This window comes from Capricornis sumatraensis, chromosome 2, assembly GCF_032405125.1.
Source record: "Capricornis sumatraensis isolate serow.1 chromosome 2, serow.2, whole genome shotgun sequence".
Classification (NCBI taxonomy): Eukaryota; Metazoa; Chordata; class Mammalia; order Artiodactyla; family Bovidae; genus Capricornis; species Capricornis sumatraensis.
The window spans coordinates 148,352,216-148,496,394 of record NC_091070.1 but is presented as its reverse complement, the minus strand read 5'-3'; the positions used below and the strand labels follow the sequence as shown (position 1 = coordinate 148,496,394).

General features: G+C 38.3%; 1 long non-coding RNA gene across 1 annotated transcript; it reads left to right on the top strand.

Moving 5' to 3' along the window:
* Positions 1-40,636: 40,636 nt before the first annotated feature.
* On the top strand, positions 40,637-105,205 carry LOC138074092 (uncharacterized). Its single transcript, XR_011144441.1, has 3 exons — positions 40,637-40,738; positions 104,854-104,908; positions 105,162-105,205. It is a non-coding gene; the product is annotated as an uncharacterized lncRNA (long non-coding RNA).
* The last annotated feature ends 38,974 nt before the right edge of the window (positions 105,206-144,179 follow it).

Below are 144,179 nucleotides of genomic sequence, written 5' to 3'. Positions count from 1 at the left end.
TTACCTAGAGTCTACAGAATCTGCTGTTCTGAGGAGGAGGGGAATCTGTAAAGTTCAATGAAATTCCCAGAAAGAATTAATTCAGTAGCTTCTGAAACCACAGGAAAACATCAAAAGTATTTAAATAACCTAGAAGGTCTACCAAATGTTACGGAAATAAGGAATAACTAAAGTGCCTCTATAAAGTTGATCCTTTTAGACTAGAATTTAAATGTGAGTGAATTTAAATTTCATACAAATTTTGTAATTATTGCAGTTGCTCATATTTATCTGTTGTTTAAGATGTTTATAAATGTGTAACCGCCATGTAAGTTATTTGAGGGAAATTTAGTCACAATCATTACAGATGCTTACATGTTTAAGAAAATTAATTTTCATAGTTTTATCTTTTAGATGAAAGTTTAATATATTGAACATTAAATTACAAAAAGAAGTATGTATTCCTTTACTCTATAAAAGTTCCTTGGATGCTGAAGAATTAAATATGAAGCTATATTAAAAACAGACTAGTATTTAAAGATTTAAATGCAGGACTGTGGAGACCCATCAACATGTATTTATAAGGTGACGTAGTCCATAAAATTAAGCCATGCATTAGGGAAACAGTTCTTAAAATTTTGATCTCAGGACACTTTTATACTCTCAACATCTTTAAGGCCTTGTAGAGATTTCATTTATGTGTGTTAAATCTATCAATACTTATTAAACATTAAAAGTTAGACATTTAAAAATATTTATTATTTAAAAGTTAATAAATCCTTTACATGTTAACATAACACATTTTTATAAAACTTGTGCTCCAAAACACAAATTTTAGTGAGAATAACAGTACTGCATTAAATTTTTGCAAATCTATTTAATATCTAGTTTAAAAGGAGGTACATGAATTTTCATCTGCTTTTGTACTTAATCTCTTGCAATGTGTTGGTTTGGTTTCTGTTTTTGAACACTATATGGCCTCAAATTGATATATAATCAGAAATGAGAAGGGAATCTTAATAGCCTTCTAAGATAATTAGTTTATACTACACCAAAACTCAACATGAAGCTTTTTAAAGGTTAGTACTAAAATGGAATATGAAATGATACAAACTTTTCAATTTTACATAAACTCCTTCATCTATCTTGCAATGTGTGGATCTCCTCAAGGAATAGCTTTATAACATCATCTTTGATCATTTGAAAAAATAATGATTCACTAAGTTATACAAATTCTACAAAAACTGACACATTTTATTATATAATATAAAAACTTCATGTTTTTAACATCACCACCAAATGGTTAACATCATCAGCAATCTCATCAAGAAAAGATTTTGAGTATTAGGAGAGATACCAAATTCAAAATGGCTGACAAATGCTTTCCAGAATTCTAATTTTCACTTAAAAGTGTGCATTTTCTTATAACTATAAATACTTCAGCTGTTTTTTCTTTTTTTTGAAAGGACATTCTATTCATTTTTAGAAAAAATGTCTGCCAAATAGCCAGGACTAAATAGATATCATTTTTAGTTTTCTGTCAAGTAAAAATAGTATTCCACTTAAAAAGAATGAACTAAGTTTGCAGCAAAAATGTTTTATGTGTAGTTTTGATTTCATTATATAAAATGTTAAAAAGATATATACTTAAGTGTTAAGATAAAGTAAAAAAAAATTTTTGTTGTTTTATAGAGAAAATTCTTAAATGGGCTTTCTCTTCCCCCCTTTCCAAACGTATAGCTGTGGAATATACAATTACTCCTAATATCTTTTGGTGTTCCTGCTTTAGTTTTTGCTAAGAAGCTAGCAGTTAAACCCACAATTGCTTTTGCACCCTTTGTTGAAATGTTAATACAGTCAACAAGGCCATGTCATCTTAGCATTATTGTAAAAATAGTTTTGAACTAACAGAGCCCCTAAAAAGATTTTGGAAACCCCCAAAATCTGCAAATCACATTTTGACAACGACTATCATGGGAGAACCGAGAACTTGCACCTCCCAAAAAAGAGGTAGTAGGGATTAAAAGGGTATTAGGGAAGACTTCTTACAGAAAAAACACCTTTGCTGGGTCTAAAGGAGATTTAATGAGTATTTAGATTGGAGAAGGAAATGGCAACCCACTCCAGTACTATTGCCTGGAAAATCCCGTGGGTGGAGGAGCCTGGTAGGCTAAAGTCCATGGGGTCACAAAGAATCAGACACGACTGAGTGACTTCACTTCTTCTTCACTTCCTAGATGGGAGAAAATACAAGCGAAGGTATAGGGGCAAGACATAGCATGGTGTGAATAAGAACTGCAGTAATTTGATGATGCTACAGATCCTTTGGAGAAGGGAAAGGTTACCCAGTATTCTGGCCTGGAGAATTCCATGGACTATACAGTCCATGGGGTCGCAAAGAGTCGGACACAACTGAGCGACTTTTACTCACTGACAGGTAGGCTGCCGTCTATGGGGTCGCACAGAGTCAGACACGACTGAAGTGACTTAGCAGCAGCAGCAGCAGCAGTATCAAACCCAAGGCAAAACAGGAAGTGTCAGGTAAAACTAGACAAGTAGGAAAGTGTTGGATCAAAGAAGGAGAAAGGTGCTACATTAAAATCCTAGACATTTTTCCTTTGGTCAAAAGGAAGTTTTAAGGATGAGTGGAATTTTTAGATTTGTATTGTAGAAAGATCACTTGTGTGAAGTATAGATTTGAGGAAGTCAAAATGGGATGCAGGGAGATCAGGTGTAGAGGCTATTTCTTCTTGTGATAAACTATTTATTCCTCCCCAAATTTATAAGTTGAAACTCTAATCTCCAATGTGATAGTATTTGGAGGTTAGGCTCTTAAGAGGTGATTAGATCATGAGGGTGAAACCCTCATAAATGGGATTTGTGTCCTTAAGAAAAAGACCTCAGAGAGCTCCCTTCCTTTTCCATCTGAGAGGACACAAGAAGATGGCCCTCTGTGAACTAGGAGTGAGTCCTCACCAAATGCTGTATCTACCCGCACCTTGATCTAAGACTTCCCAGGCTCCAGAACTGTGAGAAATAAAGCTCGGTTGTTTAAGCCACTCGGTCTACAGTATTCTAGAGTAACATACTAGTCTACCGTATTCTAAAATGGCAGCCTAGAGTGATTAGAATCCTCCCGTCTCCTTCTTCATCTCCCTTTGGTAAGATTGAAAATATGAATATATTTGTTATGAAAGTGAAGTAAAATAGAAAATGATATAGACAATAGAAAAACAAAACTAATCTCTCTGCCTCCCTTCACTCACATTCCCCCTGAGATAATTATACTGCAAGATGGTATGTATCCTTCAAAGAATAAATAATTATTATAGTGGCAGAAAGCAAAGAGTAACTAAAGAGCCTTTTTTAAAAATATATAAATGTACTTATTTTAATTGGAGGTCAATTACTTTACAATATTGTATTGGTTTTGCCATATATCAACATGAATCCACCACAGGTATACAAGTGTTCCCCATCCTGAACCCCCCTCCCTCCTCCCTCCCTGTACCATCCCTCTGGGTCGTCTCAGTACACCAGCCCCAAGCATCGAATATCATGCATTGAACCTGGGCTGGTGATGCATTTCACATATGATATTATACATGTTTCAATGCCATTCTCCCAAATCATCCCATCCTCTCCCTCTCCCACAGAATCCAAAAGACTGTTCTACACATCTGTGTCTCTTTTGCTGTGTCGCATACAGGGTTATCATTACCATCTATCTAAATTCCATATATATGCATTAGTATACTGTATTGGTGTTTTTCTTTCTGGCTTACTTCACTCTGTATAATAGGCTCCAGTTTCATCCACCTCATTAGAACTGATTCAAATGTATTCTTTTTAATGGCTGAGTAATATTCCATGCTGTATATGTACCACAGCTTTTTTATCCATTCATCTGCTGATGGACATCTAGGTTGCTTCCATATCCTGGCTATTATGAACAGTGCTGCGATGAACATTGGGGTACATGTGTCTCTTTCAATTCTGGTTTCCTCAGTGTGTATGCCCAGCAGTGGGATTGCTGGGTCATAAGGCAGTTCTATTTCCAGTTTTTTAAGGAATCTCCACACTGTTCTCCATAGTGGCAAACAACTAATCTCAAAAATATACAAGCAACTCCTACAGCTCAATTCCAGAAAAATAAATGACCCAATCAAAAAATGGGCCAAAGAGCTAAATAGACATTTCTCCAAAGAAGACATATAGATGGCTAACAAACACATGAAAAGATGCTCAACATCACTCATTATCAGAGAAATGCAAATAAAAACCACAATGAGGTACCATTTCATGCCAGTCCGCATGGCTGCGATCCAAAAGTCGACAAGCAATAAATGCTGGAGAGGGTGTGGAGAAAAGGGAACCCTCTTACACTGTTGGTGGGAATGCAAACTAGTAAAGAGCCTCTTGAAGAAGGTGAAAGGAGAGTGAAAAAGCTGGTTGAAAACTCAACATTCAAAAAAAGATCATAGCATCCAGTTCCATCACTTCATGACAAATAGAAGGGGAATAAGTGGAAGTAGTAGATTTTATTTTCGTAGGCTCCAAAATCACTGCAGACAGTGACTGCAGCCATGAAATTAAAAGATACTTGCTCCTTGGAAGGAAAGCTATGACAAATCTAGACAGTATATTAAAAAGCAGACATCACTTTGCTGACAAAGGTCAATATAAGCAAAGCTATGGTTTTTCCAGTAGTCATGTTCATATATGAGAAAGTGAAAGTGAAAGTCGCTCAGTCGTGTCCGACTCTTTCTGATCCCTTGGACTGTAGCATACCAGGCTTCTCTGTCCATGGAATTTTCCAGGCCAGAGTACTGGAGTGGATAGCTGTTCCCTTCTCAAGGGGATCTTCCCAACCCAGGAGTCGAACCCAGGGCTCCCTCATTGCAGGCAGATTCTTTACCATCTGTACCACCAGGGAAACCCGTAGATATGAGAGTTGAACCATAAAGAACGCTAAGCACCAAAGAATTGATGCTTTTGAACTGTGGTGCTGGAGACAACTCTTGAGAGTCCTTTGGACAGCAGCGTGATTAAATGAGTCAATTCTAAAGGAAATCAACTCTGAATATTCATCTGAAGGATTGATGCTGAAGCTGAAGCTCCAATACATTGGGCACTTGACACAAAGAACAGACACACTGGAAAAGATCCTGATGCTGGGAAAGATTGAAGGCAAAAGAAAAAGCGGGAAGCAGAGGATGAGATGATTAGATAGCTTTACTGATTCAATGAACATGAATTTGAGGAAACTCCAGGAGATAGTGAAGCATAGGGAAACCTAGCGTGCTGCAGTCCAAGGGGTCGCAAAGAGTCGGAGATGACCGAGTGACTGAGCTGAACTAGCGACTGAACAGGCTTCCGAGGTGGGCTAGTAATAAAGAGCCTGCCTCCCAGTGCAGGAGACGTGAGAGATGTGGTTTCCATACGTAGTTGCGGAAGATCCACTGGAGGAGGAAATGGCAACACACTCCATTCTTGCCTGGGAAATCTCATGAACAGAGGAGCCTGGCAGGCCACCGTCCCTGGAGTTGCAGAGAGTTAACAGGACCTGAGTGCGTACACGACTGAGCACATGCACGCAAACCTTTCCTAGCAAATGAACAACAACATAGTTTCCCTATGATTTTGAGGTAACTTTGTTAAGTAGTCCTATGAATGCGAGATTGATTTCTATAGAAAAGTCAACCCTGAACATGTGGTGTGCCATCAACACATGGCTGTGATTAAAACCACGAGTGTGGATGAGATCCACTCGGGAGGTAACATGAAAAAAAAAACATCAGTGCACAGCCTGACATGTGAGGATCACCAAAAGACAGAATCATGCAAAGGTTCACAAGGGAAAGAGAAAGAGAGGGAAAAAAAGGGTTGTGAGTGAAAATTCTGATAATAATTTTAGTTTAAAGCATTGGGGATGTGCCTTATATGAGAGTATGGTGAATAAATATTATGAATGAATTTTCTGAATTTTAATAAAAATTAAAAGGAGACTTTATTAAGCTAAAATAAATTTTCTGTGATATTGTACACATTATATACATACGATACAATTTATCTTCAATCAGAACTTCATGGACATTCTTGCCAAGAAACTTGGATCCAGAGAAATAGGTACAGAATGGAGTTTACTGTAAATTCAATATTAAACCAGGCTTCCCTGGCGGCTCAGATGATAAAGAATCTGCCTGCAATGTGAGAGACCTGTGTTTGATCCCTTGGTTGGGAAGATCCCCTGGAGGAGGGCATGGCAACCCATTCCAGTACTCTTGCCTGGAGAATCCCCATGAACAGAGGAGCCTGGAGGGCTATCATCCATGGTGTCACAAAGAGTCAGACAGGACTGTGCAACTAAGCACAGCACAGTTATATGTAGGTCTTATTACCTGGTGGCTCAGTTGGTAAAGAATCTGCCAGTAATGCAGGAAACCACCTGCAATACAGGAGACATGGGTTCAATCCTTGGGTTGGGAAGATGCCCTGGAGAAGGAAATGGCAACACACTCCAGAATTTTTGCCTGGGAAATCCCATGGACAAAGGAACCTGGCAGACTATAGTCCATGGAGTCACAAGAGTAGGACATGACTTGGTGAGTATACCACCACTAGAGCAAAAAAAAAAAAAAAAAAAAGGAGAGAGAATAGAGAGGATTATTTACTGATTCACTTAATGAAATATTAACGATATTGCAAAATTTTCAGGAAATATTAGAAAGAGTAAGACACTGAAAAATCAGTCAGTTTGGAAAGGGGGAAGGAAATCTCCCATAAAAAATGAGATAAAATTTGAAAGATGAGGTCTGTGTTCACTCATCTCTAGGAGTAGGACTTGGACAAGAGAAAATAACTTTCTTATACCTGATCTGAATATCTCCTAGGTTGTAAAATTTGAGTTGTTTCCCAAAGATACTTGGTACAGTTGAGCATCCTATGCCCTTCTAATCTATGAGATGGAATCTCAGACTTTTAGCCAAATTTTGCACGTATGCAGAAATGTACTATCTGTTAAGTGGCTAGGTCAGAGTTCTCTACAGTGGGTGGATTCCACAGGCTGGCTTCATTTGAAATGCTGATTATCTTAGAGCAGTATTTTTTTTCCCCATATAGATTTGTATTATTTCAGGACACATGATTTGAGGCATAGTTATTGTTATTAGCCACTCTGAAAAAAAAATGTGAAGCATAAAATGGGACAACAGAGGAGTGACTGATGGGAGGACCTGGAACCAAGAATGTCTTCCTCTAGACTATGACACAAGACTGAAAATAGACGTGGAAATGATGAAAAAGATGCTTAGGTGTTCAAGAATGGAGAGGCAAGGCAAATATATAGTACACTGAAAAGTAGAACAATCTGTCTTCATAGCATAGTAGAATTAAACCAGAAATCAATAACAGAAAGATAATTGGAAACTCATCAAAACAACACACTCCTAAATCACACTGGGATCAAAGCAGAAATCTCAGGAGAAATTTTAAAAATATTTTGAAGCAAATTAAAACACAACTTATCAAAATTTGTGGAATGCAGAAAAAGTAATGTTTCGATCTAAATTTATAGCATTGAATAAATGTATTAAAAAAGAAGAAAAAATTAAAAACAATAAATCAAGTTTCCATTTCAGGAAACTATAAAAATAAAGCAAATTTAATCTAAAGTAAACAGAAGAAAATAAATAAAATTAGACTAGAAATCAATGAAATTGAAAAGAGGAAATTAATGGAGAAAATCTACCAAATCAAAGGCTGATGTTTGAGAAAAATAGTTTTTTTAACCAGGCTTTCTAAGAATAAAAAAAAAAGAAGACACAAATTTTTAACATCAGAAATGAAAGAGAGGACATCATTTGTAATGTTCATTATGAGTCCAATGAACATTATTAAAAAGATGGTAAAAAATACAAACCTAAGCCCACAGATTTGATAGCTTTGAAGAAATGGACCAATTTTTTGAAAGACACAATATGCAAATCTCACACAGTAAGAGAAAAACAATTAAACAAAAGAATTAAATAAAAAATATTTTAAAATTAAATAGTCATAATACAAACAAATTTTGGGAAGGCATAGAATCGTAGTAATAACAGTGTTCTTACTAAATTAGGAAACTATGGAACAGAAATATATTTGGAACTGGTTGTATGCATGTATAATTCACAATTGTGTGTTCAAACAAGCTATAGTATTCTACCAATAAAAATAAAAATTGTAGTTGTTAAAAAATAATAAATAAAATTAAATTAAATATCTATTAATTAAATGGAATCAATAATTAATAATCTTCCAAAGCAGAAATCACCAGGGCCAAATGGCCTCACTGATGAATTCTACAAATATTTAAGAAAGAAATTATATTGATTTTCAACAATTCTTTTAGAAGATAGAAACAGAGGGAATATTTCATAACTCATTCTATGAGGCCAGAACTGCTCTAATACCAAAATCAGTCAAAGATATTATAAGAAACTGAAACTATAGACCAATATCTCTCATAAACGTATCTCCCACCTTGGAAGCCCCACATGTCATTATACAGTTCTCAAAATCATAGAAAGTACATCACCAAGAGTGAACTCTAATGTAAACTACAGACTCTGGGTGATAATGATGTATCAATGTATGTTTGTTGATTGTAACAAATGTCCTCTACTGGTTCCAAATATTGATAGTAAGGGAGGCCGGGTATGTGTAGAGATAAGGAGCTATAGGAACTCACTGTACTTTATATTTAATTTTGCTAAAAACCTGAAATTGCTCTAAATATTTAAAAAAAAATTTAAGCGAATTATTTCTTGGGATGATTATCATCATATTAATAGGAAGAATGAAATTTGAAAGTTTTATGAAAGAGTGAGATCTATATACTCTTCATAAAAAATCTAGCTTCTTTGGTTTTTAATGAGGAGCTACAGTCCACAGTATTGCAACTTAACACACATGCAGGAGGTAGAAAACAACCCTGATTAAAGAATAATACAATGAGTTAAAATATTGTTTGCAACCATCATGGTCAGTGTTTGTTTTCAAGGTAACCATATGGGGTAAGATTGTTACAGCTGTTTTCTCTGTTAACAGCTAGTTAATAACATTTTCATAGTGACCTAGCACAATACCCTATAATATCCTGTCATTCCAGTTTTACATAAGATATTGAAGAAATCCAAAGATTGTGCTAAAGTTTAGACAGCAGAAAAGCCTTGATTTAGCTAAGATTTGAATTTTCACAGCTGGGCTTTCCAAAGAGTCTTTTGCCCACCTCTCCTAATAAGGAAGGGTCACTTGTATGCATGATGCCTATCTCCTTATTCTTATAGCTGATTCCTGCTTTGCCTAGCCGGAGAGAATGGTGAAAACACTTGCCTTTTCTTAAGCAGTATGCTAAGGGTGTCAGCGCTGAGAGTTGTTAATTTTTGGTGTGAGTGTTCATGATTTTAGATTTTTTTCTGTATGCTGTTCCATCAGTGAACAGGCTCTTAACAAATCTCCAAAATAAACTCATTTACCAAGGCTTTCTCATATTTGTCATTTTGAAAGACTGAGCAAACATCAGTAAAAGAAGCAATCCAAGTTCTCATGCCAAATATGTGTATGTCCAAGACTAGGATTTTCTTCATGTTTAAATGTGGATATGGAGCCTAAAGTGCTAGGAATTTTTAATCTTCTTTCTAACTTCTTATTTTTATTTCTCTTCCTTAGATCCGATGAGCCTTATATTTAGAGCTGCTCACCACTTACAAAAAGATGTGCTCTAGCAGATGAAAAGACTGCCTATCTTCTATTTCATTTGGAAGAAGATTTGATTTCAGATCAATGAATTACTAATTGTGGCTCACAAAATCCTTTCCAGATGACTGTAGGTTGGTCCAAAATACAAAAGGACTCAATTGGTTTCAAGTCTGAATAAGAGTCCCAGAGAGAGTTGGATAAAGGTTGGAGGGAGTCATTTGTATTGCTAGAAACTTAGCTATAGTATCCGTAGAGCTATTCTAAACTGAGTGGGTAGAGAAGAGTACAGAGTTCATTTTTTTGGTTACTTTTCCACTCTTTCTATTCTTTTTTAAAATGAAACACTATGAAAATGTACTTCATTCTTTTTTACTGTAACAATTTATTAGTGGAAATATGTGGTTGGCCATTTTGCTCAGGCCTGCTTCTTTATCATCCACTTCTCATCTATGTGCTTTTTCACAGTTCCTTCTTTTCTCATTTTTTTGGACTCTTTGATTTCTCTTATTTCCATTGCTCTCATATTCCAACCTTTTATTTTATTTTCTTTCTACAAAACCCAAACACTCTCAGAGGCCAGACAAGCAATCTTGATATGTTAAGTGACAGATCAAAGCATCAACGAGTTGTGACGACTCAACGAATTGAAATTCATGACACATCCAAAGGTGATCAATTCCCTTAGGATTTTATTGACTAATAAAATCAGGGTGCCAGTTCTCTTCACTGCTCATCACTTTGCAACTGCTACTCTATTTCATTCATATTCCCCTATTTTCCTTCCATCTTTCTAAGAAATTTACAGGATGCGGGTTAGGGTTTACAATCTTCAAGAATCTGGTTTTGCTGTATTTTGTGAAGGGGACAAATTATTAGTAATCATTCTGTACCTTTGTTTTCTCATCTGAAAAAAGGAATTATTACTTACCCATTGAGTTGTTATGCAGATTACATGAAATAATACTTATAAAGCATTGAAAATACTGCTCTATATTAATAGAACACAGATATACCACATAAGTGTTTCAAAAATAAGTATTAGATTTTATTATTGCCAAGTAGTCTGCACAGATCTTCCTAAACTTCACTATTTTGCCCTCCTTCATCCCTTCATTTACCTCTTTGTTCCTAAGAGAAAGGTACACATTAAATCAATATACACAAGGAGATAAATGAGGCCCAGATTACCATTTTATTATTAACTGGGACAATATTGATTTGCCAGTGGTTGTCTATCTGGTTGAAATGGGCTACTTAGGCTTATAGCTTAGAGAATATCCTTACTACTTTTAAGTCCAGATGTAAATCTTGGTATCTTAATACAGTTCTCAGGTCAAAAGGTAAGATTCCATCCAGACTGAGATGTGTACAAGACATGCTTCGTTAATGGCCTCCCATATCCATTTTAGAGGTCTTTCTTAGCAATACTGGCTCCATTTTGATTTTCCTTTCACAATTGCCAGCTTATTAAGAAAGGTTATAATTCAGAAATAGCCAAATGGAAGGGGTGCCTAGGAAAAGACGTGGGGAAAGGGCACAGAGCTTTTATGCTATGCTCTTTGGGCAAGTTGTTCTTCCTGCATTTGAATATATTCACCAACCAACCTGAAAAGTCTTAAATCCCATTCTTTTAGGATTTTATGAAGGTTTCATTATATAGATGTACTTGATTAAATCATTGCCTTTGGGGATTAATTTAACCTCCAGTCTCTCTCCTCTTCCCAGAAGTCAGGGAGATAGGACTGATAGTTCCAATCCTGTAAAACTTGGTCTTTCTTGAGATCAGCCCACCCCCAGACTATTTGGGAGCAAGCAGGTGTTAGTAGCTCAGTGTCCTTCTCTTTGCTCAGTGTCTGACTCTTTGTGACCCCATGGATGGTAGCCTGCCAGGCTCCTCTGTCCATGGGATTTCCCAGACAAGATCACTGGAGTGAATTGCCATGCCCTTCTCTAGGGGATCTTCCTGACCCAGGGATGGAACCTGGGTTTCCTGCATTTCAGGCAAATTTTTTACCACCTGAGTTGCCAGGGAAGCCCCACCCTAATTAATCTCATTATTATAAACTCAAGTGCACTCAAAAGGGACTCCTAATGAATGACAGAAGATATTCCTATCACTTAGGAAATTCCAAGGATTTTAGGACTTCAGTGCCAGAAACTAGAGACAGAAACCATATACTTCTTATACCTCTGTTTTTATTTCATCTGCTGTTTTCCTTATGATTGGACTAGGGTTATGTGTTGTCAATGACTCAGTGGTAAAGAATCGGCCTACTAATGTAGATGTGGGTTTGATCCCTGGGTCCAGAAGATTCCCTGGAGAAGGAAATGGCAACCCACTCTAGTATTCTTGCCTAGGAAATCCCATGAGCAGAGGAACTTGGTAGGCTACAGTCCATTGGGGTTGCAAGAGAGTCAGACAGAACTTAGCAGCTAAACAACAACAATGGGTTGTTGAAAGAATATCAAAGTGGTAAAAAGTTCTTTTCATCACTCATATCCACAGGAACTGGAGGTGCCCACAGCACCACTGGTTAATGATCATCACTTGGTTGAGGTAATGTTGGCCAGGCTTTTTTTCAGTACTATTTTTCCTTATTGACACACTAATCTTTGGAAATCTAGTCCATTCTCAAGGGGAAAGAACAGTAGTGAGGGGATCATGTTCCAGCTTCTGATGAAGATTATTTGGGATAATTAAGTGTAATTATTTATAATTTTAAGGAATATTAGTCTTCATTTTTTTATATCAGTATGGACTCATGAATATTTATTTTATTTATTTTGTAGTTTAAATTGTCCCAGGTTTTGTGATTAGGAGCTCTTTCCGTTGGCTTCTTTTTACATGATTTTCTTTTTCTTTTTCTTTTTCTTTTTTTACAATATATCCCTTTTACATTATTTTTTTTTCTCACTATCTTACCTTCTGTCCCTTCTACATATTTGAGGCTCATCTTATATTTATCCTGCTCCAAACTTGAAATCAATTATTTCTCTCAGAACCCACTGTTACTTTGATTAAAATGGTATTTAGAAACCAAGGTCTGGGTGCTATGAGTGCTCATTGATGGTGGGATGTTATTGCTTCTAGGATCTCTCAAGAAACAGAGTGATATAATACATGTATAAATACTAATTTATGTATATACATATTTCTATGATTGTTTCTATATTTACTATCTGTATCAGTATTAACCTAAACATGAGCTCACACTGATGTCTCCAACTCTGACCTACTACCATGGAGTTTATTTTAGCCTTCTCATCTTGCTTATCTGTATCTTCTTTCTCCAACAGTGAGAAAACTAGCACTCACTATCCAAACTTACTTATTTATCCAACCCAAATATATGCACATAAAACCTCTTTAGAATTGCTAACTTGAACTCCCATGAGAAAAACAAAAGTCACTAACAAGAGTAAGGTATATTTGTACAGTTCCTCTTTGTTTTCAGGATTAGAGTCTCTTTAGTTCTTTCTTTCTTTCTTTTAGCTTAGCTTTAGATCTGAAAAATTGTTTTCTGAATTTACATAGGTCGGCTTCATTTTAGGCGAAGGCAATGGCACCCCACTCCAGTACGCTTGCCTGGAAAATCCCATGGACGGAGGAGCCTGGTAGGCTGTAGTCCATGGGGTCGCTAAGAGTCGGATACAACTGAGTGACTTCACTTTCACTTTTCACTTTCATGCATTGGAGAAGGAAATGGCAACCCACTCCAGTGTTCTTGACTGGAGAATCCCAGGGATGGGGGAACCTGGTGGGCTGCCGTCTATGGGGTTGCACAGAGTCGGACACGACTGAAGTGACTTAGCAGCAGCAGCAGCAGCTTCATTTTACCCTATCTCTTTCAGTGCAGATAGCTATATATTTGTAACAAAGTTTAATCTATTTGCCCTTCAACATACTGATCAATGTTTTCCTTTAGTTTGCCTCCATTAAAGTTTACTCTTTTTGACATATATGTAGAAACATGTATTTGCCAGTCAGTTCAACTCCTTTTGGACTTCCCTGGTGGCTCAGACAGTAAATTGTCTGCCTGCAATGCGGGAGACCCCAGTTCAATCTCTGGGTTGGGAAGATCTCCTGAAGAAGGATATGGCAACCCACTCCAGTATTCTTGCCTGGAAAATCCCATGGAGAGAGGAGCCTGGTAGGCTACAGTTCATTGGGTCACAAAGAGTCGGACATGACTAAATGAGTTCACTCACTCACTCACTCAACTCCTTTTGAACTCAGAAAGGTAAGTTCAGGTCAGGATCTCCATACAGAAGTTGTGCAATAAGAGCATATCTCATCATTTCCTATTCACACAACCAATGTCTATCAAGTTACTCCCTCAATGTTCTCCAAAGAATCAGAATGGAGGCAATTCTGCCATTTCCTTCAAATATTCCAACTGAAGATATATTGAGTGGTTATGTTACCAAAGACCCCAAACTTGGAGAAATCTGTGTAATATAAAATATTATGTATACATATGAAATATTTTTGTATCTTATGAAAGAAAAAAGCAAAACCTAATCTTAACATATAATGTTGTGTACACTTTTTCCATCTTTATTTTCTCTACTTTCAGTTCAGTCAGTTGAGTAGCTTAGTCGTTTCTGACTCTTTGCAACCCCACAGACTGTAGCACACCAAGATTTCCTGTCCATCATCAACTCTCAGAGTTTACCCAGAATCATGTCCATTGAGTCGGTGATGCCATCCAACCATCTCATCCTCCGTCATTCCTTTCTGCTCCCTGCCTCAATCTTTCCCAGCATCAGCAGCTTTTCCAATGAGTCAGTTCGTTGCATCAGGTGGCCAAAATATTGGCATTTCAGCTTCAGCATCAGTCCTTCCAATAAATATTCAGGACTGATCTCCTTGAGGATGTACTGGCTGAATCTCCTTGCAGTCCAAGTAACTCCCAAGAGTCTTCTCCAACACCACAGTTCAAAAGCATCAATTCTTCAGTGCTCAGCTTTCTTTAGAGTCCAACACTCACATCCATACATAACCACTGGAAAAACCATAGCCTTGACTAGACAGACCTTTGTTGAAAAAGTAATGTCTCTGCTTTTTAATATGCTGTTTAGGTTGGTCATAACTTTTCTTCTAAGGAGCAAACGTCTTTTAACTTCATGGCTTCGGTTACCATTTGTAGTGATTTTGAAGCCCCTCAAAAGGTGATGGCATTCCAGTTGAGCTATTTCAAATCCTGAAAGATGGTGCTGTGAAAGTGCTGCACTCAACATGCCACCAAATTTGGAAAACTCAGCATTGGCCACAGGACTAGAAAAGGTCAGTTTTCATTTCAATCCCAAAGAAAGGCAATGCTAAAGAATGCTCAAACTACCACACAATTGCACTCATCTCACATGCTAGTAAAGTAATGCTCAACATTCTCCAAGCCAGGCTTCAGCAATACGTGAACCGTGAAATTCCTGATGTTCAAGCTGGTTTTAGAAAAGGCAGAGGAACCAGAGATCAGATTGCCAACATCCGATGGATCATGGAAAAAGCAAGGGAGTTTCAGAAAAACATCTATTTCTGCTTGATTGACTATGCCAAAGCCTTTGATTATGTGGATCACAATAAACTGTGGAAAATTCTGAGAGAGATGGGAATACCAGACCACCTGACCTGTCTCTTGAGAAATCTGTATGCAGGTCAAAAAGCAGCAGTTTGAACTGGACATGGAACAACAGATTGGTTCCAAATAGGAAAAAGAGTCCATCAGGGCTGTATATTGTCACCCTGCTTATTTAACTTATATGCAGAATACATCATGAGAAACGCTGGACTGGAAGAAACACAAGCTGGAATCAAGATTGCCAGGAAAAATATCAATAACCTCAGATATGCAGATGACACCACCCATATGACAGAAAGTGAAGAGGAACTAAAAAGCCTTCTGATGAAAATGAAAGTGGAGAGTGAAAAAGTTGGCTTAAAGCTCAATATTCAGTAAACAAAGATCATGGCATCCGATCCCATTATTTCATGGGAAATAGATGGGGAAACAGTGGAAACGGTGTCAGACTTTATTTTTTCGGGCTCCAAAATCACTGCAGATGGTGACTGCAGCCATGAAATTAAAAGACACTTACTCCTTGGAAGAAATGTTATGACCAACCTAGATAGCATATTCAAAAGCAGAGACATTACTTTGCCAACAAAGATCCGTCTAGTGAAGACTATGGTTTTTCCAGTAGTCATGTATGGACATGAGAGTTGGACTGTGAAGAAGGCTGAGTGCCGAAGAATTGATGCTTTTGAACTGTGGTGTTGGAGAAGACTCTTGAGAGTCCCTTGGACTGCAAGGAGATGCAACCAGTCCATTCTGAAGGAGATCAGCCCTGGTATTTCTTTGGAAGGAATGATGCTAAAGCTGAAACTCCAGTACTTTGGCCACCTCATGTGAAGAGTTGACTCATTGGAAAAGACTTTGATGCTGGGAGGGACTGAGGGCAGGAGGAGAAGGGGACAACAGCAGATAAAATGGCTGGATGGCATCACTGACTCGATGGATGTGAATCTGAGTGAACTCCGGGAGATGGTGATGAACAGGGAGGCTTGGTGTGCTGCGATTCATGGGGTCGCAAGAGTCGAACACAACTGAGCGACTGAACTGAACTGAACTGAAAATAAACTCTGTCACTGTTTCTGTTGTTTCCCCATCTATTTGCCATGAAGTGATGAGACCAGATGTCATGATCTTAGTTTTCTGAATATTGAGTTTAAAGCCAACTTTTTTCTTTCCCCTTTCACTTTCATCAAAAGGCTCTTAAGTTCTTCTTCACTTTCTGCCATAAGGGTGGTGTCATCTGCATATCTGAGGTTATTGACATTTTCCCTAGCAATCTTGATTCCAGCTTGTGCTTCATCCTGCCTGGGATGTCTTGTGATGTACTCTGCACACAAGCTAAATAAGCAGGATGACAATATACAACTGTGACATATTCCTTTCCAGATTTGGAACCAGTCTGTTGTTCCATGTCTAGTTTTAACTGTTTCTTCCAGACCTGCATACAGATTTCTCAAGAGGCAGGTCAGAAGGTATTACTATTCACATCTCTTGAACAGCTTTCCACAGTTTGTTGTGATCCACACAGTTAAAGGCTTTGGCATAGTCAAGAAAGCAGAAATAGATGTTTTTTCTGGAAGTATCTTGCTTTTGCAATGATCCAACAGATGTTGACAATTTGATCTCTGATGCCTTTGCCTTTTCTAAATCCAGCTTGGACATCTGGAAATTCACAGCTCACGTGTTGAAGGCCTAGTTGGAGAATTTTGAGCATTATTTTGCTAGTGTGTGAGATGAGTGCAATTGTGTGGTAGTTTGAGCATTCTTTGGCATTGCCTTTCTTAGGGATTGGAATGAAAACTGACCTTTTCTAGTCCTGTGGCCAATGTTGAGTTTTCCAACTTTGCTGTCATACTGAGTGCAGCACTTTCATATCATCTTTTAGGATCTGAAATAGCTCAGCTGGAATTCCATCACCTCCACTAGCTTTGTTCATAGTGATGCTTTCTAAGACCCACGTGACTTCACATTTCAGGATGTCTGGCTCTAGGTGAGTGATCACAGCATCATGATTATCTGGGTCATGAAGATCTTTTTTGTATAGTTCTTCTGTGTATTCTTGCCACCTCTTCTTAATTTCTTCTGCTTCTGTTAGGTCCATACCATTCTGTCTTTTATTGTGCACATCTTTGCATTAAATTTTCCCTTTGTATCTCTAATTTTTTTTTTGAAGACTTCTATACTGTTTCTCATTCTATTGTTTTCCTGTATTTCTTTGCATTGATCACTGAGGAAGGCTTTCTTATCTCTCCTTGCATTTCTTTAGAACTCTGCATTCAAATGGGGGTATATCTTTCCTTTTCTCCTTTGTTTGACTTCTCTTTTTTTCACAGCTATTTGTAAGGCCTCCTCAGACAACCATTTTGCCTTTTTGCATTTTTTTTTCCCTTGGGGGATGGTCTTGATCCCTATCTACTGTACAACGTCATGAACCTCCATCCATAGTTCATCAGGCACTCTGTCTATCAGATCTAATCCCTAGAATCTACTTCTATTTCCACTGTATAATCGTAAGGGTTTTGATTTAGGTCATACCTGAATGGTCTAATACTTTTCCTACTTTCTTCAATTTAAGTCTGAATTTGGCAATAAGGAGTTCATGACCTGAGCCACAGTCAGCTCCTGGTCTTGTTTTTGCTGACTGTATAGAGCTTCTCCATTTTGGCTGCAAAGGATATAATCAATCTGATTTCGGTATTAACCATCTGGTGATGTCCATGTGTTGAGTCTTCTCTTGTGTTGTTGGAAGAGGGTGTTTGCTATGACCAGTGCATTCTCTTGGCAAAACTCTAGTAGCTTTTTCCCTGCTTCATTCTGTACTTCAAGGCCAAATTTGCCTGTTACTCCAAGTATCTCTTGACTTCCTATTTTCGCATTCCAGTCCCCTATAATGAAAAGGACATCTTTTTGGGGCGTTAGTTATAGAAGATCTTGTAGGTTTTCATAGAACCATTCAACTTCAGCTTCTTCAGCATTATTGGTCAGGGCATAGACTTGGGTTACCGTGATATAGAATGGTTTGCCTTGGAAATGAACAGAGATCATTCTGTCATTTTTGAGATTGTATCTAAGTACTGCATTTCAGACTCTTTTGTTGACTATGATGGGTATTCCATTTCTTCTAAGAGATTCTTGCCCACAGTAGTAGGTATAATTTTTATTATTTATTGATATCTATAAAGTATATTTATCAAATTAGTATTATTAATAGATCACAAATTGTTTTTATTAATACAATGATAATCTAGGTTCTACTATTACAGACAATTTAAATTGAAGTTTGCATATTCAAAAGAATTTAATTTCACTGAAAATACACCATTAATAGTGCATCTCATTATTATCTGTGTAAACAACTTAAATATTTCAGTAGTATTGTCTTGACCAATCTTTTCAGTATATAATTCCTTTGTTATTTTTCTGCTAATAATGTTTCTGATTGTCGAGTTTTGTCTTGCCTTCTCTAACATATTCATTGCTGTTTATTAAATTTTCCCTTGGAGATATAAAATATATGATTGTAACACTTTATAAATCTCTTTTCAAATTAATAAAAATTATCTTTTCCTAGCTTTTTATGGAGATTAACAGAGATGCGTGAAAATATATTTTCTGAAAGGTGACCTAGAACACAGAGCTCTCAGATCTGCATGTTTAAGTATTTTGCTTTGCATTCAAGGTTGTCAGCATGATGTGTGGGCTTCTGCTTTTGCAATTATTTCAAATATGGTTATTAATTCCCTGTTGGAAATTGTTCTCCAGTTGTTGCATTTTCTTATGTACCCTTCTTTTATTTATTCAAGGTGCTATTAAAGAACATCTCTTTTGAGAAATATGCTTGCTTTTCATTAAAAAATGAAAAGAGTTGAGTACAGAGAGGCTGGCAGAAGAAAGAAAATAGTGCTCATAGAAGAGAGAAACTATAATGGTTAGCCACATTTCAACTTTAGATGAAGTCTTGAAGGTTAGAAGAAATACATTACTGTTTAGCCCCAAAGTAAAATTTAAGATAAGCCCAACTTTAACTGAGGAAAAATATTTGGTCATTTATCTGCAGAATTAATTTCTAATTTCTAGATTCAAAGTAAGATTGAAGTGCTCATGCTTGAGCTCCTACTCAGTCATTCAGTCATCTCCAACTCTTTGCAACCCCATGGACTATAGCCCACCATGCTCCTCTGTCTATGAGATTTTCCAGGCAAGAACACTGGAATGGGTGGCTGTGCCCTTCTCCAGAGGATCCTCCCAATCCAGGAATCAAACCCATGTCTCCTGCATTGCAGGTGGATACTTTACTACTGAGCCACTAGAGAAGCCATTTGCCAAATTAAAGGTAATCAACAATATGGTTAAGAATTTTAAATTTAGTTATCACCAAATATATAAAGCAAAATTGGCCAATATACAGCACAAACAGTGCCACTACACCCAGAGAGACAGCACAATCACAGTGACTTTTCCCACTATGTCAAGAAAAGATTCCGTATCCTTACCATAGAGTGCTAAGCATCCAACGCCAAATATATAAAGGCAACATAGCAATTAAACTCATGTGTTGTTCTCCATATAAGTGTGTAAACTTTTCACCTCCTTGAGGTATCAAATGCCTGGGAAATCATTCTCCTTATATGCAGGTGGTTGTGTAATTACTTTTTGACTGATTCCAATAAAACTCATTAAATATCATGCAATTTCCCAGGATTTATTTTATTAGATGTTATTTCCACATAATAGTAGAAGTTAATAAAAAAAGTATTACTCTAGAACATGAAAATTTTTCAAAAAGTTAACTGTAGATATTCTTTCTATATGCTTACTGCCAAGGACATGAAGATTAAGTGATAAAATCCCTTAACAAAACAGTCAAATACACAATATCTATTTTAATGAAACTCATAGAATATGAGGATTATGAGTGGAATTAATACAGTAAAATAATGAGCAGAATTTACATTTACTGGGATCTATATAAAAAACAACAAATCAATCTGCACCAATTTCATTTAGCCTCAGTTTTACACCTCCTAGGACACGAATTGTGTAGCCTACAAAACAATTTATATTTTATCTGTACCATCTAATTAATTAAATGGCCCCAGAGTACCAGACTCACAAATCTCGTTAATAGCTGAATACTGAAATAAAGGCTGTTCACCCCTACTAGAATAATATTTGCATATCCCCACCTGTGATGAGTAATAAGTACCTGCCACAAATCAGAATTATGAATTTTGTACGCCTAACAAAACCGCAGGGGAAATTATACCTCAGACATTCCATAATAATTGCAGCTAAGCTGTTTAGTGCCATCCACTTATTCTGCCTGAAGTGTTTAAAGCAGCAACAGTTGTAAATGAATTCAGGCACATATTCAAGGGAATTTTTTTTTTTTCAAAAAGTTTTTCTGTCTTGTCATATGTAATTATCTTACGGAAGTATTCAGCTGCAAGTTACAAATGCATTCACATTTTAAAAAGCAAATTAGAAAAAATAGTTCCTTTCATCAGCTTGTTAGGTGTACATAAGAATTCTGTTATAGAAACTTTGGAATATAGCTCAAGATGGATTCTGAAGTATTGACATTTAGAAAGTTAGGTTGGCTAGATGGGGTGAGATTCTAATTTTGTAATCTGTAAGTTGATAAAGTGGTAACTAGTGTAGAAGATTCAAGAAATTGTGATATTGTGATGGAGCACATGCTGGACCGGTAAACCTTAGTTTCAAGATAGCACGAATTGACCCATCTCTCCAAAGGCTTGTCTGAGCTCTAGGATGGAGCTGTGGAAACTGTAGACTCCTGGGAGGAATCTAACATAAGACCATCACGATTCATGACCATTGTCTGGGAACAAAGGGCACGTCTCTTTTGGGAGTTAAGTTCCTATGTTGGAAGGAAGATGACAGTGTTTGGCATAGAGTATCACCCAGGAATAAGTAACAAACACGTTAGTATGAACTGTTCAGTACAATGACCAAGTTCTGGTTAACTGCATGATTGGATTAAGTGAGAAGTAACTCCAATAGGGGAAAGATATGACCTGTGTACGAGATAAGAAAATTATTTAACAATTTAAACAGCAGTGAAGTATACTGGGGAGATGTTAACTAAATAACGGAAGACCCGATGTCAATTCTTGCCAAGAATCAGCCTTGAGATCTTGAGCAATAAATCAGTTTCTCTAAGTTTCTCTGACCTTGTTTACAATATGTTTTAAAAATCTATCTAGCAACTGACTAACCAAATTACCTACTAATTTGGGAGGGTTGTGTGCCCTGGTGGACACACTGGGCATACATTATTGCTGTTTAGACACTAAGCTGTGTCCGATTCTTTGTGACCCCATGGACTATAGTCTTCCAGGCTCCTCTGTCCATGGGATTTCCCTGGCAAAAATTTTGGATTGGGTTGCCATTTCCTTCTCCAGGGCATCTTCCTGATGCAGGGATCAAACCTGCTTCTCCTGCATTGGCTGGTGAATCATTTGCCACTGAGCCACCAGGGAATCCTGTACATACATGAGCATCACACTATAAACAATTGTCACTATTTCTTTTCTTCATTAGGAATATGGCTGATTGGCTGCCTTCCTGCAGCAAGTTTTTCTATATCAGAGGATTTACTGCAAAAGGGGAGGAGGGGCACAGCAGAGGAGGTATAAAAGAATCCAGTTCTTCAGAGACAAAGAATCTCTTCCTACTTATTTTTTCTGTGTACGCTCAGCCTGTGTGTGTACAAGAAATCAACCTCATTTCCAAGAAAAGAGCTTTAAAAATAATTAGGATTTATATATTTTCACAAGAGTGGGAAGGTTGCAATGAGTCACCAAGATATGATTAAGTCAGGTTGTTGGAGGCTCCCTAAGGTGACAGGATGGTCTGAAGGCTTTAGAAAGGAAGCTTATATAGCCTATTATCATGATGAAGTGAAATTTAAAATTACATTTTATATTTGTAAAGGACTAACAGGCAAGGTCCCTATGGATTGGCAAATACTACATAAAATGCTATAAAAACCAGACCATAATCTCTCACTAACTTACACATTAGCCACAGGCAGTAAAGATGGTTTTTATTGGAACCAGATTTTGTGAAGAGAAGAAAAAAAGTTATGCACAGTTTATCCTGGCTTTTCAAGCACTTTGCTTTTTTCCTTGAGTTAACATGACGTATTCCAAGTGATTAAATAAACTTGTCTAGCAGCTCTTCTCATGTACTTGAAAGGAGGCAAAGTAAAGAAGGATTTACTCTGAAGAGAGATCTTAATTCTATCACTAAAAATGTCCCTGTTTTATTCTAATCATTACAGCAGAAACCAAGAAAGGCAAGAAAAGTTAGAGCTTCCAAAATAACCTATTGTAGAAACCCACTTATACTCCATGTACTATTTTACTTAACACCACATACCTTTGCAAATCAAAAGTAGTATGTGCATTTAGAAACATTGGGTTAAATAAATATATATTATTTATACACAAAAATAAACTCAAAATGGATTAAAGATCTAAATGTAAGACCAGAAACTATAAAACTCCTAGGGAGAACATAGGCAAAACACTCTCCGACACACATCATAGCAGGATCCTCTATGACCCACCTCCCAGAATATTGGAAATAAAACCAAAAATAAACAAATGGGACCTAATTAAAATTAAAAGCTTCTGCACAACAAAGGAAACTATAAGCAAGGTGAAAAGACAGCCTTCGGAATGGGAGAAAATAATAGCAAATGAAGCAACTGACAAACAACTAATCTCAAAAATATACAAGCAACTCCTGCAGCTCAATTCCAGAAAAATAAACGACCCAATCAAAAAATGGGCCAAAGAACTAAACAGACCTTTCTCCAGAGAAGACATATAGATGGCTAAAAAACACATGAAAAGATGCTCAACATCACTCCTTATCAGAGAAATGCAAATCAAAACCACAATGATGTACCATTTCACACCAGTCAGAATGGCTGTGATCCAAAAGTCTATAAGCAATAAATGCTGGAAAGGGTGTGGAGAAAAGGGAAGCCTCTTACACTGTTGGTGGGAATGCAAACTAGTACAACCACTATGGAAAAAAGTGTGGAGATTCCTTAAAAAACTGGAAATAGAACTGCCTTATGACCCAGCAATCCCACTGTTGGGCATACACACCGAGGAAACCAGAATTGAAAGAGAAACGTGTACCCCAATGTTCATCGCAGCACTGTTTATAGTAGCCAGGACATGGAAGCAACCTAGATGTCCATCAGCAGATGAATGGATAAGAAAGCTATGGTACATATACACAATGGAGTATTACTCAGCCATTAAAAAGAATACATTTGAATCAGTTCTAATGAGGTGGGTGAAACTGGAGCCCATTATACAGAGTGAAGTAAACCAGAAAGAAAAACACCAATACAGTATACTAAGGTATATTTACGGAATTTAGAAACATGGTAATGATAACCCTGTATGCGAGACAGCAAAAGAGACACAGATGTATTTTTGGACTCTCTGGGAGAGGGAAAGGGTGGGATGATTTGGGAGAATGGCACTGAAACATGTATAATATCACGTATGAAATGAATCACCAGTCCAGGTTCGATGTATGATACTGGATGCTTGGGGCTGGTGCACTGAGATGACCCAGAGGAATGGTGCAGGGAGGGATGAGGGAGGGGGGTTCAGGATAGGGAACACGTGTATACCTGTGGCAGATTCATGTTGATGTATGGCAAAACCAATACAATATTGTAAAGTAATTAACCTCCAATTAAAATAAATCAATTTTTTTTTAAATTTAAGTAATATCTAACTAATATATGTGGGAAGAATGCAGGAGATAGAGGAGGTATTATTGCCAACACCCTGGGTGCACATGATGACCCAAGGAGGTAACAGCTTGGATTTTAGTTCATTTATTATCATTGAGGAGACTGGGCAAGAAGGCTGATGAAATATTTTGATTAACTGGTAATTTTTTTCCTCTTCAAGAGTAACATTGAACAGCTTATGGTAAGATTTACAACATGTGGCAGATTTATAACTGAGTTTTTTTCAACACATCTTTTTTCTTTTTAAAGATATTTCTTTATTTTATGTGTTTATCTGGCTGCACTCAACCTTAGTTGCAACTCGCAGGATCTAGCTCCTTGACCAGATATTGAACCCTGGCCCCCTGCATTTGGAACGTGAAGTCTTAGCCGTTGGACTACCAGGGAAGTCCCTATATGTGAGCTTTGGATTCAACAGTCAAGCACGAGCATATCAATGTCTTTTGTTTCATTCTCCTTTCAAGAGTTAAAGATATGCAGTTGTCTGGAAGCCAGGTCTAAGCTCTTATGTGGGAATAAACTGCTGGCTATTTAAATTTGGCTCTTAATTCAATCTCTGTTAACTTTAGCTATTTCCAGGGCTAGCTTGAGCAGAAATTCAAAAAAAGTTCTAACTCCTCCACCCCCTCATATATATATATATATATAGAATGTGCCAACTGAGGTCTAACCTTCTCTGATTTGGAGAGGTAAAATGTAGAGTCCAGTACTCTTGCCTGGAAAATCTCATGGACAGAGGAGCCTGGTGGGCTGCCATCTATGGGGTCGCACAGAGTCAGACACAACTGAAGCGACTTCATTTTCACTTTTCACTTTCATGTATTGGAGAAGGAAATGGCAACCCACTCCAGTGTTCTTGCCTGGAGAATCCCAGGGATAGAGGAGCTTGGTGGGCTGCCATCTACGGGGTCGCATAGAGTTGGACACGACTGAAGCGACTTAGCAGTAGCAGCAGCAGCAGGGACCAGCCTAAACACTAAAAATCTCAAGTAGATGATCCATGTCTAATCTAATGCCTTAAGAACTGAATATATAGTTGAGTAGAAAGTACGTTATGAACTTTGCTGTCAGACTGATCTTTGTCCTAAGCCTATACCCATTACTTACCTGTATGACTTTGGGTAGGTAAATTACTTCTTCTGAGCTCCGGGGCCTTTTTTCCCTTCATCTGTAAAATAGGGACAATGACAACTGTCTTAAAACATTTTCGGGAAGATTAAATAAGATCTCATATAAGGCTATGGCAACCCACTCCAGTACTCTTGCCTAGAAAATCCCATGGATGCAGGAGCCTGGTGGGCTGCAGTCCATGGGGTCGCTAAGAGTCAGACACGACTGAGCGACTTCACGTTCACTTTTCACTTTCATGCACTGGAGAAGGAAATGGCAACCCACTCCAGTGTTCTTGCCTGGAGAATCCCAGGGACGGGGGAGCCTGGTGGGCTGCTGTCTATGGAGTTGCACAGAGTCGGATACAACTGAAGCGACTTAGCAGCAGCATATAGGGCTGAGGTTAAGTTATTTTACTGGATCAAAAATTCAAAGGTATCCTAAAACACTAACATTTAAAGGATAAGCAGCAAAAGAGGAGCCCTCAGAGTCTGGAATATAATGTTCAAAGAAAAACAAATGTGTGTAAAGAGGAAGAAGAGATGAGTGTCCATTGCGATAGAGAAAGCCAATAAAATAGAGACTAAAACAATATCTTCCCCAACTTTATACCTTTTCCAAATACTGTATCCATTCTTTTCTTCACTAGCATCTTCTTTCACCTTACTAAACTATTCTGATCAAGATCACCAAGAAATTCCTTGTTGTTAAACCAAAGACAACTTTTTGCTCCTTATTTTAATACAGTGAAATTAGTACAGTTTGGAGATTTGGTAGGAAAAAAACACTGTAGGTGGAAAGAGCTTGGGTTTAGGGTGAGAGTTTAAGTGATAAATTGCTATCCTAGTAAATGCACAAACTTGAGCAAGTTATTTGAGCTAGTTTCCCTTCTCAATTATCAGAGGAAAAAAAAATCTACTTACAAAGTTGTAATAAGGACTAAGATCTGATAACAATGCACAAAAGCATGCAGTGTCTTGCTTGGAATATGATAACTACCCAATGAAAATCTTCTTTTCCTTTTCCTGATACAAAATAACATATAGCAACCATTTCACTTCTTCTACCCCCTTGTCATGAAAGCTCCTCCAGGTTAGAAGACATATTTTAATTATCTGTACATTCATAATGTCTAGCATAGTATCTGAAACAGTGCATGGTTAGTAAATTACTGTTGAGAGAAAATGGAAACTAGAATAAGTAATGACATAGGAGAGTTACAGTAGAAGAAATGTTTGATGGTGGGGATACCAGTTTCCTTTTAGTGAAAGTTTCTATGCTGAGAGATACATTTGTGAAAGATGTTTTTGAATGTATCATGGAAGTTTGACATCAGATCAAGCGTAAGGAAAGACTAAGCAGTAATCAGTAACATGGTATAAGGTGTAGTTGTTCAGTCGCTACTTCATGTCCCACTCTTAGTGACCTCATGGACTGCAGCACTCCCGGCCCCTCTGTCCTCTACTATCTCCTGGAGTTTGCTCAGATTCATGTCCACTGAGTCATGAGTATTCAAGTCCATTGAGGGTTATGTATACCTTGTGATAAATCCTTAAACCCATTTTAGAAAGATGCTCTGTGTCCATTTTATAGAAGGAGGTATTGCTTATACAATAGGGTAACTTTCCAAGATTGCACAGCCAGTTTAGAGAGATGCTGGGTTTCAATTTGAGATCTGGCTGTTGGCAGAGTCTATGATCGTCATTGCTATGCTGGTGCCTAACTCACCACCAAACACATGTTCTGAATGCATGACTGGCAAAGCTCTCCTTGATGTGGCCCCTGTCCACTCTCCAAGCTTCACCCATGTTTGCTCCTCCTCCTTTTCAGCCATGCTATGCCTCTTTCATTCTTTGAACGTTCCATGATCTCTCTCATCAGCAGGCTTTCCACAAAGCTTCCCCATCTCTTCCTGTTAAATCCCTTCTATTCAAGCTGACTTGAGTGTAGTACTTTTCCTTCCTTGCACCTGAATAATCCCTGATGATGGGAGGCACTGTGGCTATGGGTTGAATAGTGAATGAGCTTGAAGCCAGATGAAAAAACCGGGTTACAATATGCGTTACTTTGGGCAACTTAGTATTTTGAAGGAGGTAATAACTATATTTACTTCACATGATTGTTTTAAGGAATAATTGAGAATGCAAGCAAAACACTAAGTAACTGCTTAATAAATGGCATCTGTTATTGAAACGATAAATGATGATGTTAATTATTCAGTCGTATCCAACTCTTTGTGACCCCATTGACTGTAGCCCACCAGGTTTCTCTGTCCATGGAATTTTCCAGGCAAGAATACTGGAGTGGGTAGCCATTCCCTTCTCCATAGGATCTTCCTGACCCAGGGATCGAACCCAGATCTCTGGCAATGCAGGCAGATTCTTCACCATCTGAGCCACTCCGGAAGCGAGCTTATTAGTATATTTCCTTAGATATTGAATCTTCAAAAGGGAAGCAAGACTGAATCTGGTATGTGAGTTAGGAGAGCTTTTTCAGGGGTTTCTAAGTGGAAAGTCATCATATGAAACATTGATTCATCTGCTTTTGTGTGAGACCAGAGAAATTAGGTAATACTTTTTGAGATTAAAATCAAAATAGATATTAAATTATATTTGATCATGATTTTGACTACACTGAAATTATTTTGACTATTTCAGTTTTACATTAAGTAATACATTTCTTACATTGCTTTCTAATTAGAGACAAACAGCACGTATTTTATATATCTGTACATATGTGCCACGTGTGCTATCAAACTTTGGAGAATATTATGAATTCTTAGTGAAGATTATTTTAAACTACAATAAAAATATTGTTTTCTATTCCCCAAACCTACAGTTTATGAAATATGACTGCTTTAATAAATGCTAGAATTCTCCCCTAATTCCTTTGAGTGATTTGTTTACCCAGGGTTTTCATATGCTTATGACTGAATCAGAAATTATTAGAACCAAACAGCATTAAAAAAAATCCATAACCAACTGGGCTATGCTTTTAGACATAGACATCTTTGATTTCTGCAACAGGTTTGCCAGTGCACATTCTCTGGCCAAAGCTATGTTAAAGAATATATGAAGGATGATTTTTATGTCTATGTATAATCTAAGTAGACCATGGGGAGGTTAATCTTCTGTTTTGTTTACTGTTAAAATCTGTCCTTCACATCTCTCCAAAACCCTTCTGCTCTCCTTCCTGTTTCCCAAGATTCATTCTCAATGGTATCATTTTTGTTCTCGAAGATCTTTAGTGTTCCATTAGGATTTATTACCAAATTAAAGTAATTAGTACAGCCTTTTTGTCCTGGTATTTAAGAACACCCAGAAATTACTCTTCAAGATGCCATAGCAAAAGCATGGACATTTATCCATGGCTACTAGGATTATCACTTTGCATCATCACCTGGCATAAGTAAATTTCATCTTTCTGGGCCTTTGTTATCTCAACTGTAGGGAAAATTAGTTAAGCTCATCCCCAGCTGAGCCACAAGGGAAGCCCAGTTAAACTCCAGGGTCTCTAAAATCTATTATAGACCTAGAAGTCCATGAGTCTCAGATTTAACCCTTCCTTATATATTATTTAACCCTTCCTTATATATTTCAGAGAAGGCAGTGGCACCCTACTCCAGTACTCTTGCCTGGAAAATCCCATGGACAGAGGAGCCTGGTGTGCTGCAGTCCATGGGGTCGCTGAGTCGGACACGACTGAGCGACTTCACTTTCACTTTTCACTTTCATGCATTGGAGAAGGAAATGGCAACCCACTCCAGTGTTCTTGCTTGGAGAATCCCAGGGACGGGGGAGCCTTGTGGGCTGCCGTCTATGGAGTTGCACAGAGTCAGACATGACTGAAGTGACTTAGCAGCAGTAGCAGTATATATTATTTTGTGTTTCATACAGTTTCATTAGTCCCAGCTAAACGGAACTACATACTGATCTGTGCATATGTTCAACTGTGTCTTGGTTTTTATTCCCTTGTTATGACTGACTTATTTTTACAAAAAGTTCTCTTCTGTTTCTGTCAGTTTAAATGTTTCCATTTCTTCAAGATTCTTTTCATTATTACCCTCTCCATCAAATCCTCCCTGACATCTTCCAACTCATGCTGATATAGTCTCTAACTCTTTTATATGTGCCATATACAGACTTTTATTATATTGTTTTTTATTTTATCTTAGCTACTAAACTCAGAACAAAAGCATTCTCTTATTGACTTGTGCATGTATCCAGAGCACCTAAACTGCACGGCATATGGTAGGTGCTCAATAAAATATCTGTGTAATGAAAAGTCTGGTCTATCATTCTGATACATTGTAAATGGCAAAATTATCTCCTGTTACAGAAAGAGCTGTTAGCCTTTTATTTGGATTCCATTTTGTGTGTTATTTTTGATTGTTCAAAGATGCAGTTTAATACTCTTTTTTATTATCCTGTATGAGTATTAGCTCTCCCTTGACAGTAAGACAGGCAGTAAGTGATGTAGTTTGGCGCTTTCTTTCCTTCAAGCTATTATGCAAAGAATTAGCTCTGTGTGATGAGGTCATACCCCTGACTCGAACAAAGAAACAGGTTGCTTCTTAGAGTTAAACATCTCAGACCATTCCCTGTAATCAGTTAACAATTTCCACTTGATTACAATGGGCAAGATTTTCTATTTGCTTAATTTTGTTAATTTAAATTTTGGGATCAAACTATCTCAGAAATTTTGTATGTCCTTCTTTTCCTTCAAAAACATTTTTTTTATCATAAATGAATCTATAATTGGAATTTAAAGGGTCATTCCCCAGGGATAAAGGCCATGTGGATGTTGAAGTAAAGACAACATGTTTCCTACAATCCTTTCACCCTCATTTTTCTCCGTAAGATCCCATAGAATTTGGCAGGTAAAGGGATCTAGCTGAATCATCTCAGATCCCTGGAGTTTTGGGCCTCTGGCTATCATGGCTGAGTAGCTGTGACTATGCAGAAATTGTTGCTTTGTTTGCCCTGAATCCCTGAGCCATCTGCAGTGCCCAGAAAGCACTTCAAACTCAGTCGTCCAAAATGAATATTTAGAAATTCACTTTTGACATGCTTTTTGTTTGTTTTAGTTTTTGTTTGTGGCTTCTTAAATCTCTTGATCCCAGCTGTCCTGTCTCTCATTGTGCTAGCATCATTCTGCATTTTGCTTTGTAGGATCAGAGATTGTAGATTATCAAAGAGGAGCCATCTTTTAACCCTTGAATGATTTTTATGGTAAACAATCATGACAATCTCTAATTCCTTCAAGACCTTCAAGATTTGTTCATTTGTATTCACTAAAAAATATTGGGGCTGAGATAAACATATAAGAAGTATTTTTATGCTGTCCTCTTCTTGTTTTTGTGTACTTTAAGCCATTTAAGTTTTCAGATCATTGTAACCAAGTGATGAGTTAAAATTAATATCCTTTCATAGAGTGTTTAATAAAAATTCCAAACAACTCCCAAAATGATAGCATGCATGAAATCTCTCAAGGTATTCCAGACTGGAGGCATTTGTAGACAACAAAATGATTACAGTATTCCTATAAGCAATTTTTACTAAAGTAAAAGTGAAAGTCACTCAGTAGTGTCTGGCTCTTTGGGACTCCATGACTATACAGTCTATGGAATTCTCTAGGCCAGAATACTAGAGTGGGTAGCCTTTCCCTACTCCAGGGAGTCTTCCCAATCCAGGGGTTGAACCCAGGTCTCCCGCATTGCAGGTGAATTCTTTATCAGCTGAGCCAAAAGGGAAGCCCAGGAAATTTTTACTAAATTTTTAAATTTACAAGGGAAATAATAAAGTCAGTGGCTATTGCTTGTCTTAAGGTCAGGAAATTCTTAGAAGTTAGTCTCTATAGAGAAAATTCATGGTAGTATAATCTGTTAAAGTTCTACACATTAAAATCCAGAATTTAGAGACTTAAACTATCGAAAACTTGGTAGAAGACAAATAGGGAGGTGTCAGAGAGAGAGATCTGTTCACACTTTTAACACTGTATGTGACTCTATACAATCTGGTCTTGCTCAACGATGAAGAGCCTAATTCTTCAGCTGTAACAGTTGAAACTGACTTTAGTCCAGGATTTCTCTGCATTATTTTACTGATATTTAGTGCTAGGTCATTTTGTTCTGTGGTCTCATGTCTTGTGTATCATAGGATATCCAGCAGTATCCTTGGCCTCTACCCATTAGATGCCAGATGCTAGTAGCATCATCTTCCTGAATTATGACAAAAAAAAAAATCGTCTATAGACATAGGATGATGTTCCCTGTATGGGGTGGGGTGGGCAGAGGTGGGGAAGAAAGTTCCCTACCCATCCCTGCAACTGGGAGAACCAGTACATTGCAATCCCATTTAACCTTAAGTCCCTGTAAATATCGTGCTCATAAGTCAGAATTCAGCATACTTTTCAGGTTTTTTTTTTTTTTTTTTTTTTTTAAGTACTCAGTGTTTGCAACACTAAGAAGAACAAAAGGAGAGGAATCTGGGGGACTCCATCAGGCTGTAGAATTTTAAGCGTGTACTGTCAGAACAAGGAAGGTGCTACTAGCCCTGCATTGCCACAGCTGCCTCTCATACCCAGGAAACTTCTGAACACGCTCAGGATTCAGAACACATATTTCTTTCCACCTTAATTACCAAGACCAGTAGAAGCAATGATATGCCTAATCACACATTATCCTTTCAAACCTCATGTACTTGTATGTCATTCATTTCAGTTCAGTCACTTAGTCGTGTCTGACTCCTTGTCACCCCATGGACTGTAGCATGCCAGGCTTCTCTGTCCATCACCAACTCCCAGAGCTTACTTAAACTCATGTCCATCGAGTTGGTGATGCCATCCATCGAGTTGGTGATGCCATCCAACTATCTCATCCTCTCTCATCCCTGTCTCCTCCTGCCTTCAATCTTTCCCAGCATCAGGGTCTTTTCAAATATCAGTTCTTCACATCAGGTGGCCAAAGTACTGGAGTTTCAGCTTCAGCATCAATCCTTCCAATGAATATTCAGGACTGATTTCCTTTAGGATGGACTGGTTGCCAGGCTTCAACAGTACATGAACTGTGAACTTCCAGATGTTCAAGCTGGATTTAGAAAAGACAGTAGAACCAGAGATCAAATTGCCAAGATCTGCTAGGTCATTTAAAAAGCAAGAGAGTTCCTGAAAAGCATCTACTTCTGCTTTATTGACTACACCAAAGCCTTTTACTGTGTGGATCACAACAAACTGTGGAAAATTCTTCAAGAGATGGGAATACCAGACCACCTGACCTGCCTCCTGAGAAATCTGTATGCAGGTCAAGAAGCAACAGTTAGAACTGGACATGGAACAACAGACTGCTTCCAAATTGGGAAAGGAGTATGTCAAGGCTGTAAACAATCTTCCAGCTTCAAGGAACTTTGGGAAATGCTGCTTATCACTTTCTGACTCTTGCAATGGATGTGGGCTAAAATACCATATCCGGTAAGCCCCATTTTGGTACATCAGCTTATTGTACCCTCTGTAGAAATGTGCTTTATCTGTTCACTTATTAATTCATTTATTCAATCATCGGCAGGAAAATCTTTCAACAAGGACTTACTGAATAATGTGTTAGACTCTCCTAGGTGCCAATAATGTGCAGTAGTTTATTGAAACACGTCAGTGAAAAAGGCAAAAGGTTGAGTGGGCATAGGGATGGCAGAATCAGACTTAGAGACACCTTTAGACCTTCTTTCCTTGTTCATAATTTCCCTCTGCCTCTCACCATCCTTTTTCCAGAGTGTGCTTTTTCACAATGTGTAGAACCATATTCCTAGAAGCTCCAGAATTATACCCTGACAACTTCACAACCACACAAGCTTTCTTTCAATAAATATATATGGAGGACCCATTAAATGTTTATCATTATGTTAGGCACAGGTATGGGCTGTGAGGAACCTGAAAGGAAAGGGCTTCCTTCTTCCAACTAAAGTAATAAAAAAAATAAATAAATAAATAAATAAATAAATGAGTAATAGGAACAGAGGGGCTTTCTAGGTGGCTCAGTGGTAAAGAATCCTACTGCAATGCAGGAGACTTGGCTTCTATCCCTAGGTTGGGAAGATCCCCTGGAGAAGGAAATGGCAACCCACTCCAGTATTCTTGCCTGGGAAATCCCATGGACAGAGGAACTTGTCATACTATAGTCCATGGGGTCACAAGAGTCAGATGCAATTAGCCACTAAACAACAACAATAGAGAAGGAACTTAGTTTTTCCAGCTTGAGTCTTATGCTTCTTCCTGAACCAAGAGGTGGATAGAGTACTATGTCTGACCCAGTAGTGGTAAAGTGTTTACACACTTGGATCATTCAGCTAATGAGGAAGGAGAAGGTGGTGGTCTAGGTAGGATCCAAGCATGACATAGCTACTAGTAGAACGCCTGTGAGACAGAAAGCTTCCACATTGTGTCAATGACAGATCTCTGTTATGAATCCATCACTAGGCTAGGTGCTAAGAATATTGCAGCAAAGAAGCTATCCCTGGGAAGACTTTGCTGTGACACTGGATCTGATCACCACTTACTCCTCAGCAGCAGATCTGATCACGACCTCTCTTCTAGGTGACCAGTTTGCATATAATACTACTGTTGCTATTATTTGTATTTATCCTTCTTGGTAGACTACGAAAACCTTAAATCAGAAGCCTCTGGCAATCATGCCTGGCATGTAGATGTGATTCTGTGTATGTTTGCTGGCTAAATGTTGAGTGAAAAAACACATGATTGATTGGTAAAATAAATGAATGAATGTCTTCTTTTCATACTGAGACAGTTGTAGATGGGTTTCTAAAGCAACCCTATTGGAGGAGCGAATCCGATTCACTGGAAGGGTGATGGAGGGGCCTTTGATCTACTCTGACATGTTTCAATTTCGGCTTATCTTTTCTTTGCTCCTTTGCTATAAGTCTATCTTCTTGGCTATGAGATTTTTATTGCATTTCTGATATGTGAATGAATCACCACGTAAAACGTAAGCTCTTTGTTGAATAAAATTACACAAACAAAATACTCCTGGAAAAATGAGGCAAATAAGTCTCTTCAGCAGTGGTTATTTATAAGAACCCCTCCACCTTTAAAATGTTCTCATTTCAATAGCAGTCAGTGTTTCTGGTTTGAATTTTAGTGAGAAAGACATATGATCTGTGAGAAGTGGCATTTTATCTTGGTTGGCTATGAAACTGATAATGACTAAAAGTAGTTTCAGTCCCCGTATAAAATGCCTTCAGATTTCTTTTATCTTTATGTGTTGGGGGGCAGGGAGAATGAGATGGTTATGACTTTGATTAAAATCAATGAAGACCATTGCTAGTTTTAACACATGGTGACAATATTGTACACCACAGGGGCACATAAAATGATATCACCTATAAATCCTTTACCCTTTCTGATGCATCTAAGAAAACACATGAAATCATTTTGACTGATTAACAAGGCTATACTCGGCAGGCACTACTGACCCTGAAGTTATTGGTATTACGTAAAGCATCTGAAGCCGTAAATCAGGAACAGTTGGCATTATTAACAGCAGAAAGATGTTTCATAAGAAGAAAGAGGAAGGCAACAGTTATTTAGGATTATTTGTGGTGTGTTTCCACCTTACTGTGGTTTGGATGATATTAAAAAAATCTGTGATATTCAATTCTTGCAAATGGGGCTATGAAGATTAAGTGAGGCATCCTGGAGTCAGAGAAAGGCACATAGCTCAACACACATATTATTTTTACCTTTCGGAAGGGCTGCTTATAGTTCCTTGTATACAATAGATATGTTCAAATGTGTTATTGATTCTCTATACTTCCTATTTTCATCCAAAGTTGCCTACTTCACTCTTATCCTCCAATTAAAATACTCAACTTTTGCTCATAAGTTTGTGGTAATAGTGCAATACTGGGAGAGAATGGAGAAACATTGAATAGTTTGTGACGTAAACATGGACAAAAATAAAACAGTAGAGCATTTGTCAAAATAAAATGAATAAAAATCAGCAAATGTTCTATGTACTATGTCTGCTGTTTGGATCAATAGCCTTTGCATTACATTAATTGGACAAAGGCCCATCTTTATCACTAATCATATATATATATATACACCCCTGAATAGTATTTACAGAAATATAAACATATACCTCTCCAGGGTATTTTTCATCACTCTATCAAAACCTTCTGAGACAGAAGCAAACACAAACTGGGCTTGCTGGTTCCAATACTACAGTTTATGTAAATTTAGCATTACTAAAGTATTGTGCTAGCATCATTTCATATAATATCTGTAGTTGATAAACATGGTAATAAATTTTAGATGAAAGTTTACTGTTATTAGATCTATTTGGTATTATTTTACTTAATTTTATTGTCAGAAATTGTTTGGGTTGCAAACAACAGAAATGGACTCAGTAATTAATTTAAAATACTAGATTTTTAGCTTCATCTGAATTGATTTCCAGGATATATATATTCTTTACTTTCAATAAATTTTCCAAGCCAGCTGGTTTGACTTGACAAAAAGAATGTGGAACTAGTTTTCTATAATGGATTTTAAAGCTTATTGGGCACATGATTATTGCTATTTTAAATATTCATTTATTCATCTGTATAACAAAATTAATAATATCTGTATCTCCTAGGATTCTTGAAAGAATGAAATAGTGAGATGAAAGCATTTTGTAAACTGTAGGACACTGAACCAGTGTCTTACAACATTTATGGTTCCTTAGTTTCAATCTTATAGCCTAAATAACTGCACTCTAGAACCTTCAAGAAATTGGATTTGAAGAAGGATATAGTTGAACTCAGAGAACCAAAGGAAAAAGGGGACAGTGTCACATCAGGAAACGGTGGGATCAAGGTGACTGTAGGGACTTAAACTCTGAAAAATAGGTAATAGATAGAGCTCTATCTATACAAGAGTTAAAGAAGCTCAGCAAAATAGTCATTTTTTTCTTTGCTATTATCTTGATTTTTGAAAATATAAAGATTTTAAATGTCTAATGTTTTGATTGACTTTGATGTGCAACATCACATTTTCCCCCAGTTTTTCACTGCCTCTGTTTTGCTGGTACCCTAAACAGACGCTTAGTCTGTCACTAGGCACTGCCATTAATATGACTCAGCTCCAGTCACTTTCAGATTCCCTGTCTCTGCCTTCATGTTTCAAATAGGCCACAGAGAGGATCTCAATAGTTCATCTTTGGTTAATTATAATACCTCCCTGATGGCTCAGACAGTAAAGGATCTGCCTGCAATTCAGGAGTCCTGGGTTCGACCACTGGATCAGGAAGATGGCTTGGAAAAGGGAATTGCAATCCACTCCATATCCTTACCTGGAGAATTCCATGTATAGACGAGGCTGGTGGGCTACAGTCTGTGGGATCACAAAGGGCCAGACATGAGTGAGTGACCAACACCACAGACCAAAGGACACAGGGCCAAGCATCCCAGACATGGCTACTGAGGCCCTATCCTTTTCATGAGGACATCTCCAGAGCAGATAGAGTGCCCTGATCTGGAAATCCATTCTTTCCCATTTTGAACTCTATCTGCTTTATGTTTTACCTGCTAGTTGGGTTGCAAAGATTTAGACATGACAGAGCAACTAACACTTTCACTGGGATTGTTTATGTTCTCATCTCCAACTACCTAGTCCCTCATTACTTAAAACTTCCTACTTGAAAACTAAAACCACAAAATATATAATAATGCAACAAATTAAGTGAAAACTGGATTAAACATTCATTATGCTACATAGTCAATGTAAAAGTTTATAGGAAAAACTTCACAAAAGAGAGAAGAAAAAAGTCTTCACCTAGGAGAAAGAAGACACAGGAAATACCCTCATCTCAAAGATGGGTGTGACCTCTATTTCATTTTTAATTCACACTTCAGCTCCCACAAATAAATCTTGAGACAAGACTTAACATCTACTCAAAAGTGAGCCAGCAACTTTTGTTGTGACATCTGCCATTTGCCTCTCTTCCTCAACAGCTCTAGTGTTTTCCATCTTCAATGCCTCTGTTATGGTGAGAATGTGAAGATTCTTCACTCGTGCTCAAGTGTGTGCACACTAGCTTTATTTGCTATGTAGTATTTTCCATTGGCCCTACTAACCCTACCCTTACTCCTAGAAGCTGCCATTGCTGAAGTTTTAGGCAATGAAAGAGATAAAGTGATGGAGACCTCTCTACATAAAATGCCCCAGTGGCTATTTTATGCCTGAAGAAAAAAAAGAATATTCCTTTCTTCTTGCTCAGTTCAGTTCAGCCACTCAGTCATGTCCGACTCTTTGTGACACCATGAACTGCAGCACACCAGGCTCCCCTGTCCATCACCAACACCTGGAGCTTGCCCAAACTCACGTCCATGGAGTTAGCGATGCATCCAACCATCTCATCCTCTCAACAGAGTCCCCTTCTCCTCCTGACTTCAATCTTTCTCAGCATCAGGGTCTTTTCCAATGAGTCAGTTCTTCACATCCGATGGTACATGCTGCTGCTGCTACTGCTAAGTCACTTCAGTTGTGTCTGATTCTGTGCGATCCCATAGACGGCAGCCCACCAGGCTCCTCTGTCCCTGGGATTCTCCAGGCAAGAATACTGGAGTGGTTGCCATTTCCTTCTCCAATGCATGCATGCATGCTAAATCGTTTCAGTCATGTCCGACTCTTTGTTACCCCATGGACAGCAGCCCACCAGATGGTACGTTCCCATTTGCATATGAAAACAGGGTTGTTTGCGTCTTATCATCTTCTCACTCATACACCAGCCTTTCCATTTCTCTTCAGTTCAGTTCAGTTCAGTTGCTCAGTCGTGTCCAACTCTTTGCGACCCCATGAACCGCAGCATGCCAAGCCTCCCTGTCCATCAACAACTCCCGGAGTTCATCCAAACCCATGTCCACTGAGTCGGTGATGCCATACAACCATCTCATCCTCTGTCGTCCTGTTCTCCTCCTGCCTTCAATCTTTCCCAGCATCAGGGTCTTTTCAAATGAGTCAGCTCTTTGCATCAGGCGGCCAAAGTATTGGAGTTTCAGTTTCAGCATCAGTCCTTCCAATGAATATTCAAGACTGATTTCCTTTAGGATGGATTGGTTGGATCTCCTTGCAGTCCAAGGGACTCTCAAGAGTCTTCTCCAACACCACAGTTCAAAAGCATCAATTCTTCGGCACTCAGCTTTCTTCACAGTCCAACTCTCACATCCATACATGACCACTGGAAAAACCATAGCCTTGACTAGATGGACCTTTGTTGACAAAGTAATGTCTCTGCTTTACAATATGCTGTCTATGTTGGCCATAACTTTCCTTCCAAGGAGTAAGCGTCTTTTAATTTCATGGCTGCAATCACCATCTGCCGTGATTTTGGAGCCCAGAAAAATAAAGCCAGACACTCTTTCCACTGTTTCCCCATCTATTTGCCATGAAGGGATGGGACTGGATGCCATGATCTCAGCTTTCTGAATGTTGAGCTTTAAGCCAACTTTTTCACTCTCCTCTCTCACCTTCATCAAGAGGCTCTTTAGTTCTTCACGAATGTTGAAAATCTCAGTTAGGAGACCAAATGTGTTGCATAAGAAATAGCTCACCTTCTACTTGCCATTGTCCTATCTTCATGTCCTAAGGGGAGCATGTCCCCTTAGGAATAGATAAGCTCATACTCTGAGAAAGATTGGAAACAATCTGGGTTCTTAGAGCCATTAATGACCTGGAGGATTCACCAAGTGTGAAGACTTCCTACTCGTGGACTTCTTGGTTTTTGAGATAATGCATATTCTTTGTTTTTTAAGGCCAGTAAGAAAGATTCTCACAGAAAACTGGAAAGATTGAGTGGTAATCACATAGTAAAAATGCACAATCAGGATGGGAATTAGAATGTTCCATTGACTAATAGTTTTTGTTTTTCTCTTCCATGCTTTCTTCTCAACAGAACCAGCTTGTCACTGGATAATTTACCATCCTCTGTCTGATGGTCTCTAGCTTTTTGATATAGTTTTAATTTTAGTTGTAGGAATGTATATGTACCTGACTTATGGTAACAATCCTACCTCCGTCTAAATGTTTCTTGAAAACTTTTCGTAAAGTACATTTAAGATTTTTCATGTCCAGTGCATTAAAATATTTTAAAAGAAATGGAAAGACAAGGCACCTTTCAAGCAAATATGATTTTGTTTCCCAAAGCTATTAAGAAGTGTATGAAATTGTTTTTATATTCTGTAGGTTCTTCTTTAGTTAAATAGTCTCTGAATGACCCTTTCTTCTCACTCTTCTAAGAAGAGAAGTATTTGATTACAGCTAAAATGAAACTATATCATTGCAATCTAATTTTATTGTTTAATAAAAAGGAATTAAAAAAACACATCTCTTTTAAGGCAGCAGAGTGAATATCTGTTTCTCTTCTTTCTCTCTACTGACGTGACTTCAAATAAAACAAAATGGACATATAAAGGCATTTATTCCCCCCAAAGTAGGGATGATGGAAGTATGTATCATTCTAGTTGCTCTATAGAACTTTTCTTTCTGGAAACACATCACTTACACACACACAGACACATGTGCAAACAGACACACATACACAAACAACACAGAAACATTGGGGACTGGTAGCCAACAAGGCAGAAATGAAAAGAAAAAGTCAAGGATACTTTAGAAAATTTACAACCAAGGATTAAACAAACTTTATCTTCAGAAACTCAGTAGGGCTTGGAAGTTGGAAATATGTCTACAAAAAGTAGAAATGGATGTCTGTAGAAGGAATAGTTAGCCTCTCTACTGCGCTCCTATGTCTGCCCACAAATTGCCTGGAAGAAAGGAATTTAGCCCACATGGAGAAAGGTGAAATGGTAGAAAGCAATCAAGTACTTCTCTTCAAATAAACTAAAACATCTTTGTGGAGGGGGAGGGGAACTAAGATAGTCAATGGGAGAGATAATACCCCAGAGTTAAATGATGCATATTCTGTTATTTAGGGATCTGAAAACTCAACTGTCAGCTTTTTACCCAGTCATATTAAAGTTTGCCAAGTCCTCTACAGAGTTCACAGTCAGATTTGCTGTAGTCCCTTAATTAAATAGATAATAAGCCTCTCTAGACATCAGGGAAAATTCTCACTGCAAAAGATAAAAGCTCAAATATTTTTTTAAAAAGAGCAAGAAAAATCCTTCCCATGGGAAAAGATATATTTTGAAGGATAGAAAATAATCTAATTAGTGTTCTGAGAGAGATTTGGAAAATACTTCCTTAATAAAATGAGAACAGCCTTACTGGAAAAGGAAGAAATAACAAACAAACAAGAAAGCACACGAGTTTGAAAAAAAGAAAATATGGTCAAGGAAAATCATCTAGAAAATAATAAAAAGAAATAATTTAAAAAATAAAAAATTGTTTCCTTTTTAACACTTTTAGAGAATAGAAGACATAAAGAAGTTTAAAGGAACTGTATCTTGACAACAAGACATTTCTGAGGACCAGGTGATTTTCCTCTCTGGATGGTCTGAAAGTCCAGGTATAGGTAAGTTGAAAATTAAGCCTGACAAAGGCAAAAGCACCTTTCTGGGATAAGGAGATGCAAGAGATTTAATAACATTGTTGGCTGACATTTTAGCTCTACAGAACCCCTAGATACAAAACTCATTCTCTCTGCTTGCTGATTCCCTCCCCCAGCAGGACTTTTGTTGAATGTTTGGCAGTGACAGCATGGAAGACAAGAGTTCTGGCTAGAAAGCAAAAAGAACTCTCTGTAGTCTCACAGTTCTTAGATCTTCCAAGAAGGAAGAGATTGCAACATATCCAGGGAAAATCTCACCCAGAAGATATTTGAAATAAGAGGTAAATTGAAATTAACTAAAGTTGCAATCTAGTCCCAAACTAGGTCAGCTACCTTCAGGTTGAAACGATCATTTTCTTACACCAGTTACCAAGTTACAAAATTCCTATCTGGCAAACATTTTATTCAGTTTATAAGACTTTTAAATATATGTCTGCTGCTGTTGCTGCTGCTGCTGCTGCTGCTAAGTCGCTTCAGACGTGTCCGACTCTGTGTGACCCCATAGACGGCAGCCCACCAGGCTCCCCCGTCTACAGTATAATAAATAATTAAGAGCTATAGAAGGTAAAGTAAATACTAATCAATAGAAAAAGTAGTCAGAGAAATAGACTCAGACATTAGAATTAGTAGACAGGAACACTGAATAGGTATCACAAATATGATAGAAGAATACATGAACAAGGGACAGAGATGCAGAATTTGAACAGAGAAGCTGAGTTTACAAAAGGAAGTAAAATGGACATTTTAGAAAGAGAAAATGTAAAACCTTAAATTAAAATTTAATTGTATGGTTAAACTTCTGGAGAAATGAAGTAGAAATAAATTCAATGTTGCTGTGAAACTAATAATGATATAAAAACTATTTGGGTTGTTGGTAAATTAGTAAAATTAGGGAGCAGTATCTATCAACTAATTTCTCATCTATTACTAAAGTAAATAAACAGACATTTCTAAAACTGCAAAGGAAGAATGGGGGGATGTGGAATAAAAAGGGAAATACCAATGATAAAAGTTAAGAGGAATTGCTCTAGGGACTAAAACTTGAGGTGAGGAGAGACAAAGAATTACAAGGCTTTAATTCTTATGTCTTACTAAGATAAAACTTTTAAAAATATTAATTTACAAATTTAAAAGCAAATTACTTAAATTCAAAATATGATACCCAAATGAAGAAAGTACATTAAGATGAGCTCTGTCCTGCAGCTTAAGTAGACAATGACCAGTTAAGTCATCTTGGGCTATAAAGAGAAAGGGACTTTGATATTTAGGGGCTCTTGAATGGCTTTCTTCTTTTTTTTTTTTTACTTGTTTCTTCTTTTTGTTTCCAGGGGAATAATTATATTGCTGAATGAAAATGATATATATATATATATATTATAAAAATCTACTAGAAAAGTATAGAGAATAAAGTAAACTATTTCTAATTCCATCTTTCTCTATGACAGGCATTATCCTTAGTCAACAACTCCATAAGCTATTGCTATAAGGTTGGATGGTTCAGTGGTCAGGTAGGCAAATAAATAAAGAGAAAAACTTTTTGAAGCAACATTAAATATTACTACTATTTTAAACAGGCTTCCCTGGGGGCTCAGTGGTAAAGAATCCATCTGCCAGTGCAGGAGACATGAGTTCAGTCCCTGAGTCAAGAAGATCCGTTGGAGAAGGAAATGATTACCCACTCCAGCATTCTTGCCTCGGAAATCCCATGGACAGAGGAGCCTGGAGGGCTACAGTCCATAGGGCCGCAAAGAGTTGGACACAAGTTAGCAACTAAACAACAAACAATTATTTTAAATAAAATAATTATTTCATTTAACAAAGAAGAATTTTCTAAGAAATAAAAGGATTTTTGAACTCCAACAGAATATTTCTTTACCCCAAAGATACTGTTTCATAACAGAGAGCCCTCTAATCCTAAAAACTTGTGAAAAACATTGCATATAAGTTGTCATTTTAATAACATGTTTTAACCTTCATCAATAACAATCTCTGCTGTGAGAGATGAAGATATTAGCACTTTATACTTGCTATATTTTATAGAAAGTATAAAACTAAATGGCTTCTTAATTTTTAATAGCCATATAGATTTAATATCTATTAAAACTGTGTATTATCATTTTGTTATTCAGCTTACATTTACCTTACGTTTTTAACCAGTCACTGTAGGAAATAATCTTGGTTTTATTCAGATGGTTTCCTTTCCAGTTATTGTGCAGGAGCTTCTCCATTTTGAGGGATTTAACTCTTGAGTTTTGAGTAGTTTTCATATGAAGTGTTCATCAGATCTGTACAGAGAATATGGGAGTCTGATTTTGTTTTTCTTTGTAGAAGAGATCCAGAAGCATGTTTGAGAATATTTCAGGTTGCCATTTCTCTTGACTTGTATTTTGTCTGGGTGGAATGTTTTGAGCCACACGATCCCTGAGAATCTTGTAGAAATAGCTCCTTTTCTTCTGACAGCGAATGTGGCTTTGAAGAAGTCTGAAGTCAGCCTAAACTCTTTCCTGCCTGAATTTAATGTGTTATTTAAACCAGAAGCACTAAAGACTGCTTTCTTTAGTGCTTTCTTTTGCTTGTTTTTTGGATAATCAGAATTTGTTCAGTAGATGGTTCTTTGTCAAGGATTTGTCTTTGCAAAGCAGGTCATTTCTTCTGTATTCTACCACAGTTTTCTCTTCATGCTCCACACACCACTCATTTATTTATTTTTTTCCTTTCACCAAATTAGACCATCTGTATGTATAAACCTTTGAAATAGCTTCTTTCACAGTTCTAATCTAATTTTGCACTAAATGTATGTCAGCCAAAGCCTGGTCAATGTAGGATAGGATGTTAAATCATAAACATCAGAAAAGCTTTCCTAAACAAAAGACCAGCCCCATTAATTTTAGTGGTTTAAATAAATGGTTAAATAAACACACACACAGAGTGGGAAGGGCACTGGCCCTTCCTTTAAGAATATGTGATGGCAGAGTAGGTGCAGATTGAACACAAAAGAGCACATTACTTTTAGGAAACACCACAAATTTAGAAGTAAACACACAAATCAGTGGCTGCCTCCATGGACAGCAGCCTCTTAAAAGCAGATCCTCTGTGGCATTGCATCTGAGATATGCAGGAGCTTGTCTAATTTTGAGATATATGGTTGACCTCTGACTATCACCCAGCAGTAAGGAGAATTTCAATTGTGAATTAAGGCTAATCTGTTCAGACTTTTTTAAGTAGAAAAAATACAATCTCTTAGAATATACTGGATGGTTTATTTAACCATGTATTGAAACCACTAAAACTAATGGGGCTGGTCTTTTGTTTAGGAAAACTTCTCTAATGTTTATGATTTAACATCCTATCCTACATTGACCACGCATTGGCTGACATAAATTTAGTGCAAAATTGCCAGTTATTTTAATTTATGAATTGCTAGTACTAGCAGAATGTGTAGCACAGCTGTTACTCAATATTAGAAGGACATTTTTAACATGATTTTTCTACATGATTAAAGACTACTGCAGAAGAAGAAGCTTCCAACTCAGTTCCACAAGCTATTTTGCATCCTCCTTGTCACACTATGATTTGCAAAAAAAAGGCCATCTGAAGGTGTAAGATGTGCACTGGTCTCTAACTTTTCTTCTTAAAAGCAATAGTGCATTCTAAAACGCTGGGACTATAGTTTATCTTTTTATTTTTGAACTATTTGTTGTAGATTCAGTGCAACAACAAAAACATACTATACATTTACACTATTTTGAGAACAAGACGGGACACTGGTATCATAGGTAACTCGTTAGTTTGGAATGGGACTACAGTTGATTTGTAAGTGAATTTGTAAGATCCAGACAATAATTAGACATGAAAGGTGAATCTAGCACAAGTCCCCTTTTTTACAACAGGGAAAATGTGAATATATATATTTTTTGTACTATAGAATTTATAAAACAAATTTTTATAATTGATCGAAAGCAGTGAATTTCTGTGATCTTTTTCAATAAGTTGAAAATATTAATTGGTCATACAACAAAATAGTAACCTAGCTCCTTATCTCATTTTTTTCTTTTTTTACTTTATGCTTAAGTTTCTATATCTGTGGCTTGTAATAGCATTTATCAGATGCTTCAGGGGACATAATAACAACACTATCTCGATGTAAGGTACTATATCAGAAAGCTTGTCGTCATATTTAACAGACTCACTAAGAGGCCAGATTTGAGTTTGGTGTCTTCATTTATTGGGATTTTCTTCAGTTCAGTTCAGTTCAGTCGCTCAGTCATGTCTGACTCTTTGTGACCCCATGGACCACAGCACGCCAGGCCCCCCTATCATTCACCAACTCCTGGAATTTACAAAAACTCATGTCCATTGGGTTGGTGATGTCATCCAAACATCTCCTCCTCTGTTGTCCCCTTCTCCTCCTGCCTTCAATCTTTCCCAGCATCAGGGTCTTTCCCAATGAGTCAGTTCTTCGCATCAGATGGCCAAAGTATTGGCGTTTCAGCTTCAGCATCAGTCCTTCCAATAAATATTCAAGACTGATCTCCTTGAGCATGTACTGGCTGGATCTCCTTGCAGTCCAAATAACTCCCAAGAGTCCCCTCCAACACCACAGTTCAAAAGCATCAATTCTTCGGCCCTCAGCTTTCTTCACAGTCCAACTCTCACATCCATACATGACCACTGGAAAAACCATAGCCTTGACTAGACGGGCCTTTGTTGGCAAAGTAATGTCTCTGCTTTTGAATATGCTATCTGGGTTGGTCATAACTTTTCTTCCAAGGAGTACTTATCTTTTAATTTCATGGCTGCAATCATCATCTGCAGTGACTGAGGAGCCCAAAAAATAAAGTCAGCCACTGTTTCCACTGTTTCCCCATCTATTTGCCATGAAGGGATGGGACCGGACGCCATGATCTTCATTTTCTGAATGTTGAGCTTTAAGCAAACTTTTTCACTCTCCTCTTTCACATTCATCGAGAGGTTCTTTAATTCCTCTTCACTTTCTGCCATAAGGGTGGTGTCATCTGCATCTCTGAGGTTATTGATATTTCTCCCGGCAATCTTGATTCCAGCTTGTTCTTCTTCTAGCCCAAAGTTTCTCATGATGTACTTTGCATATAAGTTAAATTAGTAGGGTGACAATATACAGCCTTGACGTACTCGTTTTCCTATTTGGAACCAGTCTGTTGTTCCATGTCCAGTTCTAACTGTTTCTTCCTGACCTGTATACAGATTTCTCAAAAGGCAGGTCAGGTGGTCTGGTATTCCCATCTCTCTCAGAATTTTCCACAGTTTATTGTGATCCACACAGTCAAAAGCTTTGGCATAGTCAATAAAGCAGAAATAGATATTTTTCTGGAACTCTCTTGCTTTTACGATGATCCTCTGGTTGATCTCTGGTTCCTCTGTCTTTTCTAAAACCAGCTTGAACATCTGGAATTTCATGGTTCACGTATTGCTGAAGCCTGGCTTGTAGAATTTTGAGCGTTAGTTTACTAGTGTGTGAGATGAGTGCAGTTGTGTGGTAGTTTGAGCATTCTTTGGCATTGCCTTTCTTAGGGTTTGCAATGAAAACTGACCTTTTCCAGTCCTGTGGCCACTGCTTAGTTTTCCAAATTTGCTGGCATGTTGAGTGCAGCACTTTCACTGCATCATCTTTTAGAATTTGAAAGAGCTCAACTGGAATTCCATCACCTCCACTAGCTTTGTTCATAGTGATGCTTCCCAAGACCCACTTGACTTCACATTCCAGGATGTCTGGCTCTAGGTGAGTGATCATCATACTAATTATCTGGGTCATAAAGGTCTTTTCTGTATGGTTTTTCTGTGTATTCTTGCCACCTCTTCTTAATATCTTCTGCTTATTTTAGGTCCATACAATTTCTGTCCATTGTTGAGCCCATCTTTGCATGAAATGTTCCCTTGGTATCTCTAATTTTTTTTGAAGACCTCTCTAGTCTTTCTCATTCTGTTGTTTTCCTCTATTTCTTTGCATTGATCACTGAGGAAGGCTTTCTTATCTCTCCTTGATATTCTTTGAAACTCTGCATTTAAATGGATATATCTTTCCTTTTCTCCTTTGCTTTTGGCTTCTCTTCTTTTCATAGCTATTTGTAAGGCCTTCTCAGACAACCATTTTTCCTTTTTGCATTTCATTTTCTTGGGGGATTATCTTGATTCCTGCCTCCTGTACAATGTCACGAACCTCTGTCCATAGTTCTTCAGTCACTCTATCAGATCTAATCCCTTGAATCTATTACTCACTTCCATTGTATAATTGTAAAGGATTTGATTTAGGTCATACCTGGATGGTCTAGTGGTTTTCCCTATTTTCATCAATTTAAGTCTGAATTTGGCAATAAGGAGTTCATGATCTGAGCCACAGTCAGCTCCCAGTACTGTTTTTGCTGACTCTATAGAGCTTCTCCATCTTTGGCTGCAAAGAATATAATCAATCTGATTTTGGTGTTGGCCATCTGGTGACATCCATGTGTAGAGTCTTCTCTTGTTTTGTTGGAAGAGGGTGTCCAGTGAATTCTCTTGGCAAAAATCTGTTAGCCTTTGCCCTCCATCATTCTGTACTCCAAGGCCAATTTTGCCTGTTACTCCAGGTGTTTCTTGACTTCCTCCTTTTGCTTTCCAGTCCCCCATAATGAAAAGAACATCTTTTTGGGGTGTTAATTCTAGAAGGTCTCGTAGGTCTTCATTGAACCATTCAACTTCAGCCTCTTTAGCATTACTGGTTTGGGCATAGACTTGGATTACTGTGATATTGAATGGTTTGCTTTGGAGAGGGAGAGAGATCATTCTGTCATTCTTGTGATTGCATCCAAGTACTGCATTTTGGACTCTTTTGTTGACCATGATGGCTACTCCATTTCTTCTGAGGGATTCTTGCCCACATTAGTAGATATAATGGTCATCTGAGTTGAATTCACCCATTCTAGTCCATTTTAGTTAGCTGATTCAATAAAATGTCGATGTTAACTCTTACCATCTCCTGTTTGACCACTTCCAATTTGCCGTGATTCATGGACCTAACTTTCCAGGTTCCTATGCAATATTGCTGTTTACAGCATCAGACCTTGCATCTATCACCAGTCACATCCACAACTGGGTGTTGTTTTTATTTGACTCCACTTCTTCCTTCTTTCTGGAGTTATTTCTCCACTGATTTCCAGTAGCATAATGGGTACCTACTGACCTGGGGAGTTCATCTTTCAGTGTCCTATCTTTTTGCCTTTTCATACTGTTCATGGGGTTCTCAAGGCAGGAATACTGAAGTGGTTTTCCATTCCCTTCTCCAGTGGATTGTATTTTGTCAGAACTCTCCACCACGACCTCTCCTTCTTGGGTGGCCCCACATGGCATGGCTTAGTTTCATTGAGTTAGACAAAAATGTGGTCCATGTGTTTAGATTGGTTAGTTTTCTGTGATTTTGGTTTCAGTCTGTCTGCCCTCTGATGCCCTTTCCCAGCACCTACTGTTTTACTGGCATTTTAAGAATGTCTATTGCAGCAGCGAGTTGAGGAAATAATTTCCCACTGCTAGGCTCTTTTATGTTTGCTTTTATTTTAAAGAGAAACAGAATATCCTTTCTAGGGTTCTGAAAAGTCTAAAATGTAGGAAGTTCCCTCCAGGGCCTCAATTCTATTCTTTGTAGTTTTGAGTGAAAAGAAGTTACTGGTTATGTGGTCGAAAATACATATATGTGTATATGTGTGTGTGTGTGTCTGTCTGTATACAGTCTATAGGAAATTTGCCTGTTGACAAATAAGCTTAAGTTGAACAGTGTCATTTGGGCTGACATGTTTTTAAGGATGAGGAAGAGTCCCCACTGAAAGGCAATACACTGATGGCTAAAGATGATATGGATTTGGCAAGACATCAAATTTGACCACTGCTTAGAATCATACTTTCTACAAGCTCTTTCATGTTTCAAAAATAAACTTGTTCAGATGCACTAATTTGGTAAAGTCTCTTGATCTTGTTTCTAAGACAATGCAAATTCTTTAAGTTTTTCTTCAAAAAGAGATATGAGCTCCTGTTTATTCTAATCTCCCTGCCTGACAATGTCACACTTCCAAGATAATATTCTCGACCACAACACTAATTTAGAGCATGTAGAAGAAGGTAGCAATGTACACTCACCCATTCATTCTTTGTTCTTTCAACAAATATGTATTGACTTTATTATTTACCAGGCATATTCAGCATAAATTAAAATATGTTCCCTGCACTCAAGCAGCTCAAAGTCCAGTCTATGTGTAATTGACTCCAAGAAATAAGCACTGAGAGAATGCTTTTTAGAAGAAGTCTTTATCACGACTGTGTATGATCTTTACAGTTAAAAAAATGATATCTTTGGAATTAAGAAGATGATATAGGTTGTGTGTGTGTGTATGTGCACACACGTGTGTATGTGCTTAGTTGCTTAGTCATGTCCAACTCTTTATGAGCCCATGGACTGTAACCTGCCAGGCTCCTTTGTCTATGGGATTTTTCAGGCCAGAATACTGGAGTGGGTTGCCATTTCTTCTCCAGATACATAGGGTAGTGTTGACTGAAAAAAATGCGCAACCTAAAAATTGCGAATTATGTTTTATTTGGTAGACTTGTTGAGGACTTAAGCCTGGGAAGCAGCCTCTCAGATAGCTCGAAGGGACATCTCTGAAGAAGTAAGGGAGGGGTCAGGATGCTTAGGAATTTTTGAAATAATAACCAAGTAATTGAAATATCAAAAGATGACTGTTAATTAAAGAAAACCAGATATCTCAACTGAATGAATTTAGCATCACTTTGCTACATATGGGAAGATGGAAGAATCTGGGCTTATTAAAATCATTCCTTTGCTATGCACGTTAAATATCTCAGGCAAATATCCTGTTTTTCTCCATCCTGAATCCCCTCAGGATGTACAGTTAGGGGCAGTTGCAGTGGCTAATAACTTGATATGGTAAAAGACATTTTTCATCCAGAGTAGTCATCCTTTCAGTTCCTCTAAGAAACTGGACAGTCTACAGTTTTGGAATGTTCTCAATTCAGCATGTAGTAGTATCTAATTGCTGCTGCTGCTGCTAAGTCACTTCAGTCATGTCCGACTCTGTGTGACCCCATAGATGGCAGCCCACCAGGCTCCGCCGTCCCTGGGATTCTCCAGGCAAGAACACTGGAGTGGGTTGCCATTTCCTTCTCCAATGCATGAAAGTGAAAAGTGAAAGTCAAGTCGCTCAGTCATGTCCTACCCTCAGCGACCCCATGGACTGCAGCCCACCAGGCTCCTCCGCCCATGGGATTTTCCAGGCAAGAGCACTGGAGTGGGGTGCCATCGCCTTCTCCGAGTGTCTAATTAGTAGGAGGCTCACATGTGAATGGGATTTACATACTGAGAGGCATCTATGAGAATGAGGTCCACCACAAAGACCTTTTGCAAACCTTAGTTTCAAACTTGGTTTAAAAGTCAAGAAAAAAAATTACCTGGATTAGTGCCAGCAGGTACTGTGCTCTTTCAGAAACTCAGAAAATGGATTTAACAACTTAATTAAGCCCTCACAGGAGAGCACAGCCAAACTAGGCAATTTCTGGACAGGAAGATTTCCTTCCTGCTTGGGTTCTAACTCATTTCAATGTCTTAGGCTACTTCAGTAGCAGAGGGATGAAAATTAGGTACTTTTGGCTCCTACTTAAGTGTTTTAGGCAGACAGCAAACTGAGGTAGCTGGTTTTTTGGGGGAAAAATCATTTCCAGGGCACACAAGAGAAAAATTGTCATTTCTCAAAAATCTAAAAGGAAGTCTGCTAACACAGAGTTTTAAAAGGAAAAAGAAGCAAAATCAATGAGGAGGAAGAATTCCGAGATTACTGTTTGAGTGAAGTGCTCTGATTAACACTAAAAATGTAATCCACCATACACTCACATTTCAGACCCTAGGGTGATTTCAACAGAGGGTTTCTAAAGCATGGAGTTGAGGGAGGCAATCATTTTTTTTTTTTTAATTCTCAAAATATGAAATGAAATTTTAATCTGGAAGTTTATTATCTCTCTTGAATTTCACAACGCAACAGCAGCCAACTTGTGCTCTGATTGCTGAGAAGCAGTTATAATAGCAGTGAAATTTCATTATCTCCCCAAACCCTGCATGCATCCTTCAAACACCATTCATTCAGACCAGCCTGAGTTTGCATGCAGCTCCTTAATTTAGCAATTCCAGTGCTGGTCTTGGTTTTGTTTTGCTGTCAGGTATCTGACGATGGTGTCTTCTTCACTGAAATGTTTCCACGTTACATTGCCCAGGACAAAGCTGTTTTGTATGCACAGGAACTTGCTTCAGAACTTTAAACTATTTTCTATTCTACAGTGGTTAATTTTTCATTTTATGTAGCACCTTACTGAAGAGTAGTCAACACAGTTAACAATACATTGCGCAACAATAAATATTTTACTGGATATTTCATCTCCACAAGTTAAAAGTTTTATTTTCTGTGTGGATCTGTATACAGTGAGAATTGTTAACATTTTGTGAAAGCACATTTTTAATAATATGCTCGATAATCACTACCAAACAAATAACCTGCACTTTAATAGGCACTCCAAACATTAGCTGCCATTTCTGCTCAACTTGGTAGACTCTAATAAAAGTATTTTATGGGCAGAGGTTTATTTTTCTTAACATGATATATTACGTAGATTTCATCAGTACATAAAAATGTTATCTTGGGAACACTGGATGATTCATCTATTTCTAAATTATAGCACATTCCTGTCACTTCCACATGAGATCATTCTAATTTTTAAATATATATATATATAATAGTTTGGATTGGGTCATGTTTCACACTTTATTCCATTTGAATTAATGATGTTATTTACTTGGAACTTGATTGTATACTTGCCTCGCATTCTACGCGGTAGTTCATAAGAGGCAGCCAACATAATAAAGAAGGAAAATGTTATTTACTCTCTTTCTCAATTCTCAGGAGCTTGGTGGAAATTCTACCCAATAAAATGTGTTTAGCTTGTTTCTGCATTCCTTTAAGGCTCAATATACAGGAGCAGGCAGCAGGAGTGCCTGAGAGTAACAGTCTTTGTAGGATTTCAGTCTTGCGCACCCACAGTGCTTGCCCTTGATGTGGGAAACAAACGCATCCTTAGTTCTGAAACTCACTGATCCCAGAGACAAAACTGTAGCCTACCATGGACCTCCAGCTTCAGGAGTCCTGCTCTTGCCTTTCTAGCCCTGGGGGAGGCCAAAAATTTCAGATAGTAAGCAGTCCAGTTCTTCACAATAAATATTTTCTCAGAGCAGCTCTATGCATTTAATGAGAAATAAGTCCAAGACAAAAAAATCCCCCTAATTTTAAAAATAATCAATTTGGCATTCATCAACTAAATCTAAGCCTCACCAGGAGTCTAGTGCAAGGCCATAGTACCCACGTTGTTTGATGGAAGTGGTCGTGTACTCCAAGGTTTAGAAGGAAAAGCAAGACTGGCATCAGAGCAGCAAGGGCATAGGGAAGAGTCAGTCTTCTCTTGGTGTCCATTTCTCACTTAAGAGAGCCCTATCACGTGCTTGCCATTAAAGGGAACAGTGTGAAGTTAAGAGCAAGGGTAGTAAGCCGGGCACCTCAGGCCATGGTAATTTAAATTGTTTGTAGTTTGCAGATATGTGGTTGCCATGGCTCAGGGGTGGAAGGAAGGAAATTTTCCAAGACCCTTGGGCTTTGTCTTGGATCTGGGTCCCCAACAGCACTTTAAGCTAAAATTTCAAATACCCAAGAGCCATATGCAGGTAGCTGTCCTCCAGAGGCTGCAATTGACTCATTTGCAGTTTGAAATGAGCTTCTTTTAAATGGAGGAAAGTCATGACAGCAAACCTTAACTGTGCTAGGAAATCCTAGGTAAGCCGCTTGAACAATCTGGGTGACATATGGTAAAATAGGGCTTACTATGATCTGACTCTTTCTGTCCCTCTCAAATTCATATGTTGAAATCCTAATGCCCAAGGTGATGGTGTCAGGAGTTGGGGCCTTTGGGAGGTGATTAGAGCATGAGGGTGGAGCTCTTATGATGGGATTAGTGCCCTTACAAAAGGTGCCCCAGAGAACTAGCTAATCCGTTCCACTGTATGGGGATACAATGTGTGGCCCTCACATGACCATGCTTGCATCCTGGTCTTATACTTCCCAAGATCCAGAACTATGAGAAATAAATTTCTGCTGTTAATAAGCTAAACAGTCTTGTGTTATTTAGCACATATGGACTAAGATAGGGCTCTTCTAAGCCTATTTTTCTGTCATTCTTTATTAAGATTTCAAGGAGGATAGAGTAGTTTGCATTGTCCTTCAAACCCTGCTTAACTGGTTGTCTGTAATTATCCACCACTCATCTGAGCTGTCACTGTTCTGTATTGAAACTGACATAGAATTCAGCCCCTTTGTCTTTTTATCCACAAAATATCCATAATTACAGTCTAACAAGATAAAGATAATTAAACAATTACCACCCCTTAGAAAAAATAAAAATAAATGCAAATAAAAGTAAGCACTCTAAGGCCGTTTTGTGTGGAGCGAAATATAATGAATATTTTGGGAAATAGAGAGGACTTACATTTCAGCAACACACACAACTTTAGATTGATTATGGGGTCTTCTTGTCCTTAAGAAATCCCTCAGTGGTCATTTATGCCAATCTGAGTTTCAGCTCTTGGCAATGTTGCTCTCTCTGTGTTCAATCCATCTTGTCCCTGGTTGCTCAAGAAGCCAAGCTTTTTCTTTTATAATTTTTAATTTTAAAATTAATTTATTCATTTTAATTAGAAGATAATTTTTTTACAATATTGTGATGGTTTCTGCATACATCAACATGAATCAGCCACAGGTATACTTACTCATAACCGAAGCTCAGCATCCTGAGGGACATCTGGAAACTTCAAAATATTTTCCTCCAAACAATGGTGCATATGTTCTAGGCCTCACTATTTCTTCTTCTTCAGCTGGAAAAAAAAAAAAAAAAAAAGAGATTTATTTATTTATTTCTACATAACTTGTACTGAGCGACTGAACTGAACTGAACTGAACACTCCCTTTTCCTATCTCATGTAACATGAGAATCTGAAGTGGAATTATTTTCAAGATTCATACCTATATTAGAAAGAAAAGAAATACCTCAACATTGTATCAATTTGAAAATACTTGTGAATTTATCAAATTTTGATGCATTTGATGAAGAGACATTAACAGCTCCAAAAGTGAATGGGGAATGATGAAGATTTGAAGTGTGTATGTAGCCATGTAGTGGGGAGGGAAGGGGTCAAGATGCCCTCTGTATGCTGGCATTTAAGGTTTAGAGATAAAGGGCAGTGAATGTTGGGAATGATGCTGGGTACTTCTCCAGTGATCATTGAAAGATATTTTTCTCCTCACTTATGGATGAAGATCAAATTAGGTGTCACAGTGCAAAAATGCAAGAGCCCCTTTAGCCTATCCTTAATTTGCTGAATTTGTCATGATTCAATTCAGTTCAGTTCAGTCACTCAGTCATGTCCAACTCTTTGTGACCCCATGAATTGCAGCACGCCAGGCCTCCCTGTCCATCATCGACTCCCAGAGTTCACTCAAATTCATGTCCATCAAGTCAATGATGCCATCCAGCCATCTCATCCTTGGTCGTCCCCTTCTCCTCCTGCCCCCAATCCCTCCCAGCATCAGAGTCTTTTCCAATGAGTCAACTCTTTGCATGAGGTGGCCAAAGTACTGGAGTTTCAGCTTCAGCATCATTCCCTCCAAAGAAATCCCAGGGCTGATCTCCTTCAGAATAGACTGGTTGGATCTCCTTGCAGTCCAAGGGACTCTTGGAGTTTTCTCCAACACCACACTTCAAAAGCATCAATTCTTCGGCACTCAGCTTTCTTTACAGTCCAACTCTCACATCCATACATGACCACAGGAAAAACCATAGCCTTGACTAGATGGACCTTTGTTGGCAAACTAATGTCTCTGCTTTTCAATATGTTATCTAGGTTGGTCATAACTTTCCTTCCAAGGAGTAAGCGTCTTTTAATTTCATGGCTGCAGTCACCATCTGCAGTGATTTTGGAGCCCCCCAAAATAAAATCTGACACTGTTTCCACTGTTTCCCCATCTATTTCCCATGAAGTGATGGGACCACATGTCATGATCTTCGTTTTCTTAATGTTGAGCTTTAAGCCAACTTTTTGACTCTCCTCTTTCACTTTCATCAAGAGGCTTTTTAGTTCCTCTTCACTTTCTGCCATAAGGGTGGTGTCATCTGCATATCTGAAGTTATTGATATTTCTCCCAGCAATCTTGATTACAGCCTGTGCTTCTTCCAGGCCAGCGTTTCTCATGATGTACTCTGTATATAAGTTATAAGCAGGGTGTCATAATTAAGTATTTGATAATTAGTTTTACATATCTACAGCTAGAAATACTCGGAATTGTTGTTTAGTTGCTAACTCGTGTCTGACTCTTTTGTGACCCCATAGACTGTAGCCCAACAGGTTCCTCTGTCCACTGGATTTCCCAGGCAAGAATACTGCAATGTGTTGCCATTCCCTTCTCCAGGGGATCTTCCCAACCTGGGGATTGAACTCATGTCTCCTGCATTGGCAGGTGAGTTTTTCACCACTGAATCACCAAGGAAGCCCAATATTGAGGATTGAATAAGCTGATTTCCATAGTGCTTAAGAATAACCCCAAGTACCAATTTGTGAAATAACAAGAGAACTCCTTTGTCTTCAGATGCCATGTAGGTCTTTGCTCTTAGAGTATGCTGGTTTTAAAGTGTCATTCTTAGAGGCAACATTATTTTTCTTATTTGTAGCTACTTCAGGGCTAGCTAAATATAACTCATTATTTATAAAAGAAAAAAAATCAAAGATCAGAGATGGATGATAAAGTCGGGTTTAATTTAATTGTGTTGATGGCAAATTTAGCTCACTAAGCTGTAAGAGTTTTTTTTTTTTTTTAGTTGCGAAAGTTTGAACACAACAAATAAACATAAAAATTTTGTGCACTGTAACAGAACAGTATGTTCTTAAAATTATTTTGTTCTTTCTGTTGTGAAATAGAGATTGTACCTAAAAAGTTTAAAATATACTAAAATTTAAATACCACTATTTTATATTTCTTCTTTAGAATACACTTTTTAAAGTAACTTGGACATTGGAATGCCTGCACTTTGAAATTATGTTAGCATTTGATTCATTAAGGATTTCTTTAGTCCAACATCAATAAAACCATTGGAACAAAGTGTAGTAAGTAAGGGTGACAGTTGGAGGCAGCTTGATATATTAAAAAAAAATCATTCCTTAATAAAATACAAACTTTTAAAATTCTGGATTTGACCATTAAAAGCACCAAATATGACCATAAAGAATAGCAATGGTTTAAGTCATCAAGTCTTCCTTCTCAGTTTTGTCTGGTTTTTTCTTATAAGCTTCTAGGTTTATTTTCTCCCTTGTTTTAAATATTTCAAGGGGTTACACTTCAAATTTTGTTAAAGAGATACTTCCACAAGCTAATGGATTTCACTGTTAGTATTTTTTTTTTCATGAAATTTAGCTTGAATTTCCTTTTTTGTTTTTTCTTTTTAAAATTTCACCCTATTACTCATAGTCATATTAACTTGTAACTTGCTGAATAATTTCTCTTCTGTTTAGACGTTTACATCATCAGATATCACTAGGCAGTTATCTTGTCCTTCTGGTAGTCTTTGCCCAACCCATCCATGCACATTTAACTCTGTTATTCTCTCCTCTTGAATCAATCTCTCAGGCTGCCATCATTCTTTGAGCATTTTCCAGTGTGTCTATTTATTCCAAAAATAGGGCAAAGGAATGAAACACTATTTCACTGCGTCTTAGGTTGGATATAGAGAAAACCAATTACTTTTGCTTTCAATAATGTACTCACTTTATATAAATCGGATGATTTCCTGGTACATTGTATAAATCAGATGGTTGTACATTAAATGGTTTTTAGAATGCAGCTGTTCTTCATTGTTACTTTTTTTTTTTTTAAGCAAAGGCAAATAAAATTTGTTTTGTGTATATATAGAGGAGACACTTGGAAATCTTCCTTACATAAATATTTCGGAAATCAGATGTGGTTAACATCATTGAACTTAGACAACACCCATGATTTGTTACAATATCTAACATTTGTAGAGTTTTCAAGGTATTTTTATATACTTTATCTCATTTTGCCTTCTCAATCCCTATATAAGGTGTATAATACTTTTTCCATCTTACGATAAGGAAAGCCAAATATCAGAGAATCTCATGGACTTGTATTGAATGATATATAGGACAATGGCAGAACCAGATCCTATTGAGGTCTTTTGCTTCTAAATTTAGCAATTTTTTAAAAGAGAAAGCCTGATGTAAAAGATTGGGGACAGAATTTGTGGTAATTTGGGGTAAAGCAGGTCAGAGTCTTGGTTCTTCCATTGACTCTTGCAACCATTGTTGCCAAAATTCAGCTTCTGTATACTAGTTCAGGATTAAGTCTCAGAGACAGAATTGTGGGTGAAGTAGAAAGAAATAACTTTATTGCTTTGCCAGGCAAAGGGATCTGCCATGGGCTAATGTCCTCAAGAGTGTGGGTCCTGCCCTGGAGGAGGCTGTGGGGAGTCATATAGTGTCCAAGGGTATGATTGGCTCATGGACATTCTTTTGATTTGTAGGTGGTGAAGTAATTGGGAGTCAGCATCATCAACCTTCTGGTTTCAATCTGTCTGTGGGCTATGTGCTTGTGGGTAGCATATGGTTAACTTATTCCACCTGGTGGGGGGTTTTAGTATCTGCAAAACAGCTCAAAGAACATAGCTCAATATTATCTATAGACCTTAAGGAAGAACCAAAAGTCCTTTGTTTAAAGGCTAAAGTATTATTACTTTGTCTTGCTTGACTTTTTTCTTCTCTGCCTTTTCTCACTTCTCTGATTAAGTTTATTCTTTGACTAAAGTTTTTCTGCAGACAAAAGGCAGACAAAGGATATGGGTGGGGATCTATTATGTGAAAGCTTGTGGGGAACTGCTTGGTTACCCCATAAGCAAATTGAGTAACCTATTTATTATTAAATAATAATAATTATTATTATGACATGACCCTGAATTTTCTCATTCAAAAATGGACAGAATATTCTGTACTTCCAAAGGAGAATGTTGACTGTTAGATAAGATAACCAATGAAAAATTTAACTAGCTAGGTAGAAATGGGTGAATTTAACTCAGATGACCATTCTATCTACTACTGTGGGCAGGAATTCATAGAAGAAATGGAGTAGCCATCATGGTCCACAAAAGAGTCCGAAGTGCAGTACTTCGATGCAATCTCAAAAAACGACAGAATGATCTCTGTTCGTTTCCAAGGCAAACCATTCAATATCACAGTAACCCAAGTCTATGCCCCAGCCAGGAATGCTGAAGAAGCTGAAGTTGAACGGTTTTATGAAGACCTACAAGACCTTTTAGAACGAACACTCAAAAAATATGTCCTTTTCATTATAGGAGACTGGAATGCAAAAGTAGGAAGTCAAGGGATTCTTGAGAGTCCCTTGGACTGCAAGGAGATCCAACCAGTCTATTCTGAAGGAGATCAGCCCTGGGATTTCTTTGGAGGGAATGATGCTGAAGCTGAAACTCCAGTACTTTGGCCACCTCATGCAAAGAGTTGACTCATTGGAAAAGACTCTGATGCTGGGAGGGATTGGGGGCAGGAGGAGAAGGGGATGACAGAGGATGAGATGGCTGGATGGCATCACTGACTCGATGGACGTGAATTTGAGTGAACTCTGGGAGATGGTGATGGACAGGGAGGCCTGGCATGCTGCGATTGGGTTTCAAAGAGTTGGACACAACTGAGCGACTGAACTGAACTGAACTGATTGCATTAACTGACACTTTTGACATTTCATGCATACTAACAAAAATATCAGCTACATTTTCCTGGCAGAAACCATTGATAGATTAGAATAGTGTTTATTACACTAACAGACAGTTATGCAAAGACTCTCCTGGGCTACTCTGGGCAAGAATAACTTTACGTAGTTCTCTCACTTCATAGAAGGAAGGCAGAGGCTGGATCCATTCTAAATCATACTGTGGTGCATTGTCATGGAGAATAAAACCACCCAGAGCCCCAGTGAGACTTATGGAAACACTGGCTAGGAAAAACTGGCTATACCACTTCAATACAACTCAAGGAACCTTAAACAGATAGCACTGCCTGGATTCCCCTCAGGATGTATTGGCCCATTTAGAGGCACTCTGAATTCAGAATATATGGAACAGTATAGGTTAGTGACATTTACTTTTATTAATATAATAAAGTGAAGTCACTCAGTCATGTCTTATTCTTTGCGACCCCATGGACTGTAACCTACCAGGCTCCTCCATCCATGGAATTTTCCAGACAAGAATACTGGAGTGCGTTGCCATTTCCTTCTCCAGAAGATCTTCCTGACCCAGGGCTTGAACCCAGGTCTCCCGCATTGTAGGCAGATTCTTTACCGTCTGAGCCATGAGGGAAGTCCTGTTATTAATATAATAGGAATATTTTATAGAAAACTTTGAATATTACCTGAGCTCTGTAATTCTGGAAATCAGGCACAGTTAAAGAAACCTCCCCCTTCCTTTGTATTCTGGGAAAGGGCTTACTGCAAAGAATCACTCTTTCTCATACAGCTGAGATAAATGATATGGATGATCTCCTTGTTTTCCTAACAAGAGCCAGATACGGACCCTTCAAATTTCCATTTTTCGCCTCATAAATGACTAGCTGAACTTTTAATCTCAAGTGAAAAATCAGAACAAAATTCTTGTTCACCTGACTTGTCCCAACTTTGTAGTTCAAATTTTCCCCTTCTCACTTGACCTTGAACATTAACCCATCCTCAGCCTGAGCCAATATCAGAATAAGGAATGGTTTCTTTTTATGACCCTCCACTCCCAAAACTGACCACAAAAAAGCAGCATTCCCTGATCACTTATCTAATTCAAGTTCTTTTCAGCCTTGTTTACACCTTCATGTGAAGAAAGCCCTCTTTAGCCTGACTCTAGAGATGCTTGTCATCTTGCATTCTGAAGGTTCTTTCTGTTGCAGTAATCTTTTCAAATGGTCTGTCCTTTCATAAGTCCAGATTTGTCTTTATTTGACAATACATTGAATAAAATAGATAAAATTTTATGAGATTTCTGTCAGACTTTGTGAGCTCTATTTAATGAGATAGTTAATATATATTTTATTGAATTATATTAAGAAATATTTATTCTAGTTACAGTGAATTTGCACTGTTCACAAGAAATGAACTTATTTCAACCTTAGATGAAAAATTTGAGATGTCAGCTTAAAATGGGCAAGAGGGTACATAGTTTTTTTTTTTTTTTTTTTTCCAAAATTATTGTAGGAACTACACAAGGCAAAGAATTCGAGGACTTCAGCTCTAACAGATGAAATCTAGGGAAGTAAGTCATGGAGAAGCTATGGTTTCTATTTTAGGTTTGCTCCCTGAAACCCTTTGATTTCTGACTTCTCCCTCTCAAAAATGAGAAGAACATTTGTGCTCACACTTTTTGCATACATGTCTTAAAATGAGTTATTTGAAATTCCTTTCTGGGTGAGTCAGTTGTGTGTATATATGGGGGACATCATACATGCTGGCGAGGTTAGGGTTCTGGGAGCTGGGGGCTGAGCAGTGGGCAGGACAGTCCAGTAGCTTCAGAGCACAGAGGAAAACAGAACTCAAAACAGAGACCTGTACTAACATGGTCTGGGTAAGATCAGGGACACCCTAAATAAAACAGGTTGCGCAATCCCATGGTGGAAATAGAAGCCAGAGATAGTGACAGAGTCAGGAGACATGGTTTGATCAGCAGGAGGGGCCAGGTTTTGGTGGAAAGTTGGGATCTTGTCCAAGGACAGAGAGAAATTTGTTAAGAGCCTTGAGCTAATTAAGATCCCTGGGCTCCCCTGGTAGCTCAGCTGGTAAAGAATCCACCTGCAATGCAGGAGACCCTAGTTTGATTCCTGGGTGAGGAAGATCCACTGGAGACGCCATAGGCTACCCACTCCAGTATTCTTGGGCTTCCCTAGTGGCTCAGCTGGTAAAGAATCTGCCAGCAATGTGGGAGACCTTGGTTCAATCCCTGGGTTGGAAAGATCCCTTGGAGAAGGGAAAGGCTACCCCCAAGAATTCCATGGACTATATTGTCCATGGGTGGCAAAGAGTGGGGCAGGACTGAACAATTTTCACTTTCACTTGAGCTGATTAGGATATGTCTGAGGCCAAAGGATAGAATAAAATGTTTAGAAATTGCCTTTATGTATTATCAGCTCATGCATAATAATATATTCTTTCTCCTTATGCAAACCCTGCAGCCTCATTTTTACCAAATATACATTCAAACAGTTGTTACTATTACTTTTTAGGGTTTTTGTTTTGTTTCCAGTTAAATTATTTCCCCAAGTGAAATTTTGCAACATATTAACTTGAAATGCATTTATTAATGTTTATTACCTTCTTCAGTTCAGTTCAGTTCAGTTGAGTCATTCAATCGTGTCTGACTCTTTGCGACCCCATGAATTGCAGCACGCCAGGCCTCCCTGTCCATCACCAACTCCTGGAGTTCACTCAGACTCACGTCCATCGAGTCAGGAATGCCATCCAGCCACCTCATCCTCTGTCGTCCTCTTCTCCTCCTGCCCCCAATCCCTCCTAGCATCAGAGTCTTTTTCCAATGAGTCAACTCTTCTCATGAGGTGGCCAAAGTACTGGAGTTTCAGCTTTAGCATCATTCCTTCCAAAGAAATCCCAGGGCTGATCTCCTTCAGAATGAACTGGTTGGATCTCCTTGCAGTCCAAGGGACTCTCAAGAGTCTTCTCCAACACCACAGTTCAAAACCATCAATTCTTTGGCACTCAGCCTTCTTCACAGTCCAATTCTCACATCCATACCTTTCTCTAAATTTTGCTTTAGCTAAAATACTGTTATCCTTATAGACTATAGTGAAGTCGCTCAGTCGTGTCTGACTCTTTGTGACACCATGGACTGTAGCCTTCCAGACTCCTTTGTCCATGGGATTTTCCAGGCAATAGTCCTGGAGTGGATTGCCATTTCCTTCTCCAGGGGATCTTCCCAACCCAGGGATCAAACCTGGGTCTCTGTCATTATAGACATTACCATCTGAGCCACCAGGGAAGTCCTGTATCCTTAGAAGGTCTTTTTTGTATTGGTCAGAGCTAGGAGATGTTGGTTTAAAAAAAAAAAAAAAAAAAGACTACTTACAGAGGTGTGGGCAGTGTAAGGGCAGAAACAAGGAATGTGGAGGTACCAAGGGACTGGCAGCAGCAGAAAGCTGATGCCATCCTTAAGTCTGGGATAAAGGGGTAGGGGGGAGCAGGATGGGTACCCAGTGAGAGCAGAGGCCTGGAGGGGGTGCTGTGGGACCCTAGCATAGGGTCCAGTAGCTGTGGGGGTGGTGGCTATGATTCACCAGAGATGCACTGAAAAGGAAATACTCTGGCCTCTCTCTCTTCCAAGCACTTTTTGACTTCCTGCTGGCATCCCCTCTCTCAGTGGTCCCATAAACCAGAGTCCAGCGAATCATCACCAGTACTTATTAAGGTTGGATGCCATATATATTTTACTAACTTACTTTACGCACATGAATGTGTGTGTGTGTGTGATGGAAAATGGGAACGATTCTCATTTTAAAATCCCAAATCTTCTTCACTGAATGTGATTTGAATGTTCTCATCTTGTTTCCCTTTTATGTAGCAAGCTTTTGTGCATACCAATTTTTATTAATTTGGTGAGATGTAATGCTGAATATAAATAACAATTATAACTAAATATCAACATTTTTATTAAAATAAATATAGAAATTGATTTGTTAGATCTACTCATCTACTAATCTTTTAACTTTATTAAATAATCAAAAGTTCTGGCATTGATTTGTTCTCTAAAAATTATATTTATTAGATTAACTTATTGGTATTTCAATTTTTTAAAAAATGATAAATTTCCAGAATTGATTTTGTTTACTCCTATGAAATTAAGCACTGGCTTTTCCTGCCTCCTATCTCCCCCTTCATATCTGTATTCTACATCTTTTCAAAAACAGCTTTTGCTATTCAAGGTGATAATAGACAATTTAAATTACTATAGATATTTATATTTGTAAGCATGCCTTTTATTAACATATTTCAATAGATTTTTTTAACATTCATATCTTCAAATAACATTGATCCATTACAGATAAACTTGAAACATGAATTTAATATCTCACTGTGAATTTATTTAACAAATATCTGTCTATTGAGCATGGTGCTGTAAAAGATATTAATGGCTAACATTTACTGAGCATTTAACATGTATCAGTGTATTAAAAGAATTATTTCACTTGACCCTAATAAGTCTGTGAAGCAGGTTTCATTATTATCATAGTTTTTCATAATTTGAAACTGAGAAACAGAGCAGTAAAATGATTTGCCCAGGGTTCCAAAGCTAAACAGTTGGTATTTTAACCCAACTGTTAAAATACCAGGTTTTTAATCATTGTTATCAAACATGATATGATTTACAAAGAATAATAAAGCCTTCGATGAGTTTACAGACTATTGGCATAGGCCAGTGATCAACAATTGCTCATGGGCCAAATCTGATTCATTACCTGTTTTCATAAATAAACTTTTATTGAGTCAGAGCCTCAATTACGTGTTTGTGTATTTTCCATGGCTGCTTTTGTGTTACAAAGCAGAGTTGAGTAATTATAACAAAGACCATACACCTGCAAGACCTAAAATATTTATTATCTGGCCCTTTACAGAAAAGTTTGCTAACTGCTGGCATAGATATATACATAATTAACTATAGTAGAGGCAGTATGTGTTAAGGGAGCTTCCCTGGTGGCTCAGTGGTAAAGAACGTGCCTGCCAGTGCCAGCGGCTCAGGTTCTATCCCTGGGTTGGGAAGATCTCCAGAAGAAGGAAATGGCAACCCACTCCAGTATTCATGCCTGGGAAATCTCATGGACAGAGGAGCCTGGCAGGATACAATTCATGGGGTAGCAAAAGTGTCAGACACAACTAAACAACACCCTGTTCATCATTATTTAAAAAAGAAAAAAGTGCAGTTGGACTACAAAGAATGAATGATTAATTGCAGCTTGAAAACATGAGGAATGGAAAGTGGAAAGTTTTTATAAAATTGACATTATGATTTTATGATTGAAAAGTGGGAGACACCCTAGGCCAGTGCCCTGTAGGAAAGAACAGGTACCATCAGTGTCTTTCCCCATCAAAGAAAATTAGGGCAGTTAGTTTTTCGATTTCTCCCTATCACTACTTTTGCTAGACCAATATTCCCAAAGTATTTCCAGCTCTGTCTCTCAAAGGCCCAGTGTGTGCTTGCCTGCCAGTTGTGCCAGACTCTTTGCAACACTAAGGGCGGTAGCCCACCAGGCTCCTCTGTCTATGGGATTTCCCAAGCAAGAATACTGGAGTGGGCTGCCATTTCCTTCTCCGGGGCTCAAAGACCTGGAAATTCCACTAAGACAACGTCCTGTTTTTTCACCAGAGTATTCCAGTCAGATAGGGCTCTTCTCCCTCTACTGACCTGTGAATGCTCACATGGAGGCAGAATAACCTTGCTGTTCCCAAGGCTGTGTTTTTGTCCAATTCTACGTTGCTAATCGCATTTCAAGGATATGTACATCTTCTGCTTTTGCCTGTATTGCAGCCTGGTGCCCTACTGTTGGCTGAGCCTCAAACTGATTTTTCTTTTCCTGAGAATTAGTAACAGTCCAGCTGGTTTTGGTTAACTGAAAAGTCCTTTTTAAACTCAGGTTGTTTCTTAAGGAACAGGTCTCTTTGAAAACTTTTCAAACATTTCTGAACATATAATGCAAGATAAAGTGGACAGTGGGGACACTCAGAAAAGTCATTATCAGAGTCATTCTTACTGAGTAGCCTCAGAGAGTCAAATGTCAGAATAAGAAGGAAATAAAGTGGAACACCAAAAAGACACAGAAAGGAATGAATCTCTGTAATTCCCACAAGCTCTTATTGGGAATGCTTACTTGCTCAACGTGAATGGTTGACATATACAACTTTGATATATTCCATTTGTTTTATTATGTGTGCATTTCCAGGTTATCATCAGAGGTTGCTAAATATATAAGGTAACTCTAATTTTAAAAAAGTTATTACTCTATTTTTTATAGCATAATAGTTTTAATAACATTAGAAAGGAAAACATTGAAAAGCACATTGTTCCAGAATTCTTTGTTAAATAAATAGGCTTATGGCTCTTTTCAGCCTACTTAGATTTTTTTAAAGGAAGAAAATGATTAGAAAAAAAAAAAGATATTTGCTTCAGTTGGCTATATTAAGTATGCACCAGGGTTTCCCAGGTGAAAACCAAAAGGTGGTTCAGTGGCAAAGAATCTGCCTGTCAATGCAAGAGACTCGATTTCAAACCCTGGGTCAGGAAGATCCCCCAGAGAAGGGAATATCAGCCCACTCCAGCATTCCTGCCTGAAGAATCCCAGGGACAGAGGAGCCCAGCAGGCCACAGTCCACATGGGCCCAAAGAACTGGACACAACTGAGCAATCGAGCCCACATGCACATCAAACATGCACATTTTTATACTATTTTTATTCACAGTTTTTGACTGTTCATCATTCACAGTAATTGTTATCAAGTGTTGAACATACTCACATTGCCCTGGTCACCTTACCTCTTAATTTTCATTACATTATGTGGAAAAAATGCTACTCTCACTTTAAATCAAAGCTATGTGAAACCCAAAAGTAAATTCTTTGTTGAGTAGGGATGAAAGTTAACAGGATCTGGAAGAAGGAAAAAGCTGAATTTTCAGCAGGAGGGTACTTTGTCTCTAAGTCCAATCACATCTTACTTCTCTGGAAATAAACAAGGGATTGACAGAAAGGCAGGTTCAGTTAGTGATAAAGCATAGAAAAGTATGGCCTAACCCTGGATTCCTGCCAGGACACAAAAGATTTGAGGAATTAAAATACATTTTCTAGATTTATATATTCTTGTTCAATAAATCAAGTAAACCCAAGTTACTGATTGGCACTATGGAACTGTAAGTATAATTGTTATTCTCAAATTTATTACTTGTTAGTTCTTGCCATAAGTCTAGTTTTGATTCTTAGCTATTAATTATATGCAAGTCAATGAAAGATGACTTTTATTACAGGCATCAGAATTTAAATCAAAGAAGAATAAAACAAAATGGACTGCATGCTTGTTTGGTGGGGCTGAGAATATAGGAAGCAGTTATAGACCCTGAAGCAAAAAACCCAGGCTCTCTCCTTGGATTTCCAGCATAATCTCTGACAAAACACTGGGTAGTGAAATAGCTTGGTTTCCCCCAGTTGTCTTTCTATCCATCTCTATGTCTCTTTACCACTTTCTGAGCTAAGTCTAAAAGATCTGGGAAAAGAGAGAAAGTAAAAGCTTTGATCATCCTAAAATGTGAGAGTCCAAATTTGTATTTTTCACTTATAGTTGCTATGTTTGGCTGGGAAATTTTGTAATGTTAAGCTTGAAATTAAATACTTCTTCATAATTTGATTCCCTGTAACTTGCAGGTTCTTAGTTTTCTACCATATTTTATGCCTTGTGTCTTCTATAGCAAACAGATTATGCCCGGGCACTTGGGTGCTTGAAGAGGGATTACATTTCCCAGTACCCTTTTTCCGATGTGGGTGGCCAGGGGGCTGAACCGCCAACAGAATGTGAGCACAACTGATATGAAAATGTTTCTTGCCCCATTTCTCTCTCTGGCCCTGAACTTCAACCCTTTGCCCTTCCTGCCAACAAGAACAAACATGGCAGCCATGCACTTTTTTGACGGCAAAGATGCTGTCAGCCAGGGTTCATGAACGACTACACAGCCACCCGCCAATATGGAGCATTCACCTCAGCCTCCTGGGGAGAGACCACAAGCAACTTAAGACTTATTCTCAAGTCACTTTTTCTTTTAGGTCTTGTGGTAGCAGCTTAACCTTTTACCCTAACTTATACTATTAAACAAGATATAGTAAAAAAATTTTTATATTATATATTAAAATATATAAATATATTTTAAGATTTTTTTTAACTTAAACATAGTATCAATTATTACTCAGTAAAATAGATACCTTTGGGACAGTAGAACAGAAGATGAAGTACCTATTTCCCTCTTGAAACTTAGTTTCTCTCTCAAGCTTGCCAAAGCTTACATCCTACACTTAGCCTGTAATAATGACCTTTATATATCATTATTCAAGTTTTTTCCAAGCTCAATATACACTCAAATTTGTCTATGGCTTCTGACTTTGGATCTCCTGTGTGAGGATCCATATGAATAACTATAGCTTCCTATGATTCCTCAATTCTTACATGACCCATCTGTAGTACCCCAGAAGTCTTCAACTCAGCTTGTCAAAGTGAACTTCCTCTATTCCCCTTGTTTTTAAATTCTTAACAAGCAATAGAAATAGGTTTCTTTTTTAAATAAAAGTTTTAAAAATTTAAAAACAGTTTTATAAAGGTGGTTTTTTTTCATAATTGAATTACAGAAATAACAAAAATTGCAACTTGATTTATCAGCCACATTGGTGTTCTTAGTAGTCACAGAAAACCATTCCCTTTATTCATGTCTTTCAAGGCAAACTTCCTGAAGTTAGGAACTAGTTCTGTCCTGTTTACAACAGACTCCCAAGCCCCTAGCACAGACCCTGGCCATTATAAATAGTCATTAAATATTTATTAAACGGATGCATGCTGATTTTATTTTTCAGTCCTTGAGAAGGTGTTCAGTTCGTGTTTCTTTGTCCTGGCAACAGACAACAGGCATATGATAATGGATATGATATGAATATCGAGTGTGCTTTGTGCTGTTTATACTTGAATGCTCATGCAACAACAATGGTACTTGTGCTTTCTTAGCGTCTGTTACCTGGCCTGATGCAGTCAATTCAATCTCTAGGCTTAGATCAGATGTTTAACATACCTATAGAAAGGTCAAAGATAGGACCAGTATCTCTTCAAAGGTACGCATTTTTTTTCCCCTTTCCAAATACAACCAAAATGTGCTCAACTATTTGACACAACGTTGTGTTCCATAGGGAAATGGACTAGAGATGAATAAACTCTGTGTTAACTAATATCACAATAACAGTGGTTCCAAAAAATTTAGCTCCTTTAAAAAATTAAAATATGTAAAGGCTGTCTTAAATTGGTTCCGCCTAGTTATGATCTATATTCTGCCTTTTGATTTCTCTCTCTCTCCTACCCTTGGCTCCCAGAGACAGAGTGAAGTTAGAGGTCTATAACATGAAAGTGGAAGTGAAAAGCAGCTGAGATAAAGTACTCCCCATAAAGCAGAGGCCAGGCTAGGACACCGACTATCAGATGAGACCACACTACTGATAACAGTTCCTGGTTTGGGCTGGTGGCCTTGAATTTCTCCAGTCATTCCCTGATGTTACACAGCTGCCTGTCATCAACTAGGCAAATAATTGAATTTGAAGTAAGTGATTCATCTCCACCCGCCATCTTGGAACTGTTTGCTACAACATCATGACCAAGGCAAAAGATAGTGGTTTAAGGAAGCCCAACAACATTAAAGCAGTTAAAACAGAAAATTAGCAGAGAAGCACCCGGGACTAGTTGGAAATCAAAGCTTATCGATGCTGAAGCCTTTGTTGAAACAGCTCTGTCAAGAGGAAGCAGGTAGGGTCTTTCCAGCTCATTTCCAGAAAGCAAATATCAGAGTGGCTTAACAATCTTGTAGTTCAAAAGCTCCTTCCCCTTCTCCTTCCCAAATTTATATTGCCATCAAATTTGCCCTGACTCTGGAGATAGTACTTCCTACCTGAATGTGATTATCTGCGAAAGCTTTATAATGGTCCAGGTCACTCAGTGAAAGATAGTTATTATCATCAGGGCTATTATTAATTTTAGACAGATTTTCCCTTACATACTCAGAGGAAGCAATTTTTGGCTGAAATCCTAATAACAATTGTGACCATCACTGGACACAAAATATGATAGCCAGTGTACAAGACAACCTTTAAAATGAGTTGAATCTAAATTTCATTTATGTTGTCATTTCCAGCAGACAGTCTAATTCTCTGTGCCCAATTTAGAGAAGGGGCTTCCCTCATAGCTCATTTTTTAAATAATCCACCTGCAATGCAGGAGATCCCAGTTCAATTCCTGGGTTGGGAAGATCCTGCGGAGAAGGGATAGGCTACCCACTCCAATATCCTTAGGCTTTCCTGTGGCTCAGCTGGTAAAGAATGTGCCTGCAATGTGGGAGACCTGGGTTCAATCCCTTGGTCAGGAAGATTTTCCCTGGAGAAGGGAAAGGCTATCCACTCCAGTATTCTGGCCTGGAGAATTCCATGGATTGGATTATAAGTACAAGAATTGCATGTTTTAATTTAATAATAATAAATGTGTTCTTAATAAGCTTAGTGGTATTCCGATGCATTTATGGATTTTATCTTTCATCTACATTTTGTTAGAAGCTGTCTTCATAAAATCAGATGATTCAGAAACTGTATGCAGATGGGGAAAAAAGAAGAAAGAAAAATAACTTTAATCGTGTACAAGTAGATACTCAACTCATTAGCAAGTAATATCCAGAAAAGACAGTTACCATATGGAATGCTGGTGTTGGAAATCTTGCTTCCATCAAGGGGAGGGGCTGCTAAGAGGCTCAGGGATGGTTGTTAGAATGAAATTTCCCACTTAATGCTTCTCTCTTGAGCAAGTTTTCCCCCCTCTGGCTGACAAGAGGTTGTCTTTAGGCTTCATTTTCTTTGTGAGCCTTTTTGGATGTTAATATCTTTGCGACTCATTAACCTGGGGTAGTTGTTTTGCACTCTGAGCACCAAGACATCTCCTCAGGATGAACTGGGGCAAGGCAGCCTCCAAAACACACCTGGGTCTCTGGGCAGTCATCTGCAGGCGATTGCCTCCAGGTGTTTGCCAGTGGGAGCCCATTGAAAGTCAATGCAATTTAGAGCAATTTCTCTGGCAGTGGAAATTAACCTGCAGGAATCTGCTGGCAACAGGTGTATTTTAGGGCATCCATACCAGCGTCCTGCACTGCGGAGACAGGACCTTGACTACCAGGTGTGATGTGGGAGGCTGAATAATTGGAGGAGGCAGGAAATCAGTGCAGGGAGGGTGGCCAAATTGCCGGTCCATATGGGTTGGTATAATTATTGGTTAACCCTCTCCTGGCTGTTAACGAAAAGCTACTTGTATACTCAAGGAGCCAGGAAATCTTCACTGAAGGGAAAAAAATATCACTCACTGCTCAAGCAGGCTTAATTTTTTGATGAATGAGGTTTTCTGCAAAGTGTCATCACTTTAATGTCTGATACTTAGAATAGATGATTGCCAGGAGCCCACAAATCTACACGAAGGCACAAGGGGAAGTAAATTTTAAATGCTGAAAGCTTACTTCTTCAGAAACAAATATAATTTTTCCTGGTGTGTTTGTCCTGGTCCTCTTCTTTTGAAAGACATATAGAGAGGAATATTCAGATTCAGGAAACAGCAACTGTGTTCTATACTTTCATTTCTTCTCGATTTGTATTTCTACCTGTGTTTTATCTTCATATGGTCTATTTTGCCTCCTTGATATAATTCTCTTTCCTTGGTTTGTTAACGTCTATTGTTTCTTCCAAGCAACTTTATTGGCTTAAATTAACCAAATCCAAGGTCCTGATCTATTCAAAATTCCAGTCATGGAATAAACTTTCACCCAAATCTTAATAGTCATATAATATCCATGACATACACTGATGAAAGTTATGTGCCAAAGGCTTTTAGTTTTCTTATATAACATGTGTGACACTCTTAAGAATCAAGTATTGGATAAAAATGTATTAATTTTTGCCAAAGCAATGTGCCGCTATCAGTAATTATTATTGTGAAAGTAATTGATTTTATTAAAAAATAATTATTTGGTGTTTTCAAATAATCAAATAGAGAAATTGATGGTTCTTAGGAATACTAATGGGCTTCCCAGGTGGCACTAGTGGTAAAGAGCCCTCCTGTCAATGCAGGAGGAGCAAGCAGCTTGGGTTCCTTCCCTTGGTCAGGAAGATTCCCTGGAGGAGGGCATGGCAACCCACTCCAGTATTCTTGCCTGGAGAATCCCACGGACAGAGGAGCCTAGTGGGCTATGGTCCAAAGGGTTGCAAAGAGTTGGACACAACTCAAGTGACTTAGCACGCACACATGCACATGAGTACTAATAAAGTATTGGATAGATAACTTTGGAACATATCCATTTTTTTGAGATAACTCATGTTTACAAAATATAAATAATAAAAGACAGAATAATTAAGATTTGAATAAATCATAATTTTAGTCCTTATAAAGTTGTTTGACATAGAAGTATTGAAAGCATTAGACAAAATTGTACTTGAGTACCATATTTAGTATTTAGCTACATAATTCTATTTATGCCAAGATTTCTTTCAAAAAAATTCCTATTTTGAATTTTTAATGATTTTGAGTATGTCAAATTTTCTACCTCAGAATGTTCATGAGGAGGAAAATTTCCCATCATTTCAATAGTATCTAGTATAAGTATTTGATACAAATAAAATAAAGAAAATGACACGAAGGAAATAAGAAAGTACTCCACACATTTTATTTTTACTAACCAAGCTTCAAATCAACAGACACTGCAAGACAAATTTAAGGAACTTACTTGTAATTTTGGAGTCTATAGAGGTTAAATATGGGATTTGAATTTTGTCAAATAGAGTGTTCTGGTCTGCTGCTGCTGCTAAGTCACTTCAGTTGTATCCGACTTTGTGTGACCCCATAGACAGCAGCCCACCAGCCTCCCCCATCCCTGGGATTCTCCAGGCAAGAACACTGGAGTGGGTTGCCATTTCCTTCTCCAGTGCATGAAAGTGAAAATTGAAAGTGAAGTCGCTCAGTTGTGTCCAACTCGTACCGACCACATGGACTGAAGCCCACCAGGCTCCTCCATCCATGGGATTTTCCAGGCAAGAGTATTGGAGTATATCAGTTCTCAAAGTGTGGTCCCTGAATCAGCAGGTCAGGATCAGCTGTGCGTTCAGGGCCCACAGAGGGTATTATTAGGAGCCCTCCAATGATCCAAGAGTGCTCCAGAGTATGAGAACCACTGTTCTAGACTGCTAACCATTTTCAGTAGTTGAAAAAGAATTTTTGAAAGTTCCCCAAACTACAAAATCTAAGGCACAAAATTTCCTCTAGGAGAGAGATGACTGAAAAACATGCTTCTGAATTTCTTTTTATTGGACACAAAACATCTACTGGCATTAGTAATCGAAAACAAGCACAGTTTCGTGTCACATATGGGCAGTGTAGTGATGGTGCACATAATTTAGCAGCTGATAGTTCTTAAAAATTACAGTTCTTGCATGATAATTTCAAATTTTGAAAAATTTGACTATCAAAGTTTTAGTAATAAAGTTATAGTCCTAATTAAAATTTTGATACAATTTTAAATGTATTTTTTTCTTCCATGAGTTATCTTTATTATGGTGACCTTCACTGTTAGTTGACTATTACTTTTAACAACCAACCAATCTCTGTTAGACCAAAAGGTATATTTGGTTCACTAGTAATATGAAGATATATTGATAGTTCTCTTGAAATCTAATCAGGAAGATGTCCTTTTGTTTTTTCAATCGTTTATGTAGCTGCCTTTGTTTCTCTATCATACCTCCTTTTTTCCTTCATAGCACATTTTGCAATTTAAATCAATTTATTTATTCATTTGCTTAATGAGTTGTATCTCTTTCCTACTTGACTGTCAACCTCATAAGGCAAAGATATGGTATTTAATCCCTAATGTATAGAACAGCACCTGGTTCAAACCCAGCACTTAGTATTGTAAAATGAATGGATATATATGTGAATATATTAATATACTCAATTGCAGTGAACTGAGCGCTTGATATGTAAATCAAATCAAACAATTAAAATGTCCTCCATCATAGTAATTAGTTACTATAGTTCTTCAAAATGTAAAATGAAGGGTTACAGTAGCTCTAAAATGTACTAATTGAAGGACTTTTACATGGAGTTCCCCAGGCCTCTGTGACACAAGCCCTTCATTTGTATTCCATGGACATTAATAAGTGAAGTGAAGTTGCTCACTCATGTCCGACTCTTTGCGACCCCATGGGCTGTAGCCTGCCAGGCTCCTCCACCCATGGGATTTTCCAGGCAAGAATACTGGAGTGGGTTGCTATTTCCTTCTCCAGGGGATTTTTCTGGCCCAGAGATAGAACCCAAATCTCCTGCACTGCAGGAGATCATCTGTGCCACCAGGAAAGTCCAAACATTAATAATGGTATTTAATACTTAAGATTGCTTCCATTCTTACCCCAACTGCCTTCTTTTTTATTATCTTAAAGTAAAACACACCCAAGCCAGCTTCCTTCAAAGTAACTTTGTTTATATTATTTCTAAGAAAGTGTATGATATAGCCTTGTAAAATAGCAGAGTATTATAGCCAACTATTTCCCTCTCCCTCAAATTATAAGTTATTGCACTCATCTCACACACTAGTAAAGTGATGCTTAAAATTCTCCAAGCCAGGCTTCAGCAATATGTGAACTGTGAACTTCCAGATATTCAAGCTGGTTTTAGAAAAGTCAGAGGAACCAGAGATCAAATTGCCAACATCTGCTGGATCATCAAAAAAGCAAGAGAGTTCCAGAAAAACATCTATTTCTGCTTTATTGACTATGCCAAAGCCTTTGACTGTGGATCACAAGAAACTGTGGAAAATTCTGAAAGAGATGGGTCAGGAAGCAACAGCTAGAACTGGACATGGAACAACAGACTGGTTCCAAATAGGAAAAGGAGTACATCAAGGCTATATATTGTTACCCTGCTTATTTAACTTATATGCAGAGCACATCATGAGAAACGCTGGGCTGGAGGAAGTACAAGATGGAATCAAGATTGCTGGGAGAAATATCAATAACCTTAGATATGCAGATGACACCACCCTTATGGCAGAAGGTGAAGAAGAACTAAAGAGCCTCCTGATGAAAGCAAAAGAGGAGAGTGAAGAAGTTGGCTTAAAGCTGAACATTCAGAAAACGAAGATCATGGCATCCAGTCCCATCACTTCATGGGAAATAGATGGGGAAACAGTGGAAACAGTGGCTGACTTTATTTTTCTGGGCTCCAAAATCACTGCAGATGGTGATTGTAGCCATGAAATTAAAAGACGCTTACTCGTTAGAAGAAAAGTTATAACCAACCTAGATAGCATATTAAAAAGCAGAGACATTACTTTGTCAAGAAAGGTCCATCTATTCAAATCTAGGTTTTTCCAGTGTCATGTATGGATGTGGGAGTTGGACTGTGAAGAAAGCTGAGTGCCAAAGAATTGATGCTTTTGAACTGTGGTGTTGGAGAAGACTCTTGAGAGTCCCTTGGACAGCAAGGAGATCCAACCAGTCCATCCTAAAGGAGATCAATCCTGAGTATTCATTGGAAGGATGGACTGATGCTGAAGCTGAAACTCCAAAACTTTGGCCACTAAATGGGAAGATCTCACTCATCTGAAAAGACCCCGATGCTGGGAAAGTTTGAGGGCAGGAGGAGAAGGGGACAACAGAGGATGAGATGGTTGGATGGGCATCACCAACTCAATGGACATGGGTTTGGGTGGACTCCGAGAGTTGTTGATGGACGGGGAGGCCTGGCGTGCTGTGGTTCATGGTGTCACAGGGAGTCGGACACGACTGAGTGACTGAACTGAAACTGAAAAACTGGAACTGAGAGCAAAGAAAGTGCTATTTTACTTTTTTTTTTGGCATCCTTTGGTGTCTGGTATATTGTCATGCTGTATACATAGAAAAGAAGAATTAAATTTGACCCCTTTAAGAATCCATGCCAATCTTTGCCTCTTCTTCTGCCTGTAGCCTTATTGTTGCTGGCTCTGGTGAGCAGAGTGAATCATGACGCAAAGACATCTGGGCCTATGAATAACTGGGTTCTGACACCTGGGAGAGCACAGACAATGATAAGACTTCAGCATCCCCAGACAGAAAAGAAATCAGTGAAGTCTGAGTCACTGAACTAATAAGTGAGCCTCTTCTGGGATCAGGGAAATGTCCAATGAAAGCTCCCAGACCTGTCTTTCAAAAATATCTATAGCCAGTTAGAAGCATAAAACTGAAGGCTTACTATAATCAGGAAAAGATAATGAAGAGTTATGTACAGTGTAAGCCCCCTTTGATGTGTTCTTCTTAATTTGCTGTGAGGGCGTGGGCAGGCAAGGCTTCTAGTCTGCACTGGGACACTTATTAGCTGTGAGAGTTTATTTGATATTATTTAGGCTCATGAAGTGAAGGTTCTTATGTATCATATCCCCAGTGTTCTCATTTGACTTTGTTAGGACTTAAATTTTTTGAAAGATTTATTCTAAGTTTCCTCTCTCTTATTCATTTCACAAACTTCCTTGAACCTCTGTGAAAAAGCATCCTAATCTAGATCAGTGGTTAAGATCATGTCCTCTGGTGTCAGAATGCATGGGTTTAAACCTCCGCCCTTCTCATTATGTGAACTTGAGCAATCAGGATACTTCAGATACTTCAATGCTGTGCTTAGTCACTCAGCTGTGTACAACTCTTTGCAATCCCATGCACTGGAGCCTGCCAGGCTCCTCTGTTCATAGGGATTCTCCAGTCAAGAATACTGGAGTGGGTTGCCATGCCCTCCCCCATGATTCTCCCAACCCAGGATGGATCTAACCCATGCCTCTTATGGCTTCTACATTGGTAGGTGGGCTCATCATTAGTGCCACCTGGGAAGCCCCAGGCACAGTCTCAAGAGTCTAGATGAGGGGCATCAGACTCTACCTTATAAAGACCAACACTTTTTTCCGAGAAGAGCAGCCACTTGGCTCTTGAAGGACATGTTTTTGTAGATCTGGCATGAGGGAGGGAAGGTAATTATTGACACAGGAACTGACTGCAGTAAGGGAGGCCCGGGAGGCCCTCAAGTTCCTCTGCCTTCAGAGGCCTGCCCTAACTGGTTTTAGGTTGAGTCTCTGTGCTGTGGTCCCCAACCTGTAAAAAGGGCTTCATAAGCTTGTATTCACATCACTGCAATTTCTTAAATAATCGTGAAAAAAGTATTTACATACACTCATGGAGTAAGACATGTTTTAGAAGGAGTGAGAATTCAGGATTTAGATCTGGGTTCAAATTATGGCTCTCTCTTTGAATTTGAGCTAGATAACTGGTCTCCCAGAGCCTCTTTCTCTTTTAATAAAATCAAACATAATAACACCCGCCTCATGAGTTACATGAGTTTCACAGGACCACCTGTGAAAGCACCTAGCACCTAGTGGTGGCCCTTCATCATTGCCTTTACTCTTTTCTGTTGAAAGCTTGCAAAATAGGAGTCTTTAAAATGCAAAAGAGCTATAAAGATTGTTTATCAATACAATCATTTGTCTTTTCTTGGTAATAATTACTTGAAAATAGGATTCACAAAGACCTTTCTTGTAGTATCTTAATCAAAGTTATTTGAATTTAATATTAAAAACCATTCCAAAAATGGGGAGGGAGAGGGGGAGGCAAAGGATAAGGAAGAGAAAGAGACAGCAAATCTTGTCCAACTTTTGCTTAAGTAATAACTTTTCCTGACATTTCATCACATTGTAATTATCTTAATTTTCAGTTTTGGAGGCTCTTGCAAGTCTACGTGGACCCCAGTCAAAATAGATCCTCTTCCATTTTGATCACTTCTCACCTACTTTTGGAAAACTCTGACAGCAACTGTCTGCCAGAAGCAAGCCCAGAGTTCTTTATAAATACGAAGTTTCACTGAAAGAAAAAGACAACCTAAACCGAAAGAAACTGCAAAACATATAACCTTTAGTACAACTGCCCTGCCCTATTTTCTGACACCCTGATACAGTGTCTTACAGGCTCTGGGACCATGAAAAGGGCCTAACTCTCTGTGTCCCTTTAATTAGACTATTATTCTCATTACAATGAAGTTAATTGCTGAAATAGAAGTGGTAGACAGCCCAGCTGTGATCTGCTCTCTTGCTAGAGGAAGCCAGTTTTAGGAATATCTCTCAATGGCTAAAGCATTTTCTTTCACTTCTTGCTTCCAATCCAGTCCTTAGTCTTTCCCAAGCTCTGCCAGAGACATTTGCATCACAGGATAGCAGCCTCACTGTGGGAACTTGCTACAATACTTTCATTTTTATCATGGCAGTGATTTCTGCAGCCCCTCTTTCCTGGAAGCGTGCACAGTCTCAGCATTGTGCTTAGTTAAAAATAATTGTGGAATGAGCTTCAAGTAAAGAAAGTGGAAGGTGTGAACTGCATGCACAGAAATTCCTCTTAGAAGCATCAAAACTTGTGGAGGAAGAGCACACTCTTTCTATCAAGTGTTTCTCTTCATGCATGTGTGCGTGGTAAGTTGTTTCAATTGTGTCTGCTTCTTTGTGACCCTATGGACCATAGCCTGCAAGGCTTCTCTGTCCATGGGATCCTCCAGGCAACAATGCTAGAGTGGGTTGCCTTACTATCATCCAGGGGATCTTCCTGACCCAGGGATTGAACCCACAGTTCCTAAGCATTGGCACGCAGGTTCTTTACCACTAGCACCACCTGAGAAGTCCATTTCTCTTCATACCAGTTCAATAAATTAGAAATTGTAGTAATCTTTCAAAACTAATAGTAGCAAGAATAAAAAGGATACATTTTTTAAAGAATGAAAGAAAGCCCTGACTTTATCTCTTTCTTTGGCTATATTTGTCAGTTTTCTGACCAATCTCAGTGGCAGAAAATTAGCACAAAGCACTTCCCATTCACATGAGATATTACTGTAGTGGAAAATACTAGGAAAGATGAAAAGTGTTAGAAGTGTTCGGCTTGTAGGCTGAATTGCTGCAGATGGAACAGCCCAGGTAGCTTGTTATTATGAGATGTCCCTGGTTGCAACAGAACAGTCAAACGAAGGGTATTCCTTTTCTTTCTTAATAACTTGAAGATAAATAATTTTCCTCATAAACTAAAATCAGGATTTGATTTGAGCTTCCCAAACTGCTACAGGAGGCATCACAGACAGCATTTAAGGGGAAAAAAAGCTCCTTCTGATTTATTAACTTAAGATAAATGGCTCTGCTATCATAACCTGTCAGTACCATGCAGTGAAAAGGAACCAGCAGCGGTAACCATGTGTGAAGCCGCTCAGTGCAACCAGCCTCAGACACAGGAGTCGAACTTTCAGTAACTCCATCACCTTCCCCTACAGGAAACAGCCCACTAGCACATTCCTCATTCATTAACTTTCCAAAGACATCTGTCTTTGCAGAATCACAGAGGCAGCCAAACATGATGTGTGAAATAAAGAATCCTGCCCACCTCCTGCTCCAAGCACTTGGAAAAAGTAGTGCTTGGTGGAAACCATCATACTATGTATGGATGCTGCAGGAGACTCAATTGCAAAAGCTGCCCCTCAAGATTCGAGTAAAGGAGTTTCTATCCCTGTTTCTCAGTTCTTGGCATTTGGCTTATTTCCTTTGAATTGTGAGTCACCTCTGGAGGCAGCCAATGAGGCACAACTGTTTATCAATACCAATAACAAAAAATCAGGAAACTCTCTCCCAAGGATGTCAAATCCTCTATGTCAAGCCTCATCCTCTTCTGTCAATAAGCTTGGAGACATATTTGTGTATAATGACTCATCAACACATGTGTTAGTCTCCTTTTGGATTCAGTAAGAACAAGACCCCAAAGGGTACCACAAAGGTACTTAGGCAAACATAGATGATTTTGTTGGAACTTTCATTCAGCTGTGTAGATCAGCCTGTAAGCCCATGGATGCCATTTGCTACATTGATAACAACATTTGTAGTAAAGCAGTCTCAGTGATGGGCTTCCCGAGTGGCTCTGTGGTAAAGAATCCACCTGCCAAGGCAGGAAACACTGGTTTGATCCCTGGGTCAGAAAGATCCTCATGAGAAGGAAATGGCAATCCACTACAGCATTCTTGCCTGGAAAATCCATGGACAGAGGAGCCTGGCAAGGCTATAGTCCATGCAGTTGCAAAAGAGTCAGACACAACTTAGTGACTAAACAACAGCAGTCTCGAGAGTATGCACGTGGAGATCTTTTCACTTTCTGTAAAGTTTGGTCTTTCTTCTTGTCTGTCATAACTGGATATCATGAAATGTTATCTATAGAATTGAACTACCACGCTGCACAAGAATATTTTTTTTTCCTTTATTATCTGCAATTTCTGAGGTCTACCAAGAAAGAGGCTAGCCAGAAACTTTTAGCTTACCCAAGGGTAGTATGTAAAGGGACCTATGTTCCCTTTTAAGAAAGTTATCCCTTCTTCAGAGTAGTGGCTGCCATCCATAGTGAACGCCTTCATAATGAAAGTTTCATGGTCCATGCTCACCTCTGACAACTTCCAAAATTTGTCACCAAAATGATCTAGGAAGTGAACATGAGGAGAAACAACCCACTCTGGCTCATCTGACCCATCAGATTAGGACCAATCCTATCTCAGACTTCCCTGATGGTTTCCCTGATGGCTTAGTGGGTAAAGAATGTGCCTGCAATGCAGGAGACACAGGAGACATTGGTTCAATCCCTGGGTCAGGAGGATCCCCTGGAGTAGGAAATGGTAACCCACTTCAGTATTCTCACCTGGAAAATCCCATGGACAGAGGAGCCTGGCAGGCTATAGCCCATGGGGTCCCAAAGAGTCAGACACAACTGAGGGACTAAGTGTGCACATTCTTCACATCAAGAAGATATGCAGCATTTTTTTTCTAAGGCAGTAAAAGCAGCAGAGAGAACTAAGTTTTACCTGCAGCACAGATTTCCAAACATGTCATAATTTTTATTGATGTTGGTTGCACTGAATACTTCCTAGGTTTGTAATGAGATTTCAATGCCAAAAAAATCTGTCTTTGAGCTCCTACTTGAGTCATTAGCATGATGCCCATTACATGCCTCTATGTTTGACCAGGACAGTGAAGTCCAAGTTAGAAGTCCTCTCGTAGTCACTTGCTTTTTTTCTTGAGCCTGTCTTTATGATTAGCACAATAAATGACCAGTTTCTTGACTCACCTTAAGTCCATACTCCTCTTCTGTTAAATGGAAGAACTATTTGTGTGTACTGAATGAAGAAATGTGTGCATAGCATTTGCTGTCTTATAAGTAATAGGCACTGTAGATGTTTATTTGAGAAAAAACAGGGCATTCCTCAAATTTAGGATAATCACAATGCTGGTTACTATGCTAAGGACAGTATAATCATAATTTAGGTTAAGAGCATTGCCTCTGGAGCCAGACTCCCTAGGCCAAATTCTGGCTCCTCTACTTCAGCTGGTAACACTGGGCAATTTTCTCAACCTCTCTGGGTGTCAGTCTTCTGGCTGTAAAGTGATGTTAATTAAAGTGCCGTCTCAGAGGTAGTTTAGAGGACTTAATGTATCTAGAGACTTAGGATATTTTATGACGTAGAATAAGTGTTCATTGAAAAAGTGAAAGCATTAGTTGCTCAGTCATGTCTGATTCTTTGCCAACCCATGGACTATAGCCCGCCAGGCTTCTCTGTCAATGGGATTCTCCAGGAAAGGATACTGGAGTGGGTTGCCATTCCCTTCTTCAAGGGATCTTCCCAACCTAGGGATTGAATCCAGGTCTCCAGCATTATAGGCAGATTCTTCACTGTCTGAGTCATCAGGGAAGCCCAAATATTCATTAAAAGTTAGCTATTCTCTTGCTCCTTGGAAGAAAAGCTATGACAAACCTAGACAATGTATTAGGAAGCAGAGATATCACTTTGCCAACAAATGTCTGGATAGTCAAAGCTATGGTTTTTCCAGTAGTCATGTACAGATATGAGAGTGGGACCATAAAGAAGGCTGAAGGCCAAAGAATTTATGCTTTTGAACTGTGGTGCTGGAGAAGACTCTTGAGAGTCCCTTGGGCAGCAAGGAGATCAAACCAGTCAATCCTAAAGGAAATCAATCCTGAATATTCATTGGAAGGACTGAAGTTGAAGATGAAGCTCCAGTACTTTTGCCACCTGATGCAAAGAGAAAACTCATTGGAAAAGACGCTGATGCTGCGAAAGATTGAGGACAGGAGGAGAAGGGGATGACAGAGGATGAGATGGTTAGATGGCATGACCAACTCAATGGACATGGGTTTGAGCAAGCTCTGGGAGATGGTGAAGGACAGGGAAGCCTAGCACGCTGCATTTCATGGGGTCACAAAGAGCTGGACATGACTTATTGACTGAGTGACAAATTATCCTTATCATTGTCATCACCTGGGGTGATATCCAAAGTGTGAACGTGAGTGATGAAGTTATTTATGGGACAGTATTGCTTTTACCTTGGGGTGTATTCCTCTATGCTTTCTGGAATAGAGTAGCTGCATGTACTATTACAGATCTATTATGTTTATTAACTATTAATCATTATCCCTAATGAGACACCTGAGGCTTAGACATGAATTCAGAATGTCTTTTTACTAATAATGTAAATCTTTCTTTTCAAAATGAATTAACTAATTACCTTAAATATGAATCTTCTATAGGCCTGTATACCCTAGTCAAGTTTACTAATTTCAGTAGGACTGTGTGTGTGTGTGTGTGTGTGTGTGTGTGTGTGTGTGTGTGTGTGTGTGTGTGTGTGTTTAGTTGTTCAGTCACGACTGACTCTTTGCAACTCCATGGACATAGCTCACCAGGATCCTCTGTCCATGGAATTTTCCAGACAAGAACACTGGAGCAGGTTGCTATTTCCTACTCCAGGGGATATTCCTGACTCAGGGATCGAACACATGTCTTTTGTGTCTCTTGCATTGACAGGAGGATTCTTTACCTCTGTGCCACCTCAGCAGGACTAAATTCTCCCAAATTTAGGTATTTGAAATCTCTATCTCTGACCTTGTATTCTGTGGTTAAAACAATGTAGCTTGTTTAGGCGTTAAAGTCTTGACAATGTTCAGTAAATACCACCCCTAAATAATGATTACACATAATAATTATGTGTTTTTTTCAATATATAATTTCCCAATTCAGGAATAAGTTAGAAATTTTCCTAAACCTAAGTTCAGCTTAAACTGACCTACATCATGAATGTCTTTTCTTCATTTCACTATGATCCAATCAAAATGTAATTCAGAGAAGATATCTAATGTATATTTGCATTCCTTCTAGTATAAGAATAAGATAGAAAACTAAACTGATTTATAAATCTTGCTTTTGAAGACCATTCAAAGCTCTAAAACATGTCCACAGTGTGGAATTAAATGTAAAATATCAAGTGAAAAATGTAATATTGTAAAAATTATTTTAATGGAAAAAGGACGGAAGCTAGACATTAAAATGATAGTGGTGATTGGCTGAGTTCTAAGGTATGGATCATTTTTTATTCTTTCCCTTGCATATGACAATATGTTCATATTTTCATTTAAAAGGTATAAATTACTATTATTATCTGGAAGAAACACACATATGATAACAACAACAATAAAACATTTTTCTTCTGTGGCTCAGAGAGGAACAAATGAAAACTCCACAAGACAAAAAGCGTTCTGAGGAGATCAGGATTTTCAAAGGAATGTTATTGGAGAAGGTGCCACTCAGAATTTGGTGGGAGTCTTGGCGTATGCAATTAAATGCGTGCTAAGTCGCTTCAGTCTTAATGACTCTGCGACCCCACAGACTATAGCCGGCCATGCTCCTCTGTCCATGGGATTCTTCAGGCTGGAATACCTGAGCGGATTGCCGTTCCCTTCTCCAGGGGATCCTCCTGACCCAGGGACCAAACCTGTGTCGTGCCTCTTACATCTCCTGAACTGGCAGGCAGGTTCTTCCCACCAGTGCCACCCACAAAGCCCGTGTAGTTGAACACAGAGGAGGGAAACACAGGACAGTGGGAATGCAAAAGGGAGAGAAGTTAGCGGGGTACAAATGTAACCAGAGATAGACTTGGCCCACCTCAGTCTTCCAAGCTTTCCTGTTAGGCTCCCTCATCATGTGTAACACTAACACACTTTCTAAAACACAAAATGTCGACTCCCCAGGTTCTGACCCCCTCCTTCCCTCTGTCTCCACCACCAGAGCTGGGCTCTGGCTCCCTGTTCCCTTACCTCTTCTGGATGTACAAAAGTCCTCCCTAGATCAAGCTCCTAAAAGGCAGAAGAATCTTTATCTTTCTTAATCTCTTCTGGCTGCTATTGGAGAGTTTCAGTTAATAGAAATTCTGAGCTATAATTGGTGGATTATATATCTGGAGGAAAAAAAGGTGTAATAAGAATGATGTAAAATGGAGGGAAGAAAAGCAATGCTAATTGCTAATTGTTAATCCCTTCTTCCATCTAACTGAGTCCCTAGTTTGTGCAAAGCATCGTGGTCATGGTTCAAGGGGTATGAGATAGATAGGGCAGTTCTGTTTTGGAGAGGTAAAATCAGCTCCCAGAGGATCAGTCTATCATAGATAACAACTATACCCTGTGGATAAAAATTACAAAAAGCAACTTCATGAAGGTTCTAGAATGTGAACAAAAGCAGCAAATTTGGGAGAGGGAGCAAAATGTAAAAAAGAAACCACAAGGTTGCATTCCTCACTTCTGCAATTTCCCCCAGAATGTAGTCTACAGTCTTGAGCTGGTATGGGTGGTGAAGCTGAAGTTCCAATAGAGGCTGCTCAGCTTTCTGACCAGAAAAGTTCAGAGCTTCAGCTGCTTGCAGTTGAGGGTGTATTCTTCCAAGGAGACCTCTGGAGTAGGGCAGGTCCTGATTCTGTGTGCAAACCCTCCAAACTCACTGACTGAACCCTGGGCCCTGCAAACACAGAGCAGATTGTAGACCGCCCAGTTAAGAGACCAATAAAAACAGCCTTAAGTGAAATTTGAGCTCCTAGCTAAAGCAAGATAGAGAGAGCAGGTGAGTGAAAAGGCTGTGTGGCCTTTCTCTTCCCATCTCTGGGCAGGCAGAGGTGGAGGAGAATCCCTTACTCCAGGAGAAGAGATGAATTCCAAGAGACACAGTCCCAGGGACTGCACTACAGCAAGCAGCCTGAAGACAGAAGTGATATCCACTCCCAGCTGAATATCTGCCTATGGAATGGATTTTCTCATTGCCCTTCTATGTCTATTTGAACAAAGGAAAGGAAGATGGAAAGAACAGACCAGTAGTGAGAGAAGGCTGTGTGCAAACAACTTCTCTGTGTTTGGCATAATGAGGCTGAATGAATTTCCTGAGGAGTGATGGCAAGGCTGGCACTATTTTGCTGGTATCATGCCCAAGAAGGCTACTGTTGGGGCAGAGGCTGAGGTGGGTGCGTGGAGTGTCAGGAACTAAGAAGGGTGTTAAAAAGCGGTCACCTTGGAGAACATCTTATGCCTCAAGAAGAAGCCAGTGTTAAATGCCTGCCATGTACCAGGTGTCATCAGCCCATGGAGGCCTTAGAGCAGCATCAGTTAAGAAAAAGCTCTTAAACCCAATTCTCTTTCCCAACCTAAGCTTCCTCTCACCTAAAGATCACAGGTCAAAAGAACCAAAAGTCAGCAGGTGCTTAAGAATAGCCTGTGCAGTTTCTCCCCATTGCAGACCCTTGAGCCAAGAACTGGATCTGAGTTCTGAGGAGGACAAGAGCATTTGGAAAGATATGCAGGGGTGCCCAGTCACTTAAATCATGCTGAAAATAGTCTGAGAGTCACCTGATAATGAGCCAACAGGTATCAGATTTCCCCTCTCCACCTCCAAAGGAAAAATTACCCTCCAGCTCAGCTTCTTTTGAGCCCAGGACTCCTGAGGTCTCCAGGTGCAGGGCAGTTGACATTTTCCAGCACTTCCCTAAACACCTGGCACCAAAGCTAAGAACACTTGGTGCCTGAGCCCCAGATGTTTATGTATGCCTCCAAAGCTCCTTGTACAACTATCCTCTCACAGAGGATCCCTCTTTTTGGAGAAGATCCTCAGGTAAATCTAGCAATGCTCTGCGTTAAACATGCTTTTTTTCCTCAACAAGATGCTGAGAAAAATGGGGACCCATGTATCTGCTCGAACTGTCTGTGAGTTTATACATGAACCAAGTGACACTCTGTCATTCCAAACCATACTAAAATAAACATGAGATCCAAAATTTAAATTGGGCTATACTATACTTTGGCCACCTGATGCAAAGAAATGATTCATTTGAAAAGACCCTGATGTTGGGAAAGATTGGAGGCATGACGACAGAGGATGAGATCCAACCAGTCCATCCTAAAGGAAATCAGTCCTGAATATTCATTGGAAGGACTGATGCTGAAGCTGAAACTCCAACACCTGGCCACCTGATGTCAAGAGCTGACTCATTTGAAAAGACCCTGCTGCTGGGAAAGATTGAGGGCAGGAGGAAAAGGGGATGACAGAGGATGAGATGGTTGGATGGTATCACATGAGTTTGAGTAGACTCCAGGAGTTGGTGATGGACAGGGAGGCCTGGCATGCTGCAGTCCATGCGGTCGCAAAGAGTCAGACATGACTGAGTGACTGAACTGAACTGAACTGAACTGATACTGTAAGGAATTGAACTGCACTGTTTTTTTTTTTTTTTTAATAACAGAATATGACTAGAAAGCTAGGGGATCCACCCAATATGTCAAAACTTGATAAATTCAGCACAATAAACAGTTGGAGATAAAAGCATTTCGCGTTTGTGTTCTACCATGTTCAACGTACTGATTCCACAAATACAGTCACATTTCATGCTGACAATAGCCATAAAAAGTAGATACTAGTATTATTAATATTTTATGTAACATGTATATTATATGTAATATACATAATAAATTATAACATGAAATATTACTAATTACATATAATAAATTTTTTGTCCTTTTCTACAGTTCATGAGGTTCTCATGGCAAGTATACTAGGGTGGTTTGCCATTCCTTCCTCCTCATTGGAAAAGTCCCTGATACTGGGAAAGATTGAGGGCAGAAGGAGAAGAGGGCATCAGAGGATGAGATGGCTAGGTGGCATCACCAATACTATGGACATAAACTCAAGCAAACTTCAGGAGGTGATGAGGGACAGAGAGACCTGGCATGCTGCAGTCCATCAGGTCGCAAAGAGCCAGACACAACTGGGTGTCTGTACAACAACATACAATAAATATGTTTGTGTATATATATATATATATATATATATATATATATATAGTGACTTAGAATTAGAAGACATATTGTATATTCCCGTATTTTTTGGCTGGCTGGCATCTAAAGCATTTTTCTATATTTATGGAATGCCCAGCCTCACGAGTGTGTTTTGCTGGGAGGAAGACACCAATTTCAATATAGAAGTTGAAAATACAAAATACTCATTTTTCCCATTTTCCCTGATAGCTGTAGCATTGATGTCAGAAGGCTCTCCACCCACAGAGGTGCCTGTGTCAGATTCTGACCCAGACTCTAAATCCACTAAGAGGATTTGTGTGAGATGCCATCCTGATGGGAGCAGTGGCAGAATGCTGCCCAGTTTCCAGAGGCAGGAATCACAGTGGTTCCTGTAGACATGCCAGGATCTCAGTGACTATGAGGTTAGGGATGTGTGTAAAGCAACCAGATCACTGGTGATGGGCGAGAGAGCTGTGTGTGTTCAGTGCTGTGTCTTGATTTGTAACATAGGGTGTATCTGGTCATCTCCAAGCTGGTTCTTTGGCCTGCTTGGAGTTTCTGTTAGACACTGATAGCTTTAATAAATTTGTTTTTTGATTGAATTAGCTAGCATTATTTTTTGTTGCTCAACACTAAAAAACCCAGCTGACAGAGTGTTAAGTAACTGCTTTCTGATCACACATAATACAAATAGTAGAGCTAGATGCCAGTCCTTACTAGGTCACACTGAAGCTGAAGTTCTAACCCCCAGGACCTCTGAATGTGACTATATTTAGAGATATGTCTTTAAAGTGATCATTAAATTAAAATGAGGTTATGGGAGGAGGAGCCCTACCCCAATAGGACTGGTATCTGTATAAGAATAGGAAATTTGGATTCAGATCCATACAGAGGGAAGATGGTATGAAGACACAGGGAGAAGATGACCATCAACAAACCAAGGAGAGAGAGGCTTCCAAAGAAGCCAGTTTTGCAAACACTTGAATCTGTGACTTCTAGCCTCCAGAAATGTGACACAATACATTTCTAGTTGAAGCCACCCCGTCTGTGTGATTTTGTTATGGCAGCCCTGGTGAACTAATACGGGGAATGAAGAATCAGGAAAAATTCAAGATGATCTCAAAGTTGCTCATTTAGATAATTTGAAGAAAGATGTCAGTAAGGTTGGGAGGAATCTCCACTGGAGGGGGAGGGCAAGATTATAAATTCAATTTTGAATAGTTTAAGCTTGAGATTTCTGCAGGAGAGCATAATAGAAATGTTTAAAGCCTTAGCTTCTTTCCGAATCCTGCAAGAGACTTAAGCTTGAGGAAGAGAGAGAAAAGACACTTTTGGATATGTTTACTCTATTTGAACCAGCTCTGAACTGCCTGCTTTGTGAGCTTTAAAATGACAAAGGAGGGTTTATGCATGGAGTTTTCCAGTCCAAGTCCCTGCTGAAGGGTGACATGCTTCTTTCGGCAGCTGAAGGAACCTCCATTGTAACACAAGGCCATGCCATGGAGAATCATTCACTAGAGTGGTGACACCGCTTGGTTGGGAGATGAGATTTTAGTCCAGCACTGAGCCCATAGCTTCATTTCAGTGACCAGTCAAAAGTACATGCACTTTGTAATCTGGAGACAAATGAACCAAACACATTGAATTCTACCTTAATATGGTGTTTAAATTTCCTTTGCAGCATTTCTTAAATTTCCACTGAAATGTCTGTGTAGACCATCACCCATTGACTTACTACATAACATTAAGTGGCTATAATCACTGCAGGTGGTGACTACAGCCACGAAATTAAAAGATGCTTGCTCCTTGGAAGAAAATTATGACCATCATAGACAGCATATTAAAAAGCAGAGACATTACTTTGCCAACAAAGGTCTGTCTAGTCAAAGCTATGGTTTTTCCAGTAGTCATGTATGGATGTGAGAGTTGGACTATAAAGAAAGCTGAGCACTGAAGAATTGATGCTTTTGAACTGTGGTGTTGGAGAAGACTCTTGAGAGTCCCTTGGACAGCAAGGAGATCCAACCAGTCCGTCCTAAAAGAAATCAGTCCTGAATATTCACTGGAAGGACTGATGTTGAAGCTGAAACTCCAATACTGGGTTACCTGATGCAAAGAACTAACTCATTGGAAAAGATCCTGATGCTGGGAAAGATTGAAGGCAGGAGGAGAAGGGGATGACAGATGATGAAATGATTGGATGGCATCACCGGCTCAATGGATATGAGTTTGAGTAAACTCCGGGAGTTGGTGATAGATAGGAGGCCTGGCATGCTGCAGTCCATGGAGTCGCAAAGAGTTGGACACAACTGAGCGACTGAACTAAACCGAACCATGTCAGAACTCTGCCTTCCACTGCAGATAAATGGAGGATTAATCTAAACCTGGGCCTGTTTTCCAACAGCTTACTTTTTAGTTGAAAGTGGGCAACAAAGAGAAGGCAAACGTGAGAAGGAGGCTGTCCACCTGAAGAAACGGGTGGCTGGTGGGCATAGCCACAGGTTACTCCAGGCCTGCCTGCTAGGGGACTCAGCTGGCTGGGTACCTATGAAGTTGCCATAGATGGTTTTGGGATGCAAGAAGTCCTGATCATGGAAATTAATAAACCTCAAAAATATGCATCTGCAGGCAAGGGACTGAAACTTCCATGTAAATAAGTTCTAGTAAAAACAACAGATAATATTAGAATTATGCCTGTTTCAGTGTTCAAGGTGGTTGTGCTGGAACTTGGAGGGCAGAGGAAACAGAGCAAGGAGAATGAGGCAAGAGTGAAGAAGACCTGAAAGATATGAGCTTGGATAGTGTGACCACCTACGGAGAGTACAGCACGAGAGGCTATGGTGGCCTAGGTCCAACTGGCTGATTTCATGAGTTCTGTTCAGCTACCTCCATCTCCAGCCTACTCCCATTCCCAAACAGAAGATGCAGATGTCAATCTATTTGGCGCTTCCTACACTCCATTTTCTCTTTTTAAATGGCTACCATGATCTCAGGAAAAGAATTTACTTAACCATATTAGTAGCATCTTAAATAATGCAATTTTATCTTGTCAGTGAAATAGCTATAATTAAAACAAATTATATCTTTCCTTTCATAGCTTACTTCCAATAGCACATCTGATAGATTCTTAAAAAATGTTAACTTGTCTTATTTCAAAATTAATTCACGTTTAGAGTACAGCATTTAGAAAATTCTGGTGTAGGGCAAGTCCATGAGTGTTTAGCTGCCCAGGGTGTCTCCAGAGTCCAGTTTAATGCTCGCAGAGAGGATGTTGAATCAGTACTACATGTAGTGAACTATCCCACCCAGGAGACCACCCATAATTTCAATACCAAGAGCTAACTGTTGTTCAGTTGCTAAGTCATGTCTGACACTTTGAGACCCCATGGACTGCAGCACACCAGCTTTTCCTGTCCTTCAGTATCTCCTGGAGTTTACCCAGACTCATGCCCATGGTGTCAATAATGCCATCCAACCATCTTATCCCTTCTCCTCCTGCTCTCAATCTTAACCAGCATTTAGAGTTTTTTCTGTCTACTTTTTGATACCTATTTTTCCAATCACGCATGTGCAAGCATACATAAACAAATGTATACATGTGTAACACTATATGTTTACACAGTTAGTTTTACAAAGCACAAAGTTGAGTGGCTGTTACAGGGCACCTATGAGAAATGACATGTGACAATGTGATGAAAGCATTGGGCCTATTGCTCTTAATGGTCCCAATAGCTGACCTTTTCACAGCAGCCCTGAGGTAGAACAAACAATTTCTGCCAAACACTTAGTTAAATTTCCCCTCCTTCTTTGAAGTACTTGCTTCTTTGCTCTAATTTATGTGTGTAAGTTAGAGAGAAACATTGCTCCCTTAAATAAGATTAAAGGGAGTTGTAATTACATTTCACCACATCCCCTGAATTCTTCCACCTGGGAAAGTAAGGAAAAATCAAAATGCCTCTTCCTCTTACTAGGCTATTCACTAAACAATCTTTACATTTCTTAGAGGCAGCAGATGAGATCTATTACCAATGGCGAAAACATCCACTGGGGTTCAGGAATATTCAGGCAATTGAAGGTTTCCACTTTCAAGGACAGCAGTTCATCAATCTAAGTATCTAGGGAAATAATGAATACATTGTCGTACATTTATACATTGGGCTGCTCAGTTACAAAAAGAAAACACTTGAGTTACATGGATGAGTGTCAAAAGAAAACTTAAAAGTAAAGTTGCAGAATTAGAGGTACGGTAAAATATCATGCATATAAAATTTAAAACAAAAATGTTTTTCTGAAGTATCAGAATTTTTATTTCAATTTTTAAAATTTTTATTGAAATATAATTGATTTACAATGTTTTTTTAGTTTTAAGGGTACAAAAAAGTGATTATGTTATACATATATATACTTACATATAAATATATTCTGAATTTACATTCTCTATTATAGGTTATTATGAGATATTGAGTATAATTCTGTACTATACACCTTGTTGGTTACCTATTTTACATTTAATAGTGTGTGCATTTTAATCCCAACTCCTAAAAATGTGAAACATACCTTTGACGGAATCATCTGTGCGTAGTAACTTGAGAATAATACAGGCAAATTTCAAATTTATTATGTCGTTGTTGTTGTTGTTTGGTCAGTAAGTCACGTCTAACTCTTGCGACCCCGTGGACTGTAGCCTGCCAGCCTCCTCTGTTCATAGGATTCTCCAGGCAAGAAATACTGGAGTGGGCTGCCATTTCCTTCTCCAGGGGATCCTCCTGACTCAGGGATCAAACCCATGGGCATGCAGCTTCTTTACCACTGAGTCACTAAGGAAGCCCATTCGTTACATTGGGGAGAAAAAAATGACAGCACAAGGGGTACAAAATTTTTTATTTTAATCTGTAATGTTTGTTTCTTAAGCTGAGTAGAGAGTATGTAAGGGTTCATATACTCAAAAGCATATTTTAGTGCCTGAAATATTTCACAATTCAAAAAAAATCATGATGTAACTGATATCTTCAGATTATTAAAGGTCTGGCATGTTAATGGTGGGCAGTATCCCAAGACCTATGACCAAAGCTATTATTATAAAGGTGATTTTTAGGTCATTCTTTGGAAAAACCTAAAAGAGTTGTGTAAAAAAAATGAACAGTTTCTCCTATATGGCTAAGGAGCTAAGGTCTTCAGGAATAGCAAACCACAATAGAAGCAGAGTTAATGTTGTATTAAGAATAAGGATTTCTTTTTTCCTACAAAATTCCCAAGATAGTCCCCAGTAAAGCTTTACATTATGGCAGCATCAGTTTGAATACTCTTCTTTCTGTTTGTGTCCCTCGAAGCGCCTCAGCCCTACTGAACTTCAGCTTCATAGGCTGGTACTTCCTGCCATTTGTACCTTTGACACTGCTGTCTGACATTGCCCTGGCTAAATGGGACTTGTTTCCATTGCCAGAAGCACTATCACCACTCTGTGTCAGCCATAAGGTCTCATTGGCACCCTACAAGACCAGGAGTTTCTCATGTCTGGACATCTTTAAAAAGAGGCAGATGGTCACAGGTATTATAAAAGGGATTCTAGTAGCCTCTGGTATATTAGAGCTAATAACTTCTGAATATTTATCTCTATATATTCATCTATACAAGAAATACTGAGTGCTAATTTTGTACACAGCACCTTGCCTGTTCAGTTTCTATAGTTTTGGGCTTTGATTCTGCAAACATGTCTGTTTTCACAAAATGGAAACTGGGACACAAAGGGAGAGGAAACTTATTTTAAGTAAACAATCAGTGGGCAGACAGGCTGTGGTTTGCAAACCTATCAGGTTGTGTCTTGTTGTCAAGAGCAGCACAAGTCACAGGAATATTTCAGAGATAATAGCCACATTCACAAACTTATAGATATCTCACCATAGAAGAGACCCCATAGGACATTGAATACAAACACCTGATTTTACAGATGAGGAAACAAAAGCCTAGGGAGAATTCGGTGGCTAACTAATGGCAGAACCTATTCTTAGATACAGTATTTCCCTCTTAATCTTGAAGGTTATGGTCCTGAAAATCCCTGTGGTATGGAGAAATTATGTTTGAGGAACTTATGACCTTGAAAAGAAAATAGAGTTTGGGAAGTTAGTGGATGAATTGAAGAAAGTTATCATAATTATCTATTTTCCTAACATAAACTATTACAGATGCCATTTATACTCACTTTATTTGATAAATAAATTTGTAATGATGAATCCCTTAAAACTGATTTTTATTTACTCTTTAGAATTTCTTATTACCAACTGCAGAGTTTCTCTCTTTGCACAGTATTTAAAAACTTCTTGTCATTTGTTTTCATTTTGCAAGTGATGGTTCCAATGTATAGCTTTCTGTTTCACGTCCTATGGTCCTATGTTTTGTGTGTGTGTGTGTGTGCCTTCGATATAATCATTCTTCCTTAAAATTCTCACTTACTTTGACTCTATGACAACTCTATTTTTACCGTGCCTTCTCCCACATCCCTAGCTGTTTCTCCTCTAGTACACTTTAACTGTAGCTGCTCACCAGGATTATGCCCTTAATTTTCACCTCCTCCCACTATCTCCCTATATAATCATCACTATTTGATAATGAGGCCCTGGCAAATAGAACTGTCTAATATCCTTCTAATCCGTGTTTTCCCCTCTATTCCTGCTGTTAATGCCTTAGCTCAGGGTTTCAACCACTCTTACCTGGGCCACTGCAGCAAGCTCTTTGTCATTGGTCTCACATCTCTCAAATGCATTATCGGCATTGTGGTCTGAGTAACATTTTTCTTCTGACTGTTTATAGCTTTCAGTGGCTCCATGTTACCTATTGAACACTGTTCAAACTCATAAGCATTTCATTTCATCCAAGGCCCTCCATCTTAGCCCTTTCATCCTTTGTTCCAGGTATATTAATCTATTGAATATATTCAATAGAATGCACCAGGCTGTTACCTTGTGATGTGACTTGGTCATTTGGTCAACAGACTGTTCTTCATTGGGAACACCCTTCTGTCTGCCCTCTTCGCTCTACCGATTTCTCCTCCCGTGTGCCCACCTACATCTCTTTGAAGACTCTTCTCAGTCAGCATCTAGTGTTTGAGGGTACTACCTCCTACTCTCTTTCTGCTCACCCAGTATTTTGTTGAGACTAATAGGAGCTTTCTACCACAAAATCTGAATTCCTCTGTCCATGATTCCTATTGTCTCTGTCCCTGTTTTAATTGAGTGTGTCCCCTTTTAATCAAAGGCCTGTCTTTCAACCGTGCTTGGTATCCCATTCTTCTCAGGAATTTAAATGCTTTTGTCATGCCTCTACTGAATTATTCCCACCAGTATATGCACCTAATCAAGTATTATTATCCTAAAAACTAAAATTAAAAAGCTCTGTATCAATCCACATCTCCTTCTAGCTACCATATCATTCTTCTATTTCCCTATGAAACTCCATAAAATAAATGTGTATATATTATAGCACCCTCACTTTTATACTTCACGTTCACTTTGTAATTTACTTGAAATTGACATCCACTCTCACAACCTAGTTGGTCACTAACAACCTCTGTATTGCAAAATCAACATTAAAATATTCAATAATTGACCATTCTTCTCCCAAAATTCTGTTTTTGGCTTATAAGGTTTCATATTTTCCCAGTTTCCCCCTGCTTCTCTACATGTTCCTCCTAAGTCTCCTTTGCATCTCCTTTGAATATCATATCTCTAATATTAAATTTCCTAAATATTCTAATCTAAGCCCCAAGTCTCATGTTTCCATAAAATGACCTTCTCCATCCTTGTGGCTTAAAATACCATTTTCAGGTCAACAATTCCTACATATGTACTTCTAGTCCTAACCTTCCCTCTCACCCTTATATACCTTTGTTTTCCACTCTGTCATAGATACTTCAGGATCATTTCCCACAAATAGATCCAAGATGCAGTTTTTATTTTCTTCTAAAAACCTTCTTCCAACTTTCTTTCCTTTGGTACCACCAACTACCCAGTTTCTTATGAAACCTGGGAGATACTCATAATTCCTCCCTGTTTCTCTTCCTCTTAGTCTAGCTAATCAATAAGTCCAATCATCTGCTTCTCCTAAATGTATATCAAGGTGATCGACTTCTCTCTATTGTCACTGCCACACTCTAGTCCAAGTTATCAAGATTTTAAACCCAATTACCAGAATACCTCCATACACATGACACACAGCCATTCCCATTCCTAAGTGATTCTGTACACAGGCACAGAAATAGTCTTTCTTGAAACATAAATCTAGCATGACACTCTCTGACAATTTAAAATCTCTCTTTGCACTTTGTCTTAAGTCCAGGCACATGGATGTGGCTTCTCTGCCAGTCAACCCCTTGCTCAGATCCCCAAGCTTATTCTACATAGTATTCCCTCAGCTTCCATAGTCTACATTCACCAACTCCTGACATTTTCCCAAGCAAGCTAGTTTCTGTCTTATATCAACCCCTCACGTGGTGTTTCTTCTACTTAAAACTACACTTACTCGGATGTTTTAATGTTCTAATGTGTCTCTAGCTTTTGGCTTAATATCATCTTTTCAGAGACATCTTGGTGGTTTTATCTTTATCAGTCTGCCATCCATTCTTTATCTGTGGATCAGCCTTGTTCCCCTAATCTCTAATTATATGTTTATTTATTTATTTTGTTGCTCTTTGTTTCTTGCTATTTCTTCCATTAGATTCTATAGAAGGCTATGCATAATTGACCAAAATATATCTAGTCCCTATCAGAGTGCTTGTTATCTAGTAATACTAAGTGATTATTTGGTGAATCACTTAATGATATTTGCAGTCATATGTGTGCTTTTTTAATAGATTGAAAATAGATTTCCTAAGCTGATATGTAGGATCAAGGAATGAAGAGTAGAACATAGTACCATTTTGGAATAAAGTTTCACTTCAAATTCAGCAACTCTTCAAGAAACAGTTAGAAGCATTCCTGGGACTAAGAAGCTGTTATCCACTCTAGTCTACTTGGGCACATTAATGTCTCTACTTACTGACCTTTTGCATAACAGTAAAATAGAAAGTTTTTGAAACCATGAATACCTAGAGTTTGACATTTACAAATACGCCCTCAGGAGAAATAATATCCTGATAAACTTTGATTGTACTAAAAGGTTATTTTTAGCACTTCATTTCATTTTGACTATTTTATTAGCATTTTTTAAAGAAACAGAATTAACAGGATATATATATATATATTTTCCCCAGTGGCTGTGGGTTTGATCCCTGGGTCAGAAAGATCCCCTAGCGAAGGAAATGGCAACCCACTCCAGTATTCTTGCCTGAAAAATTCTGTGAACATAGGAGCCTGGTGGGCTACAGTCCACAGGGTGGCAAAGAGTTGGACACGACTGAGCAGACATACACTATGCATCCAAAGACAAATATATATATAAAGAAATTTGTTATAAGAAATTGTCTCATGGGATTATAGAGGATAAAGTCCCAAAATCAACAGCTGGTGAACTGGAGACCCAAAAGTGCTGACATGTAGTTTTAGTCCAAGTCCCAAGGCCTGATAACCAGGAGAGCTGATGGTGTAATTTCTAGTTCAAAAGATGGTAGGCTTGAGACCAAGAGGAGCAGTGTTTCAGTTTGAGTACAAAGGCAGTTTCTCAGTCATGTCCGACTCTTTGTGACCCAGTGGAGTGCAGCATGCCAGGCTTCCCTGTCCATCACCAACTCCTGGAGCTTGCTCAAACTCATGTCCATTGAGTTGGTATTGCCATCCAACCATCTCAGCCTCTGTCATCCCTTTCTGCTCCCTCCCTCAATCTTTCCCAGCATCAGGGACTTTTCGAATGAGTCAGTTCTTTGCACCAGGTGGCCAAAATATTGGAGCTTCAGCTTCAGCATCAGTTCTTCCAATGAATATTCAGGACTGATTTCTTTTAGGATTGACTGGTTTGATCTCCTTGCATTCCAAGGGACTCTGAAAAGTCAAAAAATATTCCCAAATGCAGTACTTGGATGCAGTCTCAAAAATGATAGGATGATCTTTGTCCATTTCCAAAGCAAACCATTCAATATCACAGTAATCCAAGTCTACGCCCCAACCACTAATGCCAAAGAAGCTGAAGTTGAACAATTTTGTGATGACCTACAAGGCCTTCTAGAACTAATGCCAAAAAAAGATGTCCTTTCCATCACAGGGGACTGGAATGCAAAAGTAGGAAGTGAAGAGATAGAGCAACAGGCAAGTTTGGCCTTGGAGTACAAAATGAAGCAGGGCAAAGGCTAATAGAGTTTTGCCAAGAGACTGCACTAGTTGTAATAAACACCTTCTTCCAACAAAACAAGAAGTGACTTTACACAGGGACATCACCAGTTGGTCAATACCAAAATCAGATTGATTATAGATTGGTTATGTTCTTTGCAGCCGAAGATGGAGAAGCTCTATAGAGTCAGCAAAAACAACACTGGGAGCTGACTGTGGCTCAGATCATGAACTCCTTATTGCGAAATTCAGACTTAAATTGAAGAAAGTGGGAAAACCACTAGACCATTCAAGTATGACCTAAATCAAATCCCTTACAATTATACAGTGGAAGTGACAAATAGATTCAAGGGATTAGATGATAGACAGAGTGCCTGAAGAACTATAGACGGAGGTTCGTGACATTGTACAGGAGGTAGTGATCAAGATATTCTCAAAAAAGGAAATGCAAAAAGGCAAAATTGTTTTCTGAGGAGGCCTTACAAATGGCTAAGAAAAGAAGAGAAGTGAAAGACAAAGGAGAAAAGGAAAGGTATACCAATTAGTATTCAGATGTTAATCTCAACCAGAAACACTCTCATAGACACACCCAGAATAATGTGTGGACCCTGTGGTCCAGTCAATTGAAACACATTAACCACTGTAAACACATGGTAAGTTGGCAATGGATTCAGGAGGTTTAAACTTAAAAGTTTACATTGTGTGTTTAGCAAGTGAGTTTTACAGTTTTCCTCATATAGATTGTCTACATTTTCTAGTTAAATTTTTCATAGATATTTTATATCTTTTCTATTATTAATGAAGCTTTAATGTTTTAAAATATTTTCTACCCCGTGGTTATCTATATATTAGTTCAGTTCAGTTGCTCAATCACGTCCAACTCTTTGCAACCCCATGAATTGCAGCACACCAGCCCTCCCTGTCCATCACCAACTCCTGGAGTTCACTCAGACTCAGTCCATCGAGTCAGTGATACCATCCAGCCATCTCATCCTCTGTCATCCCCTTCTCCTCCTGCCCCCAATACCTCCCAGCATCAGAGTCTTTTCCAATGAGTCAACTCTTCGCATGAGGTGGCCAAAGTACTGGAGTTTCAGCTTTAGCAACATTCCTTCCAAAGAACACTCAGGACTGATTTCCTTTAGAATGGACTGGTTGGGTCTCCTTGTGGTCCAAGGGACTCTCAAGAGTCTTCTCCAACACCACAGTTCAAAAGCATCAATTCTTCAGCGCTCAGCTTTCTTCACAGTCCAACTCTCACATCCATACATGACTACTGGAAAAACCACAGACTTGACTAGACGGACCTTTGTTGGTAAACTAATGTCTCTGCTTTTGAATATGCTGTCTAGATTGGTCATAATTTTCCTTCCAAGGAGCAAGCGTCTTTTAATTTCATGGCTGCAGTCACCATCTGCAGTGAAATTGGAGCCCAAAAAATGAAGTCTGACACTGTTTCCATTGTTTCCCCATCTATTTCCCATGAAGTGATGGGACCATATATATGCTTATAACTAAATTCAATAACTAATTTTAAATTTTACTGGTGAATACATCTCATATATTAAATAATAGATGTGTTAGAGGGAATGGTTGAGAGGCATATCACATTCTCGACTTTGATGGAAGCGGTCCTATGTTCCCCCGTTAACAATGACGGGAGTATGTTATGATGTCAGAGAAGAGTTTTAGTAAGGGTAGAATGATTGCATGCATGCATGCTCAGTTGCTTCAGTCATGTCAGACTCTTTCTGACCCTAATGAGTGTAGCCTGCCAGGCTCCTCTATCCATAGGATCCTCCAGGCCAAGAATACTGGAGTGGGTTGCCCTTTCCTTTTCAGGGGATCTTCCTGACCTAAGGATTGAACCCGTATCTGCGGTGACTAGTGCATTGCAGGAGGATTCTTTACCCTGAGCCAGCAGGGAAACCCCTTGGAATGATTATGCTCTGGTAATAACCTAAAATTCTCAATTACATAAACAAAAATTTTCTACCTTGTTTATTATGTTGTTTGAGTCCTCTCTCTCCTTATTTATTTTTAGTTCACTTGATCTGTTTTGGACCAAAAATGGTAAACGGAAGCTTCTGACATCTTGTACCTTTCTGTTTCTCCATGAATTTCTGCAAAGTCTCCTTTGTTATTTGCTTTGCTGTTTTAGTCGCTAAGTTGTGTCTGACTCTTCTGCAACCCCTTGGACTGTAACCTGCCAGGCTCCTCTGTCCATGGGATTTCCCAAGCAGGAATAATGGAGTGTGTTGCATTTCCTTTTCCAGGGGATCTTCCCCAACCAAGGACTGAACCAGTATCTCCTGCATTGAAGTTGGATTCTTTACCACTGAGCCACCAGGAAAGGCTCAGGTGCTGCCATTGTTATAGGTGCTGCCATTTTTAAGCATATGTCATCAAAATTTCATTGTCCTCTTTAACATTATAAATTTCGTTCTTTTTCTGTTATGCTTATTAGCCAGAAATCACCTTGGATACTGAGATTATACACCCTACTTAACAAGAATAAGTGTCATTTTTTGATCATTTGGAGTCAGTTTTCCTTATGTTCCTTTATCATGTCGACACAAGTCTTCTTCCATTTCAGGAAAAGTTTCTTAAATTATATTTAATTTTTTTGTTTTATTGTATGGTTTTCTTTGGAGGGAAATATACCAATGCACAAATTAAATCTTCTTTGTCTTCTACAGTTGTCTTTTTTCTCTATGATTTAAAAAAAAAAAATCTTTCTTCATTTTTATTTCTCTTCATTTGCTTTTTGAGTTTCTATCCTGTCTTTTACTCTCTGTAGTATCTATTTTCCTAAGTGCTAATAATTAATCTTCATTTCTGAAATAATTTGATTTTATCTATTTTCTGCCTGAGTTCTGCTAGTAACTGGTTTACTTTCTCCTATTTTTGACAACTTTGGCCTAAGGAACACTTCCATAATTTCTTACATTTCTGTTTTGTGGTTTTCTTTTATAAGAGTAATTGCTTCAGTACTGTTTTAATATTAGGTTATAATTTTTATCTGCCTTGCTGATATTTTTCCACTGAAATTTCTTCATTTGCAGAGTAGTTTTGCTTATGTTTAGTAGTATTTTTTCTCGTGGTGTCTTTGTATGCGTGCTGCACTTTTTCTTTTCTTGATATTCATAATCAATGAGTTGAATTTTTCTGGACTTGTTATTAATAAAAGCCAGAGTTACTTGGAAGAGTGAGTAGGGGCAATGTATCCTTCAAACCATTATACGTCAACAGCACTTTTGTTATCACAGAAATAAATACTGCATTTTCCTTAAAATGTGTTCTTTCTCTAGAACCTAATTTAATTCAGAAGGATTTATTCATCTTACATTTGCTGGTTTTCCTTCACCAGCTGCTGCACCTCTCCACACCTTCAGAGTACTTTAATTGGTTCACTTATTTATTTACTTTTTTTTTTTGGTAGATTCCAGGATCTACCTTGGGCCCCACCGGGCACTTTCTTCACCTCTCATTTTGTCTCTCCCACCATTTGGTTCCTGTAAGACCTCAGTCTAGCTCCCAACAGCTCCTGCTCAGGTTGGCGCTCTCCCCTTTTAGCAATGTGTGCTTTCTGCACGTTTCTAAGGTCTGTATCCACTCAGCCCCTCAGCCTGCCCACACCTCCTCACCATTCGGTCTCAATGTTCTCTAGAGCAACCTGCCTCTTGGAAGATTACAAATGTTTTTCTGTTCTCTAGTTTCAGTGAAAAATAGAATTTGCAGCGATTTTTGTACTGTCTCTTGTTGCTCTTGTTTATTTTCCATGGAGAAACATGGAAGTCCTGAGAACTAAACTACCACTGCTTTCTTGCTGGAAACCCTACTAAACATGTTCTTTATTGCCGTCAGGCCTGTTCCCAACGTTTACAGCTCTAGGAGCGCAATTACACATGTAGGCCAATATACCATACATGAAATCTTTGAGGATTTTAAATCAAGCTAACACAGCTATTGAGACATGTTCTAGTGTCCTTCTTTGATAATATCTTCTTAATTACCTATAAGGTCAGATTCAAATGTATCTTTTTCAGAATCTACTGAGTTCTACTCTAGTCCCCATCATGCTGCCCACCCTATTTGCTTAATCTGAAACTGCATCTCTATGTCATCTATACTCAGCTGCCCCTGAGATATCCTGTAGATACAAAGGTATACCCAACTGCAGTATAGCTCACCCTTGGAATACCCAGGGAAAAGGTGAAGGCCTTGGAAATGAATCTCTGTGGCAGAGAATTTGTGGCCCTGGCTCCCCAGAGCATATTGCATGAGTCATCTGGAGGCACTCTCCCTTAATCCTATGAAATCCTTACTCAGAGGAGAAGAAAGTGAAAGTGAAAGTTGCTCAGTTGTGTCCAACTCTTTGCAACTCCATGGACTATAGTCCATGGAATTCTCCAGGACAGAATACTGAAGTGGGTAGTCTTTACCCTTCTCCAGGGGATCTTCCCAACCCAGGGGTCGAACCCAGGTCTCCCACATTGCATTTGGATTCTTTACCAGCTGAGCCACAGAAGTACTGGCCAAATGAACCCAGAAGAGGATTGTTAGAAGTGTGGGCACCATATATTTCACCAGTACTTATTGAATTGTTACCATTAACATTTGTTTATTATGTAAAGTTAAAGTTTTAAAAGAAGAGTTCTAAATGAATCAAAAAGTGTTCTTTTTCATTTAAAAAATATCTTGTAGCTTTTTTCATGGGAAATTTAAAATCTAAGTAAGTGAATAGTAGGAATGCTGATTATTTTAATTTTCTTCTTTGTCTTTTCCTATAGGCTATAAATTTTCCACTCCACATATGCACTATTTTCACAATTAGAAAAGAAACATTAAAAATAAAAACAGACTACAAACATAGATGGTGAACCCACTAAAAGGGAGTATAATACTAATATTTAGGTTTAAAAAAAGGATTTTCATCTTTTTCTAGTGAGCCATGGCATATTTCCAAGGGCTTTTACACACACACACACACACACACATGCGCACGCACGCATTCATGCATGCACACATTGCAGGTCTTAAGAAAGAAATGTCAGTCAAAAATTACAGCTGATTTGACTTTGGATCTTTGGACACAGGTCTAAGATATAAAGGGCTTCCCAGGTGGTGCTAGTGGTAAAGAACCGACCTGCTAATGCAGGGGACATAAAAGATGCAGGTTCGACCTCTGGGTGGAGAAGATCACCTGGAGGAGGGCATGGCCATCCACTCAAGTATTCTTGCCTGGAGAATCCCATGGAGAAGGAGCCTAGAGGGCTATGGTCCAAAGGGTCTTGAAGAGTCACACATGACTGAAGCGACTTATCACACAGGCATGCTAAGAGACAAGATGTCCTTGGGTGGTGTCTGTAGCTATCGTCCTTGTGCACCATCATCTCTGATGTTCAAGTCCATGGGCGGCATACAGCATCCACAGAGAATAGCCAGCTCCTGCCAGAAGCGTTCTTTCACCTGCAAGAGTGCCTATGTGACCATTTCAGTTTGCATGAATAGAACTTCCTATAGTGGGTTTCAGACAGGAACCTGTGAGTGGAGCTGCCAATGTCAAAGGAGCGTTAGGTCTGGAATTTCCCAGAAGCAGTTTCACAAGTGTGGGATATTCTGGTGTTTGATTTATGTTCTTGCTCATTTTGGTACACAGGTTTCTCTTTGTAAAGCTCTTAGAACTTTTCCTCAGAACAGTTCCCCTCTTACCTGCTAAGTTGCTTCAGTTGTGTCCGACTCTGTGCGACCCCATAGACAAGAGCCCACCAGGCTCCCCTGTCCCTAGGATTCTCCAGGCAAGAACACTGGAGTGGGTTGCCATTTCCTTCTCCAATGCATGAAAGTGAAGTTGTTCAGTCATGTCTAACTCTTTGCGGACCCCATGGACCGCAGCCTACCAGGCTCCTCCGTCTATGGGATTCTCCAGGCAAGAGTACTGGAGTGGGGTGCCATTGCCTTCTCCTAGCCTCTCACCAGGGCACTTCTAATTGGACAAAACTGGTAGTATTATTGAACCTTTATTTTGTTAGTTCCAAATACTTGTTACAGAATGTATATATAAGACTTGATTTCTTCTGTTTATAGTACTAAATCTGTGATTAAAATAATATTTCAATTTTTTTTTGTCTTGGAACTAGCAGTAAGAACCAATTTCATTTATTTCAAGTTCTCTGTTTCCCAAAGTCCCTCATGCACCACATATTCTTCATCTAGAGAGTTTCTGTTCTTAAGTCAGCCCTCTTTGGGGACTCACATAGCAAAAGAACTGTACGAGAACATTTAGATTTTTAAATAATTCTTATAGGCCCTGAATTAATGGAATTCTAATGAAGAGGTCATTTCTCCCTTTTGAGAAGTACACTTCCGTTTCTGACACTAAAAACTTTCTGACACTAAAAACTTTATGCCAAACAGCATCATCACCCTCAAGACTAGATAGTTTCTCTTCACCCTGCAGGTGTGTCTTCTCCTCTCCCAAGTGCTCTGCAAAGCGCATTAGAAGTTTGTTTTTCATGTTAGTATATTTTGTGTGTTCTCTTCATTCTGTTTCCCTCTAAGACCATTTTTTTTTTTAAAGTAGATCTCTAGCTTTTATATTTTTATTTTTTAACTTTTTATTTATATCATTTATAAAGGTATAGTACATAAAAATTAGGAAGATTATTTCAGGGGGAAAAACATAAAGAAGAAAAGAAAAGAAAAAATCATGTATAATTCCACTATCCAAGGCAATCATTGTTACTACCTTCATTTCAGTGCACAATGAAAAATGGAGTGTTTGTTTTTTTTTTCCTTTTCTTTCCTCTTCCAAATCCACTGCTAGATATAATGGAAGCCTCTCCAAGGATAACCCTATTTATGAGCAATTATTCTAAAGTGTTTCATTTCTAAATATAGAATCTAGAATCTGAGAATTTACTAAATGCAAGGATGACATCATATAAACAGATATCCAAACCTCTTATCCCACATTCATGAAAGTGCTCATTTCTGTGTTTGAAGATGTGTGGCTGTTATCTTTTTATACCATGCTTTGCCTGAATTTTATTTCTCCTTTATACATGATCCAGCCAGCCATACTGCCTGTGTAAATACAACTCAGGCTTTCTTCTTTCTGATACTCGAAAATCTATCTTCAACATTTTTGATCAGTGTGCAGTGCATTAAATACTACAGCAGATGGTGCTTTTTGATGATGTGTTTCTACATGAAACCACATTTTGTCCTGTATGCTGCATTATCAAAAAATCAAACATGTAATTATGCAAATATGTATGCCTTTATAATAATCAAGTTTTATTGTAAATGGTTGATGCACATCAATTTGATCCTGTAGTGCTGTTTTAAGTGCGGTTTAAGTGGCTTTTCAGTGTACCCAGAGGCAACACAAATGCATCTCTGGAATATTAATAAAATCCTGAATCTTTGAGACCCCAACTGGAATCTCATTGCTTGCACTGATTGAAACAAAATGCTAATCCTTTCCTTTAAAAAAATCCCCTTTGTTATTTAAAACACAGATATTAGTATGATATGAAGGGCCATTTTATTTTAAATTGTATTTTAATGTAGTTGTTAAAATAATGCCTAATCATACTATATTCAGTCTTCACAATGTAAATTTGATGAGACATGAATCCAATCATTTTGCAACAATGAATGCAGTCATGTATTTTAACCAGTCCGGTTTTTCTAATTCCATAAATTTCTATTGCCAGTGGCTGTTTACCGGTTTCTCTTTTGGATGCGTTAGCTGTCCTTTGTGGGGACATGTATTGTGAATATTCATGGCAGGAACAATTGACTTCTTTAAAAAAAAAAAAAAAGAAGAAGAGGAATTCTTTAAGTTGAATTCCTGTGAGCATTTTTCAAGCAGGATTATAAAATAGACAGTAGAATTTATTACTAAACAGAATTCGGGTTTTATACATTAGATTGTTTCATTGGTACATAATAGTGCCTGCTCGTCTCTCCCCAAATACAAACACTCTTACACATTCTGCTGTGGTTAAGCTAAACAGATGGACTGTGGATACTGATAATCTATGGTTGTAAATTATTTTTGCTTGTTTCTTCCTCTTGAAGAGAAATAAAAGGATGAGAAAAGTAGAATACAAAAGGAAGAGTAATGTAGCTTTAGAGGGAAGAAAATAACCATATAATTTCCTTTTTCTATTTCCAGTTCTCCTTCTCTTTATGTTTACTTTGTTTATTGGGTTTACTATAATTATGGGTTGTGTTTTCAGTGGGCGCCACTCCCTCGCAAGATGAAATATGCAGTTTTTTCCCTTTGGTCTCATGCCTGCTTCCCTTTGCACTATCCTTCATCTTACCATCAAGCATTTCTTTCTTCCAAATACATGGATTCATTTGATGTATTCTTTCATTTTCACCTATTGTGCACACTCTGTCATTAAATCTCAGGCTATTTTTATTTGCCTTGTGCTCAACTTTCTGATCCAATGTCCCTAATGCACCACTGTCCATATTCACTGACTCCTCCTTATTCTGATCTCTTTGGTGATTGCCTATTTGCTGTCTGATCTGTTGTGAGCATTTATCAAAATTTCATCATTTTATCTCTTTCAGATTTTTGTATCTCCATTTATTCATTTCTCTGACTCACCAATATCAAGAGCTACAGGTATATAGATTTTTTTTTGGCGGGGGGTGGGGGGAGGTGGGTAGGGAAGAAGGCATACTGTACTGGAATTCTTTTACGGCTTAGAGGTTTATCAGTATAACCACATGATTAAACAAACCTCAAGGATTCATATCTGAATAGTTGAAAATAATTTTTACATGCTCTAGCTCTCTGAGATGTTCTAGGAGTTTAAAACTTTCCTATAATTGCTGTCATGGTTATTAATTATCCATGTCCATTTTGCTTCCTCCAGGCACATTAGTGTTTTCTTGATAGTTGAAACTGTGCTATTTGGGTAAGTCGTTAAAAATGCTATGGGTTTTTTTACTTGTTATTAATACTATTGAGAGATTTTCAGAATAAAAATGGCAGAGTCCAAGGAGATTGCATACACACATATACACAGACATCCACATTTATATAGTTGTTAAGTACTGTTAGTGGCCATGTGTAAAGATCAAGGTAAGCTCTGGTTGGTTTTCAGATTCCAATCCACATGATTTCCTTCTCTGTTAATAATCAGAGCCCTAGTGATGCCTCTTGGAATCAAGAGAACTGAGCTTGCATGTATGTTTAAGTGTCCATTATATCTGGGATTTTACTAATTACCGTAGGCTGAGTGGGTTAAGGCTGATCTGAGAATCAAAAAAATTCATATCCTTAAAACTATGTATGAATAAAATGTTGATTTCATTCAGACTTTATAATCTTATAGGTAACTCTTATATAAACATAAGAATAAGGTCCAGTTAGTATTTTTTCCACGGTAGCCATTTTTAGTTTGGCAAAGTGGGATTCATATACTATCTGAAGTATTTGTTGATATAGCAAAAATCAATAGTATCTCTGGTCTTTTGATTGACTTTTACATATGCAATATAATGCATTTTTTTCAGTTTTTGAATTTAACTTTAGACGACATGACATTTCAAGCTGTTTAGAGATAAAAACATGACAGTAATATATACAACTGTAAAATTGATTTTAATAGAGTAACAAGAAATGTAGTCACTTATTCTGTTTAAGTTTCCCCAGCAGAAATTGCTTCTGCATCAAGCCTATTACAAATGCAATTCACTAAGGTCTTATGGGTGACAAAGCTTTAATTAGCATCACATTGTTTTCTAATGTGATTTTGCACTTGTAAAAACAGGATTAGGAATCAAAATATACTTTTATAAATGCCAGTTTTAATTGCATTACTCTTGGTGTGCATGTCTTTAAGCACCCCACGCAGCTTCTCACATAATACTTCTCTATTTGAAGGATTAAGTGTGAAACATAAAGATGGCATATATTGTCTAATAAAACACCTTTAAATCAGAAAAGGAAATACAGTCATTTATGGTATACAAGACTTCATCCAACATCAGCACCTTCTGAAGTCCATGCCCCCACAGCAGTCAGTGCCCATAAAAGAGGCAATGCTTAGCAATTGTCTGCTGTTTTATTCCATAGCAGGGAAATTAGAACAGCAGTGCACGAGTGTGCCTGCCTGCTTGAGAATAAAACTTAAGTCCCACTTGCTTCTTTCTAGCCCCTTTGCTAAAGACACCTGCATTGTATTTTCCATTTATCTTTCTTGCCATTTTTATTTCACATTTGTGTTGTTGTACATGATCCATTTAAGGAAAAGATCATCTTTTTTTCCTCAAAGAAATTATTCTAGATGATCATGATGAGTAGGTCAAATCCTAGAATTAAAGATTTACTTTAAAAATTACACTATTTCATCATTTTATTATGTCTCTATTCTTAGCCCTTAATAGACTTACTTGGGCTCACTCATCTTCAACACGTTCGTAGGTAAGCAATAACTTTCCTCACCTTTTAAACAGAGGTGAATCCAAAGACACAATGGGGTTAAACAATTTATCAAAGGTTAGCCAACATTTCAGCTGGAGAAAAATATACCAAAGCAGGTATTCCTATTTCACAGCTTTTGCAACTATGATTACTAGGACTGAGAAAGATAAAAGCTGGACACTATATTAAGGCGTCTTAAAAAAAAAAAAAAACAAGAAAAACTTTTTGTTTTGGTGGATGAAATGAATAGTGCTGGTTATTTGGAGAGGAGTTGGCACTGAAATGATCCTAGTGGAAAGTGACAGTTTTAATTTCGAAACGTTGCCTCTGTGCTACAGATGAAATGATTATTTGGGAAACTGATTCTTATTCTACAGCATCTCTGCATAGTCACAGCTATTTCCATTAAATGTGTTTGTGTCCATTTAGCTATTGGCTTAAGTCGTTGGGAAGAGAAGACATTTTAGTTTCCAATATTATGTTATTTGTTGTTTGAGGTCTAAAACTTAAAGTCCTCTATCTTTTTTACTGTATTTTTTCACTAATTTGATATTTAAAAATTTTCCAAACCAACAGATAGAATGCAAGGAGAGTACAATGGGTTTGATTGTTTTTAAATCTTGATTTTCTAGGAGGAAAAAAATCTGACTGCCAGATCAATGTAAATTTTAAAGTTTTTTTCATTTCTCTTTAATTGCTTCTTGATTTCTTATTGATCCACTAACTAAAGGATTATTGTTTGATTCACTGAGTGAGCTGGCAAGATTGTCTTGGTAAAATTAAATCAGTTGACCTAGCCGTTTTTTGCTGGAAATTGGGTTGTACAATTGTAATAGCTCCATGCACTCAATAAAGTGAAGAGAGAAAAGACAGCCCAGCCAGGAAGCTCTCTCACCTGCCTCCTATTTTGATTCATTTCCATGCTCTGGCTGTACTGGTTAGTCAGAGGACTTTACAGGAGAAAACATCACCCTGCTCCATGTTGACAGTCTTGAGTTCTTCCCAAAGCCGAACTGTTGCTCAGTTGTCATGAGTTCTTATTTCTTTTATTTTCTTCTTAGATTATGATATGGGATAACTAAATAGAAAGATCGGTCATTAAACTGCTCCATACACCCTGTCCAACTTTAAGCTGTACTTTTCAGGGTCAGTTTTTAGCTCAGTCTCAGCTCTGTCCTTCCTGTCCCTCTTTCTTTCCTTCGCCCCTTCCCTATGCTCACTGTTGTCTTTCTGTCTTAATTCACATTGTTTCTTTCACTTGTATTTCATTCAACTAAGGCAGAACACCTCAGTCTTTCTGTCTTTCTAGTGACTTTGAGCACTTTTGGATATCAGCACAGGTCCTGTAGCCTCCGGAAGGCACATCCTCATGTGGGTACCCTGTATCCAGCACTCCTGTAAGTCTTCTATTGCTTAGATGTCATCTTATGCAACTGAACAGCTATAAAGCCTGCCTGATTATCTACTTATTTCATGTCAGCTTGTCATATATGCCTTATGTCAATAGGACTTATTTTTTTTTTTATGTTTTGGTGTCACCTTCCACCCACTTTTTATAGGAATAAATCTTATCACTCAGGCACATGGAGAAGTGAGGCATGGCTTGAAATCTCAGAAAACAGCAAGTAAGTTCAAGAGGGCCAGATCCTGAAAAGGAAGAGGTTCCATAAGGAAAGGGAGAAGGGGTCAAGGAACCAGCCTAAAAATACACCATGCAGAAAGTGAGGATCTGAATAGGGTTACATGCAAAATGTTCCAGCATCAAAAATGGGTAAGTGCTATACATATAGCAGAATGTCACTAAGCTGTAAAAAGAATGAAATAAAGCTAGGCTTCCCTGATGGCTCAGTTGGTAAAGAATCTGTCTGCAGTGCAGGAGATCTGTGTTTGATCCTTGGGTTGGGAAGATCCCCTGGAGAAGGGAATAGCTACCCACTCCAGTATTCTGGCCTAGAGAATTCCATTGACTATTCCATGGGGTCGAAAAGAGTCGAATATGACTGAGCCACTTTCACTTTTCAATGCCATTCGCAGCAACATGGATGAACTTAGTGATTATCATACTAAATGAAGTAAGTTAGAAAGAGAAAGACAAATACCATATGATATCACTTATATGTGAAATCTAAAATATGACACAAATGAACTTATCTCAAAACAGAAAGAGACTCACAGACATAGAGAACAAACTTGTAGTTGCCAAGGGGAAGCAGGGTTGTGGGAGAGATGAGTTGAAAGTTTGGAATCAGCATATGTAAACAATTACATATAGTCAATAGAACGGATAAACAACAAAGTCTTACTGTATAGCATTGGAAACTATTCAGTATCCTGTGACAAACTATATTTAAAAGAATATGAAAAAGAATGTATATATATATATAATCGAATCTTTTTGCTGTACAGCAGAAATGAACACATTGTAAATCAGCTATACTTCAATAAAATAATTTTTTTAAAAATAAGTAAGTACTGAGAGGTGTCTAGACCCTTTTAGTACTTACAAATATACAAAGGTCAGCATCTAGATCGATCTCAGGGTATGAGCAGATCTTTACAGCTGTTTGGAACCAGGTGGGAACCTATGCAGGGCAGAGGGAAATGAGGAAACGAGAGCCTACCAGTTTCTGACAGATTCCCAAAGAGCGCTTAGTAAATATACATGATATATATATATGCTCACACTCAGTTGTGTCTGATTCTTTTGTGACCCTGTGAACTGTAGACCACCAGGCTCCTCTGTCCATGGGATTTCCCAGGCAAGAATACTGGAACAGGTTACCATTTGCTTTTCCAGGCGATCTTCCTGATCCAGGGATTGAACATGCATCTCCTGAATTAGCAGGCAGATTCTTTACCACTGAGGCACCCGACAAGCCTTTAAGTCCTTTTATTTATTTATTTATTTATTTATTTTCCTTTAAGTCCATTTAAAAGGGCACTAATGAAGTTCCTCTGCCCCTGGATGCTAGCTCAGGCTATGACAATTAGATAACATTCAAGTTAAAATCTACTAGCATATAATTGGAGAAGGCAATGGCACCCCACTCCAGTACTCTTGTCTGGAAAATGCCATGGACAGAGGAGCCTGGTAGGATGCGGTTCATGGGGTCGCGAAGAGTCGGACGCAACTGAGAGACTTCGCTTTCACTTTTCACTTTCATGCATTGAAGAAGGAAACGGCAACCCACTCCAGTACTTTTGCCTGGAGAATCCCAGGGACGGGGGATCCTGGTGGGCTGCTGTCTATGGGGTCGCACAGAGCCGGACACGACTGAAGCAACTTAGCAGCAGCATATAATTCCCTGAAATCTACCAATCTAAAGGATTTTTTTCCCTACTTGGTAAGTGTTCAAACATTGTGTACTAAGCATCACTGATCTACTATCTTCAAGTCACAGAAATAAAATTTTTATATGCATATTCTTTTAGCAGATTATCCCCAATTTTTTAATTGCTAAATTTGTTTTCTCATCTCCTTGCTATTCTTTTTGAGGACTATAAGTGTGTTCTTGTAATCATAACATGTTTAAGGTCGTGTGTGTGTTTGTGCGTGTGCTTGGTTGCTCAGTCGTGTCCGACACTCTAGAGCACCATGAACTGTAGCCTTTCAGGCTCTTCTGTCCATGGAATTTTCCAGGCAAGAACACTGGAATAGGTTGCCATTTCCTACTCCAGGGGATCTTCCTGACCCAGGGATAGAGCCGGTCTCTTGTGTCTCCTGCATTGGCAGGAAAATTCTTTACCCCTAGTGCTATTTAGGAAGCCCTTAAGGTATAATAATCTTTTAATTACTTTTATGAGCTATGGTTCTTACTGGCCCCTATGTGCCTCCCTTTCAAATATTCATGGTTGTTCTTCCTGATATCTGTACAGAAATACTTCAAATATTCCACACATGTTGCCTGCACTCGAGAACTTTCAGTCAATGCTCAATTCTAAGATGTCTGACTCTGATGTAAGGAAAAGCTCTAGAACTCATTTTTACCTCCATTTCTCATCCATAGAGATCAGTGGTAGAGGTAAATAATGGAAAGAATATTAGTGTAGTTGCTAAGAGAAGAGACCTCAGCTTTAATTCTGCCTCTGTCTCCAGCTTTGGTCTTGAATGTATTGCTTCTTTAACTCCTGTGGTCTTCAGTGCTCTCACCCGAAACAGAGGTAAGTCAGTCTCTATTGACTAGGTTCCATGTATTGGACTTTGTGCTTTCTTTTCTGAAGGGAATCCAAAATTTTAAGTGTTGTCAATTGTGTATGAATATACAGATTCATAAGAACAAATCATACGCAGGCATTTGTTATGTCTCTGTAGTTTTGAAACTGAGTAGGGAATTTTTCTCATATTGTCTGTGGTCTCCTGATGGCTAGATTACTCCTCATTACAGACCCTTCGTTTTTGCCTACTTAATCCTTGACCGTTTGAGGTTATGCTTAACAGGCCTTCATTTTCATTCTCGTTACTTAATGATAATAATATTGATCCAAGTTAACATTTTTGAACACTTATTATGTATCAAGCAGCAATCTTTGTCTTTAAATCTAGTTATTCATTTAATCCTGTTAATACAAGTACTGTTATTATCTCCATCCTCAGACCAGGACACAGAGGCACATAAGACCGGAAAACATCACCTAAGTTACCTAGGGAGAAGTTAGGGATCTTCATTCGGACACAGGCAGCGCAGGGCCGAATAAATCCATGTTTTTAATGGTTATACTACATTGAACACTTATTGTTTAAGGTGCCTGAAGAGAAAGCATAACCTTGGCTAATGCTTTCAGACTAGGTGAAACTTTTCACATATGCTGTGTAATCACCATTTATTGCAGAGTATCTGTTACCACTACAAAACATTCGGTTAAATTTTCATCCTTCACAATGTGTGCTAACCAGGCATGACTGAATGAAGAAAGCTGCTCTGAGAATGCCACCCCATTTGGAATTCTAGAGAAGGAACCAAAACAATCAACAGGGACACAGAACATCTCCACATCAAAGAGGGGAAGTTAGTCACAAGTGACAATCCCGTGTTAAATAATTAAATTGTTTTAGCTGTTAGCTGTAAGTGAATGTTGTTTTTAATTGCACTTTAATAATGCCATGCCCTTTATAACCAAAATTAATGTTTTCTGTCGCTCTGTTTTTGAAGTATGTGTCAGTTTAATTAAACTATTAATGGTAGATGGATTTTAAATACTTTATATTTTTCATTAAATTGTATCTGTTCAACACGCATCAACAGGAAAATGGAGCCAGTGAGGAATAGACTCACGTTCTGCCTGATAAATTACTCATCCTCAGGTAAGATGATGCAGCGGACTTTTTCGGTGCTTGCTCTGTGGTAAACAAATCCGAATATTCATTAAGCTCGTTCAAAAATAAAAGTGGCTGCTCCTTCAAAATATGTGGATAGTGCAAAAGGGTTTGTTGAGTTTCTTTGAGTCAGACAATGAAAAATGCAGGACCTGAAAAACGATGGTGACAGTGACTTCAGTTGACTTGAGGTTGCAGGCATCCTTCTGCCATCTAACTCTGACCATTCAGGGAAGAGAGACTGCAAGATGGGGTTGGCTTCCTCTCCTCTTCCTTTTCTGGATTGTCTAATTATAGCCGAACACGTGAAAGCAACCTAACACAAAGCAGCCATTTGTTTTTATTGCCAGAAATGGCAATTGATAAAGTAGACACTGTGCACATCCCAAGCATCTCCTGGATTCAATTCAAAAGAATCGATTAAGTCTGGCTTAAAGATCAGGAAGAAGTAGAACAGGAGAATTTCTTGTCCCTTCAGCCCATTGATGACATATGCAAATAGGAAGGGGAGCCTAATTGGCAAACACTGAAAGAAGCAGGACAGTATCTGAATGACACTTCCCTAAGGAAAGGAATGGCGGGGTTACATCTGCTGCTTAGAGTCTAAGACGTAACATGTTATAATAGAGACAAGTGTGTCCTTCCTTTGTGTGGCAGATCAATCAATAGCTTTTCATGTGATCTTGTTCACTATTATGTTAGTAATGAAACCCTCGTGTGATGTGACAACTGCGGAATAACATTTGGTCACAAAGCTGGTGTTAACAAGCACAACTGGCCTTCTGGTAATTAGACTGATTTCTGGTCTTTTCTTTCACAAATTGTCGATAAGTGCGGTAAACAGGCCGTTGATTCCTTTCTGAACTGCTATATTCAGCTTCATATTCTTAGAAATTCATCTACTAGGTTTGCTTGTAGGGGTGAAGCCCTGGAAGAGAAAGATTACGTGACAATCTTTCTTTCTTGGCCAGCCTGTGCATATATATAAATATATATATTTGTGTATATTTCTGTTTACCCATCTATTTACCTATTTATCTATCTCTACTATCAAAAATTTTAGTAAAATTTAAAGCATATGTTAATACTTTAAGTTTTAATTAACCAGTTGGCCAAGAACAATAGCCAAACAAACAAGGACCTAATACAGATACCTGGGTTTAAAATTTATCTTAAAAAAGTGGAAAAATAGAAAATGTACATGAAAATAAAAACAAATCACATGAAAACTAACCATCTCTTTTACACTTTTGTACAAGAAGAGGTCTGTTTGAAACTGTAATTAACTTGAAAGCTTTGCCCAGGGAAGAAGTTTAAATATATAAAATCTAATATCTTCCTTTTCTGACAATTATTTTTGGCCTTGGTGTTTTCCCCTCTCCCCCCTCTATGGATTTTCTGGCAGGAAGAAGCTTTTAAATGTTAAGCAAAATGAAATCTGATTCATCTATAGACCATCAATGGGCTTTTCTTCAAAAACTTCTTCTATTGTCATCAAAAGATGCTAATTTCATTTGAATGTGAGAGACACCAAGTGCTGGGTGAGGAAGCTTACCCAGTTTACTTATGCTTTATGGAAGTTGTGATCTGAGCAGGCAACTCTGAGAAATTCTATCATGCCTTCAGCCAGTCAAAAGACAACTTTGTTTAAGTAAATCACCATTTGGAAGCCAAAATGAAAACCCGATGGAATCAGGTTCTTCGTGAAAATTCTGTTTTAAGCCCCTCTGTGTTTCAGTCCATTCCTGTCCCAGACATTTGTTTGCTGCTTGGTTCACAGATGCTTAGAGACAAAAATACATTTTTGTCACAAGTTGTTTTTTTTTTTCCCTCCTGGACTTGGAATTTCATTCTCTGACAGGTTTTTAGATATCATTTGTCGCTGTTGTTGAGTTTGAGTGGAAATTGAAATATTTCAATGTAGAATGTCATCTTCTTCCACGAAGATTTATTCTTACTTTAGTCCCCATGGACAGTTTTTCCTAGTTTTCCACTTTTTAGGTAGTGGCACAGGGGTTGGAGCACCATCTCTGTATGAATTGTGCGTACCTGCATGCTCCGTCATGTCTCTCCAAAACTCATAGACGGTAGCCCCCAGGTTCCTCTGTCCATGGAATTTTCCAGGCAAGAATACTGGAATAGGTTACCATTTCTTACTCCAGGGGATCTTTGCAACCCAGGGATTAAACCTGCATTTCTTGCTTCTCCTGCCTTGGCAGGCAGATTCTTTACCACTGTGCCACCTGGTTATCAATATGACAGGCTAGAAAACCTTCCTGGCAGTCAAGTCCAAGCCAACAGCCTCATGAACACAACTATATGACCACGTGTACTCATAGGCTTATTATCACATAAGGGAGTTCTCCAGTTTATGCAAAACATTTCTATACATTTTTATTGAATGATTAACAATCTGACAATGAGGATACAGAGATGACAAGATACAATCCCTAGAATCCTTTGACAATGTATATATGTATATCAAGTCTTCATCATGTACACTTTAAATATCATGCAACTCTGTCAATTATACCTTGATAGGAGGATTTTTCATATAATGAGGTAGAAGGAAGTTATTCTGGCTTATATATGATTGATTTAACTTAAACTTTAGGCTAAATAAAACAGCTTGTTTGTGGCCTATTAAATATCTGCTTTAACCATTAAAGAAAAAAAAACACATTTAAAAATCAGAATGGAGTAACTGTGGTTCAGGCATCCAAAATGGAGTCAGGTAGCCATTTTGGATGTGGCTTCAGACACATTCCTGCATTACTGAGAACTTGAATTTTCTAAACTCTTACAGGCTTAAGGGTACTACTAGCCTTTTCCAAAACAGTATCTGCTAATGGCTGTCCATTGCAGCCTTATGATCTCAAGATTTCTCCTTGTAATTCTGCAACAATTTCAGACTCTTACATCCAGCAAGATCCAATCCTAATTCTTGAAAAACAATTTATGTAACTTTGCCAATTTTTCCTTATAAGTCTCCCCCATTTTGTAGACTGACTCAACACAATTCAAGTGGTTCTTGAATCTGTATCTCCTGGGCTATAGTCCTCTGCTTGACTTAAATGAAACTCTTTTCTGTCCCTATTATAGATGGGCTTATTTAGTATTTCTGTAGATAATTTCATTAGTCCTGGGGAAAAAAAAGATGTACCCCTCACAGTCTGTGCTCATAGTCATAATGAGAGCTTTTCTGTAAGTTATTCTAGGAGATTTGTCTTCATTTAGAAAGTACTGAGGAGACACTGAGGGGATTAAACCAGGAAAAATAAATGAGTCTGAAGGATAGTAGAGTGGGGAATCCACAGTTTTGGTACCCATTGGATATATTAACTAGACAAACATTTAAAATCCTTCCTATGTTTCCCATTTTTCTAAGCAGTGGGGGTAAAAATGAGAAGTAAGACAAGGTTTACTTCAAAGGTATGTTACTGGTATGGCCTAAGTCATGCAGAAAAACGCAGGAAGACCACACTACAGAGCAACAGAGGCTCTTAGAGAGTAAGTGTGTGCAAGTAAGTATAGAGGGTGTACTATCCATTTATCCTGTAAAGGTTAGTGTCCTGGGGAACCCTGAATCCATGTCCAATATTTTCACTGTAAGCATCTTTGCCACAGATATCTTTGTCACAAGCATTTTTGCTACATAACTGATTGGCTGTAAGACAATTTTATTATTAAAGATAAAACAACTGGTTGACAGTTTGGATTCATTTCTCCATTGACACATTACCCCCACTTTTATATGTTTAATTTTCCTACTCATTTCTCATGTTACATTATGTCCTTTTCAATGTCCCTCATATTTATTATTATTTTATCTTTTATGGCAAAACTGAGTTACTGTAAATTAGCTATTTGGTGAAAATGCTTGCTGAAAAGATGTCTATGGAAAAGAAGCTTACTATGGCTATACCTAGAACCCCTTGGATCCATGCTCCTGCAGGATGTCTGTTAGATTGATGCAAACGTAATTGCAGTTTTGGACTGTGAATTTTAAATCATTATAACAGGCTCAAACACATCTTTCTTAATCAAAATAGGAGCCATTACAATCAACACATTTTTGCCAATGAGAAATGTTTGTTTATTCTTGTAGCATAAAAATCTGTGCTTTGGGATTTGATGAACTCTTGGAAAGCATTTTCTGTATCCTGCTCGTTGTGGAAGCATTTTCCCTGCAAAAAGTTGTTGAGATGCTTGAAGAAGCAATAGTCTGTCAGTGAGAAGTCAGGTGAATATGGCAGGTAATGCAAAATTTCATAATACAATTCATTCAACTTTTGAAGCATTGGTGGTGTGATGTGCAGCTGGGCATTTTCATGGAGAAGAATTGGGGCCTTTCTGTTGACCAATGCTGGCAGCAGGCCCTGAAGTTTTTGGTGCATCTCATTGATTTGCTGAGCATAATTATCAGATGTAATGGCTTTGTTGGGATTCAAAAAGCTGTAGTGGATCAGACAGGGAGCAGACCACCAAAGAGTGACCATGACCTTTTTTTGGTGCAAGTTTACCTTTTGGAAGTGCTTTGGAGCATCTTCTCAGTCCAACCATTGAGCTGATCATTGCCAGTTGTTGTATATAATCCACTTTTCATCACACATCACAATCTATGAACAACAGTTCGTTTTTCCTAGAATAAGAGAAGATGACACTTCAAAACAGAGTTTTCTGATTTTTGATCAGCTCATGAGGCACCCACTTATAGAACTTTTTCACTTTTTAAATTTGCTTCAAATGCCAAAACTGTAGAATGGTTGTTGTTGAGTTCTTCAACAACTTCTCATGTAGTTGTAAGAGGATCGGCTTTGATAATTGCTCTCAGTTCTTTGTTGTCAACTTCTAACGGCCAGCCACTATACTTCTTACCTTCAAGATTCTCATCTCCTTTGCAAAATTTCTTGAACCATCTTTGCACTATATGTTTGTTATCAGTTCCTGGGCCAAATGTGTTGCTGATGTTGTGAGTTGTCCTTGTTGCTTTATGACTCATTCTGAACTTAAATAAGAAAGTAGCTGGAGTTTACTTTTTATTTAACATCATTTCCATAGTCTAAAATAAATACAAAATAAACAGCATGTAATAAGTCATTAGCAAAAAACCTAAGGTGAGAAATGCACGTTAAAATGATGTATAGCATAACCACATTTATTTAAGAATTATTCCAATATCAAATATGAAATTTCAACAATGCAAAACCTACAGTTACTTTTGCACCAACCAAATACATGAAATTTTATTAACTTTAGCAGCAGTATTTTGAGGTAAGTGTCATTGTCCCATTTAATGGATTAAAAAAAAATTAAAGAGGATGTAATGTAACTGCTTAGAGTCATATACCTCCCAAGAAATGGGTATAAGATTAGGACGAAAGTCAGTCAACAGCAAAGCCCAAACATGTGTTCCACCATACCAAGATTTTCAGGGACTCATAAAAATGTGATGAGATATCTTCCACTTACCTGGGATTCTTGGGACACAGACTGGCCTCCACCCTCTGCATTTCAATTATGTAAGTCACAAAAGGTTAGGCCTCCATTGACACAGTCTGGGCACTAGGAGATGTCAGAACTTTGAATTTCTGCTCAAGAAAATAGCCTACATTCATGGATATTACAGAGAAGGCAATGGCAACCCACTCCAGTACTCTTGCCTGGAAAATCCCATGGACGGAGGAGCCTGGTAGGCTGCAGTCCATGGGTCGCTAAGAGTTGGACACGACTGAGCAACTTCACTTTCACTTTTCACTTTCATGCATTGGAGAAGGAAATGGCAACCCACTCCAGTGTTCTTGCCTTGAGAATCCCAGGAATGGGGGAGCCTGGTGGGCTGCCATCGATGGGGTCGCACAGAGTTGGACACGACTGAAGTGACTTAGCAGCAGCAGCATAGATATTAAATTAAGAAGTGAAACAGCCAAATCAAAATAGCCAGCAGCATGTTCCCACATAAAACCTTATACCTGGCTTCCAGGCAACTAGGAATCCTCAACTCTTAAAAGGAGAATGAAACAAAAGATGCCAATAATCTTATTGCTTGTCTGTTGAATCTAGAGATCATTTATAAATCTGCCACATGTTGTAAATCTGACCATAAAGGCCCAGTGTATTGAAGAGTTGAAACTTCTTGTTGAAATAAATGAACATATTTTGTCCACATCATTCATGGCCCTTTACCCATAGTTGTCTCTCTCATGCTCTCCAAATAGTCATTATTAGCCACAATTTGAATCTATCTTATGCTAGGCAGAGTACTTATTCCTGAAGCTACCCAATGAATTTATCAATGGGAAAGATGAGCCAATATTCTAGGCTATGTTGCTCTATGTGCTGGAATTCGAACCCAGCCCCTCTACCTCCTCTCACTCTTCTATTCACATCTTAGGGATGAGAAAAGCCAGCAGGAAATAACAGATGTTGTCCCAGGATATTAGCCAGAAATGCTCTCCATGTCATCTCAGCCACCATTTGATGCTCATCCTGCTGTGCCCCATCCTGTGGCTTTGGACATCTGTTCTTAATTCCTGAATTTGTTGACCACATAGACCTTCCTTGTATGTCTCCCACTTGTATCTGCTTTCTACACACTCTGATATCATAGTTGACTCTGCAAAACTGTATTAGACTCAAGGCCACAGAGCTGGGGTGTCTATGCCTTCATATACACTCCTTGAAAAGGGAGAAAAAATTGCATGCAATGTAAAGATTCTAATAAGGTTGTGATGAGATTGAAGATTAAATTAAAAAATAATTTTGGTTACAGAAGGGAGAATGGATTGTAGGGAGGCAAATGTGGACACAGAGAAGACAATTAAATGGCTATTGCTGCAATGTAAGTTAAGAAATGATTTTAGCATGCACCAGCAAAATTCCATTAGAGCAGAATGATGAAGAGCATAGATTCTGGAGGCAGACTGCCCAAGTCTGATTCCCAGTTTTGCTATTCTCTAACTATGTGGTCTTAGGCAAGTTGCCTAACATCTCCACATCTCACTTCTCTCACTTAAAAATTAAGTTAATAATAATAATAATAGTGACAAATGCCTCCTAAGGTTAAGAATGTTAAATGAATTAACATAGGTGAAAGTGGGCTGGCACATATTAAAGGCTATGAAGGTGATAGCTCTTATTGAAGAAAATGGAAATGGAGTAAAGGGAGATAAAATTAAGTGGGGGGAGATATATGTCATTTTAGTTGATTTACTATGGGAGATAAATTATTCTTAGGTTTTTATTTTGAGGCATTGCCTCCTGAGATTTCAGTCTCCCCAAAAGTGCAGTTTTGTCAGGAGGGAACATTATGATAGGAAAAGCCTGACTTTGGGCAGGATGGAGGTGTATGTGTACTTACGGGTCATTAAGCACACTCACCAGTTAAGATCCTCCCAAGTTAGTACAAGTCCAAACCCTAAGAGAAACTTCATCACAGTAGAAACTATCAGTGTTAAATCTAAGAAATGTTTGTATTTATTGTGGCATTCTCATCTTCCAACTGAGGACACTGCTATTCAGAGATATGACTTGTCAAGTTCAAGCTGCTAGAAAGATAAGGCACACACTTTGCCCTGGTACTAGAACCTGCATTGTTTTGCGGTGGTCCACTGCCCCACAGCCATCAAATGACACCCAGATGTAGGGGCCTGGAGACTGCGAATGAAGAAGCATCGAGTTAGGGCTGCAAGATAATGGTTTATGATGATGGGCATACCTCAGAGTGTGCATTTTAATGTATAAAGGGCTAATTTGGTTCTGTATACTTGAGGCATTTAATTATTTTTTTCTTACTCTTCTATACTATAAATAAATTTATCAGATAATGCTTACTAGAACCATTCTATCTTCAGAATATTAGGCTTCCCAGGTGTCTCTGTGGTAAAGAATTTGCCTGCAAAGCAGGAGACCTGAGTTCGATCCCTGGGTCGGGAAGATTCCCTGGGATAGGAAATGGTAACCGACTCCAGTATTCTTGCCTGGGAAATCATGTGGACAGGCAAGTCTGACAGGCTAAAGTCCATGGGGTCACAAGAGCTGGAGAAACAACTTAGCGATTAAACCACCACCAAAAATACTGAGATATATAAAGATACAAAACATTATAGATGTAATGTAAGTTCTAAGGTCTTATTAGTGGGTGAGCATGTTTCCTTTTTAAGTTTTAAAACAATGTTTTATTAATTAACCATCACCCTCTATTGTTTACATCTTGTTGAGGATGGTTCTATCTTAAAATATCTGTCTCAGTTCAGTTTGTTTAATCGCTCAGTTGTGTCTGACTCTTTGCGACTCCATAGACTGCAGCACGCCAGGCTTCCCTGTCCATCACCAACTCCTGGAGCCTACTCAAACTCATCTCCATCGAGTCAGTGATGCCACCCAACCATCTCATCCTCTGTCGTCATGCCTTCAATCTTTCCTAGCATCAGAGTCTTTTCAAATGAGTCAGTTCTTCACATCAGGTGGCCAAAGTATTGGAATTTCAGCTTCAGCATTGGTCCTTCCAATGAATATTCAGGACTCATTTCCTTTAGGATGGACTGGTTGGATCTCCATGCAGTCCAAAGGAATCTCAAGAGTCCTCTTCAGTATCACAGTTCAAAAGCATCAATTCTTCAGCACTCAGCTTTCTTTATAGTCCAACTCTCACATCCATACATGACTACTGAAAAAACCATAGCTTTGACTAGATGGGCCTTTGTTGGCAAGGTGATGTCTCTGCTTTTTAATATGTTGTCTAGGTTGGTCATAACTTTTCTTCCAAGGAGTAAGCATTTTTTAATTTCATGGCTGCAGTCACCATCTGCAGTGATTTTGGATCCTGCACCGCCCCCCCCCCAAAAAAAAAAATAAACTCTCATTGTTTCCATTATTTCCCCATCTATTTGCCATGAACTGATGGGACCAGATGCCATGATCTTCGTTTTCTGAATGTTGAGCTTTAAGCCAACTTTTTCACTCCCCTTTTTCACTTTCATCAAGAGGCTTTTTAGTTCTTCTCCACTTTCTGCCATAAGGGTGGTGTCATCTGCATATCTGAGGTTATTGATATTTCTCCCGGCAATCTTGATTCCAGCTTATGCTTCATCCAGCCCAGCATTTCTCATGATGTATTCTGCATATAAGTTAAATAAACCGGGTGACAATATACAGCCTTGATGTACTTCTTTCCAGATTTGGAACCAGTCTGTTGTTTCATGTCCAATTTTAACTGTTGCTTCTTGACCTGCATACAGATATTTCAGGAGGCAGGTCAGGTGGTCTGGTATTCTTATATCTTTCAGAATTTTTCATAGTTTGTTGTGATCCACACAGTCAAAGGCTTTGGCATAGTCAATAAAGCAGAAGTAGATATTTTTCTGGAACTCTCTTGCTTTTGCAATGATCCAACAGATGTTGGCAATTTGATCTTGGTTACTCTGCCTTTTCTATATCTAGCTTGAACATCTGGAAGTTCCTGGTTCACATACTGTTGAAGCCTGGCTTGGAGAATTTTGAGCAACTGTGTGGTAGTTTGAGCATTCTTTGGCATTGCCTTTCTTTGGGATTGGAATGAAAACTGACCTTTTCCAGTCCTGTGGCCACTGCTGAGTTTTCCAGTTGCTGGCACTTTGAGTGCAGCACTTTCACAGCATCATCTTTCAGGATTTGAAATAGCTCAATAGGAATTCCATCACCTCCACTAGCTTTTGTTTGTAGTGATGCTTCCTAAAGCCCAGTTGACTTGGCCTTCCAGGATGTCTGGCTCTAGATGATCTCACCATCCTGGTTTCTGGATCATGAAGACCTTTTTTGTAGAGTTCTTCTGTGTATTCTTTCCACCTCTTAGTATCTTTTGCTTCTTTTAGGTCCATACCATTTCTGTCCTTAATTGTACCCATCTTTGCATGAAACATTCCTTTGGTATCTCTAATTTTCTTGAAGAAATCTCTAGTCTTTCCCATTCTATTGTTTTCCTCTATTTCTTTGCATTGATCACTGAGGAAGGTTTCTTATCTCTCCGTGCTATTCTTTGGAACTCTGCATTCAAAAGAATATATCTTTCCTTTACTCCTTTGCCTTTAGCTTCTCTTCTTTTCTTGATGCTTCCCTGGTGGCTCAGACAGTAAAGCATCTGCCTGCAATGCAGGAGATACATGTTCAATCCCTGGGTCGGAAAGATCCCCTGGAGAAGGAAATGGCAACCCACTACAGTACTCTTGCCTGGAAAATTTGATGGATGGAAGAGAAAAAAAAAAAGAATGATGATGGAAGCGCCTGGTGGGCTATAGTCCATGGGGTCAGTCGCAAAGAGCTGGATGACTGAGCAACTTCACTTTCACTTTTTCTTTTCTCAACTATTTGTAAGGCCTCATCAGACAACCATTTTGCCTTTTTGGATTTCTTCTTCTTGGGGATGGTCTTGATCGCTCTCTCCTGTACAATGTCACGAACCTCTGTCCATAGTTCTTCAGGCACTCTGCCTATCAGACCTAATCCCTGGAATCTATTTGTCACTTCCACTGTATAATCATAAGGTATTTGATTTAGGTCATACCTGAATGGTCTAGTGGGTTTCCCTATTTTCTTCAATTTGAGTGTGAATTTCGCAATAAGGAATTCATGATCTGAGTCACAGTCAGCTCCCAGTATTGTTTTTGCTGACTTTGTTGTTTCACTTCTCCATCTTCGACTGCAAATAATATAATCCATCTGATTTCGGTATTGACCATCTGGTGATGTCCCTGTGTAGAGTCTTCTCTTGTGTTGTTGAAAGAGGATGTTTACTATGACCAGTGCATTCTCTTGGCAAAACTCTTTTAGCTTTTGACCTGCTTCGTTTTGTACTGTAAGGCCAAATTTGCCTAACTCCAGGTATCTCTTGACTTTCTACTTTTGCATTCCAGTCCCCTATAATGAAAAGGATCTCTCTTTTGGGTTTTAGATCTAGAAGGTCTTGTAGGTCTTCATAGAACCATTCAACTTCAGCTTTTTCAGCATTAGTGGCTGGGACATAAACTTGGATTACTGCAATATTGAATGGTTTGCCTTGGAAACAAGCAGAAATCATTCTGTCATTTTTGAAATTGCATCCAAGTACTGCATTTTGGACTCTTTTGTTGACTATGATGGCTACTCCATTTCTTCTAAGGGATTCTTGCCCACAGTAGTAGATATAATGGTCATCTGAGTTAAGTTCACCCATTCCAGTCTATTTAGTTCCTTGATTCCTAAAATGTTGATGTTCACTCTTGCCATGTCCTGTTTGACCACTTCCAATTTGCCTGGATTTCATGGACCTAACATTCCATGGACCTTACATTCCATGGACCTAACATTCCTAGGTTCCTATGCAATGCTGTTTTTTACAGCATAAGACTTTACTTCCATCACTAGTCACAGCCACTACTGTGTGTTGTTTTTGCTTTGGCTTCATCTCTTCATTCTTTCTGGAGTTATTTCTCCATTGATCTCCAGGTGCATAATGGGTACCTACTGACCTGGGGAGTTCATCTTTCACTGTCCTATACTTTTGCCTTTTCATAATGTTCATGGGGTTCTTAAGGCAAGAATACTGAACTGGTTTGCCATTCCCTTCTCCAGTGGACCACATTTTGTCAGAACTCTCCACCATGGCCCATCCATCTTGGGTGGCCCCACATGGCATGGCTCATAGTTTCATTGAGTTAGACAAGGCTGTGCAGTTAAAGTAATCAGTTTGATTAGTTTTCTGTGATTGTGATTTTCATTCTGTTGGTCCTCTGATGGATGAGGATAAGAAGCTTATGGAAGCTTCTTGAAACTAAGTCTTGTTTTGATGGGCAGGGTCATGCTTCAGTTCAGTTCAGTTCAGTTCAGTCACTCAGTCATATCTGACTCTTTGTGACCCCATGAATCACAGCACGCCAGGCCTCTCTGTCCGTCACCAACTCCCGGAGTTCACTCAAACTCATGTTCATCAAGTCGGTGATGCCATCCAGCCATCTTATCCTCTGTCATCCCCTTCTCCTCCTGCCCCCAATCCCTCCCAGCATTGGGTCTCAACTCTTTGCATGAGGTGGCCAAAGTATTGGAGTTTCAGCTTTAGCATCAGTCCTTCCAATGAACACCCAGGACTGATTTCCTTTAGGATGGACTGGTTGAGTCTCCTTGCTGTCCAAGGGACTCTCAAGAGTCTTCTCCAACACCACAGTTCAAAAGCATCAATTCTTTGGCAGTCAGCTTTCTTTATAGTCCAACTCTCACATCCATACATGACCATTGGAAAAACCATAGCCTTAACTAAACAGACCTTTGTTGGCAAAGTAATTTCTCTGCTTTTGAATATGCTATCTAGGTTGGTCATAACTTTCCTTCCAAGGAGTAAGTGTCTTTTAATTTCATGGCTGCAATCACCATCTACACTGATTTGGGAGCCCCAAAAAATAAACTCTGATACTGTTTCCACTGTTTCCCCATCTATTTGCCATGAACTGATGGGACCAGATGCCATGATCTTAGATTTCTGAAGATTGAGCTTTAAGCCAACTTTTTCACTCTCCTCTTTCACTTTCATCAAGAGGCATTTTAGTTTCTCTTCACTGTCTGCCATAAGGGTGGTGTCATCTGCATATCTGAGGTTATTGATATTTCTCCTGGCAATCTTGATTCCAGCTTTTGCTTCATCCAGCCCAGTGTTTCTCATGATATACTCTGCATATAAGTTAAATAAGAAGGGTGACAATATGCAGCCTTGACATACTCCTTTTCCTATTTGGAACCAGTCTGTTGTTCCATGTCCAGTTCTAGGGGTCATGCTTAGTAAATCTTTAATCCAATTTTCTGTTGATGAGAGGGACTGCGTTCCCTCCCTGTTGTTTGACCTGAGGCCAAACTATGGTGGAGGTAATGAAGATAAGGTCCCATGCATGCACCTCTGCAATGAATGCCCCCAATCCTGCAGCAGGCCACTGCTGACCCATACCTTTGCCAAAGACTCCTGGACACTCATGGGCTAGTCTGGGTCAGTTACTGTTGTGGTCACTGTTCCTTTCTCCTGGGTCCTGGTATGCACGAGGTTTTGTTTGTGCCCTCCAAAAGCCTGTTTCCCCAGTCCTATGTAAGTTCTGGTGGCTCTATTGGTGGAATTAATCTGGTGGGATTGATGGTGACCTCCTCCAAGAGGGCTTATGCCATACCCTGGTCTGCTGCACCCAGAGCCCCGTACCCCTGTGGCAGGCCACTGCAGACCCATACCTCCACAGGAGATACTCAAACAGTTTTGGCTCAGTCTCTGTTGGATCTCTGAGTCCTGGTGCACAGAAGGTTTGTTTGAGCCCTCTGAGTTTCTCTGGCAGCTATGGGGTTTGAGTCTAAATGTAGATTTGCCCCTCCTACCATCTTGCTGGGGCTTCTCCTTTTCCATTGGATGTGGGGTATCTTTTTTTGGTGGGATCCAAAATTCTGTCGATGGTTGTTCAGCAGCGAGTTGTAATTTTGGTGGTGGAGGAAGATGGAGGGTTAGAAGGACATGTGCTCATCTTCTCCTGTGAGATAAAAAAAAAAAAAAAAAAAAACCTGTCTGCTATATTATAAAAATAGATATAACTCCTTCATTTATAGACCACACACTGTCTTCTAGGTAGAAATCCAGACACTGAGATGCAATAATGATGTAAATCAAGTCCTGTTGTCAATAGTATTTGTTCTAGTGTGGACACAAATAGCTAAATAAATGAGTAAGATAATGATACCCTATTTCTGTATGTAACAACTTCAGTAAGACCCCACAATAACCTCCCACCTTCCTATATCAAATACTTTAAATTAGGTGTCTCCCAGTAGTCCAAGATGCCTGGTGGACGAGCAACTCAACCCTGTGCACATGAAGGAATTAGAGCTCCTTCTAGATATCTGGGGCTTCTCTGGTGGCTCAGATGGTAAAGTGTCTGCCTGCAATGTGGGAGACCCGGGTTTGATTCCTGGGTTGGGAAGATCCCCTGGAGAAGGAAATGGCAATCCACTCCGGCACTCTTGCCTAGAAAATCCCATGGACAGAGGAGCCTGATAGACTACAGTCCATCGGGTTGCAAAGAATCGGACATGACTGAGCGACTTCACTTTTCACTTTCTAGATATCTGCTCTACCATCTCCTGGGGTACTATTGTTGTCAAGCTGGGTCACCATTACATCCAGGGGTCAGCTGATAGGAAAGTCTTTAGACACCAGTCACTTTCCTGTATATCCTGTTGGAGAGAACTTTGAAACTAAGGGAAGCAGAGATATGTGTGGCTGGGCATCCATGTGGTTAGCTTGAATTCTGCTTCTCTGCAAAGGCAGGAAAGAGGATTTCAAGAAATATCTAGTCATCTCTGCATAATTCTGTGCTTTATTTATCTTAATAGAGGACATGTTGATAGTAAATTGTCTTAAAATTTTTTCACAAACTTTGATTAACCACTCTCCTGTGGTATGTGGTTCATTGCCAATTTTTTATTACTAGAAACAAAGCAACAGTTAATAATTTGTAGTTAACTTTTTAGATTATCTCCTTCAGATATATTCCTAGAAATATAATTACTGATAATACTTGAAAAGTTTTGTTATTTTTTAAAAAAATATCTCCCCAAAGCACTATAGCCATGTCTCATTTACCTACAGAATACCTTTCTCTTGCTGGAAATACATTTAGAACTCAAAACTTTGTTATATGAGGGAGAAAAACCCTAACTTGCTGTTTTAGCAGGCATTTCTTTGTTATTTAAACATGTTTCCCCCCTAATTATTTTTTAGCTAATTGCATTTCTTGCATTTACCTCTAAGAGTATTTGTATTGAACTGGACATGTTTACATACATTAAGTATTAATCTGTTGTCATATTTGTTACCAGTATGTGTCCTTCTTAAGTTTTTCCAGATATTGTTATTAGAAGACATTAGTGATTGGTATATTGATTGCACAAAATTATGCTCCAATAATAACCCTCATTAAAAGTTTTTACTTCTCTGGGCAATATTATTGAGCAGTCAATCTTTTTATTGCTTGTCCTTAGAACTTTCAGGCATATATAACTCAACATAAACTTGAGTAACTTGATACCGTTTGTTCTCTTTAGTGAGGCTGAGTCATAGTTTGGGGAAGTGTTACAGATTCTAGGGAAAATGTCTCCTGTTTCCTGCATTTCCTTCAGAATATAAACTCAAGTATACGTTCTGGGGTAATGTTGATCCATTGTATTCATTTTGTCGTTTGAAAGGAATTTGAAAGAAGAAGTTGCAAGGTCAATGAGATCTCTTCTCATTGTTCAGCTTTCTTGCATGGTTAGTTGCTCCTTTCATTCTCACCAAAATGGCACGGTCTCAAACAACTTTCTTTCAATACATCCTGTCACCTACTGATGTGTTCTTACATACTTTCTTAGGTTCATACTCAATAGGTATGCATGAAAATGTGAAAATTTGATCTCTCAAAATATATAATTGCATTGTGCAATAAAGACAATTTAAGAATAAAAAGTCATCTTTCAGTAAGACCTACTCTGATCATCCTTTTTAAAACTGAAACCCTTACTACCATCTGTACCCATTCTTCTTTTCTGATTAACTTTTTCTCCATCATATTATTTCTTTCTAACATACTATAATATTTACTTTTTTAAATTGTCTGTCTCTCTCCAATAGAGTATAAATAAGTCCCATGAGGACAAAATTTTTGTCTGCTTTGTTCACTCATGCAGCCCCAGTGTCCAGAGTAGTCCCTGGCACATAGTACATCTTAAAAAATAATTGTTAAGTGAATGGGGAAGCATTACAGTGACTTACAACACAAAAATTTTCTTCACTCACGTTACACGTCTTTTAAGGATTAGAGGCATCTTTGCTCCATGACCTTTTCATTCTGAGACTCAGCTGACAAAATAGCCATAATCTTGGCTATTTTGAGGAAATAAAAATTGATGAGGGAACTCAGGGCAGCTGTTACATCTTCAGTTGGCAGCACAGTTCACTTTCATAAACATTCCCATGGCCAAGGCAATTAATTTGGCCAGAAAGGATATCAGTGGGTTGGGGATGTATGATCATCTCACCAGGATGGGCAGTGGACATTTGAAACAGTTAAACAGTCTACCACACTTATGTTCTCCTCATTTGCCTTCCTATAACACATATGAGAAAGACATCTGAAAGCAGAGAAAAATCTCAACAGTGTATTTATGTTCTCTTAAAAAATGATAGTGCAAAATGAAGTAATCATAGATTCTAATCTGCAGTTTGTGGGTACCTAGGTGAGAATAATTGTTCTAAAAGAGATCACAATTAGAAGTAAATTTGAGTTCTTCCAACTACACATTCCCGAGTGCTCTCTCTCTCTCCTTTTCTTTCTTGTTGTTAAAAGACATTCTATCCAAGGGCTGTAACTTTTTGAAGATGCAATAACTATAATATTGCCTGCCTTAGACACTAAGCAGAATTCTCAATGCAATATTCAAAATGAGAATGGGTTATATATGTAACCACTCTATGAAGCTTAAGAAATCCCAAACCAAACATACTGCAAAATTTAATTGAAAAAGAAGAAAAAACTTTTTATAGTGACAAAGGCAAAAACTATAAACTTCCACAAAAGTTTAGGATCATTTCTCAAAATTAAAGTAATTTTGAATATCAGTAGAGAATACCTGGCACAATTTCAAACCAAGATGTAGATAGATTCCCCAGGGGTGTCAGAGATTAGCTGAGGTATGGAAGGGAAGGATAAATCCATGTATACAACTCACAGCACAGATAACAAACTTACATAAACAATTTATTTGTACTAAATTGATTTTGAGACTGCATGGAACAATCAAAAATATACTTCTTATTAACCTACCCTGAATGTTGCCGATTAATAATGGCTGTAAATGTCCTCCCATAAATGTATTCATTAACAGTATTATTTAATAAGCCACTTTTTATTCTGAGTTTCTCCTTTCATCCTTATTGTTTTGCTTTCCTCTTTCCTTTGAATTTGACTCCAATACACCAGGAAGTATGCTGAGAGCTAAGGCTATATAAAATATGTTTCATTCCCATAAGGAGTTTACAGTCTGGTAGCACAGTTTTGCTGTTGCTACTGTTTACTTGCTAAGTCATGTCTGACTCTTTTGTGACCCCATAGACTGTAGCCAGTCAGGCTACTCTGTCCATATTTATCAGGAAAGAATATGGAGTGGGTTGCCATTTCCTTCTCCAGAGAATCTTCCCAACCCAAGGATCAAACCCACATCTCCTGCATTGGCAGGCAGATTCTTTACCACTGAGCCTCCATGAAAGCCCCACACAAACAAGTCAGTCAGTCAATAATTAAAAAGAGACCAAGTGCTTCCGTAAAGATATGTGTGTGGGAATTCAGTGACTAAGCACCAGCTCAGTTTAGAGCTGACAGAAACCCAAGTGTGAAGGATGGATAGGTGGGCTTGGGAGTGAGAGGAAGGGCAGTTAGATGGAGCAAGGTATGCAAAGTGAAAAGATCAGGGAGAGTCCAGATTAGGGGCCCTGAAGCATGAGCTGTGCCTAGGAAACCAGGGGGTGATGGGACCACAGCCATGGTTCTTGATGGAGGATGGAGGGATGGGGAGAAAGGTAAGAGATTTTGCTACCCAAGGGACTTTCTGCAATGTCTGGAGACCTTTTTTGATTGCTACAACTTGAGAGGCTTGCTACTGGCCTCTAGTGGGTAGAAGCCAGGAACGCTGTTAAACATCTTGCAATGCACAGGACTATTCCTATAACAACAACAAAAAAAAAACTGTTTAGGCTACAAGATCAGTAGTGCCAAGGTTGAGAAATCCTGGGCTAGAGAATAGTAGAAGCCATGATCTTCCTACATACTCCCAATTTTTAGGAATAGAGAGCCTGAAACAAAGGAAAGAAAAAACTTTTTAATATCATTGTTGCTCTCAGCATTTGGTTGGCAGTGATGTTCTTGCTTGAAGAGGTAAGTCATCGAGAATATGATTGTCTCATTATGTTGATTCTAGGGTCTATCAAGGAAATTTTGAATTATACATAGATCCTACCATAAGAAAGAAAGAGAGAAAGTAAAGTCTCTCTGCAACCCCATGGACTGTAGCCTACTAGACTCCTCTGTCTTTGGAATTTTCCAGGCAAGAGTACTGGAGTGGGTTGCCATTTACTTCTCCAGGGGATCTTCCCAACCCAGGAATTGAACTTGGGTCTCCCACATTGCAGGTGGATTCTTGACCATCTAAACCACCAGGGATGCCCATAGACCATCGTTTATTTGGAAAAGAATCCATGATGACTATATCTGTAATGGATCAAATCAGTGATTTTATCCTGAATTAAACACATTAGTAGAACAGGTTTTTTGGAATTCCAAACAAAGAGCTTTACTCTGCAGTGACACAGAATAAATCCACCAGGCTCAGTAGACCCATTGGGATTTATCCTTAATCTTACTTTTTTTCCTAGCATTGTATATTTGAATTCTTTCTTCTGTTCTGAAAGAAAAGAAAAAAGCCTTCTTTCCAGAAATAAAGGAAAAAAGTTCATTTTGAGAAGGAGAGTCTTTGCCCCATAAAATCTAGTGACTTTCCCCACTTCCATTATAGCAAAGTCCTATTTCCCTTGCAGGATTTTTGTCTAAAATTGTGATGCATATTGAATATACAAATGAATAAATTAACTGCATAAAGGTAAGAATGAAAAACATTCTAATTATACTGGAGTTTTGTATCAGCCATTTAATCCTCAAGTGGTTTGGTCAATAGGTAAAACTATTCCAAGGTTCTCTTGGTTACTGGAGTCAAAGTTATATTATTAACTCTTAATTAAACTATAGGGTTATTTTAATTTAAAAATTAAACTATAGTTACTATATGTTACATATAACATATATATTGTATTTATTTATATAATCACAGGTCTCATAAAGCAGACAGTGGAAAATCTCTTGTTATTGGAGTCTGTTTTCTGTTCATTGTCAGGACTAACATTCAAACTCTGAGATATTTCAGGTCATCTGAAATAATCCAGTGCATTTATCATTTGTTCACATGCCCTCTCTCTACCTTAGTTATGATTCTCTTTCATGTTGAAACTCAAGACAAAGTAAGATGATAATACAATTATGTGTGCAGTTTTCCAGCAAAATTTTCCTTTCTAGCATAAAGAAAATCTGTTTTTCCAAAATTTCTATTAGAATCGGTTAAATTTACCCCCAATTGTTGTTTGTGGTTTGCCGATTAGTTTTGCTAATGAATTAACTAGTGCAGCCGACCACTTGCAGAGCTATTCTCAGTATAATGAATGTAATTATTTAGCACTAAACCAGGACAGCATCTTTCTTCTTCTGTGACAAGCATAATTCTTTATTCTCCCATTAGCCAGGTGCCCTGGTCTCTGTAAACTAGTTATTGACCTGCTCATTTAAGGAGCTTCACTCTAAATGCTTCTTCCCTTATTTAAGCTCCTATAATTTCTCTTCACCATACGGGGTTAGCATGTAAAGAGTTCATTGTTCATTTATTGTGAGTAAAGCAAGGCGTCAGGGAGCTATTCTTAGATAGATGCTCAGACTCCTGAGCCCTGCTTACTTGTCCCTGGTTATAATGGATACAAAACCGTATGGGGCTGAGCGAGCATCATGTAAGCTCCATAGGAAATCTGAGGCAATGAATCATGGAGCTGGACTCCTGCTGGGGACTGTGTGCCTGAACAGACTACAAATAGACAGAAAAGCAGCTTAAGCAAGAGGCTTTCTTATGACAGGAATGCATATATTAGGCATAAGAGGAGACTATTTGGATAAGGATGTTTATATATAAAGGACAATAATAATTCCTCTAGCCAGACTCTGAGAGAGCAAACTGCTAGTGAAGAACAATGCCCCTGGGCCCACGTTGACGTGTTTCAGGCATATCTTCTGCCACCATTTAATATCCTTAAAAAAAAAAGAATGTCACACGATATTGGATCACCTTGGCCATGATGTATTGTGTCAGGGCACATGCAGTGAGACATAGTGAGATGTGACTGGAGAAGCCCAAAGTAAAGATTAGATGTCAGAAATTAAAGAAAAAGCCATGGCCATCTTTCATGTTTGAACTTTCCTTTGAAACTGGGGAAAAATTAAAAGAGTTTTTAAAATTACATAGGAAAGAAAGTGGCATATATAACATTTGGAGGAGTATGTTCTTTTCCCCCCACATTTTCTTTAATAGCAAGTGCTATAAGTTATACCTGACCTCTATCTATAGAAATGTAATTGTGTTGTAAAAAAAAAAAAATGCAAGCAATAAACACCCCCACCTTGGGGAAACCTCGTTAACATTTTTATTAAATTTTTATGTTTGAATAATGATACTTTAATATATCTTTCTCTTGACTGCAATTCCAGAGTCCTTTTAAGACTAACTTGGCTTGACAGCCCCGGAATTTTGAGATAAAGAAAAGACAAATTAGGACCATGTCTATAGGGGGAAACAAGATTATATTGGAAAGTTTACCTCGTGAAGGGAGCGGGCACAGAATCTATTGGTTTTCATTCAAAGCTGTTTATGTATATGTAGGATAAGTGAGAACAGTCATATAAACATATACATAAACATGTTTACATTCTCCCCCATGCATGCTCCCTGGGCTTTTTAAGCTAACCAGACATGTGCAAACATGGATGGAAATAATCAGTTTCTTTCAGAATAACAAATGTGACTCAAGCTGGGAATTTGCCCAATGAAGAAAACACTCAATTAGGAAGATTACCGAAGAAAAGAATGAGCTAAATAAGCAAAGGATAGACTTATAGTAAATTACCTTGGAGGTGTTTTGAATTTTTGATAAAGCTGATCTGTTGTGGGTTTGGTGAGCAGGTGCTATTATGGGCATTCTAAATAAAATAATGCTTCCATCAAATAAAAATTAGACAGCACCTCATCACATTCTCAAGACACAAATTGAGCTCCTGAACTCAAGGATCTGAAGTCAAAACTCCCTTGCTGAAGCCTTTAAAAAAAGAATTTAAAGCTTCAGAAATACTCTACATCCTTGAGGATAACTGTATCCACTAATGGCAATAGGCTGGGTGGGAGGCTGCATAAATAAGATTTGTAAGGGCACTGCAGTCTATGTGCCACAAAGCCTCTGGCATAGAATATGTTCAAAAAATAAAATGGAATTTTAAATGACATTATATTGTGTATTAGCTGTCTTGTGTTACTGGCTTGATAGTAAAACAGTGCAAGAAGTAAAGATTCAGAAATTCTCAGGTAGATAGTGAAAGCTAAACATTTTTTTTATTATGTTGTGAATATCATTTGATGCATAAATATTTTAAATTTATATGTAATCAAATGTGTGTTTTTCTCCCTTCATGGCTTACATGTTTATGCCTTCCTGAGATTAATTATGATCTTATATTATGTTCTTCTTTTTAAAATGATGCTTTTGACATTTAGATCTTAAAGTCACTTGAAATTGATTTTTACAGTTTATGTGAGGTAGGGATATAGCTGATGCAAAATCATTTGTCCTATTTGTTAAATCCTTTCTGTGGTACAGTATCACCACTGGAATATAGTAATTGGCCATTACTAAGTTATTATTATAATAAGTTGTAGGGTCCTGTTTTTAAGCAATCTATTTTATTTCAGAATTTTTTTTACACTAATACAACAGTATTTGTAATTATAGTTTTGGTAATATTTCTGGACTCTTGATATGGTAAATCTTCCTACCTTCTACTTCCTCAAAATTTTTTTGGCCAATATATTTGGCCAATTGACTTTCATATTTCCATTAGAATTTTAGTTCACGAAAGTTCATGAAGTCAAAGTTCATGAAAAATCTTTCTTTAAAAAAATTAGATTTACATTTAATTAATATATTAATTTAGAAAAACAGTTTAAATATTGTTGAGTTTTTCCACCTGTGAACACATTACATTGCTTCTTTTGTGTGGTGTTCATTATGTCTCCCAATATAGTTTTAATATTTTCCATATGAAATTTGAATGTCTTTTGTGAAATTTATGACTGTGTTGATTCCAGTCTTTGTGTCCCTTTTAAATGAAGATATTTTCATTACGCTTTCTATTTTTGTGTATTGAATTCATGTCCAGAATACTTGCTTACTAGTTTGTAAATTTTCTTGGGTTTCCTATGCAGACGATCATATTGTCCCTGAAAATGAGATTCTTTTTAATTTCTTTTTTTCTATCCAAATAGATTTTATTTCCTTTTATAATTCATTTGTATTAGATACACCCTCCAAGCAATGGATTAAAAGCAGTGATAGTAAGCACTCTTGTCTTGATCCTGACTTAGGAAATAAAAAGCTTCTGTGTTTCACCCTTAAGAATAATATTATTGTAGTTTTAGTGAATATAACTTTGTTAGGCTAAGAAATTGTCCTTCTATTCCTATTTTGATTATAGTTTTATTTTGTTATTAATGTATGTTGGGTTTTTCTGTGTCTATTGATGTGGTTATGTTTCTTTCATCTTTAATTTATCATCAGAGATTGCATGCAAAGTTGCTCAGTTGTGTCCAACTCTTTGCGACCCTATGGCCTGTAGACTGCAGGCTCCTCTGTCCACGGGATTCTCCAGGCAAAAATACTGGAGTGGGTTGCCATTTCCTTCTCCAAGGGATCTTCCTCACCCAAGGGTCAAACCTATGTCTCTAATGTCTCCTGCACTAGCAGGCAAGTTCTTTACCACTAGCACCACCTGGGAAGCCCATGAGAAATTACATTAATGTATATTGTCCAGTATCAAAACTTGGGTACACCCAGCTTGATGGCAATGTATAATCTTTTTCCTCTAGTAGCCTTTTAAAAATACCTGAGAAATTTGTCTCTTTTCTATTTTTGGAATATTTTACATAATATTGATATTATCTGTATTTAAAACATTAAGAGAATTATGTTTAACTGCCAAAGTCTATCATTTGAGGATATGTGGACAGAATATATTTTAAATTAGTGATTAAATATAAAGAGTTTTAAGTCTAATCAAGTGAGTCAGGCACCTTATCTATCAAGTGAGAAGGCATGTTATCTTCTTTTGGTAAATTGTTTTTGCAAGCCTTTAAATTTATAAATTTATAAGTAGATTTATAAGCATTCCAAATTCAAAGTTTTCATAGTATTATACTATATATATATATTTTAATAACTCTATCTGTAGTTATGGATTCTAGCTGCTGTAGATTTATGCTTTGATGGACCTCCCTGATGGTTCAGATGGTAAAGAATCTACCTGTAACGCAAGAGATCCGGGTTCAATCCCTGAGTCAGGAAGCTCTCCTGGAGAAAGTAATGGACACTAACTCCAGAATTCTTGACGGGAGAATGGACAGAGGAGACTGGTGGACAACAGTACATGGGGTCACAGAGAGTTGGACACAACTGAGCAACTAACACTTTCACTTGCTACTGAGTTAGAAGTGACACATTTTATTTCTATGCTTTTAGTAGTTAGCCTTCAAATTTTAATATAACCAGTAACTTTTAAATTTAATCATATTGCCTATCAACTCTGAAACTTGCACAGATCTTAACGCATTAACTCAGAACTCATTCAGTTTTATGTGTGTTGCTTGATATTTTCACGAAAGCAATTACTTTAATTACCTCATGCCATCAATAGTTGTTTGAATGTGCCTGTATTTAACTAAGTTATCTGCCTCATACAGTTTCTAATATTTTACTCATTTATATTTCTAAATTTTATTCTTCCTGTTTCTCACATCTCACTCCTTCCATTTCAGTTTCTTCTTTGTAAAGTACTTTTTTTTTAGGATCTCTTTTTGTGAGAATTTATGAATGAAATAATGCCTAACAATCTTTATCAAACAGTGCTTTATGTTCACTGACTCTTTGATGAGAACTTAACCATGTAAGGTTTATAGTGCCAGCTAGCTTTTTCTCTAAATTTTAGAGTTATTATTCTGACATCTTCTGAATATTATTAATGCTTTTTATTTAGGATATTACAGTTTTACTCTAACTGTATCTATTGTGGATTTATTTATTTACTACTTAATATATTGTTTTATTTAATTCTACTTTGGTAATGTGTTTATTACACTAACATTGAAATTAAAGTGTTAGTTGCTCAGTCGTGTCCAACTCTTTGAGACCTCATGGACTGTAGCCTGTCAGGCTCCTCTGTCCATGGAATTCTCCAGACAAGAATACTGAAGTGAGTAGCCATTCTCTCCCCCAGGGGATCTTCCTGACTCAGAAATCAAACCCAGGTCTCCTGCATTGCAGGCAGATTCTTCACTATCTGAGCCACTAGGTAGATTAGAAACAAAAATTTTAATTAAAAGAAAAATTAAATTTATTAATTAAACAAATTTAAATAAATAAAATTAAAGTGATTAAAATAGATTCTCTTTAATGAAGAATTACCTATTATCTATAATTTTCCTCTCATAATGTTGTCAATACACTAATAACAATAGATTCTTTATTCTAGAAATAATGATCTAAAACAAAGTTAGTAGCTCATGGACTGACTATAAATTGGAAATGATCATAATGTATTTATTGAAAATTGATTCAGTCTCTGAGCTAAACTATTATTGCTTCTGTAATTTTTGCTCATTTTTTCCTAATAAAGGATTATAATTATAATCCATGTGGATATTAAAAATAATAATAATCATTCATATGCTACTATTTATTAAGTGATTACCCTGGACAGACATTGTTATAAATGTTCCATGTATGTTATCTAATTCAATTACAGAATTCTCCTATATTATTAGTATTAATTACACCAGCTTTTTAGACAAAAGAACTACACTGTGACTTGCCCAAGGTCACACTGTAGGTAAGCAATGGATCCAGGATTTGAGTACAGGTTTATTTGAATTAAAGCATGTGCTCTTAAACCTCTGGGAGCATATAGCCTACAGAGAAATGACATATTAAAAAACACAGTAATTTCTATCTACCATATCATAGTGTGTAATAAAAAAAATGTAACTTTGTGTAAAAATAGGTCTGGCTTTTCTATTTGGCTTCTGGGAGGTAATCTCTCAGTCCTTGGAATGCCGAGTCTGATATTGTTGTTTTTGTTTGCTTGTGGTCATGTTGCATAGATCAGCAATCTCATTCAGCTAGGTACTTGGGTTAATTGTCACCTGGAGACTGAGAGACACCATCTTGGCAATCAGTCAGTCAATCATGCCTACATGATGGAGCCCCAATGACAACTCTGGACCCTAGTCTTAGGGGAGCTTTCTTGGTTGGCAATAGTCCATGCATACTATCTCACACTGATGCCAAGAAATTAACATACCCTGACTCCATGAGGAGGGGACAAAGGAAGTTCTATGTTAAATACTTAAATATTTTTCTTAATATAAGTGAAAGTTGCTCAGTTGTGTCTGACTCTTTGCAACCCCAAATATATTGTATGTGTATGTTTGAGCTAAGTGGCTTCAGCTAAGTCCAACTCTTTGAGACCCTATGGACTCTAGCCCACCAGTCTCCTCTATCCATGGGATTCTCCAGGCAAGAATACTGGAGTAGGTTGCCATGCCCTCCTCCAAGGATGTTCCTGACCCAAGGATTGAACCTGTGTCTCTTAAGTCTCCTGCATTGGCAGGCGCTTCTTTACCACTAGCACCACCTGGGAAGACACTACATACATTGTATAAGTGCCACCAAAACAAAAAGATACCAATCAAATATGCTATAACATGCCATTAATTGTATGACATATCCTAAAGTTAGAGACATTAACATTATCTTAGAATGAATAAAATGTGATAGAGTATTTAGGACACAGTCCTAAACTAAGTGTGGTCAATGTGTTAAAAATTTCAAGGCCAGGAGTGAAGAAAAAAATATAAATGACAGAAATGGCAAGAAACTATATCAGGGAAGTAACTTGAAAGAAAGTAAAAGTGTTAGTCTCAGTTGTGTCTGTGTGACCCCATGGACTGTTGTCCACCAAGCTCCTCTGTCCATGGGATTCTTCTGGCAAGAATACTGGAATTGGTTGCCACTACTTTCTCCAGGAGATATTCCTGACCCTGGGATCAAACCTGGATCTTCTGTGTTGCAGGCAGATTCTTTACCGTCTGAGCCACCAAGGAAGTCTGAAGAGACTAGAAAGTGAAAATGAGAGTCGCTCAGTCATGTCTGGCTCTTTGCCACCCCATGAACTGTACAGTCCATGCAATTCTCTAGGTTAGAATACTGGAGTGGGTAGCCTTTCCCTTTTCCAGGGCATCTTCCCAACCCAGGGACTGAACCCAGGTCTCCTGCATTGCAGGTGGATTCTTTACCAGCTAAGCCATGAGGGAAGCCCAAGGGAAGTAACTAGAGGTGAGCATTAAATATTCACTATGTACCATGCCTTCTGATAAGAGCCTTATATAAAATATATCTCCTGAACTATACGGAAATAAATTTGTGTTATTTAAACTCTTCCCACCTCCCCCCTGCCAAAGTATGTCTTTCAGTGATCAGAGCAACTTCAAAGTATACTATAATATAGAGAAATTGAGAAACTATATATAGAGAAACATATCGAAATACAAAGCATATACACAATTTCCCAAGGTCAGAGATTTATTAATTTGGGAGACTAAAACTTTAAAGTAGGTCTTTCTGATACTAACATACATATTAAAGTGTTTAGATTTTATTTATATAGAGACTGTAAAAAGGGATATAGCAAGGTGTTATTTCTCTTTGTGTTAACGTAAGTATTATAGTACTGGAAAAGACTGGGAATAAAGAGACTGGTGGTTTTTCTATTGGCCTGAGCTGCTGTTTCTCAGCCTTAAACTAAAAAAGGATGTAAGTTTAGATGTGAAAAAAAAAATTAGGGGAATAACAACGATGACTCCAAGGTTTCTAAATTCTTAATTATGATGATTAGAGTCACAAAACATTTGGATTGAAGGTGAATTATGACTCAAAATTCAAACATTTTATTTCAGTTGAGCTAGCTCAAATATGTCAGGGCCTAATGGATGTACATTCAGATATCATCAGTGTATAAAAGCGAGGGAATTCCAAAAAAAGATCTATTTCTGCTTCATGGACTGCAGACTGTGTGGATCACAACAAACTGGAAAATTCTTAAACAGATGGGAATACCAGACCACCCTACCTACCTCCTGAGAAAGCTGTATGCAGGAAAGGAAGCAACAACTAGAACCGGACATGGAACAATGAACTGTTTCAAAATTGGCAAAGAAGTTCCTCAAAGCTATATATTGTTACCCTGCTTATTTAACTTACATGCAGAGTACATCATGTGAAATGCCAGGTTAGGTGAATTACTAGCTGGAATCAAGATTGCTGAGAGAAGTTTCAATAGCCTCAGATATGCAGATGATACCACTTTAATGGCAGAAAGTGAAGAGGAACTAAAGAGCCCCTTGATGAAAGTAAAAGAGGAGAGTGAAAAAGCTGGCTTAAAACTCGACATTCAAAAAACTACGATCATGGCATCCGGTCCTATCACTGCATGGGAAATAGATGGAGAAAATGTGGAAAGTGTCAGATTTAATTTTCTTGGGCTCCAAAATCAATGTGGTTGGTGACAGCAGCCATGAAATTAAGACACTTGCTCCTTGGAAGAAAAGCTATGACCAACCTAGACAACATATTAAAATGCAGAGACATTACTTTGCCAACAAAGGTCCATCTAGTCAAAACTATGGTTTTTCCAGTAGTCATGTATGGATATGAGAGTTGGATCATAAAGTAGGTTGAGCACCAAATAATAGACACTTCTGAACTGTGGTGCTGGAGAAGACTCTTGAGAGTCCCTTGGAAAGCAAAGTCAAATTAGTCAATCCTAAAGGAAATCAATCCTGAATATTCATTGGAAGGACTGATGCTGAAGCTGAAGCTCCAATACTTTGGCCACCTGATGCGAAGAGCTGACTCATTGAAAAAAATCCTGGTGCTGGGGAAAATTGAGGGCAAGAAGAAAAGGGGGCAACAGAGGATGAGATGGTTGGATGGCATCACTGACTCAATGGACATGAGTTTGAGCTAATTCAGGGAGATAGTGATGGACAGAGAAGCCTGGCCTGCTACAGTCCATGGGGTCACAAAGATTCGGACACAACTTAGCGACTGAACAACAACAAATATGTGTACAGGTTGAGGATATCCAAATGAGTGAAATCACAAGGACAACATTTAGAGACAGAGAAAAAGATTAAGGTCAGATCCCTAAAGAACACCAATATGCAAGAGGCAAACATAAGACACTACTACAACTGTCAATAGAGAGGTAGAAAGAAGACTATCCTGCTGACATACAAGAAAAGGGAAGCCAGCAGTAATGGTGCCATAGTGGAGGGATTTCGGGCAAGAACTACAATTATGTCATTAAACCTGGCAACAGTATTCACTAATTAATGACCATAATGAGATGAGCTCATTGATGAAGACCAAAAATCCATTATAATGAGTTTAAAAGGGTGTGTCAGTTTTTGTTGTGCCTTAAAACAATATCTGTTTATGGCTCACAGTTCTGTGGGACAGTCATTTAGACCAGGCTCACAGGGGATTTTTCAGGACTCAGTTGGACTCATGCTGGTTTTAGTCAGCTTCTCATCAGCTTCTGGTGGCTATTAGTGGGATGATGATGGCAGCTGGCCATGTGTTTCTCAACACCCAGCAGGTCAGCCTAGATTCGCTTACACAGCAGCTCTGAAAGGACCCAAGACAGTGAGCAGATGCATGAAAGGACTTGAGCCCCAGGGGTGGACAGCACGCTGTCATCACTGTCCTGCTCTCCCAGCCAATCTCAAGGACACCCAGATTTCCGAAGAGAGGAAATGGATCTGACCACTTAATGGGAAGAGTGACAAAACTACTGCAAAAGGATACCGAGCTAGATGTAGAGTTGGGGCCAGCTTTACAAGCTACTACAGAGAAGGCGATGAGGGAGGCAGACAAATATTGCCCCTCCTTGTCAGTTAAGTGATGAGGAGGAAACAGTGCAGACCCTTGAAGGAAAAGGAAGCATTTGGCAAGGCTTTTACTCTATAATCAGGAAAATTAAGTTTTTAAGTTCTAAATCGTTAAGATTTTTGTCTCTAGCTTCTTTTGGCACTTGTGCTCATCATTCTCATCCATCTTGCTTTTAGCTGCAAGTTACCACAAACACTATCCTTCCCAGGTTTGGAAATGACTGAATATGAATACTGATTTGAAGAAATAAATCAGAATGAGGCATTTGATTTGCCCTGGTAAGACTTATTTCTGCCAAATGCCATTTTCCAGTTTGCCACTGGAGTAATTTCTCTGAACTGCCTTTTTGACTTTGTTGGTTTAGGTCCTTAGAGAAACAGACATCACTAAAGGATTGTAAGTGCAAGTAAATTATTGGGGAAGCACTAAACTTAGGATTTTCTACATATAATTTAGTAAATGATCACAGGGATATAAATAGTGTCTCATCAACATTTCAATTTGATCACTATAGGCATTTAAACCAGCCATTGGCACAAAGATTGTCTGCTATAAGTCTTGATTTTTGGGAGCACTATTTTACAAATTGGCCAGGGATGCAGGATTAGAGTCCCCATGCAATAAGAATCCATTTCTTTCTACATATCACTAGTTAGTATTCAAGCACAGGGCTTCTTTGTTTATGATGTCATCATAAAGCACCATTTTCTGGTAGAAGAATTTAATGATACTTGTTGAGATACAAATTTAATGACACATTGAAAAATGAGAATTTAGTATTAGCAAGAGGTTGCACTCTTTCATAAAGGCTAGTACCATATTGCTAGTGATAATAACAACGGCAAAGGACAAACAGTTGTACATGTTACAACTGTTAATATGGTGTGTTTTGCTCCGATAGTCATCAAGCAGAAGGAAAAATTGGTCTCAGCATGCTATAAGATGACCATTAATTTTTAATAGTGTCAATGTTTATTAGTGACAGGTAATTGGCTTTAAGTGTCTTATGAATAATAAATAAATCAGGTGAGTATCTGGTATCTGCCACAAATGTATGTTCAAGGCCAATGGAGCTTCCCTTGATTTGATGTTGAAGACTTTGCATGCACAGAGGATAAAAGGTTATACCTGCAGGAACTGGGGCTGACTTTTCACATTTTAGCACTGAAAACAGTGGGGGAACTCTTGGCACTTTCTCAAGTCTGAAATTCTACTGAAGTCCAGAGATGTAGGAAAGTTCATCTTGGATGTTTTAGCAAATAGAAAACTGCTGGAAAATGTATCTCTTGTTCCCCAGCCCTGTTGAATTCATAACACTTAAAACACCTGTGTCCATCAAGTAGAACACACAGGATCACAGCTAGAGCTGTTCTTGACTTTGCAATTTTATTGACTGACAGTTTAATATCTATTTATTTTCACATCTGACACCAGTAAAGACAGGCTGGCATCATGAATGTCAAGACATTATGCTGACAACTGTATTTTTTTTTTCATTGTTTGGGGGGGTGTGGAGGGAGGTTCAGCATTCCCAAAGAAAGTGTTCTTTTGAAGCTCTGCAGCTCCAATAAAGACCAAATTATAGTTCAGATATAATTGCCAGTAACTATTGATAGGTTACCTGTACATGTTTATATAGGAACGGGTACATTCAATTTGAGATTTACAAGTAAACTAACTGTTACTGTTATACTCTGGAATGAAATGTGTAATTATACTATTTAAATAGCTGAAACAGCTGCCATTACTGTGGACTATGTAAACAGTGTTTTCCATGCTAAAATTGAATGTTTAGAATATGGTCCCTTATTTTCAGCAGCTCTTGTTTAGTCTCTGAAATGCAAACAAGGGGTCTAGCTTCATTCCAGTTTCATAATATCAGAATGATACTCTAGATAAGAATCATTCACAAAATAAAAGAGAAATGATACTCTAGATAAGAAGCATTCACAAAATGAAAGAGAGATGATGGAGTTTTAAAACCTTAAGCAAGATCACACTGTTGCTCAAATTTAGCCACAAAGTAGAGAACATAATATTCATGTTAGCTACTGTGCAAAATGCATCTCATTTCCATATGCTGAAGCAAATCAGGAAAAGGTCCTTTGTCTCTCACATTTACGACCTAAACAGAAAATAACTCAGTTTTACTGTATCTCCGTGTATGGCTGAGAAAATATTATGATGCTCAGATCACTGAACTTTTCAGTCTGCTACCTTGACAATGGTCTCTGGCTAGATGTAAGGTCTGGTGATTCACAGAACCAGTTTCACTGCATGGCCATAAAGGAGCTGTCATATGATCAGGCAGTATTGAATGGAAGGACTTCATTGCTTCTCTGGGTTAAGATTGAATTCTACTATTACATCTTGCAATTCTCCTCCCCAGTGTCATTTTGCCAAGTGCTCTAAGAATGAAATATGCTCTCTAAACTGAAATTTTGTTCAGAGTGCATTCATTCACAGAAATTAGGCCTGAGATTGATTGTAGATTTCCACAAAATCACATTAATTTCAGTTCTTGGCAATTACAGTATAATTAGTGTTATTGATGTAGCAGTCTCATAAATAAATATTTGTCACCATATAGGGGATTTTTATTTGCTTCTTGTTTGTTTAGGCTTCATTTTTGGATGAAATTAGGCCTGAATGTCTTCTCTCTTTCTTGCAGAGGAATCCTATGGGGAGGGGTAAAGAGAAAAGATGAATCAGGACACTTTCTTCCAGATCTCTGGCATTGCAGGCAGATTCTTTACCATCTGAGACACCAGAGAAGGTCACAAAGAGAAAGGATGAATCAGGACTTTCTTCCAGTTTACTGAGTCCATCTCAATGACTCATTTCTACAAGCTTAACCCTGACTTTTAACTCCTAACTCTAACCCCCTCTCCCCAACCTACTCTCAATTGCCCTGTTTCTATCACGATCAACCAAAGTAGGCCTTGTGTGAGAGCAAGCTGAATTTTTTTCTGATAGGCAAAACAAAAGTAAAAGCAATTGTTTTCTTAGTATCACTGGAAGAAAGGCAATGCCCAAGAATGCTCAAACTACTGCACAATTGCACTCATCTCATACGTTAGTAAAGTAATGCTCAAAATTCTCCATGCCAGGCTTTAGCAATATGGGAACCGTGAACTTCCAGATATTCAAGCTAGCTTTAGAAAAGGCAGAGGAACCAGAGATCAAATTGCCAACATCTGCTAGATCATCGAAAAAGCAAGAGA